Source organism: Sorghum bicolor, chromosome 1 (assembly GCF_000003195.3).
Source record: "Sorghum bicolor cultivar BTx623 chromosome 1, Sorghum_bicolor_NCBIv3, whole genome shotgun sequence".
Classification (NCBI taxonomy): domain Eukaryota; kingdom Viridiplantae; phylum Streptophyta; class Magnoliopsida; order Poales; family Poaceae; genus Sorghum; species Sorghum bicolor.
Genome location: NC_012870.2, coordinates 69226680 through 69365173, shown reverse-complemented (window position 1 = coordinate 69365173; position 138494 = coordinate 69226680). Strand labels below are relative to the sequence as shown.

Genomic DNA, 138494 nt, shown 5'->3' with positions numbered 1-138494 from the left:
ACCGCTGCACGGGACAGCACGACGCCCTCCCCATCTCGCCAGGTATCGAGTCGGCCTGCCCCAGTGCTGGCCACAGAAAGAAGATCCGCAGTCATGTGAATAAGAATGACTGAAGACGTGGTCCCACAGGCTGGAGTGTTCGGATGATTAAGCAAACGTAACTGCCAAAGGCTAGCTGTTCAAATTCCAATTGATGTACACAATTCCTGTGTTTCACCTAAGCTCTTGCCAAAGGCATTTTCCTTTGTTTCAAATCCCATAGGATCAGAGGAGTATGCCATCTCTATTCCTTTGTTTGTCCTTTTCCTATTCTATACCTATACTGCAATCCAAAGGGGCTCTCATGTTTTTTTCCTATGGAATTGAACTATACAAGGCCAATCCTATGGAATGCTTCCTGTACTTTTCCTATGAACCAAAGAGTAGGAAAGGACCTTTGAGAATCCTATCCTACAAAATTCCTTTGTTTCACCCTTGAACCAAAGGAGCCCGCATGGAGCGAATAGTGGCCCAACAACAACAATAGTGGTCTGCTATCACAGGCTCTTAGTTCCAACGCATTATCTTTGTTTTAAATTGCAAATGTCTTTAGTTTTGTTTTAAATCAAACTTTTTAGTTTTGATGAAGTTTTTTTTAAAAAAATCAGAATTCTAAAATAGCAAACTAAACTCATTAGATTAGATACACCATGTATAGTTCTAGTATTCAGTTACAGACGCTCACACTGACCTTTATGAACGAGAATAGTGTCATTAAATTCTTGAATAAATATAGGAAATTGCGAAGCCTTGAATCCTAGTGGGCAACCAGCTGAGCTATGCTCTTTTGCATTTAATTGATATTGTATTATTGTAGACATTAATATAATTTATATAAATTTGGCTAAAGATAGTCACATTTAACTTAGAATAATTCTTAAATGAGTTACAGTTTAAAACGGACGAGTAATCCGGCCATATTAAATTACTGCTTTGCAAAAGTTAGCTACAAACAAAACCATCGTTCTCTGTGTTTTGAATCTGAACTGAGGCCTTGTTTAGTTCGCGAAAAATTTTGAATTTCGCTACTGTAGTATTGTCGGCTTTATTTGACAATTATTATTTAATTATAAACTAACTAGACTTAAAAGATTCATCTCGTAAATTACAGGTAAATTGTGCAATTAGTTAGCTTTTTTTTATATTTAATGCTTCATGCATGTGCCGCAAGATTCGATATGAAGGAGAATCTAAAAAAAACTTTGGAAACTAAACAAGGCGTGAATGGATTCGGTAAGAAGATGCGCTAGCTAACTCGGCATACAAATTTGTGATTCCAGAAACATGACCCAGAGTCCAAACCTTTTATTCTTGGTACAACCCATTACAGGAACGCCGCCTGAAACCTGCAGCAACAGATTACACAGCCTTACAGACAGGATGGTGGGCTCGAACATCAGCAAACAAACAAATGCAATGTTCTGTCTACCCCGGCTCTCCAATCTTTATACTTACGCCTATTTACAGACATTGTGCATAAAAGAGGAAGCATACATCTAGATATACATTCTAATATCGGAAATTCGGGTTCATTTCGATGGCCTCGTTGAATATGAGCTGCTTCATTTGGTCTTCTGTCAGAGCCTGCTGCTCGAAGTCGAACGAGAATGGCTCCGTGCAGATGGGCTCGTCGGCGATGTCGTGTAGCCGCTCCAGGTACGGGTGCTCCAGCGCCTCTTCAACTGCATGACAAAACAGATTCCGGTGAGAAAACTGAGAGAATGAAATCAGTCATTCGTGAGCTCTTACAGTCATCGTATAGCTATACTAAGTTGAGCTGTTTTGAAGAAAGTGTTTGGCAAAATAGCTTCACCAACTACTTCATGCATAGTTGAGAGAGAGAAATGAGGGAGAAGCTGCAATAAGCTACTTTTTTCCAGCTTCATCCAATTATGTCTTTGTGAGAGGAGGGGAAAAACAGCTCCACCCATGAAGCTGTTTTGGAAATAAGTGTTTGGCAAAAAAAACAGCTCACAACAGCTTATAAAGCTGTTGTAAGCTGTACCAAACAGGCCCTATATATATGCTAGTCTAAAACCAACAGAGAAAAAGAAACTCTGCTAATCTGAAACGAATAGGGAGTCTCTGAAGTAACTCCGCTAGTGGACAGCTGCCTGCCAATAGAGGAATCTAATTTTAAGATTATCTTCAACCTTTGTCTCTCTTTTTTTCATCTTATATAAAACATGTTTATTTTGTACGTTGGTACATAGCCGTCATCGTCACTTCGGCAAAAGCGATATGGAGGAGGCTACAAAGCCGAGGATGATGGGTCAAAGCAACAGCCCCCAAAATAATGCAAAAGGTAGCAAAGGCTTTGGATGCATATGGAGAAAGCTCCACAGCGAGTACAACTTTGATGACCCTGGGTGCACAATAAAAATTGGGAAAGGCAGAAGGAGAAACAAGTAGTTACAGAGAGTGTATTTTTTTTTCTTTTAATAAAATGTACGAAGTTACGACTTGTTTAGTTCCTATACAGTAACACAATCATAAAGGCTAGATAGTTCAAATCTGTTACCCCTGGTAACATTTGGAGTTCATTTCTCTTTACGTTTGCGTTTGCGTTTCCATTTCTACAACCAAACAGCTCCTTTCACTTTAGGTTTTGTCTCGTGGGAAGCCGGAGCAGGATTTTTGTACGACTCTCGTTTGTCCCTGAGGTAATTTTTCTATCAACTCAGCATCTTAGCTGTATATTTGCAAGCGCAGGGTGGTAGTGTTGCGTCGGTTGTACACTTGGACGGTAGGCAACAAGCTGACCAACAAAAGCTTCACGCTATGCTAGCGCATTCGATGGAAATTAAAGCTATATAAGTACTATATATCATTACTATATTTAGTCATAGAATGACAGAAATGATGCCCGGTTTTCTGTTATGGCCTCAACTCTGAATTCAACGAAGAGAACTACCAAATCACCCCATTTTGTTGCTGCGGATCATAAGTAAAAGTTTCTACTCGAGACAAAGGCCTTGTTAATTTCACCCCAAAAAACAAAATCTTATCAAGATTCCCGTCACATCGAATCTTACACCACATGCATGGTCTATTAAATATAGACGAAAATAAAAACTAATTGCACAGTTTACCTGTAAATCACGAGATGAATCTTTTAAGCCTAGTTACTCTACGATTCTACGATTGGATAGTGTTTATCAAATAAAAACGAAAGTGCTACAGTTCCGAAAACTTTTCAGTTTTCGAAACTAAACAAGACCAAGGCCTTGTTTAGTTCACCCAAAAACCAAAAAGTTTTCAAGATTCTCCGTCACATCGAATCTTGCGGTACATGCATGAAGCGTTAAATATAGATAAAAACAAAAACTAATTACACAGTTTAACTGTAAATCACGAAACGAATCTTTTGATCCTAGTTAGTTCATGATTGGATAATATTTGTCACAAACAAACAAAAATGCTACAGTACCGAAATCCGAAATCTTTTCGGAACTAAACAAGGCACAAAGAAGATTGCATATACTTCTGACCAGACCAGACCAACATCCAAATTTGGGCGAACAAACCGACGCATTGAAGTGCCGCCATACTGCCAGGGCTACTCAACTCCTCTCTGGAAATGTACACTACTCCTACACTGTGGCCTTTTTAGTTCACTCCAAAAACCAAAATCTTTTCAAAATTTCGTCTCACATTGAATCTTACGCTACATGCATAGAGTATTAAATATAGACGAAAATAAAAACTAATTACACAGTTTAACTGTAAATCACGAGATGAATCTTTTAAGTCTAGTTACTCTATGATTGGACAATGTTTGTCAAATAAAAACGAAAAGATAAAGAAAGCCTCATCGCGAGTGCCCCCACGTGCTAGTCCTAGACCTACTGACTACCAAACGCATGGCTGCTTGCTCCTCAAACAAAAAAAAAATCCTACTAATAGTCAAGTGTCAACACGGCACGAGAATAGGAAAGCGCACGTGCGGAGGTTGAGGATTCAGCAGCCGCACGCACCGGTTGCACATGGAGAAAAGAAATAACAGTAAAAAACAAAGGTGCTAGCTGTAGTAGGCCCGCCCCCGGCGAGGCGCCGAACGACTGGACTGACCTGTGATCCTCTGCAGCGGGTTGAAGGTGAGCATCCGCTCGATGAGGTCCAGCGCGACGGGCTGCACCTTCGGGAACAGGCTCGCGAACGGCCGCCGCGGGAACTGCGGGAGGTGGCGCATGTACTTGCGCGCGTCCTCGTTCCGGATGAAGCCGAGCTCATCGTCCGTCGGCGTCCCGATCACCTGCCGGCCAGCAGCAGTGGCGATGACCAGACGCGTCAGAAATGCCGTCGATCGTGTCGTGCAGGCGCAAGCGCAACCAGAAAGAGTGGCGGTGCGTCGGCGATCGGATGGTATTATATTGGTACCTCGGTGATGAGGCGCATCTGGTGCATGTGGTCGCGTCCGGGGAAGAGCGGCTGGCGGTTGGTGAGCTCCATGAAGATGCAGCCGACGGACCAGACGTCGATGGCGGCGGAGTAGTCGGTGGAGTTGAGCAGCAGCTCCGGGGCGCGGTACCACCGTGTCACCACGTACTCCGTCATCATGTCGCTCTCGGAGGAGGGGCGCGCCAGCCCGAAGTCGCAGATCTTGAGGTCGCAGTTGGCGTTCAGCAGCAGGTTGCTGGGCTTGAGGTCCCGGTGGATCACGTTGGCGGAGTGGATGTACTTGAGCCCGCGAAGGATCTGGTACAGGAAGTACTGCGCCCGGCGACCGAGATTATAATTAGCCAGCCAGTCGTCGGATTACTCGGATCACAGGCGGCGGCAAATTAAGCTGATGGCGACGCCGTGTTGTTTCTTTTCTTCTGCTAATAATAGTCACTTAGTATTATTACCTGGCAGTGCTCCTCCGAGAGCTCCTGGTTGGAGCGGATGATGTGGTGGAGGTCCGTGTCCATGAGCTCCGTGCCGATGTACACGTCGTTGAACGCCTGCGGGATCGGCGGCGGGATCACGTCCCTGATGCCTATGATCTGTTTGTTCATTCATGTGTCAGTCAGTCAGTCAGTCATCCCCAAAACCCGAATGGGAGCAGCTAGCAATTAAACGGCGCCAGATTCAACTATTCAGCAAGGGCTACATGTTTCTTGCTTACGTTCTCGTGGTCGAGGTGCCTCAGCAGCTTGATCTCCCGGAGCGTGCGCTTGGCGTCCATGTGGTTGTCGAAGGCGTTGGCGATCTTCTTGATGGCCACCATCTCCCTTGTCTCAAAGTTCATCACCGAGCTGCGCTCGAACCGTACAGATTTTTCTTATTTATTCTCAGAATTATAATCAACCCACCCGTAATAATTTCCTAAAAAAATACTTTCCTAAAAGGTGAGGTAGGGTGTTCATTCGATTCGAGAACTCACCAACCACTGCACTAGTAGATAGTCGCTAAATTAACCAAACCGCTAGCTCAACTGCTATACTCTTATCTATAGATAAGAATCTATTGGTGGTTGGTCCAAGTCCAATCAATCCATGACCATCCTCATCCATTAATTAAACTACTACTAGTAATTGTAATCCTAACACTCGGTAATCATCTTCTGCAGCTCGCAAGCAATCAGCCATGGCTCAAGCTCGAGCAGAACGTACGTACCAGACGATCCCGTAGGCGCCACGGCCGATGGGCATGATGGGAGGCTGGTACTTGTGCGTGATCTCGAACAGGTTGCCGAAGATGTTGTACTGCAGGAACCGGCCGTTGTGCGTCACCGTCGGCCGGAACTCGGCGACCGGAGCTCCGTCCATGCCTCCTCCGCTCATCCCCTGTCTTCTTCCCCGCGGGGAAGAGGCCCTGGCAGGCAGCTGGCTTAATTATTCCCCCCCTCGACGGAGAAGAGGAAGACCGACTGCTCACTCCTCACCAAGTCTCGAGTTCAAGCAGCAAGCAAATCAGGCAATTTGACCTTATCTTTGTCAAAAGAGGATGCGCAGGCGTGGGATTTATAAAAGGCGGGGGGCGGCTGAAGCTCAAGCTGAAGCAGAAGCAGGAGGAGGCCTCGATCGCTGCTGCTGCCTGGTGCTTGTGCCCTCGACCGGGCCGGACTCCAGCTGAGGAAGGTAACGAGAAAGTGAGCGGGACTTGTGCGTGACGTGACGCACGGCGCGGCCACTGTGCTCTGCTACGGACGGCGTCGATGTTGCTCGGATCCGACGGCGGGCAGGGCGTTCAACCGGTCAAACGAGGACGCGCACCAACCCGCGATCGGATAACCACCGGCGTGGGCGTGGCGTGCGGTTCGGCTGGTGGGTGGGGGCTGGGGCGCCCTGCTGCGACAGTTGGGCCATCGTCAGTGTCAGGGTCTCCGCGCGTGGCGGGCGGGAGGGGGATTTTGATTGCCGGGGTTGGCAATTGGGCGCTAGCCGCCGACGCGTTGTTTTCCTGGCGCGGGCGCTGGATTGGACGGGGACGGGGACGGGGGAGAGTGGTGTTGGCGGTTGGGCTCGGGGCTGATGATGCGGTCTGCAACCCTGCATGCGTGGCCGGCCGTGCCTCGCGCGGTGGCTTTTGACCGCCCGCGTCGTCGTCCTCGTCGTCCAACGTGTGGAAATGGAACGGGGGACTCGGAAATCCGCCGTGCCGACTCCCGACCCGCGGCCGCGAGTCCACGCGACCGCGCAGCAGGAGGTCGTTGAGCTCGGCCGGGGGCTCTCTAGCCAGGGGGGTTTTCCCGGACGGCAGGACCCGTCTCTCGCGGGTGCCCCGTCGTGAGCAATTCGTATGGTGGCTTTTCTTCTTGTGTAGCGCGTGTACGTACGTACGTTGATACGATCGTACCAAGTTGTGCAGATACTACAGATGAGAAAGCACGGTGATGAAAATAAGAGCAAGGAAGGGAAAGACTAGACTCAGAAGAAAAAAAGGGGTACAGACAGACATGGACTGAAACTTCCTGGAATTAACCATTGTCGTGAGTCGTGACCAGCAACACGATCTTTTCTTCTCACTGAAAAATGGATGTGATCACATGGCGATGTCAACTACGGCCTCTTTGGTTTGAAGCGGTAAAGTTTACCCTCCATTACATCGAATATTTGAATACATTTATAAAGTATTAAATGTAGACTATTTATAAAATTAAAAACATATTTAGAGAGTGATTTAAGAGATGAATTTTTTTGAGACTAATTAATTTATAATTAGACACTAATTTTCAAATAAAATAAAAATACTATAGTACTCGTTAAATTTTAACAACTTCAACCAAACACCCTGTTGTCTTCGTGGGACAGTGGAGAGCTCGATCGAGTGGTCGGAATAGTTCAGAGAAAAGATAGCAAGTGCCCGTCTCCACGGACCACGGTTAGCAAGGTTTGAGCGACAGACATGGCATATCCAGTCTGTCATCCACTGTTGTGAAAATGGTCGGATAGGCCGTGCTCCGATTCATCGAACAAGGGCACAAGACCACCAGTAATAACGAGCACTAATCCATCTAAGCTGCTACGTTCTTTCCGAAATCAGAATAATTACACACTCAATCCTGCTCACTAAATTAGACATCAGGATCACATCAATAACATCGATCAGAAATGAACTGCTGCTCTCAACCACTAGTTTCACGATGTGAGCCAAAATGTTGTTGGACAAGCTTGAGATTCCTCAATTAGTGCCGAACGGGATACGCTTACCGTTAAGCAGGGGCCCCTTGCATAAGACAAGGTCGAGGCTTTGGCGGCTCGATGCAGGATTGAACACTAGTAGTTTACTGTACAGCCTGATGGCGCAAGTGCCATTTTTTTGGGCAGGAAAATAGCCTATGGATGAGGAACTCCCCTAGCAACTAACTGATGTGTACTGCTTTTGCCGTACAGTGTTGCCCGGGCGATTGGAACAAAGGAGGCTTAGAAACCGAGGCCATGATTGCGAACCCGAACTTTCTATTATTCTGCCAGGAAGCATCGCCGCGTGATGCGCGAGTTGAGCAAAGAATCTCCCGGTTCCTATTACTATTTTTGCAGGTCTCAATCTTTCTGTGTGGGAGAGACAGATTACTGAAGTTTCGGACATCATACCTATCGTTTCGCATTTTCGGCCTTATTTAGATGCGAAATTTTTTTGATTTCGCTACTGTAGCACCTTCGTTTGTTTGTGGCAAATATTATTCAATCATAGATTAATTAGGATCAAAAGATTCATCTCATGATTTACAGACAAACTGTGTAATTAGTTTTTGTTTTCGCCTATATTTAATGTTTCATACATGTACAACAAGATTCGATGTGACGAAGAATCTTGAAAACTTTTTAGTTTTCGGGGTGAACTAAACAAGGCCGATCTTTTGGCTGGTATCATTCGTTCCCGATTTTGAAATCGAGATGCTGGGGCGCCAGCCAGTACGATCGACGAGCTGACGAGAGTTAGCGATAGGTGGTGCATCATTGTTTGCCGTGATGACGTGCAGCCCGCAAAGCTAGGACGAGCCTGAATTGTTGTGCTGGGCTAGACTGACTCTGGCTCATGTTGGGAATCTTCTGGGCCGTAAGCACATTGATGGACAGCCCACTTCTCCCTTGCTCGGTCGGTTGTTCCCTTGCGGTCTTGCACGCACCACGCAGCCCGGCGGCCTTCGGTCCCGATCGGATGCCGTCGGCGTGAGGACCCGAGAAAACGAAATCACAAGGAAAATCTTCGTCCCGGCAAAGTGAGGAAAAATCTGCACGCCTCTGCTCCGCGTCCTCTCGTCTCGTGTGAACTGCGGAGCAGGTAGTGGGGAACCATAAGACCCCTGCGCGCTTAGGGCGGCGGCGGCAATGGCGCCCACGGCCTGCCTCCGGCTCCCCTTCCTCCCCGCCCGAGCCCGCTCCGCCACCGCCACCGCCACCCCGTTCTCGCCCCCTCGCCGCCTTTCTCTCAAATGCAGCGCCACCAACGGTGACAACTCCAACCCCAATTACATCTCCATCTCTCCCGGCGTCGAGTCTGTGGACGTCAACGGGTTGCGTCGGCCGCCCGCGCCTGTCTCCACCCCCACCGTCCCCGGCGCCCGCGATCCCAATTGGCTGCCTCGTAAGTCACGCGTTCGCGGGCGGCCCTTGCGTTAACTAATTTCGGATCACCTGGTGCTAATCTGTGCTCTGCGCATGTTTTTTTTTTTCTTTTCTGTGTTAAGGGCCACTCACTAGCGCGGACGCCATGGAGGCGGACGGGAAGGGGCTCAAGGTTGCTTACCAGGTAGGTGCTCGACGAAATGCGTCTCAAAGGGTGTTGTCTCAGTTTCCTTACGACTGTGCTTAGGGTCTAACTGTGCTTGTGCGTTTCGGATAATGGATAATTTAATGGAAGTTTGGTTATGGTGTTTAATTCAGGGTTGCGCTGGGGCATACAGCGAAGCGGCAGCAAAGAAGGCGTACCCGAACTGTGAGACTGTGCCCTGTGAGCACTTTGACACTGCATTTCAGGTAGCTATAAGGGTGTTGCCTGTTGAGCACATCCTAGTTACTTTACTTGACTCATGTTGCTATTTTGGAAGGATATCAAATTGCAAATGGTTAAATGTTTTGTTTTATGAAATCTATTGAGAAGTACCAACATTGAATTGGACTGTCTCCCTAACACACTAATTTGTAGAAACAATCAATCACTAGCACATAATATGCATAAAATGTGTTCTGTTAGGAAAAACAGGTTGTACCCAGCGAATGCTGTTGATACCTTTTTTTTTTGGGAGGAGGGATTGTTTATACGGATTTAATAGAACTTGCAGAAATGCCAAAATGTCACGTGCGTGCTCTTGTGTAACTGTTCTTTGAGAATTGAGATAGATTTGGGTAATTTACTTGCCATGTCAATTTCCTGGAATAATTTTTGACTATAGGAAGCAGCTCGTTTCGGCTATCGCCTAGCTGTAGGAGTGTAGGGTAATATTTTTTTCTTGAAACACAGGTGAGCTTTGTATCATTGCATTAATAGAAGAGAACAGTAGGTTATGTGACAGATTCTTTTTTCTCTTCTAAAACTATTTTTCAGAGAGGTTTATGTTTTTTGTCTTAAAAACACAGTTCTCTAGTTAGTGAATCGGTGTGACATTTTTTTATTATCTGATGTTCTCCTTTGACAGGCTGTTCAAAACTGGGTAGCTGATAGGGCAGTACTGCCACTTGAGAATTCATTGGGAGGTAGCATACATCGGAACTATGATCTTTTGCTTCGGCATAGTTTGCACATTGTTGGAGAAGTTCGCCTCGCAGTTCGCCATTGCTTGTTAGCCAATCCTGGCGTGAAGATTGAAAACCTTAAAAGTGCTATGAGTCATCCCCAGGTGAACTGCTTGGTTGATCTGTCTTTACTACTCTCATTACTGTTTATTTTCATTGGAGGGAATCTTACAACCATATAATTTTTTAATTAATAGGCTCTTGCACAATGTGAGCACACATTAACAGGACTAGGAATTGAGCATAGAGAGGCCGTTGATGACACTGCTGGTGCAGCAAAGGTAGACTCAGGTTTTTTTTGTTCAACTAGAGTATTCACCTTCTAATTCAGATAGCCTTTTTCCTTCGCTCTTTTAGCTACTCCTTTCTTTGGTTATTTTTGGATAGGTTGTGATTTCAGTTACCCATTATGGTAACCCTCTGTTTTTAATCATAGCAGTAGCATGACTTTTCTTTCCTAGATTGTTGCAGAACATATGCTCCAGGACACTGGTGCTATTGCTAGTTCATTGGCTGCTAAACTCTATGGATTGGATGTTCTTGCTGAGAATATTCAGGTACAGCGAGTTCATGCTAAAATAGTTAAATTAGATAAAATGTTCTGTTCTTTGTTCTGAACATTAGCCTGTCAATTTCTTTAGGATGACAAAGATAATGTCACCCGTTTTATGTTGCTAGCTCGAGAACCCATCATACCTCGCACTGATAAACCATTTAAGGTACCCATCTTTGTGCAAATTCTTTTCCATTGTCACACCTTGTTCTCATCGTGCAAACTCTTTTCCATTGCCACACCTTGTCCTCATCGTTACTGCAGCTGATCAGTTGTGTGGTCAAATTTTCAGACAAGCATAGTCTTTTCACTAGAAGAAGGACCTGGACAGCTCTTTAAGGCGCTTGCTGTATTCGCACTGAGGGAAATCAACCTCACAAAGGTCTACCCAACAACTCTGTCTTGTCATTTTCATGCATTCTGTAGAAATGATTCACTATCTGTGCTCTGTTTTTGAATGGATGCACAGATCGAAAGTCGTCCACACAAGGAAAGGCCTCTTCGAGACTGTTCCTCACTCTTAAAGTTAGATGCTAAACCTGTGGCCTTCTAAGTTATTCAATTTCACTTTCTGCAGTTTTACATTAATAACCCATTTGATTCTGGATTGCACCAGGAACTTTGATTACCTCTTTTACGTTGACCTTGAAGCATCAATGGCTGATCCAAAGACTCAGAATGCTCTTGGAAATCTGAAGGTGCTCTTTCTTTGTTAGTACAATCTGGTGAATGTCAACTGTGCTCATGTTGCTTTATTTCAGGAGTTTGCAACCTTTTTAAGAGTCCTCGGAAGCTATCCTGTAGATGTGAATGAACCTTAGATAGAAAGTACTGCAGACTACATGCTGGTGAGTACTGAATATCAGTGTCTACTTTTAGCACTTTATTACTATGGTATGGTGCAGGAACGAAGAACCTTCTTTTTCAGTTTAAATGGGCAAAATGTCATTATATCAGACCTATTTAAATGTGGTTAGAGTTAGACAACTCACTTGAGTGATGTGCTTATTCTGTTATAAAATGTAATGCACAGTTTGACTCGGTGCACCTTCAAAGACATTTGTGGGTGCATATCTTTTTCTGAGTTAGCTTGGGTTGAGTAGAAGTTGAATACCGAACTCCCATGCCAACCATACTTCACATTGTTGCTTCCTATCATCCCCACTGACACTAGAAACACAACAATGTTGCACCCCAGTCTCCTTCAATAGCTCGCTGCCATCGGCGAACTTGAGTGAGCCTCGGTCCATAGCAAAATCTGTATAAGGTCAAATTGTTCTAACCAGTTAAAAAAATCCACATTGAAAGCGAGAATTGTTCCACATAGAATTCAACTCTTCTAACCAACAAAAACATTGTTCCACATTGGAAAAAACTGTTAGAATAGGCGCCTATGGGCTGGCCTCTTGGGCCTTGGCACCCACGTCTGATGTGGCTGGGCTGCCTCTAGGGACTTGTGGTAGATGATTATAGATTAGGCAAGGATCTCCGTTGATTGGGTGTTTCCTATAAACCCTACTACTTGATCCTTGCCTATATATTGTACCTCCTTGTACTCTTATCAATCAATCTACAGTTTCCCTGTTCCACATTCACTTACAAAAACTGTTCCAGAATCATATTGTTATGAACGACTATAAAATTCTTACACATTGAAAAGAAAATTGTTCCAGATTTTCAGGTATAAAATCAAAATTTTCTAACCAACAAAAAGTTGTTCCACATAAAAGATTAATTGTTTAGGTATTAAGTTGGATTGTTCTAATCAACAAATAAATCTTTCCACATTTAAAAATGGGTTGTTCTAGGCATAAAACCGAATCTTCTAACCAATGAAGAAGAATTGCATTGAGAAAAAGAATCGGAGGAGTCAAGTGGTGGACCTTGAAGCCTTGGCAATTGAAGGATGGAGACTCGAGCAACGTGATGATGAAAAAGGAGCAGGCAGGGCATCATGGGCTGATATTGAGCGAATTGGGGCTGACTTGATGGTCCTGGTTGCTGTGGATTGACTGCATGAGCGAAAGAGGATTGTCTTGCAGACGACTTTTAGTTGTCGCGGTCAGATTCACGCCTTAGAGGACTTGTCATCGTTGCTTTCTTATACATAGTCATTTTGAGTTTACTGAAAGAATCCTATAAAACTTCTATTAAACTACTAGGAAACTAACTAGCAGAAGTGGATGACTAGTATTTGTAGGAGAAAGTACTAGAAAATTATGGATATGGGAAGGTGTATGACATGCTACTAATTTTTCTTCTAAACCAATAGTAGTTAGTACAATATTTATTTGTTTTCTCAAGGATCTAATTAGTTCTCAAATGTCTTCTGATCCAGGATTAGCAGGAATGGGTGAAATGGTTAGAGTTGGTTTTCTGAGCAGGTTGAAAAGTGAAGAACTCTATTAAACTGATGCTAACTTTTACAGAGCAAAAGGATCTACATTATAGCAGTAGAGAAGGGTGGATTTGAGGCTTACATTGGTTGTGATCTTGGAAGAAAATTTGATGTTTAGCTGGTGATGTTCTTCTGACTTCTGAAGCAACAAGGATACTTGAAACAGCAATCTTCTTCAATGTCCTATCATATGGGAGCTTGAAAAGCACTTTTAAACATGGAGACCAAGGGGTTGAATATTTGGAAATACTTCAATAAGGTTTTATTTTTTTATGATAATAAGTTTTATATGTTTTCATGTTGGAGTGTCTGTCATGGTAGCATGCAGGTTGTTAAAATGCAGTTACATTGGAATAATGGGACAGTGTCTAAGAGCACTTGTCTTTTTTTTTTTTTTTTGAGGATTGTATAATAAGAACTGATGTTTTCATGTTCATTCGGACGTTCCTCAAAAGTTTTATTTGCTGTCATGCTGGTGGTGGTCACCTGGACCTGGCCAAACCTCGCCAAACTTTCCTTCTGTAGAAGAAAATAATTTGGTGCTCCATATATTATTCTATTGATGAGACGGAATTTGGTGCGCCTTGATTGCCTTGATCTGTGCCAGGTCAAATTCGGCTGTTTAAGGGAGTGTTTGATCTGAGGTGTTAAAGTTTAATAGATATTGTAGTATATTTTAACTATAGCAATTGGTGTTGAATCCTAGACTAATTAGGTTTAAAAAATCATCTCGCAAATTGTTCTCTAGTTGTGTTTTTAGTTTTGTAAATAGTTTATATTTAATAAAAACAAGTCGAACCAAATAGGGCCTAAGTTGCCCAGTAGCTGACTGCAGCTTAGTGGCTGCTACTTTTGTAATTTAAGGCCTTGTTTAGTTTCGAAAAAATTTCAGATTTCGGTACTGTAGCATTTTTGTTTTTATTTGACAAATATTATCTAATCATAGACTAGCTAGGCTTAAAAGATTCATCTCGTGATTTACAGGCAAACTGTGCAATTAGTTTTTGTTTTCGTCTCTATTTAATACTCCATGCATGTGCCGCAAGATTCGATTTGACGGGGAATCTTGGAAACTTTGTGGTTTTTTTGTGCAGAGCGGAGAATATTCCTCCGGAGGCATTTTTCTGGAAGAAACATTCGAGCATACCACATGTGCTCCTCGCTTAGTATATTGTTGTGCTTAGTTCCCGGTTGATTCCCGGATGGTATCTACCATGTGCTTCAGTTCCCGGTTGATTCTGCCATGTCCCGGTTGATTCCCGGTTGGTTATTTTTACAGGAGGTCAAAGAATATATGTCAGGACTTACCGGTTTCCTAATGACTGTATTGTAGTGTCGGCCGGTCCCCGCGTGTGACATGTCGTTCCATGATGAGGCGTCAGCACAGCACCGAATATAAAGAGAGAGCTTGCAGAGATCCGAAGCTTTTAAGAGTTGGAAGAAGCTCGGTCAAAGGTTCGGCAGTTCGAGCACGGGCTGGTACACGTGGCCTGATGACCTGGTTTCTTTGGATCTCGTGAGGAAATGGTCTCCCTTGATGGCTTCCCGTTTGCGTACAGTTTGTGCTCTCTTTTCCGGCTGATTATCGTGAGATGAAAGCATATTTAGCCTTTTCCCTCTCGCTCGCTTTGATCGATGAGGTTGATCCGAGCCTGGAGCTGACCCCACACTTCACACAGAAAGGCGATGAGTAGGAAGAAGAGAGCCCATTCCTCCGGAACAGGGAGCACTCGGAATATGCCTCCCTCTCGCCTCTCGGTACTCACCCTGGGGGCCTCTTCTCATCACTTTCTGTGATGCCGAAATCAGATCGATCTCTTACACATAGGGTCTGTTTAGATTGGGAACGAAAATTTTTTGGGTGTCACATCGGATGTGTCGGAAGGATGTCGGAAGGGGTTTTTAGAAACTAATAAAAAAACAAATTACATAGCTCGTCAGGAAACTGCAAGACAAATTTATTAAGCATAATTAATCTATCATTAGCATATGTGAGTTACTGTAGCACTTAAGGCTAATCATGGAGTAACTAGGCTTAAAAGATTCGTCTCGCGATTCTCAACTAAACTGTGTAATTAGTTTAATTTTTTATCTATATTTAATATTTCATGCATGTGTCCAAAGATTCGATGGGATGGATGAAAAATTTTTGGGTGGGGAACTAAACAGGGCCATAACTTCTTCCTGTTTCCCGTTCTCATGTACAGTTGGAAATTGGAACGACGAATGTGCCAGCCTATCACCGCAGGTCACTACAGTACTAGTCCAGTAGCCAGCAGAACGGCCTCGGACACGTCACTACGTACACATCACTGTTGAGTGTTAACTCGCGTGAAACCGAGTGCAGCAAGGCAGCTTCCTGGCTCCCCTCCAAATGGCTGGCACGCGGAAGCCGCGTGACGCGCCACGGCGCACCGCGCACCGTCACGTCGCCGTGGGGTCGGGTCGTATTCGGCGTAGCGTTTTGTCTTCTGCTCCAGCACAGTTTGGCGCGTTGCTCTGCTCGTGCGGGACGAGGACGAAGCGACCGTATCCATGCCACCGAACCGGGCGAACGGGTCGGCAGACGGCAGCGTCCACGAATTAGGCAGGTTGGTAGTAGTACTGAGCATAGCGTGTAGTACATATTTTGAAGTCGCAAACAAGACCCGATCAGCGGGGGGCGGAGTTGGGTTGGTCTGGGTTTTTTTGAGCCAGCCGGTGCTGTCATGCTCGGCTGCCGAACGAATTTCCATAACGTCGTTGCCGATTTGCGCCTCCCTGCCAAACTTCTGAGTTCTGACCAAACGCACCCGTACATCTTGTAGTCGTAGGCTAGGAATAATGATCGCTAGGAGTAGGAGACTACTTGTTTTAAATTTTGTATGCTTGTACTTATCCTAGTAGCTTTTTTTTTCACACCAAGCTTCAACACACAAATTTGAAGAGAGGAGGAAATATGATTCATGATGGCTATGCTTAAATTGATTTCCAGTCTCGCTATGTAGCTCCAGACTGGTAGAACGTCTCTATTGTTCTCCATCTATTAGGTTGACAAATTTCAGCATGGTTTAAGGTACTATACAGCCCGAAAATGAATTTATTTATTTATTCATTTATTTATATCCACACCGTTACTTATTAGGTCACTCACAATGCAGACTCTATCATATAGTCTAAAAGTTATTTATTACCTCGAACAATGTGGACTTAGAGTCTAAATAAGACTTGGAGTCTTATTTTTTCTACCTTTTTCTTCAATAAATATGCTGTTACATCAGCAAAATACCATAAATAGTATGTAATTAATTGTCTTGGACTCTGTGACAGAGTCTTGCATTGTGAGTGCCCTTATTATCTACTCCCTCCGTCCCCGAAAGCTTCAACTCCTAGAATCCGTGCCAGTCAAACTTTTCTAACTTTAACCAACTTTATAGAAATGAGTATCAATATCTATGACATAAAATAAGTATCTTACGAAAATATATTCTATAATAAATTTAATGGTATTAGTTTGGTACTATAAATTTTAATATTTTTTTTTATAATTAGATTAAAATTGTAAAAATTTGACTTAGAACAACACTAGAAATTGCAGCTGACGAGTAACAAACAATTTCCCCTCCGTTGTCACCACCGACAGGCGGACACGACAGGGGCGGGTCTCCTCCCCGCTCCCATAAACGCAGGCTCACGCAGCCGCTTCCCTCCCGTGCCAAGCGCCCAAGCCCAAACCCACCACCACCAATTCAACCGCGACCCAACCCACCGACCGCCCGCACCCCCATTCCCACCTCCTCCTTCCCAGATCTCCCCGCGCGCCCGCCCGCGCGCGCGCGAGTTCGTGTGCGGCCGGCAGCGGCGGCGGCGGCGGCGACCGAGGAGCCATGACGGCCAAGGGCGGCGCCACGCCGTCCCCCGGCGGCGCGGGGGGTGCCGCGGCGGGGAACGGCCGCCTCTTCACGGTGGGGCTGGTCACCGCCTGGTACTCCTCCAACATCGGCGTGCTCCTGCTCAACAAGTACCTCCTCAGCAACTACGGCTTCAAGTACCCAATCTTCCTCACCATGTGCCACATGTCCGCCTGCGCCCTGCTCTCCTACGCCGCCATCGCCTGGCTGCGCGTCGTGCCCATGCAGCTCGTGCGCTCCCGCGTCCAGCTCGCCAAGATCGCCGCGCTCAGCCTCGTCTTCTGCGGCTCCGTCGTCTCCGGGAACGTCTCGCTCCGCTACCTCCCCGTCTCCTTCAACCAGGCGGTCGGCGCCACCACGCCCTTCTTCACCGCCGTCTTCGCCTACATCATGACCGTCAAGCGCGAGTCCTGGGTCACCTACCTCACCCTCGTGCCCGTCGTCACTGGAGTCATCATCGCCAGCGGCGTAAGTTACTGACTACTCTCCGCCTCCGTCTCTGTCTTCTTTTCTCAGTAGATCTGTTGGAGTCGGGATTGGATCTGAGCGGAATCCGGGTTTGGCTAGCTCGGAACTCGGGAGGAGTGGGATGGAGCTCAAGATAACAGGTGGATCTGTCATCTAGCTGTAATTGGACTAAAATGGCTGGCAGGCATCTGGCCCCTCACTTCATTGGATGCCCATCCCTTTGTTGGGAATAGAATTTTGAGATTATCCGATGGAAACCATTCACTGCGGACAACGGTGCCTATAGATGTCACCTCAGACGTCGCCTATCTGATAGGGCCAAGTGATCAACTGGCATAACAGCTGGAGACTAATTTAGTTAACCAAACTTTATCCCAGGATCCAACTAGACCGAGCTTTTACAGGGATAGCTCGTTTTTTCTGCAAAAAAACCTTGTCTGCAAACTGTGCATTTGCAAGTCAAAATTTCAAAAATGTTTTCTGGAAAGTAATCCAGATTTTGAAATTCAATTGTAGAATATCCATTCTTTAATATCAAAGTATTGGCTTACCTTTTTCGAACCAACATGATTTATTTTACATACATTCACTGAACATGCACAGGGCCGTTAATTGCGCCATTAATAAGTTGATTCTCTTGCATTATACATAATATACACAGCACTGTGTTATAGCTCTTTTGTGGAATATAAGATATGCTAGGCTTGCAAAGTGTCCGATGACTACTGGACGCGTTTACCAATAATAGTGGGATGTGGGAATCTTATGTTAACTTGTAGCATCTCAGCCTAGCAAGTTGTTGCTATTCATGGCTGCTATGAGGAATCTTTACGAGGTATTTGTTTCACATCAACTAGTATATATCCCTAATATCAGTCAAGTGGAGAACCTAGAGCTTTGAATGCATACTGACTAAAGCTGTTGTTGGACCTCTTAAGTTTATAATGCTAAAACTGATATGGAGCTTGCAAATCAAACTTACAGGGCGAGCCTAGCTTTCATCTGTTTGGATTCATCATGTGCATAGGAGCAACTGCAGCAAGGGCGTTGAAGACAGTATTGCAAGGAATTCTTCTGTCTTCTGAGGGGTAACTTTGCCTTCCCTTTTATATGTATTAACTATTCTGTACACATTGCCTTGGATTCATTTACTACATTGCATTTGTGTGGATGCTGAGTGTTTCTCTGTTCTGATGTCTTGCAGGGAGAAGCTTAATTCTATGAATCTGTTATTGTACATGGCTCCAATTGCTGTTATTTTCTTGCTTCCTGCAACTATCTTTATGGAGGATAATGTTGTCGGCATTACAATTCAGCTTGCAAAGAAGGATTTCACTATTGTTTGGTTGCTATTGTTCAATTCTTGTTTGGCATATTTTGTCAATTTGACCAATTTCTTGGTGACAAAGCATACTAGCGCACTGACTCTACAGGTACCAAATGCTTTCTGACCCATCAATTCAGTTTTGTGTGCATGATTTAGTTTAACACTTGGATTTTCTTGTTTTTTGTGTTATATGCGCACTATATTTAAGATGGGTTGGATAATGGTATTAACTATTAAGATTGACTACTTCATTCCAAGAGTCCACTAATATTCCACCTTTCTAACCTGCTGTGTTTAGCTGTTTTTCCTGAGCTAGAAACACGCCGCTCTTGTCCTGTACAAGTGTATGGTTTGAACTTTGAAGTACGTAACAGTGACTTTTAAACATACACAAATGGGGTCTCTGATTGACTACAGTATGTCAGTATAGATTTGCTGCACTAATAGGAAACGTCTTTGATGTTTTTTATTTTGAAATTGGAAATTTTGTCGATCAGAAGCATGTCAGAATTGAATGTAAAATGTTCTGTAATCGGTTTGAAAAAAGTAACATACTTACCTCGCTATCCTACGGGTTTGGAAAAAGTAACATATGTACCTTGCTGTCTTAAGAGTAAAGCTTTCTACTCATCTTTCTCTTTTAGATGCATAAATAATCATGAGCTTGCCCTATCTTGGTTTATTGACCACTCTCTATGATAGTAATTTGTTTGCCATATTACCATACCTTGTCTTCTTTTAGTTTTAAGAATTTGGCTTAAACCCTTCAATTATTGACATCCATGTCTCTCCAGGTTCTCGGAAATGCAAAGGGTGCTGTGGCAGTTGTTGTCTCGATCATGATATTCAGGAATCCTGTGTCCATAACAGGAATGCTCGGTTACACTCTCACGGTTATTGGCGTTATTCTTTACAGTGAATCCAAAAAGCGCAGCAACAAGCCATGAACACCCTAGAAGACAGTAAATATGGCAATCATTTCTTTGTCCTGTCAGTGCCTAGAGCTAATATATGATGAGAAATACTTCGGTGGCGATCACAACAAATCCTAAGCCATACTGCCTCAGCAATTGGACATCGAGGATAGAAGTCCAATACTACCTGTAGTATCACCTTGGCATGTGGGAGGCATTTTGTTTAATGGCGTTGATGGATAGAATATAATTTTTTGTGTTATAGAACTGTGGCTCACACTGCCAGCATTGGTTAATACGTTTAGCTCTTGGAAATTGTCTCTGCTATTCATCTGCTATTGTAACTTCCATTTTCTCTTCTTCTGATGAAGACCACCTGTACCAGACTATGATCCAGGTTCCAGGACCTAATTAATATATTGTGACACTGAATTTAAGCTCAATTAGCTGACTTTTGGTGACAATTGCTATGTTGCCTCATCATATGGCTGCCAATATAAAGTTGCATCCAACTGCAGCTGTCGACGGTGAGTATCGTTACGTATCCCAAGGGACTGATTCCTGTCTTAGAAAACAAGGACTGTACCGTGTACATCATCCTGCTGGGGACGCCAGCAACAAAGGGCATTCAACCGATTACATTGTGAAGAACGGAACAACCAGCAACAAAAAAACATTCAACAGATTACATTCTCAAGGACGGAACAAGGAGCACTAACAGATTACTCAGAAACCTTCCACCGCATTGCCTAACATCAAGCCACAGCCCACAGGTTGGACTGCATTGCTACTCCCAGTCTTTGCATGAAATCAGCTCCTAGCTGCTCAAAATCCTTTGTACTCCCTCCGTACCAATTTATAGTTCGTTCCGACAGGTTTAGCAGAGATTAAGGTAAGCTGCACATTGCCACTTTTACCCTTCTGCCAACGAATTAAAAGAGATGCAACTTGTTGTCATGTGGATGCCAGCAAAGCGAGAATTTCAAATAATGTATACACCCAGCGGTATTATTAGTCTTACAGCAACAATATTTTAAATTTCTCTCTCTCTCTCTCTCCTGTGGAGACACCGCCACCAATAAATTCAAAAATCTCCTTCGTGCGGAGCCGAAGGACCTCGCCGCCGGCGCGGCGGCAGTAAGCCATCGGGGCGACGTGCGATCCACTTCCGCATCCCCATCTACTCGCATGTGAGTTGCTCCATGTACCGCATCCCCATCTACTCGCATGTGATTTGCTCCATGTACCTCCCTTGCGCTGGCCACCAGAAGCAGATTTGTGCCTGATCTAAGCTCTCCAATCGTGATCAGCGGGTGAGCTCCCCAAGCATGATCGTCCTGGCTAGTTATCCTCCCTCCAGCTCACTGCATCCAAAACCAACTCATCAAATGTTGCAGTCTACATCAACAGGTGTGAAATACAGGTGATTGGAACTACAGTTGATCTTACATGGCACCAACAACCATTCTTCTAGACCTTAATTGCACACCTCCAGAAGATTTAGATGGTGAAATCATACCTGGAGAAGGTAACTCTGCAACCATCGAGGGTGGTGATACTGGCAATTCTGCAGCCTTTGATGGTGGCAATGCTCCAGCTCAAGATGAAGGTGTCAACTCTATAGCTACAGGTATAACTTTTGATTTACTCTTAATCTCAACCTCATTCCTCTGTTGACAAGCTTGATGAGTTAGAAATATGCTGTAAGCTACGGTAATTGATGAACAGAAGCAAAATCTAATATGCTTCTGGCTAAATAGCATCTTAATTCTTCCATAACTCAATTTCACACCTGCAGAAGATTTAGATGGCAGAATCATACCTGGAGAAGGCAATTCTACAGCCTTCGAGGGTGGTGACACTGGCAATTTTGCAGCCTCTGAGGATGGCAATGCTCCAGCTCAAGATGAAGGTGTCAACTCTGTAGCTGTAGGTATAACTTCTGATTTACCTCCTCCTCATTTCTCTATTTTTTTCTCTGTTGACAAGCTTGATGAGTTAGAAATATGTTGTAAGCTAAGGTAATTAATGAACAGAAACAAAATACAATATGCTCCTAGCTAAATAACATCACAATGCCAACTAATGTGATGTGGAACCATTTTTGTCAATATAACATGTCATCAACTGTAGCTTGGCATGTTTAAATGCATTTAGTATGTACAGTAAGGCACTCATGCAGTGCACGTAGCCAAGAATCTTATGAAAGCCATTTTTTGTGATTTTAAAGAACATTATGTTGTCCATTTTCTTGCTCTTCTATAAAAATAGCTCTACCATTCTAAAATTTGGAGATGGAAATTGCAGACAGTGGCTTATATAAGTGACTTCTAAATAACATACTGTCATGATGTTTCATTCAATATTTTAGTTGTTTAGCACCTTCAATAAAAAACTTGTTAGTTTTAAATAATTTAATTATCTTCTATTATTGCAATTGTAGGTGCGGAATCACACGTGAGGTTAAGGAAATGGTTAACCAATACTCAGAGATATGCAGTGTACACATCTTTGCACGCAAAAAGCAGAAATGGAAAACTACCGAAGAATGCAACAAAGGAGGTTGCGGCTTTCTTTCAGGCACATATTCGAGTCATTCAAAAGATTTGGAAGTGTGCAACTGAGCAGATGGCATTAGGACAAGAAGTTGATGTTTCTAACAGAAAAACTGGTCATGTGGGCCGCAAGAAAGTTGTGCTCGATCTCACTCAAATGGCCACAATTCCACTGAATAGAAGATCCACCTTAAGGTCCCTAGCTAAGTCCTTGAATGTTAGTGTTTCAACATTGCACAGAAAGTTTAAGCTGGGCATAATAAGACGCCACTCAAGTACACTGAAGCCATTGCTGAGAGACAGCAACAAGAGAGATAGGCTTCAGTTTTGCCTTTCAATGTTAGATCAGAGAACTCTAGCAAATGCAGAACCTAAATTCATTGACATGCTGAATATAGTACACATCGATGAAAAGTGGTACTATATGACCAAAAGGGGAAGGACATACTACTTGATACCGGAAGAAGATGACCCTTTGCGTACTATTCAGAACAAAAACAATATTGGTAAAGTTATGTTCCTCACTGCTGTCGCTAGGCCCACATATGATGAGCTAGGGAATTTGACATTTTCTGGAAAGATTGGAGTGTGGCCATTTGTGAAAGAGGTGCCTGCAGCAAGGAGGAGCCATAACAGAGAAAGAGGGACCTTAGAAACCAAATCAATCATAGTCAATAGGGAGGTGATGAGAGAGTATTTGATTGATAAGGTTATCCCAGCCATTAGAGATATGTGGCCAAGAGAAGACGTTGGCAAGACCATTTTTATTCAACAAGATAATGCAAGAACTCATGTTCGACCTGATGACCCGACCTTTCTTGAAGCTGTGGCAGCTAGTGGGTTAGACATTCAGCTGATGCAACAGCCAGCTAACTCCCCAGACATGAATGTGCTTGATCTTGGTTTCTTTAACTCCATACAATCCTTAACAGACTGTGAAAGTCCAGAAACCATCGAAGACCTAATTCATAATGTGGAGACAGAGTTTGAGGGATACGAAGAGGCAAATCTGAATAAAGTATTCCTAACTCTTCAAATGTGCATGAAAGAAGTGATGAAAATTGGAGGAGGAAATGGGTACAAAACCCCACATATGAATAAGCAAGGACTAGAAAGAGAAGGAAGGCTTCCCCATCGATTGGCATGTGAAAACGGTCTCTATGCTAGTGCGCTAGCCCAACTAGCACAATTTGGCTAAGTACGTTAGTGTGTCGCTATAAGAGACTTTGTAAAGATTATGCTAGCAATTTTCAGATATACTCTCAAGTGTTTATATCCTATACCGTGCTTTACAGGCATTCTTAATTTAGATTAAGTATTGTACTGGTAACACATATATGCAGAATAAATGCTATGCCTTCAATATTTGTGGATAACACTTATCTGTAATCTGTCTCCAAGGTGATCTCATTCTCTCACTTATCTCATATAACAGCTGACAGGCATGCAGGTCCCTGCACATGCAGCAGAAACCTTGTAAGCTGATCCAGATAGATAGGGTAAACAAAAGCACAAAAAATCCTTGTAAGCAACACGCTGCGACATGCACATGATCCTATTGGCAACATCACATAAGGAACCAAAACCTTTTGCTAAGAAATGTGCAATCAAAGGAAGCAACCACTGAATTGAATTACTGAACCACACCAAACAGAGGGTTGCATTCCAAATGGAAGATGGACAACATCACATAAAAAAATATTTCTACTCCTGAGTAATCATCAACCACAAGTGGGATTTTTTCTAACCTTTTCTGCACTTGTGGATATCACAAACTCATGTACAACGAGTTTCGTCACTGGTAATAAATCTAAAGAAGCGGAAGGCTGCTGCAGCTTAGGAAGTAGGAGGTCGGCGTGAACCCAAACCCTCCGAAGAAGCCGAGGAGGTCGCCGAAGAACAGGAAGGTCACCGCGATGAACAGCGTGAATGCTGCAAGCAATGGCGCCACCGTGGTTCACAGACATGAATGATGTCAAGTCCAATTAGCAGCATGCAAAAATTGAAGGTTTTTCAGTCTCTCTGCCGTCAGTACATACGTACCGACATAAGCCGATCGGGCCACGAGACGGAGTAGTAATCCTTGCGGTAATCTGTATCTTGTCACCAGAATATCTTGATGCTTTCGAATATTGGCATCGCATACACCTGTCAGACGTTGCAGATGCAGATTCAGAGGCCATTTTTGTGTTTCGTCTTCAGTAGTTGAGTGACATGTATGTACAGACCAACAAAGACAAACCGATCGAACACTTACCTGATAGCTTCCGACGACATGGATGACGACCATCATGTTGGCGGCGGCGACGAGCCAAGGCAGGCGCTGCAGCGCGACGAGGACGTTGTCGCTGACGTCGCGCCCAAAGGCCCAGCACTCGAGGAGCGCGACGGGAAAGTAGCAGGCGGCGGTGACGAGGTATGCGGCGACGATGCCCTTCCACATGGGCGCCCTGGACGGCTTGGTTGGCGTGGACGGGATGGTGGCCTAGATCTCCAGCACCACGCCGTGCCCCGTGTACGCGGACGCCACCTGCCCCAGCGTGCTGAACACCCGGAACGTCGAGTCCGCCACCATGCCGGCCTTGTACAATGGAGACCGTGGCGCGTCATCAGCGCAGGGCCTCCTCGGAGCAGATCAAACTTCTACTGCAGGTTCTTCTCCAGTCACTCTAGCTCGGCCCAGATGAGATCCGGCCTTCTTCCATCCGGCCGCATCCTGACATGCGGTCTTCTTCCACCGGCCACATCCGGATGAGATCCGGCCCGGATGAGTACATGCATGCATAATAACCAAATCAGTAAAAAGATACAAACTTTGTCAAATCAGAAAATAATCCTAACCAAATCGAGCTAGTGGAAGGCGAAGAAGATGGGGATGCGGAGGAAGCTGGACCTGTAATTGCTTGATTAGGAAGGATCTGGACGTGCTGCCTTCTCGGTAGCCGCCGCCGCCACCGTCGTGTTCTTCTCCTCGCAGGTCGCCCTCGCGGCATCATCGTCTTGTTTGCCATCGCCTTCGCAACCGCTAGCATGGTCAACTGCGTCCGCCCTTGGCTTGCGGCATGCGCCCTTCTCTGCTCGCGTTTGACGAGCAAGATGCCAGTGATTTTGGGGGAAGACTCGATCTGGATCTGGGCGGAGGGAGCTAGGCGCGGGCGAGGAGCGCACTGAATGGAGGGTAGTTTTGGAATAGACAGACACAGGTGACTACTGATTGGGTACGACGACTTATAATTTGGAAAAAATAAACGAGCCCAGAACGAACTATAAATTGGTACGGAGGGAGTAGTCTTGATGCTTGCTCCTTGCACCAAAGATTCGCCAGCTGTTTCTTGTCCTGTGTGAGCATCGTTATCGCATGATAAGAAAATGTTTCGAGCATGAACACTACCAACTGTACCATATTTAGACATATGATATTTGTTCCACTGCAAGCCTTGCAACGAGTTCCCCGTGTATTGGTATGAAAATTGTTCAAGCAGTTGAAGATTGGTGCGAAAATTGTTCAAGCAGGTGAATGAATGAAAGAGGAAACGCGAGTTTCTCAGCACATGGAGAAGAAGGTCGGAGTGCGAGCGTGGGACTGCCGGAAGCGCAGGACCTAATTAATATATGGTGACACTGAATTTAAGCTCGATTAGCTGGCTTTTGTTGACAGCTATTTTGCCTCATCAAATGACTGTCATATGATACCAACAATATCTGAGAAATATGGTCTGTTAACAGGGTTAGCCATGGGCATTACTGTCTCCAGATAGATGACCCTGACTTGCAACCATTCTGCAACTCCTGTATTCACCTTCCTTGACCACAAATTGTGACAGGGATGCAACCTACATCATGGTGCTACTAATGTCACTTTCGAGTCATCTGAATTCCACACCTGTTAAAAGATGGTCTTGCATTTACTGACAAACAACCACCACAGTCCGTTGAAAGTAAACTAATATTAGGATATTTGCATTTCCACTAGTATGTCTGAAAAAGTCTACCACTGCTACTTGATACAAAACTAACTCTGAATCTCACATTGATTCTCATGAAAGGACAATGATATAAAGTACACAGACTTTTAGTTTTAAGTAGCTGAATTGCGAATTAAGCAGACAGTAAATGAAATATGCATATCATATCACAATGATATTACTATTCCGTCTATATGATCAGGGCAGCTTCCACAATAACCGCAAGCGATCATAATGACTTGTGCAACCTTCGTACTTAAACTATTCACAGAAAATAAACAACTTGAAAGTAACAGCTTTGCTGGTCAGCATTAGCAGTAGACTGAAGATGATGGATCATCTATTCTGAAAGGTCTTTCTTCCATAACGCACATCAGAGATCAGTGGATCCTCTTAGTGATGACAATCTACAATGATCTGAAACATCAAAATGCACAAGAGCTATATATAAGCAACTTCCAACTTAGCACTTGTAATTCCAAAGATTTAACAATAGTAAGCTCCAGATAGAAGCTTCTATTTGCAAGAAATTAACAGCAATTTTTATTTTTAGAAAATCTGAAACAAGGTAGCATGTCAATACTAGATCAACGGATTAGTAGGTGCACACCAATACATTGACATGGTCTTCAACAAGCCAGACTGAAGAACCAAAGATTAGGTTTGCCTTTTGAGTGCCATATATTCTGTTTGCTCTAATACATCCAAGTTGACACAAAGTGTGTTTTCATTGCAACTAGTAGTTCATTCACAGGCCATAACTAACTACCTAAGCTAACATATGGAAGCTGCAAATAAAGATAAAAAAGGCAAAATATAAACAAGTGCTAGTACAATACCAGGAGTGTAGAATCTCATGTAGGGTAGAACACTTATGTTACGCCTAGGCTTGCCAATCTTTTTCACTCTCCCTGATTTGAGCTCCATCATGAATAATCCAACACCTGTGCTGATGAAGATGATACCCACACCCTCTGCGAAGCCAACCACTCGTGCTCTGTCTCCCGGATTCACCATAGGCATCAATTTCTCCAGATCAATGACCCTGCACTGTACCCATTCTGCATTGTTCTCTGAACTCACCCTTCTGGACCACAGATAAATACGGGTATGCTCAATGCTAGCGAGCCCAAGAGAACAGTCCTCCATCACCATGAGGGTAACCCCACCACTGTACGAAGCCGATGTTGGACAGTTAACCACAGACAAGCAATTTTTCCGCCAGTCATACTTGGTAATTCCAGCATCCCCTGAAAGCATGAAGTAGATTTCATCTCCGATAAGTGCACCACGCCCGTAGACTGTATTATCATGAATGCCTTCCAGTGCCAGAATGCCTTCCAGTGTGGCTGGCACGCTCCACGCGCCCATCTCCGATGAGTAAACGATCGCTGACATGGTAGTACGAGCTAATAGCCAGTTGCGGAACATGAAGACCACATAGAAGGGACCGCCGTGGCAGTCAAGGTGTTGGCAGCCGGTGACACCGCAGAAAATCGCGAAGGCGTCGTAGACCATCCACTGGGTTCCGGCATCCGGGCGAGGCACGCGATGGCGGTCGCCCGTAACGGGGTCACAGACAAAGTAATGCTGACGCCCGTTCTCGACCTTCCGGATCAGGGCGCGGCCGTGGCGGCAGTCGAGGGGGCACGCAGAGATGGTGTCAGGCACCGGAATGGGGAAGGAGAAGGCGGGCACTGCTGTGGTGGCGACGAAACGGGGAAACCGGTCGACTAGTGGTTCCCTGTCGATGAGCCCGAGGAGGGGAGGGGCTCCGTGGAAGGCGCGGTAGCGGTGGAGGAAGGTGGGGTCGGAGATGGTGCGGAGCCACGGCTTGCAGGCGAGGGCCGCGCGGAAGAGCCATTTGGGCTCGTCCGGCGGCAGGCGAAGGAGGATCTCGCGGATGACGTCGTCAACCAGCTCCCGCGGCGGCGGCGGCGGCGACGCCATGGCGTGGAAGGCAGCGGTCGGCGGAGGCTGAGGATTGGGGATTTTTTTTTTTTTTTTTGTGTGGAAATGGTGGGATTCGCCGGTTGAGGCAGAGAGCGAGTGTGATGGGCTCAGTTCGTTCGTCCCTCCTCCAGACCCAATTGAACGGGCATCGGCCTCTTAGCAGCCGGCCCATTTCCCTCTCAGAAAAAAAAATCGGCCCACAGCCGATGCAATGCTATAATTCCATCTACAAAGAGAGTTCCACACGCAACGTTACCAACGTATGCAGGATTGAATGATTCTCGCAATTTGCAATGTCCCAGTTTCGTCCACCGGAAGCAAACAAAAGAAGACATGAATCCAAAGTGAATACCTTTGGACACTCGTCCAAGCCCCATAATAATAGAGTTAGTTGGTGGTGACTGGTGCCCAGGGTTTCCGTCTATATTGTTGGTTCAAATTTGCATGCAACTGTGCAGCTGTTGATGGTGAGTATCCTCTGTCGTAGAAAAACAAGGCTGTACTGCTTATGGCCTTGTTCGTTTCTTCCGTATTCAAAATTCAAAACAGGTCTGTTTCTCTTCGTGGGCTGGATTGAGTGATTTCCAGTGGTTCACTGAAACCTGGTGAGCATATTGAAAACGGGCTTGTTTTTCTTTCGGAGAGTAGGAAGCCGGAATTGATCCTATGGAATAACACAGGAAAAACACTTCGAATATAATTCAGCCCTAAATTAACCGAATAGCCATTTTCGATTGGGACAAGATTAATTCCAAGTCTAGTCAATCCACCTGGAACGGGCCACGTTTCAGGCCGTTCCAGCCAAAACGAACAAGGCCTATATCATCCAAACACCAGCAACAAAGAGAATTCAACCGATTGCATTCTCAGGCACGAAACAGAAACCTTCCACCCGCATTGCCTGAGATCAAGTCACAGCCCGGACTTCATTGCTTCCTCCCGGTCTTTTTTCCTGAAAACCCACTGATCATATTTCTAAAGCAAAAGTGTGTTGGTAATACATGACTCATTAAGTTTAAAATCATGTTTTGTATTAAAGAATTATAACTAGCTAGCTATTTATAAATTGTCATTGACAACACCCTCATGAGCTAGGACTAGTGTTGTACTAGGCCGCTACACGCAGCTCTTCATCTAGGTCATGGGTACTAGGGGATATTTAGTTTCCCTTCTATTCCAAAAAGAATTTGGATTTTGGTTCATCATCTTTCCTTCTAAACATTATTCAAAAATTTTGACAAACAGGTGGTTATTCTCCATTATGGATTTTGAGCTCAAGAGGGAAAAAAACCAAAAAAGCCTCAAAGAGACCTTCATGAGGGCAATAAATTCGGTATTTGGATGGAAGTAAACATAGCTCTGAAAATTTTGGCATTTTACATTCCATCATTCCAAAGTAGTTGACATTTTATGTTTTACCTTTTTTTTTACTAAACACCCCCTAGAAGCTGAATTTGCCGATGCACGGAGACGTACGGTCTCTCCCTCCCGGTCATGTGTACAGCCACAGCGGTACGGGTTGCTCTCTCTCCTTTTGGGTGGCACAGCGTGTGCGTGTCAGCGTGTCGCCGTCTCAGACTCAGCCAAGGGTGCGATTGATTCGCTAATTCTGCTTAGCCTGGACTAGCGAACCAGTCCCCAGTTAACCAAGCTCAATTAACCAGACTAACGAGAGAATCTAGGACCTAATTGGTTGATAGTCAAATTTTAGTTGTCAAGCCAAGCTTTTTACTTCTATTTAGTTTGTTGTCAAGATTTGTTAATACCTCATATTTAGCTTGTCAAATCGATCCATCTCGTACTATTTTTGTCCAATTTTTCGTAACTTTTGGTTGATAAATCTTTGACGTCTCAAATTATGAAAGTCAACCATGCATCGCCCTAATTTAGTTGCACCGAATCACCGATATACATGCATGGTGGTCGATCGTCCCACTTGCCTGCTCTCTCAACTCAGTGTCGCTCGGCTCCTGCATGAAGCTGGTCAGGCCACACAGAAACTAGTTTCATTTTCATATATCTCCAGAGAAAGACTGCAAGATGCCTTTTACACCATTAAGACCAAGCCAAAAATACAAATTCAGGCAACCAATCGAGCCATCCTCGCATCCCGGTGGCCCGATCAAGCACCAACCCTTTGGAACACATGATTTTTTTCTGTTCCTGTGTTTATATAAAAAAATATACTGATACACGTGAAATTATTATACCAATTAATGGGATTCCAAAACAATTATAGGCACGCTAACTGCCTGTTTCCCTACACAATAGACTTATAGGTACTTGCTAATATTTTGTTTGCCAAGGATGTTTGAATCTGTCTAGCTAACAACATCCTTTAGTCCCAAAAATAATGCACTCCCTCCATTCTTAAAAAGTGTATTTCTAGATCTGATCTAAGTTAATCTGTTTGAAATTTAACTAAGTTTACAATAACTAGTATAAACAATTATATATGACTTCAAATATATGTACTACAAAAACATATTCCTAGATGAATCTAATGATATTTGTTTGGTAAATAACTAGTCAAAGTGAGTGAAGACTGTTTGATTTAACATTGTAGCTAGAAGTACACTCCTTTAGGGACAAAGGAAGTATCTCGCTAGCTATCTTCACACAGCTAGTAGCATTTAGTAATAGATTGCAAAAAGATATTTTGGACCCTAATAACCTATTTCGACCAACGTGCCCTCTTGAAATTAGATAAAAAGTAAGAGCATTGTAGACAAAAACACCAATGCATATATCCACATTTCATTAATTAGATGCTTCTAATATAAACAACACGAAGGTAATGTAATACTAGCTGTGCAAAATATTAGCTATACCTACTGTCTCGGTCCCAAAATGGTGTCTTAAGCTTGAACTAAGTCAAACGGTCTATGGAAAATAATATTAGTATTATATATACAAATAAGATTATTGCAAATTATCCATAATTTAACGTAACATATTATGTATACATGTGTTGATTAAACTGTTGAGATTGATTATTATAACTAACAAAAAGCAAAGAGTTATCTTTATATATATATATATATATATATATATATATATATATATAGAGAGAGAGAGAGAGAGAGAGAGAGAGAGAGAGAGAGAGAAAGTAGGCTATTATAGCAAGTGGATCGAAATAGACCCTTAGGCCTTGTTTAGTTGGCAAAATTTTTAGGTTTTGGACACTGTAGCACTTTCGTTTGTTTGTGGCAAATATTGTCCAATCATAGACTAATTAGAGTCAAAAGATTCATCTCGTGATTTACAGATAAACTGTGTAATTAGTTTTTGTTTTTGTCTAAATTTAATACTCCATACATGTGCCGTAAGATTCGATGTGACGGGAAATCTTGAAATTTTTTGGAAACTAAACAAGGCCTTAACCTACACACAGGCAGGTCGTTGGTGACCTGGAATAATGTATGAATAGGCTCGACTATTTTTGCAGTTTTAATCTAGTGTGCCGCTCCATTCTGATTCTGTGCCGCGTACTCCTCTCGTCGTCCTAGCTATATAATCAGGCCATGTACGGCGTGTGGTTACGTCGTCTTTGCAGCAAGGATATATAGATCATAAAATATAGTAGATATGTTTCTCATCGATCATATAAATAATTAAGGACGACTGGCCACTGACAGACGGGTCGACTACGTACGGGGAGGGAACGGCGGGATGAGTACAAATAACGCTGTGATCCACAGGTTCATCATGTAGCCCACAGGCCACAGGAACCGGGGATCGATCGCGAAACAGCTGCAGGTGACCGCGCGACGATGAGGAAACAGATCGACACTAACCATTGGTTAATTATATATTAGCTAGCACTTTGTTTGCCAAATATACAGATACCGATCCAGCTTGCAGCAGGCTCAGCGTCAGCTGCTGTTGTTACACGCGATGCACTGAGTTCGCTCGTTTTCTCGTATCGGCCGGCCGGCAGGCCGTGGTGCAAGCGTGCAGTCATGCACCCACACAGCAATGCGTGTACAGTATTTACCTACTGGTGATCGATGGCCAAACGTGGCAAGGAGTACCGATCAACATATAGGTACGTGGGGGGCCTCAAAACGAATATATAAATTTGCATTCCAACGTGGTGGCCTGAATCATCGACCGACGCAGACATGCGTGTGTGTGTATATATATATATATATATATATATATATATATATATATATATATATATATATAGAGAGAGAGAGAGAGAGAGAGAGAGAGAGAGAGAGAGAGAGAGAGAGAGATCGAAGCAGGGACAGATGGTCTCCAGATGGATGCCTTCTCACGTCCATTATGCCTGCAGGCCAGCCTGCTCACACATGTGCACCATCTGGTACGTGATCGATGGGGCTAAAAGTCTAGACGACACCGGCCAGATCGAGCACCTCGACGTGTGGCCATGGCCGTGGGATCATCATCATATGCATTTAATTTAACTGCCTCCATGATACCCCTTCCTCGTCGATCAAGCTTCTGGATGTGTTCTTACTACCACATATATACTACATGCAAGTTGACCCTTTATTTTGCTATAATATATTACGACAGACTGGTAGAACAATTACGCACGTAGTTACGTACATGATTACACACTAAAGCAGCTAGTGCGTGTGCCTGGCTGCCTGTGTCTTTGAGAAGTTTCAGAGACACCCATCAGAAAATGGGAGCGAGACCACGCACAAAAGTTACAGCACGGTGCACACACCCCAGATAAGAACATGCATGCATGGGCCATCAGCTGTCCGTATAACGCATAATCGTAAACAAAAGCCAGCACTGCTGGCTGCTGCGCTGCCCGGGCAGAGTGCCCGTCTGCTTGGCAGCTTTTCTAATCCCCATCTGATGATGATTACCCCTGGGTGTTGTTTAGTGTAATAATAATGCTCTCTTTCTTCCTTCCCTTTGCCCTGCCCTGCTTCTTTTGGCGCCAGCTCACGGCTCAGGTCTTACAGCTAGCTCCCAGCGCAGCCTTGTCCCTACCGGCCGATCCCCGGCCGGTCCAGTCAAACCTACCACCGTGATCGATGGATGGATGGATCGATCTCCAGTGTGCAGTGCAGCCCACTAGTCCAGCGCTGTAATGCCCTGCCGGCTGCCGGCTGCCGGTGCCAGGCAACTGATCCGGTCCAGGCATGTAGACAGGAGTTACAGTTGTCCACGTTGCGGCCACGCAAGGCTCGGCAGGGCAGCACTGTGGGTGGGCGCGCGGAGGCGAGACAGAGAGAGCCGAGGCCACTAGCCAGGGATCGGAGATGCATGCATGGTGGGAATTGCTGGAGAGATTCTCGCGGACGAGGGAGCATGTGCCCCTCCGATCCCCCGGCCACTTGCTGTGTGCGCCACCACCGCGCGGGCGGGCGGACCAGTGGCCGCCGGCCGGGTTCCCTTCCCGCCCATCCTGACGCGCCCGGCGTATCCCGGCCGGCAGCGCGGCGGATGGGGGCCGTCAGGCGGCGTCACGTCACGTACGTACTATACGCTCGTGGATCTGGTCATGGTCTATGCTGGCGCGCGGCCTCTGCGCGCAGCTCTGCAGCACTGGCAAGCATGCGATCGATGCTGCTATTGCTGCGCTGATGTCGGGCGCCCCACACCGCGGTACGCGTGCAAGGCATCAGACATGGTTAACGAACCAGGCGACCACCGCCTGCGGGGTAGGCGTTTGCTATTTTTAGGAGGCTCTCTGGATTGCTGATAAGTGATAACCTTCACATTTGCATCGATCGCTTTGTATTGCGCTGGTAGATGAATATATAATATGATATTGCTTGTCTACGCTCCTACTCGGTCAAAATAATCGTATTGACCAATGCATTGGAAAACGTAAACAGCAGCGGCACGCGCTGATGAGCTAGACCAGAGATTCACATCCACATGCATGTGTACGCAGGCATCCAACAGCTACGACACCGCCGGCGTTAGATCGTGGTGCAGATCAGGACATAAAAAGAGTACTAGAGCCAAACGCCAGACACTGAGCCACATGCGTTGCTGCCGTCTGAATCAGCGTACCGTAGTACCCGCCCCGCCCCCCTTGCGTCCAAAACTGTGCGTCGTCGTATCTTTCTGATAGTACGATGTAACTCTTTTGCTTCTGTAACACAACAGGGGTCGAGTCAGTCGGTGTAGTGGCGTTTTATTCGGCACATACTATCACGGCATTAGCCTGAGAAAAAAAATTGAGATTCCCATCTGAGCGCAACGGCATATCTGCATGATCATACCTTGACAATTTGTCGGCTCCTGACCTCGCTTTGAAATTGAAATGTATAGTTGGAGCTTCATTAACCAACGACCGACGAGCTTTCTAAAGGACGCCTGCCTTGCATTGCATGCCCTAACAAATTAAGACCTCGTTCGGTTATCTAGCAGGGGGCGGTATGTGCATGGGGGTATAGTTGTCTCCCCAAAAATTCTGAAAAAAACACCAAATATATATACCTTTTAAAACACGGTGAGACAAGCGAGGAAAGAGGAGCCAAAAATACTAGCTCCCACCATAAAAGAAAGAAAGAAAGAAAATTAAATTAAATTAAATAAAAAATAAAAGGGTATTATGGATATTTTATTTTTTTGCTATAGAAATTATTTTACCAAACAGTCTGAAAAAACTGCTTCAACTTCTATGGTGAATCAGCTCCATAAGCGAAGCCAAAACTGAAGTTGTTTTAACTGGAGCGAGGAGCTCTACCAAACTGGCCTTCTCTGGTGAATCTGCATACGACGAGGAAATGGATCTTCAGCGTGCAATCGTGTTGATACTTGGTACAGTATTTCCTCCGTGCGCCTTGACTCAGCTCTGTACAGTAGTATACAGGCACTCTCTCATGTCCTGCAGCCGCACACGTGGCGTGCTTGGTAGGCTTCAATCCATTCCCGTATGCCAACTGGCAGCTTCAAGTTCAAGGCCGGACCTTCGTTCGCAGCTTTCCGTGCACCTAGCTAGACGGCCGGGCGGGAATGTCGTTTAGATCCAAAATTTTTTTATTTTAATATTGTAGTATTTTCGTTTTTATTTGATAAACATTGACCAATCGTAAAGTAATTAGGCTTAAAGGATTCGTCTCGTGATTTACATGTAAACTGTGCAATTAGTTATCTTTTTTATCTATATTTATTGTTGTATGCATGTGCCGTAAGATTCGATGTGATGGAGAATCTCGTAAAGTTTTGGGTTTTTGGGTGTATCTAAACAAGGCCAAAAGTCCTGTCCTACCAGCTGCCAGCGGGATGAATGCTCGCCTCGGGCCGCCGCCGTCGCCGTCCATCTACCTCTACACGTACATGTGTACATATATACTCATGCGCGTAGTTTACCAAAAGAGGCACCAATTGAGCGACCGACGACGACGGCAGCATCATGCATGCAGATCGATGCAGGAGCGCGGCGTACGTGGAATCGACCACACACCCACCGCACCGGACCAGCAATATCCATGCATCCAGCAGGCTTCTGTGTACGCACGCTAGCGATAGGCAGCGGACTGTTGGTGCCAATTGGCATCCGCGACGACGATCGACGGATCCGTCGATCCCGACCATCTATTGAGGCCTTGTTTAGATACACCCAAAAACCCAAAACTTTACAAGATTCCCCATCACATCGAATCTTGCGGCACATGCATGAAACATTAAATATAGACAAAAAAAAGATAACTAATTACACAGTTTTCCTGTAAATCACGAGATGAATCTTTTAAGCCTAGTTGGTCCATGATTGAATAATGTTTGTTAAATAAAAACGAAAGTGCTACAGTGTCAAAATCCAAAAAGTTTTTGGATCTAAACAAGGCCTGATCTGTGCCAAGGGACAGCCGGACAGGGAGGACGATCACGCGACCCCTTTTGCATTGGGCCCCTCTCTCACGTGCGATCGATCCAGGTCGAGGAGCGAGGGTTTTTTTTCCGACCGGGACCGCGCTGCATCTGTGGGGCGTACCGTACCTCGGAGGCCCCGCGTTGGCGTCACACTCACCGGAACTGCGTGCTCCGTCGATCGATCTGCTTTGGCCATGGCATTGCCATGCATGCCGCGATCGCTCGGCCGGGCTGACGCGCTAGCCGCTGGCGTCGGTCTGGGCCACCCCATTGCCCGGCTGCCCTTGTCGACTTTTGGTGACGCGCATCCGGTCGCTTGATCGAGGTGTGCCACGTACAGATCATTGCACGCAGGATCTGCTGTAACGGCGTTGAGGTCCACGGGAATACTAGTTGTGTGACACGGGACGAGCTAGGGGCCGGTCGAGGATTCCTTGGGAGCTCATCTCGCTGGAGTTAAAAAGCCAGCTGGCAGCTCCCGTTCTGGGTCGAGACCACGAATGTGGCCATATGGCGCTGTCGCGTGTACGTCCGCGCGAACATAGTGGCTGTTGCCATCAGTACGTACGTACGTATAAACCCCGCCGCGATGGCCGCTTATCGGCTTATTATGCATGGCGCGCATATATATTGTATATGATGATGTCTCTGGATAATAATCGTAGGTAGGGTAGCGTATGTAGCTATACTCCATCGTCATCGGTCATGGCTGGTATGTTTTCTTGTCACGAAACGATGATCCTACACTGCGCGCCGTCAGCCCATCACGTGCTGCAGTTTTGGTATGGATGTCTTTTTGTGGTGTACACACTACCGTGTACGCTAATGTATATATTCCCCCACTAAAATACGCGTCGGCGCTTTACGACTACCAGTGTACTACGTACAGAGTATAATACCCGGCCTGCTACTGGTACGAAGGATAAAGCAAACGGAAAGGATTCCTTTTCAGTGTCGCCGCTAGATTAATGCAATTGTCAATGAGGCAAGGGGTGATAGGCTAGGCAAAGAAAGGCGTCAGCACGTTGTGTGGTAAAGGCAGAACTTGCAAGGCCAGCTGTTCCCACCCGCTCTTACAGCTCGCCCACCACCTCCCTCGCTGATCCGTTTGGCTCGGCTGGCCACTCGCCCATCTGTTCTTGTCTCCGCCCCGGCCGGCCGACCGAAATGAGCGATGATCTCCTAGCAAGCAGTGTCACGCTGTGCCAGTAATTACTCCACTGCACATCGGTTAAAACTGCTCTGTCCTCGTGATCAGCTGCGAGAGGGTTGTGGTTAATCTATGATCTGAGGGGGAGAAGACGACATGCAGACCTTTTCCGTTACAGTTGCAGTCTTGCAGAGCTGCAGGTGAGGACTGACGAGAGACACAGGTGGGCGCCAATTGTTGCCAGGCTAGAGGACCAGACGGCAGACTAGGAGTAGGAGTAGGAGTAGAGTAGGCTCTCCTGTTTCCGTTATCCGCCCGCCCAACCACCACGCTCCCCTCCCTCTCCCTCCGAATTATAAACTCCGGCGCTATATAAAACCCCACACCCCCTCTCCTCACCCAGTCGCCTCTCCTCTACCTCCCTCCGTTTGCATTCCCCTGGTGCGCGCACATACTGCATCTCGTCGTCGTCGTCAGGAAAGGAGGCGTACTAGCGCGGAGGCTGCCGGCGACAATGACGATGATGGCGCCGCATCCGCAGCCACTGCCGCTGGCACAGCCACCGCCGGCGGCGGCAGCGGCGTTCGGGGACACCACGCTCACCAAGGTGTTCGTGGGCGGGCTGGCGTGGGAGACCCACAAGGACACACTCCGCGAGCACTTCGAGCGCTACGGCGACATCCTCGAGGCCGTCATCATCTCCGACAAGCTCACCGGCCGCTCCAAGGGCTACGGCTTCGTCAGTCCCCCTCTTCAACTCCTCTCCCTTCTTCCTGGTTTCCCCTTCCTCTCGACGTGCGAAGCGTCTCTGATCCGCAACCTGCTTGCTGCATGCACGCGACACCACAGGTGACGTTCAAGGAGGCGGACGCGGCCAAGAAGGCGTGCGAGGACGCCACCCCCGTCATCAACGGCCGCCGCGCCAACTGCAACCTCGCCTCCCTCGGCGCCAAGCCGCGGCCCCAGCCGCCGCACATCCTCCGCCCCGGGCCCTCGCCGCCGGCCACCCCGGCGCCGCACGCGCACGCGCTCCCCTCCCCACACCAGCCCACGCCAGGTACAGACTTGCCAAGGGAGAACTACGTCAACTGCGTGCTCTTAGTTCCTGACAAGAGAAAGGGATCACATGTTTCCGGCGCGAATTCGCTTGCATTTCAGCCATCGCGGTGGGATCCAGGGGTGTGTCGCCGGTGCCATGGTACTACCACCCCTCCACGACGCCCCCTCCGCCGCCGCCGCCGGCCGCGCACTACGCCCACGGCGCGCACCAGCAGTACCACGGCGTGCTCCCATTCTACCCCGCCGCCACCACCTACGGGTAAGTACTGCACGCGCGCTCCCAGCTCCAAATTCCAAATCCCCGCGCGCGACAATAATGTTTCGCTAGCAAGCAAGGGGGGCAAAAAAAGTCATGTCGTTTACGTACGATCTGGCGTGCGCGCACCTCGAGCGCCGCCAACAATCTGCACTGCGCGTCCCGCGAGGCGCTACGAGGATTTCGTGTCCAGCCACCCGCGCGCGGCATGCTTTTGCGGCCCTTGCGGGCGGGGCGGGGCGGGGACCGGTGCAGTGGGCGCGCGCACACATGCGTGGCAGCGGCTTTGGTTTGGAGCAGCGAGCACGCGACGCGACAGGCGGGGGCACTGGCGCAGGCACAGCCGCGCACAGGCTGGACCTGGACCGGACCGCGCTGCCTCGTCGTGCTCGCACGTGCCCACGTCCCGGCCTGCACGGCGGCAGGAAAAAAGAGGGGATTTTTTTTTTTATGCTATTGGGCACTGGCCATGTGGTAGACTGACCATGACCAAATGACCCAGCTCATTACCTCGTTATAAACACTGAAAAACTAGACGGCTGATCTGTCTATATATCGGGTTATATGGAGTACTACTATATACTTGTGTGCCAGCCATTGTACGCGGTCCCCACCACTACCACTCGTATGTACTGATCGATCGATTGGTGCTGTCCTGTTTCAGGTACTCCCCAAATTACGTCGCGGACCTGAGCTACAATGCGGTAAGACACTGGATCTCTCGTCTTACTACTGCCAAATTGAGGGCAAAGGGCTAATCTCATGATGTTATTTGGGTGCAGAAGTTAGGCCAAGCGGCAGCTGGCGGCACGGCCGGGTCGTACCTACAGCCACAGGGGCACTTCGCGTACCCGGCGGCAGCGCAGGGCGGCATGCATGTGGCGGCGCCCAACGGCATGATGCCGGTGTACCCGTTCTACCACTACCAGTACCACCACGCCTCGCAGGGTCTGGGCGTCCCCGCCGCGCACTTCTTCCCCCCGGTCTCCGCCGCCGCCGTCACCACCGTCCCGGCCATCGTCTCCAAGCCCACCGTCATGGCCGCTCCTCCCAAAGGTAAACATATATATGCAATCCCACCGTATACCGTCGCATGTGCAGCCGACGACGCGGCACCATCCGTGCAGCAGAGCTAAGAGCTTCGCATGTGCTCGCTCAGTGCCATGCCATGGCATGGCATGCATTTCTGGCCGTGCCAAGCTGGCATGGCAGGCACACGCAACGCAATGCCGTAGTACGTCCAGCTAATGGCCCCCGCATCTCTTTTGTGTACTGGTGTACCCGCAGTGGAGCAGGTGACGGGCTGCAGCTGAAGGCACGAGGCGGTGATGATGATGGCGACGATGAGCGGGCGGCGCAATGAAAGGAGGAGGCCGAAGGTGCTCTCTGCTCTGGTTTAACAAGCTGCACTGCACATGAAGGGGTGTCGTCCGTCTGTCGGGTCGGGGGGCCGAAGCAAAGCAATATGCGAAGGCCGCCGCATTACATTCGTTCAATTCCCTCTCTAACTTGGTGCGCGGCGTGGCGCGTGCGCCCGTTGGTGGGGCACGACCACGACCACCGCCGTACCGGCAAGAAACAGTCTCAGTCTGTAACAAATGATTCGATTCGTCTCTCGTTTACCACCGTATTTTTCCAATGGTAAACCCGTTATCAGTCAGTGTCTGTAGTAGTCCGGTCGCTGCAGGGGCAGCGGACCTCAATAAACCGTCATAATATTTCGCCCTTCATCTCTTGAGTTGTGCTGCGTCCATGTAGCCTTTAGTTCACCTCAAAAATAAAAAAAAACTTTTCAAGATTCACTGTCATATCGAATTTTGCGATACATATATGGAGCATTAAATATAGATAAAAATAAAAACTAATTACATATTTTATTTGTAAATTGCGAGACGAATCTTTTAAGCCTAGTTACTCCATAAATGAACAATATTTGTAAAAAACCAAAAATTCTACAATGTCAAAATCTAAAAAAAATAGATCTAAACAAGGCTGTAATCCATCGCATTGCTCAGCACCCTGCCGATACTTCAGCTAGGCCGTGTTTAGTTCAGGAAAAACTTTGTGACACTATAACACTTTCATTTGTTTGTAGTAATTATTGTCTAATCATGGATTAACTAGGCTTAAAAGATTTGTCTCGTAAATTTTGACCAAATTGTGTAATAAGTTTTTATTATTCGTTTATATTTAATACTTCATACATACGTCTAATAATTCGATGTGACAGAAAATCTTGAAAATTTTTAGGTTTTGAGGTAGAAGTAAAAAGGCCCGACAGTGTAGACATCGATTTTTGCTTTGCAACGGTGAAACTACGCACCGGAGCGGCAGATCTTCCGTTCGACGCACTGTAGCCATAGGAGCTACATAGGAGTAGGATTGACGAATGGCGGGTTCTTAGCACCGGAGTGAAGGATTGAAGGAAAGTCTGCCTGTGAATTAATTCCAGAACGACCGGAAATGAAGAAATGAGAATGGCGGGTTCTTGGCTTCTGGCAGTCCCGCCCACGCTCGCACTCCGACCTTTTTCTCTTTTTTTGAAACGAAACGACCTTCTTCTCTACACTCGAGCGTTCCTCTTTCGTTTCCTTCAAATGGTTGAACAATTTTCACACCAGTACATAAGCCGATAACGTGCATTATCAGAAAAACAAGAAACGCAAATACATGAGGAACTCATCGCATGGCTTCCAAGGGAACAAAATTTGTATGTCCAAATATGGTACAGTTGGTAGTGTTCACACTCAAAACGTACTTATCATGCAATAACGATACTCATACAGGAGAAGAAACAGTTGGCAAATATATGGTTCAATGAGCTTATGAAGCTATAGCATTAAGACCAGTGGAGAATCGTGGAGAATCAAGTGAAGGCATGGTTGTTTAAGCAATCGAACAGATGGGACCAGAGCTCAAATGGTGTAGAACAGTTCAATTAACGTATCAGTCTTAATAACTGCTTTAGCTAATATTGATGTACGTGGAAAATGCTAAAACTCATAATCACAGTAAAACATACATTTGTGCCGTTCAGTGTTTTTTTTGGTGGCCAATAACAATTCAACGAATTTGTCAATGTGCGCATCATTTACCACCTGGGCACCACAAAAAATCAGAACACCATATTCAAATGTCAATAGAAAAACATATGAGACTGAATAACTTCCAGACATCCATTTCCTTCTGAACATCAGCACACTCCAGTTTCTGGTTTCTCAATACACCCACTGCTAGAAAATGAACCAGTTGGCCAAACCATTCCATTTTGGCCGATGCTTTGCATGCATAACAATTTGTGCTTATTTTGAGGATTTCCGGTAACATGATGATCAGTATAATAATATACTAAATATACTAAAAAAATCAACAAGCAAACAGGAAACGACACAACAAAGGTTCAAACACAGATGGTGCTGCTAATAGACCAGTAACAAAAGAAACTAAAGAATAAACAATATTATGTAATAACACCTGGATGCCACCAAATCAAATAGATGTTCTAATAGATGAATAAACAGACCAAAATGGAAGGTCTCAAAGTTTGCCTTCGCCATATATACCAAGATAGCAGACTAAACAGAGCGCACACATCATATATTAATCATGATAACAAAAAATGTTCTCGCTAGTTGCAAAGCAGCAAACGAAGCAGCAAGAAAAAAAAATCAAAGCACACCTACATCATTTCTTACTGTGGAATTACCTTTCTTTCCCATTCTGAAATTAGTGGCTCACAATAAAGAAAGCAAGCACCACAAGATCTTTAGGATTCCATTGTATTTTCTGTGAACTGAGTTTAAATAGCTACAAACTAAAACTCTTAAAAACAAGCCCAGAATAAACTATATTAATCTATAATAACTGTGTGCACTCAGCTGACAAACTTGGTTTAGGATTGCTTCAACCAGTAATCCAGGTTGGCTCATGCATTTTCTCAAACCTGTGAAATTCATGTTCCACTTGAAAAAACAATATACCAAAGGCTAAATAAAAATTGTAGTGCAAAATGAGGTGGCTAATGCTAGATTCGAGGTCACATTGCATCATTGCAATTTCTCTCTATAACACCGTTCAGCCAACAACAGCTAGGCTGCATCCCACTTATAGACACCACAATCATGAAAAAACATCCATCACAAAACTAACTAGGGTTATCATAAAGGAGAAACGCAGAAAGCAAGGGAGAAAGACAACAGATAATAAATGTAAAAATTGTACCCTTGATCATTACATCATGTACTTTTTTTTCCCATCTACACAGCACACTGGAGAAGAAAGAACTTTGAAAAAACAGACAAAAAGTAGGACAGAATGACAGATTAACACCTACAAATCTATGAGATAACCCTAGCTAGCTGGTATATCTGCAACATGATAAAGGTACCTAATGCTGGTTGTGGACTGACTATCACATTCTTCCACTAGGATATGATTATGGTGATATCCTACTTTACTTAGAAAAAACTAATCTGAGCCAACCTCCAAACCTTCAGTTCACCTCACAATATCATTGTGACAATATGCATCTTGAGCATAAGACTCCAGACTAGATCTGCATGCCAGCATGTCCTACTTGAACCGCAAACAAAAAATCCAATGATGTTAAAAAAGGCATTAGCAATATAAAATATATATCTGTGAGCTCTTCATCAAAGATTTTTCCAGCATGCATGCATGCTTAGATACCCTAATGCGCACACATCAACTACCAAAAATGAGAAACTCGTTACTGTTTGTCAGTAGAAAATTGTGCAGAAACCAAATGAAAAAACTTTAGGTTCACAGAACAATTCACAGCACCTCCACTATACCTGATATTCATCAAGTGCTAAAAACTCTGGCTGCCTGTGCCAAGCTGTCACAACAACTGCCAAGCAACTTAGGTGAAGACATATATTAGAAAAGCATGACAAATTCATCAGAAGATACCAAACATGCATTTTAATTTTTGGAGTTATACCAACCAGCACGGGGCAGCAAGCTTTTCTGCTCCAGATGGAGTGATAGCATTACCAAATCAAGATGAAGACAAATATATATATGAATAATAAAGTGAGATTAACACATACAAAGAACAGAGCATTATAGTGACATCACAGGGTAATATCAAATAATAACAAGAATAGATATCATAACAAAAGCATTAGTAAAAGGTTCCTGAAAAGTTCAAGGAGATAAGCAAATATTCCAATGCCAGCTGAGCCAGTAATACTTGATGCTTCTTAAGCATGCAACCTCTGCAATGGTCACAACAGCACACAGCAAGGTTAAGATGTGAGTCCCAAACTTCCAACAAGAAATAAATCAGGTTGGTATAAGCTCCAAGAAAGATCAAGCCTGTCAACAAGTGACAACATAGAAAAGGTGAGGTATAATTAGTAAACCGAACATTGCACATCATGGAAGAGAGAGAGAAGGGGGAGCATAAAGCATATAGTCTATTAAAAAGAATTTTGTATGAACTGCAGTGCCTTAGAAAGTGCATCAGATATCAGATCCCCAAAAAATATCCAGTCAATAAAATAATCTGATAATATCATATCCTGTCAAAAGCAAATGTTGTTCCTTACCATACTAGACAAGCATGAGCATGTTAGTCCTGACCTCATTCTAAAAATATGATATTATCATAAATAAGCATCCTCAATGAGACGATACATGTGTTTGGTTTAGTAAAAAAACAATACTTCTAGGAAAAGACAAAAATACATAAAACCAAAAGATATTGAAAGAAGAAAATAACTATGTCACAATAGACTCCAGGAAACTTTTGCAGTGTAGACTCATTAAGTCAAAACCAGACAATGGGTAAGATATAACTATATGGTACATCAGCACAATGGTCAAGTTTAAGTATAGTAGTATATATAGTATATAAATAATAAAACACACGTAATAACTGAAACATGGGTTTCCTTGTCAATAAAATAGCAAATCATACCAATTGGACCTAACAAAATTAATAGAACACACACACACACAGAGAGAGAGAGAGAGAGAGAGATCATGTTAAGTTACCTTTTTTCCCTTCATTGGAAGAATCGCCCAGTTTCGCTCATCACTTCATCTCTGACATAAACTTGTCATACTCTGCATCAGCACCATAGGAAGCAGTAGGCTGGTCGGTTGTGGAGGACAAAGGTGGCAGTGGTGGCGGCACTGCACTGTGGGTTGCCCAAGGTGCAGTTGCAATACTCTGAGAGGGATTAACACTAGCCGGTGGTGGTGGAGGTGGTGGCTGAAATGGTGATGGATAGTATGGGGAATAACTATAAGGTGGTGGAGGGTACATCGATGGTGCATTTGGTGCGCCAGATGATGCATATACTGATGTTGCAACAGGGTGAGTTGGTGTGCCAGAACTTGGTGGTGTTACACCAGGGGGGTAGTTCTGAGCTCCATCACTTGATGGAGCAGTGCCTGGTGGAGGGATCGGAGCTGCTGGGGGTGGGGGTGGGGGTGGTGGATACTGCACGCCATATGGAGGTGGGACAGCTTGACCTGGTGCAGGGGGTGCAGGATTGTAGACGCTAGAGCCTGGTGGTGGCGGAGGATATGAAGCATACGGTGGTGGCTGCCCCCAAGGAACTGGAGCATAACTCCCTGGAGGAGGAGGTGGTGGTGGTGCCCCCATGTAGGACTGGGAGGAATAGCCACCTGAGGTAGGATCCGTAGGAGGAGGATACGATGGGGGTGCTGACACTGCTGGTGCCGGCTGTGGCGGCTTTCCTGCAACTCTAACCGCAATAACTCTCCCTTCAAGATGGTGACCATTCATTGCAGCAATCGCTGCATTGGCCTGTGACACATCTGAATACTTGACAAATCCATATCCTTTGCTCTGTCCAGTGTTTCGATCCTTGATCACCTTAGCCATGACAATATCCCCAAATTGCGAAAACAGACTGACTAATCCAGCATCATCCATTGTAGGTGGCAGGTAGCCGATATACAGATTTGTCTCGTCATAATCTTTCTTGATACCATTGAGCCCAGTGGCAGCAGCACCACCATTGGTTGACCAAGGTGGGTTACTCCCAGTTCCAGCAGAAGCACCACCACTACCACCACTTCCTGTAAGAGCCAACATTGGACCACCAGATTTGTTCATGGACTCCGGTGCACTCCCACCACCAAGCTCAGCCAGGAAGTTCTGGTATTCATCATCCATCTTCTTCCCAGAAGTGCCCTTGACAGGACAATCAATAGTCGGATGCCCACCATCCCCGCAGATCTTGCACTGCACATCACTCTTAAACGTGTTCATCTTGTTGGGGCAAGCATACTGCCTGTGACCAGCCTCACCACATGTCCTACAAAACTCGTCGTCCCTGATTGTTCCATTAAGTGCAGCAAGCTCCCGGAGCTGCTGCCGCTTGTGCTCATTGAGCACCTCATCCACCGGGGTGAGCAGCTTCTCCACCATACCAGCAGCCGCGTCCAGTGCCTCCTGCGTGTCTGCCTCAACAAGAACGTGGAGGTCTTCGTTCTCGCTGGGATCCGGCTTGAGGTCCCTCTTCTGCAGCAGCTTCCCTTCCTTGACACTACCCTTACCCCTGATGACAATCTTCGCACCAGTCTCCTTCTCCATGCGCTTCTGCGTGTTGCCACGAGGGCCAATGATGAGGCCGATAAAGTTGTACCCGGGGTACTCCTTCATGGGGATGTAGAGCTTCTTCTGGAGCTTGGGTGGGCGGTAGTCGGAGGGGGGCTTGAAGGCGGGGTTGCGGCGGATGAGCTGCGAGATGATTTCCTGCCTCTCGCGGTTGAGGCGCTCCCTGGCGCGGTATTCGCGGGTGTTGATGCGGATGCCGATGTTGTCGTAGACGGGCTCGGGGGAGGGCGAGCGCGCGCCCTCGGGGCGGTCGTCGAGCGGGAGGCCCGACTGCAGCAGGCGCGAGATCTCGAGGAGGCGCGCGTTGAGGGCGTGCACCTCGGGGTCCATCTCGGCGGCGAAGTCCTTCATGAAGTCCGGGAGCGCGATGGCTGGGCGCGGCTCCTCCTCGGCCCACCGCGTCTTGCGTTTCCGGCCCCCGGTCCCACCCTCGCCGCCGGAGTTGTTGGCGGCGGAGTCGTCGTTGGACTGCTCCCAGCGGCTGCGGCGCCGGCGGCGGGACGAGTCTCCGGCGCCCGCGCCGGGTCCATCGCCGTTGTGGTGGGGCTCAGAAGAGGCGGCGCGGGGCGGGTCGGAGGAGGGCTCGCGCGATGAGGGGGACCGGGCTAGGGTTTCGGCGGAAGCCATGGTTGCGGCTGCCGCTGACGGGAGGGGAGGGGGGAGAGCCGTCTCGAATTGGACTCAGAGTAATCTGGAACGGAGGGAGAATATGGAATTGTACAAGTAACCATGTCGGGGGTGTTTGGTTGGGCTCAACCGCGATATAGCAGAAAAGTACTAGTCCATAAAAAATAAAATAATCTCTATCATCAGCTAGCTAAAACATTCATCAGCTAGCTAAAACATTATGGAGATAGTCATATAGCAGTTTATAACAAAAGATATTCATAGCACTATGAACTACCCATAAGTAATAAAGAAATGGTATTTTCTCTCTCCATACTCTCTCTCTTGTGTCATGAACTCATGATACATGAGATGGTTGAAAAGAATAATTTTTAATCTCTAGTTAAACACACATTATGGACTACTTTGTTGGCTGAACATTATGAGCAAATAATAATAACTATGGACTATTTATGTAGGCCCTATGTATATGGACTACTTGGTCCATATACATTGAGATTGCTCTTAGGCCAGATTTGTGGTTGCCTAGCTAGGCCCTAGAGCCAGACTCCAATAGGCTATCCGTACGTCCGGAGCCAGGCCTAGAAAGAAACATGGGGTTGATGTTTCTTGTGAAGCCACGCTAGAACCAGCCCCCTCAGTCATTCTCGCCACCGTCCCGTCCCTCACCACGTGCTCCGCCTCGTCCTCCTCACGGTCTGGAGCAGACCCCAACCCAACCCGGCTCCTCTCGGCCACCACAAACCCCTCCTCCCCACGCGAAGGTCCCCTCTCCTCCTCTTCACTATGGTGGCAGGTACACCTCCTCCTCCTCGTGATGGCAGAGCCAGATCTAGTGGCTGGCGTCGTACTCGTGGTGCCGACAGTGGACGTGGGAATGGGAGGCATGGTTAAGGCTGAGGTGGTGGAGCCGATGGTGATGATGGAGTTGTGGAAAAAGTAAGGAAGACGGCGAAGGATCGAAAGCCAGGATGGTGGTGGTGGTGGTGTGCAAGATGTGGCGGCAAGCGGTGGTGACATGCTGGATGGGAGGAGAAAAGGTGGAAGGGGCGGCAATGACAGTGGCCCTAGGTTGGGGTGGCTGTCGAAGAGGAGAGGGTGGTAGTGCTTGCTAAGGCTCATGTACAAATCTGCTGAGTTGATGTTGCTTGAGTTGTGCGTGATGTTGTCCATGTCGGCCGACCACCCACAGACACGGATAGTGTTGCCTGCTGGTGCTTGTCTTCGCCTCCTACTCGACCCACCTGCTCGTGTCGGAGCTCTTTTGCCGCTTGTACACCGGACGCCGTCGAGATGAACAAAGTGAAGGGGTAGGTCAACATTGTAGAGAAGAGGTAGTTGTACCAACTAATCTAGGCAACCAAACAAAAACTAACTTAGCCAGGCTTAGCTAGCATATGACAACCAAACACTAGCATAGTGGCTTGACTTGTACACGCTAACTTAAGCTTGGCTTATTTTCCTAGCCAGGCTACCTAGAGACACACAACCAAACACACCCGTTGTGTACACACAACTACTATCTATCTACAATACTAAATTTGTATTATACAGTTAACCATGTTATGTACACACAACCATGTTATAAAACATTTCTTTAGCGCCAACAGCATTTCAGACTCACAGTGGCAATCTCACAATTATTATCACAACAAGAATTGTATAAACATCAAAATAGGCCAATCAAAATCTATATTTTTTACCGTTCGCGTCTTCACGATGTCAAGAAAAAGATTGTCGAAATTACTAAGTACACTTAAGGAGATGAATAAGATAAGGCTATTCTAAATTGAGAAAACTACGTGTTGGTGTTTAGTAAAGATTGTCGCATTGCTCAAGGAAGATGATGATAGCATTCAAAAGACATGATGATTTATATTGAATCAGTATAGAGCCCTATGTCCAGTCTCAGAGAAAATCGAGTGTGTGTTCCTCGCTTAAATTCTCTGAATTTTTACAATGAGAGGTGTAAGAATGGTGGAAGAGGTAAGAGATGAAGCTAGAGCTAGGAGATGGCCAGCCTAAAGAGGAGCTTTGAGGTCTTACATGAATGGTGAGAGTATGCTGGAACGGATGCCATGGCTGCTCTTATATAGAGTCTGGGCTAGGTCACATACAAAAAAGGAGGTTCTCATGACCAAGGAGGTCGAGAGCCTAAGGGAGGGGGTCTAGCTAGCTTGGCTTGCAAGCAACACTATCTTGTGGTGCACGTCTGGGCATGGATATCGTCCTGGTCTTGTGACCACATCGCAAAATGGTATGGTGTGGTGCTACTATGCTAACCATGTGGCACTATAGGCATGGTGATGGCTCACCAGCTATTTTTGTTTGACATGATCTTCGTCATGGCCTTTGTTATTGCTACATGATCTACCAGGAGCATCGTACAAGAGCTAGTAGCCGCCCCTAGGCCGTGGATCGTATTGTTAGCTTGTAGAGTCGGGGCCACGATCCCAAGCCTGGGGTCGTGGCCCGTGTAGACTTAGGTAGCCTCTTAGTCAAGGCCATTGTCATAAATATGTCTTGTCGGGCTGTATCAAGGGTCGGATGGCAGACTAGAGGGGGTGAATAGTCCTTTTTAAAACTTATCGAGTCGACTAACCGAAATAAGTGCAGAATTAAAACTATCGGTCTAGGCAAGACTATATCCCTCTATCTAAGTTCTTTAGCACCTTGTAAAGGATCCTAAATAAGCAAACAAGGTGCTAACTAAGCAAGAGCTCACCTAACCAATTCTAGGAGCAAAGTCACACAAACCTATGCCACTAGTACTTTGCAAACCGGGAGAGCTCCTATACAACTAGTAAGCAAAAGCACAAAGCTCCTAAGCTCACTAGCAATGCTTAATAACAAGGCAACCAATGCCAAATTAAAGAGCACAAATTACTTAGTTATCCAAACTAAGCAATGTGACTAACAAGGTTACACAAACCCAATTAGTCACGCAAGGAAAACTACTTATAGCTGCACAAGCAAGAAGGCAACTAGCAAGCTACACAAGCTAACTAATTACAAGAGCAACTACACAAGCATAAGTATATGAATGTAAATACAATCTTGTGTAAGGGACTTGCAAACCAACGGGAAGAACAATGTTGACACGATGATTTTCTCCCGAGGTTCACTTGGTTGCCACCAAGCTACGTCCCCGTTAAGACAAGCTTCAAGGTTGTTGTCGGTCCTCTTGCTAGTGGTGACCCGCAAGTCACACTCTCCCACATGAAGTGCTTACCACAAGCTCTAGCACTTAACCCAGCCAGACCACTTGTCGCCCTTCACGTCTCGCTCTACTAGAGTTGCTCTTCGCGATCCCCGCGGGGTGAGCATCGTACCCCTCACAATCTCTTTTCCGAAGCACTGCACAATCTCCTTGCGTGCTTCGACGGAGTCACAAGACACCAAGCCGTCTAGGAGATAGCAACCTCCAAGAGAAACAAGCACCACCGGCTTGCAGCACGAACACCTAGTGCCACTTGATGCAACCTCACAATGCAACGCACTAGAATCACTCACTCGCTATTGATTCGCACTCTTGCAAGCACAAGTGAGTTAGAGGCTTTTCTAGCACTTTCCAAACATAGACACTAAGTCCCAAGGGTGCCAAGCATCAGCCAAGATCAGCCACTACTTCTATTTATAGCCTCAAGGGTTGAACTAGTTGTTGCCCCTTCGCTGGACAAAACTCGGGGGCACCGGACGCGCTGCAGGGGGCCATCGGACGCGCAACCCCAGCGTCTGATGCTCGCGAAGCAGCCACGTGTCACTAGCCGTTTAAACTCGACCGTTGCCGCCAACGGCTAACGCGCACGCGCGCCTAAAGCAGTAGCACCAGACGCTCTGCAAGTCCACACCGGATGCGTCCGGCGCATACTGGACCCGTACGCAGAGAGGAACACAAACTCGCAGGGGCACCAGACGCATCCGATGCAACCTCATCGAATGCTCAAACCCAACGTGCGATGCTCAACAGTCAGAAAACCCTCGCTTGCATACTTGCTGTCGTCAGCTTCACCGGATGCGCGAACAGTATCCACCCTGCGTCCGATGTGAGCGTCTGATGCTCACTCTACACCCGCGTCAGAGACTGACAGTACATCGGACACTCTGGTCCAACATCCGATGCTACCAACCCCAGCGTTTGATGAGTGTTTCTTAGTGAGAAACACTCCCGTGACTTCTCTAAACTTTCCACCGCGCGCAGTAGAAAATATGCACTTCATTTTCAAAAGCGCCGAATCCTGAGGAACCCGAACCCCTCTCTACCTTAGGAACTCTACCTTTTTTACAAATGTGCTAACACCACCATGTACAAGTGTGTTAGCATTTCACAAACATTTTCTCAAAGATGTTAGCCTCTCAAACTTGCCACGCCACTCGATCCTAACACGTATACAAAGTTAGATCGCTCAAGTAGCACTAGATGACCGATATGCAAATAAGTTTGCCCCTCTTAATAGTACGGCCATCTATCCTAAATCTGGTCATAAACTTCTCTACACACCTATAACCGATGAAATGGAAGTGCCCTAGGTTATACCTTTGTCTTGCGCTTTCCATTCCATCTCCTCCAATGTTGATGCAACATATGGACCAAATAATCACCAAATGATATCATCCACTTCATATCATCACATGACCGTATTGGTTCTTCAATCTTGACCTCACTTGCTCTTCATCGTTGCCTCACTCCATTGGCGCCAAGTCTTGCTCAAGCTTCACCATCACACGCGGTCCCTCGCTTCAAAGCCTCCGACTTACCCTTCACTCTTGCAACCGGTCCATAAAGCCAAGCCTCATCTTGATCTTCTCCACCTTGGTCACATGACCCTATGTCATGTCCCATATGCAAGAGCTCCTCCATCATCACATAATCACCTGTGGACTAATCTCCTGTGTATCTCACATAAACACTATTAGTTCACCTAAGTTGTCACTCAATTACCAAAACCAAACAAGGACCTTTCACCGTATGAGATCGGTTGGTCACCATACTGGTTGTCACTGCTAGACGGTATTGTCTGATGTATGAGCGGATCGAGGCGATCGTTGTCCCCTTGGTCCCTACGAGGTTAGCGTGGTGTTGACGGTGGATAACGTCAACCCTTATTAGAACTTTAGACACAAGGGAACATATGAAAAGACACTAGTCTAGGGTTTTATCTAACAATTTCCACGAGTTTTGTATATTCTGTATTTTCCATGGTAAATTTCAGAAAAGCTGAAAAGATGGATTCTAGTGCATAATTACCACGAAACTTATCCGCGACAGAAAATATCGTCATCAGGCTCAGAAAGGGTCTAGAAGACACCCGAAGGAACGAGACTCGCAGAGGAAACAAGGTGGGGCTGGTCGGCCCCACCCTGGGGCCGCTCGGCGCTCTATTTCGCCCGATGGCCGCCGCCTTCTGGAGTCTTCCTCCTACACCTGCTTGGAAGCCAAGCAAAATATCCCTGCGTCGATTTTTAAGTTGGTTTGATCCGACGGTGCACACAATTTGAAGACGCGGATCACTGATGTGGAGGTTCCTTGCCCCCTACTCCACCTCGACCTATATAATGGCGCCCAAGGCTCCCCCAAGAGGCATTATAACATACTTGGCCATGCAGCCCGAGGCCCGCTGGCCCGGCCCGCGGCACGTGTTTTTGGCCCGGCCCGAGGCACGGCCCGGCCCGGTGTTCTCGTGCCCGTGCCGGCCCGGCCCGAGGCACCAGGCCGTGCCTGGGCCATCACCCCAGCCCGTGGCACGGCCCGGGCACGGCACGGCAAACAGGCCGGCCCGGTGCGCGGCCCGGTCCCCTCCCCTCCGCATAAGGCCAGGCAGGCCGCGAGGGGGCAACGGCCCACGCCCCACCCCCACGCCCCAGCGGCCAGCGCCCCACGCCATATATAAGCGCCTCCCGCGCGGGCGGCCGGGCGCCCCCGAAACCCTAACCCTCCTCATTCCATTCCGCCTCCGCCGCGCCGCAGCTCTCGTCCTCCTCTCGCTCGCGACTGCCGACTGGGCGACTGAAGCTCTCTCAGTCTCTCTCTCCGCTCTCCGATCTAGATCTGCCTGGACCGCCACCGTCTGCCACTCCACCTCGACGTCGAGTCGCCGTCGGCCGTCGCCGACGCCTGAGTTCGCTAATCCCCTATCCCTTTCCTTCCTCCTTTTCCCTCCTCCCCTCTCCTTCTCCAGTGAACCATGTGAGTCCGTCCGTGTTCATGTAACTCGCTCCATAGTCGCTCGCCGTGCTTTCTAATTACTTCTCTGTTTTTCTCACCTCTTCTTCTCCGGCACCGGGCTCCGGAGCAGGTATGTACTCCGTAACCCTAACCCTAACCCTAGATTCGCATCTTTCTTCACCGGCGTTTTTCTCACCTCTTCTTCTTTCTTGCCTTTGTAGGTTGGTGCCTGACGCTGTGTCTTCCTCCTCTGGGGTAGACATGGCCAGGCCGCCCGCCAAGCGTCCGTTGAGGGGCGGTGCCGGGGCTGGTGCTCGTGGCCGGGGCCGTGGTGGCCTGGCTAGTCCGGCCGCATCCGCACCATCCAGTGCTGGTGCTGGGCTCGCAACGCGGGTGGCGCAACCCCCCAGCGATGGCGAGGACCTAGCGCCGCACTCGGACGACTTGCTGGAGGCTGAGGACGACGACGACATCCGTGAAGACGCTGCTGCGTTGTTTGGGATCGACCTTGGTGACGGTGACGGCAGCCAGCCGGATCCCATCAACCTCGATGCCGACGACGGTGGAGTGGAGGCCTCCACTGAGACTCATGGCACCTCAACCACTGGGACTGGTAAGAACAAATCTGCTGTTTGGGAGTATTTTCATGAGATCAAGGAGAACAAGGTTCGTGTAGCTGCTATCTGTAAGCATTGCCGCACGCGTTACACTGCTAGATCTGCTGTTGGGACTGGCCATTTGAGACGACACATGAAATCATGTATGGCTAAACGCAATCATGCTACTATGACACAGTCTAAGCTTGCATTGAACCCTGATGGCTTGAAAAATTGGGTTTATGATCCTATGGTTGCTCGGTTAGAACTATGTCGTTTGATTGCTAGGCTTGATCTTCCTTTAGGCATAGGTGAGACTCAGGCATGGGAAGAATACATTAAGCGTGCTCATAATCCTCTGTTTGAAAAGGTATCTAGGCAGACCACCACTAGAGATATGACTAAATTGTTTGGTGAACAACGTGATATGCTTATGAAAACTGTCTTGCCTGCTACATCTTCTGTTTCCTTGACATCTGATATCTGGTCTGGTAATGCTAAGGAGGATTACATATCCGTTGTTGCTCATTATGTTAGTGCAGATTGGGAGTTACAGAAAAAAGTAGTTGGTTTAAGATTGATTGAAGTGTCCCATTCTGGTGAAAACATTGCTGATAGGATTGCTAGTGTTGTTGAAGAGTTTGGTCTGATTGACAAAGTGTTTTCTGTATCTCTAGACAATGCTTCTGCAAATTCTAGGGCTCATGAGATATTGCAACCTATGTTATTTGGTTATTTGGGCTCTTATCCTGCACCTACAAAAGATGACCCTGCAAAGGTCAAATATTTGCTTGTGCATCAGCGTTGTGCATGCCATATCATTAATCTAATTGTTAAATCTGGCTTAAAAAGGTTGAAACCCTATACTGAAGACTTTAGAACTGCAATAAATTTTTTAAACTCTTCTAATCAGAGAATTGCTTTGTTTAAAAACTATTGCATTGCTCAAGGTCTTAGGCCTAGGAAGTTTGGGTTGGATATGGATGTTAGATGGAATTCTACTTATTTGATGCTCAAACACTTGCTGCCATACAAGGAAGTATTTCATGTGTGGCTTAACTCTAACTATGGTTGTGAGTTGTTGACTCTGCAGCATTGGCATGTAGCTGAACAAATAATGATATTTCTAGAAATCTTTTATGATTGCACTGTTGTTCTATCTGGTGTGTATTATCCTACTGCTCCACTTGTTTTGCATCATATTCTTGAAATTGCTGAACATTTGCAAACAGCTGAAAAAGATCAGAATTTTAGAGCTATTGCTTATCCTATGAAGCATAAATTCCTTAAATACTGGGAGAAAATTCCACTCATTTATTCTTATGCATTCATACTTGATCCTAGAGCTAAGATGAAAGGATTTTTTTAATGTGCTTGAACTACTTGGTAAGGCATTGGGCACCAGTTACAATCTGTACTATGGAGAGGTGAAAAATGAATTATATAGACTGTTTGCCAAGTATGAAGAGAAATTTGGAGGTGCCAGGTCTCAGAGGGTTGCAATGCCTTCAGCTCATACTGGTAAGAGAAAGCAGGCATGGGGAAGGATCTTTGGAGGTCCTGGTGCATCCCCTACCTGTTTCCAATCATCATCAGCTGCTCCATCTGTTGAGAGTGAGCTCAAGTCTTACTTGGACGCTGACCCTGTCACATGTTATGAGGAAACTTTTGACATTCTACTCTGGTGGCGTGACCACAAGCTAACCTATCCAGTCCTGTCTATTATGGTTCGAGATATCATGTCTGTCCCTGTATCTACTGTCTCTTCCGAGTCTTGTTTTAGCTGTACATCTAGGATTCTCGAAGACCGGCGACGACGCTTGTTACCTGAGCATGTGGAGATGCTTACCTGCATCAAGGACTGGGAACTGGGAGCTAGAAGGGAACAACATACACCTGAGGACACTGATCTGGAGGAGGCATTCAAGAACCTATTCTTGGATGATCAAGGCTCCTCCCAAGGCGATGGTAGCGGCACCGGCAGTGGCGGTACTGCTGCTGGTGGCTAGAAGGGGAACTGGTGACTAGAGAGAGGTATGGCTTTACATTCTGTCAATATATTTACATTTTACACTTATATAGTTATGGCAAAAGAGTGAAAGACTAACAAAACAATGTTGTTTATGGATTTGTAGGTGCTTTTGGACTTTTTGGCAGAGGCAGACAGTTGCAATGTGTCATACCAGTGAGAGTGAAGTGAGGCAATGTAGTGATGTTGATCAGTTTATGTTGATCAGATCAGTAGATGAGAACTTTTGCTGTTGTGAACTCACTAAGTCATTGAATTTGGCAATTTGCCACTGATGTGATGTAATAGGATAGAATTATGACATTGACAATTCGAGCTGGCTGCACTCTTTTTTCCTTTCTAGGGTTTCTCACAAGGGTGAGTTTTACCTAGAAAGGTTTTTAATGAGGCAGCATTGCACATAAACAGCTCATTTTGATAGTAGTTATTCCTATATCTTGTCTCTTATGTGTTGTCTGTGCCTCTGGTGTGTGACTGTGTGTTGTCTTAGACTCTTAGTGACTTAGTCTTATTGTCTGTCCACTGGTAACGTAACGGGCCAAGGGCCGGCACGGCCCGGTGAAAACGGCCGTGCTCACCGGGCGGCACGGCACGGAAAAACGGCCCGTGGGCCGTGCCTTGGGCCGTAGGCCAGGCACGAGGCACGTCCATGGCACGGCCCGGCGGCACGATGGCCCGCCGCAGCACGATGGAGGCACGGCACGGCACGGCCCGCCGTGCTGCCGGGCCGGGCCGGCACGGCCCGATGGCCATCTATAGCATTCTATACCCCGATGCTTCATATTCTCTACACAAATTAGGGTTTGTAGTGTTCCTCTAGTTCATCTAGTTCTAGTCCTTCTAGTTCCAGTTCTAGTTCATCTAGTTGTAATTAGAAGAGGAAGAGAGAAGAGGAGAGAGCGAAGGAGGAGCTGGATCTATCGGATCTTCCTCGACATTGTACTTTTGCAGTATCTGGTTCATCATTCATCAATCTTTAGGTGCTTTAATTACTATTCTAAGTTCTTTATTTACTTAATCTCAGTACTTTATGTTTATTTATTAGTTTCTCGCTTGCATCAAGTGCTCTAGTCTTTGCAACACTAGAGTAGTAATTAATAGGTTAGGCGTGGTGCTTAGTCTATATATTATCGGGAATTACACTCAGTTCTACGGATAGTTGTGGTAGCCCCAGGTGGTGACGGCCCTGACGGCCGACATATTCCACTACGTTTGGATTGGTGTTGTAGGATCATAGTCGGAGCTTTCTAGTCCCCTTTCTCATATGTTTGTGGCTAGTGTTCTGATGTTCCAAAATAAGTAGACTTTAAAGTCAATTCGGTTTATAGATCCATAGAGAAACCTTAGAAACACCCTCTCTACCCACTAAAAAATACTTTGACCTTTACCGTTGGATGATCTTGAACCTTAATTAGTATACTTCACGTTCCATGTGGAAAATCGATACTCTGGAATACTCCCGGGTGAAAGCTACATCGGTATCTGTGCGCTTGTGGATTTCTCTATTTGCATTTAAAATACCCAGCACACGGTGTGCTTACTTTTTGTCAAAGGAGGCGTGCTTAGTGAGGCTCGACCTCTCCCCATCCCTTAGGGGGGTGGAGTTGAGGAGAGGTCACATGGTGCGGCCTGGTGCACGATGAAGGCAGAGAAGATGTTGCAGTCACTTTCTATCTCGTTCTTGGGCCTAGACCCATATCACTTAGTTGGGCCTCGGACATTCTAGCCTATGCTAGCTCTGTACCGTGGGCTGTTTAGCCGTCTAACTAATCGATGTCTTTAGACACTCGGGGTATCATAGTCTGACACTATGTCATACTAAATTAATTATAATGTTGTTTTGTACTCTGTCTCCACTGGGCACCAATAGCAAGCCCGCAATGGCAATCTATCGTGTATGCAATGGTGGATTGGGTTTGTTTTCACTGTATGATATGTTTAAGTTAGCAATTAAGAGTCAAATCTTAAAATGTACTTTAGCTAGTTTAAGTTTTTAAATTTTGTTGGAGAAATTTGATGTCATTGTTCTAAATAAGGATAAAGAGGAGTGAAGATTAAATGAAAGAAAATTAGGTGTAGGGAGGAAGGGTCCAAGAGAACAAGTACCTAGAGTCGTTTCCAAAAAAAAAACTCCACACTCTCTTTCTTTATTCTTATATTGGATGTGGCCAATGCACGACTGAACGCACAATTAACATGTGAAACACACACTTTCACCTCCTCGCTACCCACCTCCGCCTTTCTTTGCCGTCACCTCTGGCCAACGGCTCACTCGTCGTCGCCCATGTAACCCACTTCATAGCCCCGCCCCTTGGCCCTGACCTCCTCTTCATCCTCGCCCCGCCGCTGCCCGCGGTGACCTCTTCCTTCCTCTTCACTTCTCTACCACCATTACGACTATGGGCGCTCCATCTTGACCACACTCAATCACCTCTTAGAGCACTGGAACCCTAATAACGTCTCCTACCATCTTTATCATCTAACCGGCTTGCCTCTCTCGAGCCCACCCGCCCGATCAGCCCAAAGCCTTTGCCTTCTAGATTATAGGAGTGGAGAAGAAGAGAGAACAAACGGAAAACCTAGAATATAAATCATACATGAGTGAGTCGAAGATGGGAGGGGGTTGTCCAAGGCCCAAGTCCAGTCTCCCAGAAAGCAACAGAACCATCCCAAGCCTCGACTAGCAGATTCTACCACTTTAAAACCCCGCAAAATCCCCAACCCCACCCCTCTCTTTTCGCATTCCACCCCTCACCATGGCCGCCGCCTTCGAAGCAGCTGGTGGCCGGAAGGGCAGCTGCTTCTTGGAAGTCGGCCGCCGCGAGATCGGCTCCTCCTTCCCCCGCGCCTCTTCCCGCCGAATCAGCGGCTCCGAGGTTCTTTTCTTCTCGGTTAATTTCTGCCTGATCCTCGTACTTCGAACTTTGGAATCCTTCCAGAATTCGGTATCTTCTAGTCGGTCATGATTCGACCATGTCTGCTGGGTGGACTTTGGAAGGCAAAGCCCATATATCTGTCGGGTAGAGTGCGATGGCTGGTGGGTGCGTTGAGCTTGTTTGTTTCCGTTCAGCAACTCCATTTTGGGAATTATGGAGCTAGTGCTGTAAAACTCGAATTTAAGCGTCCGAATAAGATTGCCTGCTGTCTGGGTCTATAGACTAGACACAGATTTACTACTGATGAAATTTGTGACATGGGGGATAAGATTTATACATTTTGTTCGAGTTCAATATCTACTAGTTGGCTAGTTTCTCTCCCTAGTGTTTCTTTTCAAGCTTGACAAATGTTTTATTGGATCACGTGTTACAAAGGTGATCCAACTCTAGCTATATAACAGATTATGAATTATGATGATGAATTTTGTGGTAGTTTTGCTATATAACTGTTTCTTTCTACATTTCTGAGTTGGCTTTAATCACTGTTCTTAGATGCTGCTAACTGATTGTCATTTTCGTTTTCTTCGAGGGAGTAGCATATAGTGTTGCGGATGTCTCAGTATGGAAAATTGCGTGGTCATGAAGGCTGTGTTAATACCGTAAGCTTCAACCCTGCTGGTGACCTCCTTGTGTCCGGTTCAGACGACACGAACATCATACTATGGGACTGGCTTTCTAAAACTAAAAAGCTTGTTTACCCTTCCGGCCACCAAGGAAATGTCTTCCATGCTCGTGTGATGCCATTTACTGATGACAGCACCATCGTAACTGTTGCTGCTGATGGTCAGGTTTGTCTCTACCAACAATGATTTGGATGGATACATTATATTTTTTCTATCTGTCTCATAAGCTGTAAACAAATTCAGGGAACTTATTACCATGATTTATTTGCTGGCATGTGAACCATGTGTAAAGAGACTGAGGTCATTGCACAGAATATCTAAATTATTATGAGAAAGCCAGCTGTATGTAGAATACCATTCATCAGCCTTGTGAGTCTAAGTAACTTATGCAACACATTTGTAAACCATGCTGAGCTTCTGCTGTGGTTCTAGGTAATTTGTTTTTTTAACCTAGGTGGCATGATGGCAACTATAACTCCATGCATAAAACAGCATCTTATATCAGCATTGCAAAAATCCTTCACGAAAAACACGAAGGAAAACGACAAAACCTTTTTTTCTCTCTAGGCTTTTAGCTCCAAATCTCTTTTGTCTTCACTGGAACAGCGTTTTCAAAAGTTGGGGCTATACATAATTAAAACTTTGTTGTTGTGGAAATTATGCCACAAATGCTTGCATGCATCTTTATGACCGTGTCCTGAAGCATTTGTGTTGCTTGACTAGCATTGTTTCTTGCAGTACATATTATTTTGAAGTAAGCTTGGCATTGCCTACTTTTCTATTTTCTTTCTACTTAGTACCATATTGGAAATGATTTTACTGGCTACCAGCTCCTTGTACTCCATGCTAAAACATCATGGATATTTTTCTCTTCATTGCAACCTAATAAACTACTTCTGCCACCCAGGTACGAGTAGGACAACTGAAGGAGGGCGGTGAAGTCACAACAAAACTAGTTGGGGAGCACGATTCCCGGGTGCATAAGATGGCTATTGAACCAGGAAGCCCTTACATATTTTACAGTTGTGGAGAGGATGGCTTGGTACAGCATGTATGTCACTAGGCCACTATATGCTAATTTACGCGATTACTGCAGTGGGATTAACTCGTTTTTCCCCCTTGCAGTTTGACTTAAGAAGCGTTTCAGCAACAAAGCTTTTCACCTGCTATTCTTTCTTTAATGACAGACGCCGTGTAAGACTGAATAGCATTGCCATTGACCCACAGAAACCTTACTATTTTTCAATTTGTGGTTCTGATGAGTATGTACGGTTGTATGACATGAGGAGATTCCAGTTGGATGATTCAAGAAACATTAACCAGCCTGTAGATACCTTCTGCCCTAAGCACCTTATTAAGGGTGGGAAGGTCCACATCACCAGTATTGCATATTCCTATGCAAGGGAGATACTTGTATCCTACAATGATGAGCTTATCTATTTGTTCCAACAAAATATGGGTCTTGGTCCAAATCCTGTGTCAGTAGAGCCAGAGTTTATCAACATGCTTGATCAGCCACAAGTATACTCAGGTCACAGGAATTTTCGAACTGTTAAGGGAGTCAGTTTCTTTGGACCACATGATGAATATGTTGTGAGTGGATCAGATTGTGGGAATGTATTCATATGGAGGAAGAAGGGAGGTGAATTGATGAGGATGATGAATGGTGACACAAGTGTAGTTAACTGCATTGAACCCCACCCGCATTTCCCGTTCATGGCTACCAGTGGGATTGATAAAACTGTTAAGCTTTGGACTCCTGCATCGAAAAAATTGATGTCACTGCCTAAAAATGCAAACCAAGTAAGTTGTTTCTACTACTGCAAGTGCAAGTGATTATGGTGCACTTGATACATGTCCTCCCATTTTACTTCTGACATTGTATTCGTTTCATTTCTTAACAGATAATAGCCTCCAATGAACGTGGGAGAGAAATTGATGCTTCTCGAGCAGGAGTGACACTTTCATCTGATGTCGTCATGCATGTGTTGAGGTTACATAGGAGACAGTCTGGACTGCATATGGAGAATGAATCAACTAGTGCAGATTTGTCCAGTGATGATGATGAGGCTTTCTACATTGGATCTGGTGATGCGGTAAGGAGCCGAAGGGAAAACTCTGATCCCAGGGAATGCATTGTGACATAGCTAAAACATCTGGTGAATTTTTTCTTTGCTACCTGGCCCTGGATCCATGTTGGAGCAAACTGGATAGGTCTTTTAGATTGCAGTTCTACAAACCAAGCCAAGGTGTGCTGAATGGGCATCGTACACATGGAGGAGCAATACTGGTCACAGGTTGTGATGCTTAGTGGAGAAACTAAACGGGTAGGGCCACATCGTCCACTCGTTTATTCTGCTGTAGTTTTTTTTATTGGCATTCTGCTGTAGTTTTAACAAGCATGGTCAACTTTCTCAATTGCCGTATACCGAGTCAGTACTAAAATAAATTGTGCCCCCCACCCCCAGGCAGCTTGTGTAATTATGAACTGTAGACCTGAATTGTGGTGATAGTCATGCGACATGTACAGAGGTTTTCCTTGGCGCTGAAATATTGAGAATTTATTGTTTCGTCTGTCTGGGGCGTACGTTTACATACGAAGTAATCTGAAAGTACAGTCGTTGGCCTTGCCGTCTGCTGTAGCTCGTCCATTCCGAGTTGATGCCCTGGACTGCTGCTTGCCAATTTTGGATATATAGAACTGAAGCATCAGTACTTCAAATGGGAATATGATCTCAAATGTGACAGCGATTGATGTATGTTGTGACTCATGTGATACTCGTCCCATAGACCGTGTTTAGGCCTTGTTTAGATACACCCAAAACTTTACAAGATTCTCCGTCACATCGAATCTTACGGCATATGCATGAAGTAATATAGATAAAAAGAATAACTAATTACACAGTTTACTTGTAAATCACAAGATGAATCTTTTAAGCCTGGTTACTTCATAATTAGATAATATTTGTCAAATAAAAACGAAAATGCTACAGTGTCAAAATTCCAAAACTTTTTGCATGTAAACAAGGCCTTAGTTCCTCAACCAAAAAATTTTGCGACACTTTAGCACTTTCGTTTGTTTGTGAACTAGGCTCAAAAGATTTGTCTCGTCAATTTCGACTAAAATGTAATTAGTTTTTATTTTCGTCTATATTTAATAATCCATGTATACGTCTAAAGATTTGATGTGATAAGAAATCTTGAAAAATTTTAGGTTTTGGGATGGAAGTAAACAAGGCCCTAATGCAGTGGAACGCCATTGCGATATTACTGGCGACTTCCTGCTTCAGATTTAGCCTATGGATTGTGTTGCTGATGACACTGACGGGAGAGGTCTCCATGTTCAGGACGGAATCCCAAGACTGTGACGGCATGACAACGACGCCGAACCGTACATCCAAGACCCATCGTGCAGATCCAAGACCGTGGCAAGAATTCCAAGAGCGTTCTGGCTTTCTCCCAAGATCTATCGTGCCGTTTAGCTTTTCTTTCAGGAAAGGCCCGGAGGCGGAGCATTTCCGAGGAAGCGGACAGGAAAAAGAGATCGTTTTCCCCGGGGGAAAACGTCACAGATTGACGACAGGTCACGAACTCATCGCGACCGCCGCAGCTCTCATCGACCACGCTGTCCCGGTTCGTGGTCGCCTATTCACGTGATCCACAAGCGCCCCCGCGCGTGGGCGGACGCGGGGCCTGCACTTGCTGTCGAGTGCCGAGTGCGTCTGTTCAGTACGTGTTTCGCGTGGCCGCCGCCGACGTCGACGCGTCACGGTCCTCACGGCATCAGGTCGCAAAACGCTAGCACTGGGCTGGTAGTAGTTCTGCCCCCACGAGCCTGCGGGCCCGGCCTTCACGATCTTTTGCTTGGACAGGCCTAGAGAACACAAACAAAACGTATCAGAGGCCCAGCCCCTGATTCGCGATTGAAACGAAAATTTGTCGATGTACAAGACTTCGTGCTATCTTCAATCAAGATTAAAAAAAATGAGAAATGTTAACCTACGTTTGATTTCTCAGCCGCCTTCTCCCCGCGCCCCTCTTTCTCCCGGCTCCCGCTGTGTTCACACCCGTGCCTGTTGTCGAAAATGAAGAAGGTCTTGGGTGTCGGAGACGATGAGCAGGATTACATGTCCTTTTCTTCTCGACTCTTCCTCTTCTTCTCCAATTTCGACGAAGGGGATTTAGGGGTAAGGTCTTGTTTAGTTCATCCCGAAAACCAAAAACTTTTCAAGATTCTCCGTCACATCAAATTTTGAAGCACATGCATAAAATATTAGATATAGACGAAAATAAAAACTAATTGCACAGTTTGCCTGTAAATCACAAGATGAATCTTTTGAGCCTAGTTAGTTTATGATTGGATAATATTTATCAAATAAAAATAAATATGCTACAGTACCGAAATCCGAATTTTTTTTCAAAACTAAACAAGGCCTAAGGCTGTCTCCAATAGGACATGCATTTGGCAACCCAAATCCAAAATAGGTTTCCAACACAATACCTATAACCTACAACAGAGTACCCATACAGAAAATCCATTTTGGGTATCAGGAGAGGCATAACCCAAATTTGGGTATCCTCTCTCCTCGAGACCCATTTGCAGAGAGTGTTGTCTTTTAGGTCTTGTTGTTGGAGAAGACTACTTTTATCTGTAGCACTACCAAAGGACAAATGAGTCTTGTATTTTGGGTGACGATTGTTGGAGATAGTCTAAGCATGTTGGCCAGGCTATAGGAACGGTGGCGGCAATGGTGAAGGTGGTCTGGCTAGATTGGAATGGGGGAGCTCCAGAGTTCGCCGTAGAACAATGGGGGAGGAAAAGATGGCGACCGCGACGCGGTGGAAAATGGCAGGAGCAAGAAGGAAGAACACTGAGTGTCGGAGGAAAAAAGCGTGAAGAAAATTCAGGTGCTCATAATCAGGCATAGATAAACTCAAAGGAAACCGTTCCAAAAAAAAAGACTCAAAGGAAACCTGCTATTGTACCGTTGCTCTATGGTTGTGTATAGTCCGTTTTATTATATTATCAGTTATTCCGCTACTGCAAATTAAGTATGTTTTAATTTCACCAAGTACTGTTTAGCGTGTTGTATTCTTTACTTCATAAATAAATAATGTAACGTACTGTCAAAAAAATGTAATGTATAAAGAACTATTGATTTATTTTTGTTAATAAATAAATATGAATTGTTGATTATAGCTATAGTAAGTATGTTAATCGACTGTAAAACTAAATATTCGCTACATAGACATCTCATAGAGTCCATGTAATTGATTATCTTAAAATTTCCATAGCTTCATATTTATGTGCAATAATTGTTTAAGAGTTCTTATAACTTTTATTTATAAAGCCACTAAATAAGAGTTTCCGCTGCATCCTGCTCAATAGTTTCTGAAGAAAACGGTCACCATTTATTTTATTTTTTTCTTGAATACATAAGAGAATTGCGTATCATTATATTAGGGAAAAAAGTTAAAAAACAATATAAATAAGTTCACAAAGTTAAAAAACAATATAAATAAGTTCACCTGCCGTAACAAGGAACCGAAAGAAAACACGACACATTGAAACACAACCTCGGTGGATAGCGAAGCTACCCGAGCCGAGCACTCCTAAGTTTATAGTTTGTAATGTAAAGGAGGCCGCCGCTAGATAAATGAAGTAATTAATATTTAAAAACTTGGTTATAATATTCTAATTTGTTTCCCGGGAGCAGTTATGTTCCAGCAACTATTGACATACTAGCACCAATTACGTTCGAGCAAATTGCAGTGCTATCTTCTGATCAAAGAAAGAAACAACAAACAAACAATGCTCGGATACAAATTACACCCCCGAATTACACAACTTTGCTCGCAGTACCAACACACATTCAACACCATCCACCGATCGTCACTCCTAATTCACATAATCGAGACACAGAGGCACGCTGGGACAAGTCACACACCACTAGTTTTGGACACAGCAGAATCCTCTGCTCACTCTTCTCTTGCATACATACATGTCCTCCAAGCACAACGGCCATCGTCCCCGCCGCGGAGTCCTCGCCGTCGGCTCACTTAAGCCACCAGCACGTACAAGGCGTAGATGATCCCCGGAATGTACCCCAGTACGGTCAGCAAGAGGTCGATCCAGAACTCCACCTGCATCATCCATCCATCCATCGTTCACGCTCACCGTCCAAATCAGGAGAAGAGCACAAAGACACTAGGAGCCTATGTCCTCGAGGAGAGTGAGAGTTGCACTTACGCCGCAGCCGTAGCGCAGGAAGACGCCGACCGGCGGGAGGAAGATGGCGAGGAGCACCTCCAGGAACGTCGCCGACGCCATTGCCTCTGTGTCTCACGATGCGCCTTCTTTCTCTGAAGGGGAAGAACCGCCTGGAAACTGTGTGTGCCTGGCGAAAGGTGGCACGCGCCCCGTTTTATATAGAAGAAGAAGCGTACTTGGAGAGGGGGTTTCCATTTCTCGCAAGGAGTAGCGAACTGCTCTGATTCTACTAATTCCACCGGGACGGACAGAGGGTGTACGTGTCCGCGGCGGGTGGCACGCGGCGGTGGCGGTTTCGCCCCACGTCGGCGGTTCTTCCGTGCGGGACTTGGGGTGCCCCCAAGGCCCCGCAACTGCACAGATCATCACATCACACGCCGGTAAACTCTGCTTTCAGTGGCCTCTTTCTAGTGTCTTCTCCAGTCCGTGGATGAACCTTCGGCGTTCGGCGCGATCTGCCTGATCTTGGTGTCAGCGTCTGCTTGGCTGGCTGCTTCCTGGTTAGGATCGTAACTGCCTCTGCAGTTCCAAACTTAAATTTCTAAATTCAATACACACAAATTGCTAAACTCAAATATAAATAAATTCATTAATGGTGTACAATTCAATAAACCTTGGAACTAGAATTTTTTTCATTGTGATAGTTTTGAAAACACACGTAGAAACATCTATAAAAAAGTATAGATACGTACAGTACAGAAGAGTTATCCAAGACAAAGAGGGAAAACTAAAGAAAAGAGGTGAGAGCTACGACAATAGCTACAAGGCAAGTACGACAATAACCACATGGCGATGATGCAATGTGGGCTTGTTTGGTTAAGGACTGGTCAGAGTTGTCTGGCCCAAGAATCACTATCAGACATCGGATTTTCCATGCCTAGATAGATGCATAGCCATAGCTCGCTCAGGACCCTATGAGAGCAAGCTCAATAATAGAGCCAAGTGTTTGGCTATAAATCAAGTGATTAAAGCCAATTTATACAATAAGTTGTCTGATACTTGTCTCTAAAACACATTTTCTTTCCTATTCCTTCTCACAACACTTACTATTTGGTCCCACTACTACCTATGCATCCGTGCTCAGCTTGGTGCTTACATAAGAGCCAAACTATCATCTCTCTCCTCTTTCTCTCCTCCACATCAACCTTAGCTTGGCTATAAGAGATCCTACGCTATTTGCACGAGCTAACTTGCTAGTTTTGGGTGGTTTAAAGACAAACCCCAAATGCCTGCCTTGATTGTACTGTATATATATTGTATGCATACATACAGCGATGCATATGTTCTTCAGTTCTACCAGACAGATGTGGACACATTACACATGCCTAATCTATGACATACTACTGAGTACTGACATCCCATGTACAGCGCGTCGGGCTTCTGCCGCCAATACCCCGCCCCCAACGGCGATAGGCTGTCAACGGAATCAATGGTCCGTCACATAAAACTAGCAGTCTAGCACTACGTGCAGCTCCCCACGGCCACTATCTCGTCTTTGAGCGTCTTCTTGTTGCCCTCGTGCTTGCTCCCGGCCTTCCCGGGCTTTTTCAGCGTCTGCGATGAAGCAACGCCTCAGCTAATTCATCAGGGCATCACAGGTTCAATGAGAAGCAAATATGTCCAGGCACGGCGCGGGAGAGCGTGCTTAGAGATACTGACCTTCTTGAGCAGCATGTCGGTCTGCCGCTCCATCTCTCGGATCTGCTCCATGGTCATGCCGTACCACTCGTCGATCCACGCGAAGCACAGCCGGTGGCATGCCAAGAACAGCGCCCTCTCCCCCTGTGTGAACGAAACGCACACACTGCATTAGCGCCGAGCTTCTGGATCCTCTCGACAAAGAGAGGTAAAAACTCTGAACTTCTGAACATCGTGGCGCCCTGCTTGGCTGGCAGGTGCAGGCTGACTGACGAACTGACGAGGTGCTCTTATTCATTCAGAGAATGCCAATCTAGCAGCAAGACGTGATATATCGGCATACCGCAATGATGCAATCTTCGAGCCGTTCGCCGAGGCCCCATATAGGAGCATCCATGATCAGCAGCTTGTATGTGGTCATCACCGGAACGCACGAATCCTGCAGAGAGAACAGCATGTACTTACATATGTGATAACGTGATATGTCACTTGACAACAGCAGTACCAGGCTTCTGAACGGCACCATTGTCCATTGGGCATTGGCACATATACTAATTGAGAAGAAATCTGTGTTGCTCCATACCATCCATCCCTTCAGAAGAGGGCCTCGTTCTGTTCGTTGTGACTTGAAGGTTGTCAGGTCGACATTCGGAGCACCGATCACCTTACTCCAGTAGTCTCGTGATATAGATGCGATGTCGATGATCTCAACTTCTCTTGCGGCTAATTGCTCACTGGTCAAATTGTGCACCTGGTGCACATTAGTACACTCTTATTAGTACCTCTGATATTCTTCTCATTTTCTGAGACTGGGATTTTCAAGTGTGGTTATTAAAGAGAACTGACATTTTCAGAGCAACCGTTGTCAGGTCTGGTTACAGTGTCAATGGTGAGTGAACATTTGCTGAAAAGTGGGCACTGATGACAAATGACGAAGAAAGCCAAGTTAGCCTGAAGTGTTCAGTTATCAATGTAAGCTGAGGTTTTGAGTAGCACTTCTGAATACCTTGATCACTAGTGTGCGAGTCAGAGTAGATGGAGTTCACGCCATACATGAAAAGACAATGTAACAAGTTGAGCGCACATTCTCACCCACTGAGTATTACATTACTGTGTCTGTTCTAAAATGGCCAAAGTGAAAAATTGCTAACCTGTTCTGCTCTTTGGAAATGCACACCAAGAGTCCTCATGCACTGTGAGAGCGCTGGAAGGTGCAAAGCCCTTCATCCATGATGGAATTTTGCTGCACACAGTTTCGATTTTATTCGTTGTCAAGGTTCCTCACAAATGTTTATAAAATAAGCATCGATGTACTCAGAAAAACATTAATTAAAAATTATGCTTCTGAAATAGTTATAGAAAATTTAACGTATGTATGCAGTTCATCATAAAAGTGGCTGTAGTTTAGTGGTGAGAATTCCACGTTGTGGCCGTGGAGACCTGGGCTCGAATCCCAGCAGCCACAAGTTTTTTTTCTCTTTTCTTCCTAATTTTTTAATCTAAAAATAAGATACATACAAACCTCCGTAAATGATAAGCCCAGCAGCCACATCATTTCTCTTTTAAAAAAAAAATCTAAAAAGAAATTACATACGAACCTCTGCAAATGATAAACTTTTGAGGTAAATTGCCCCTTGCCAAGCTTCTCATCCTCAAATGGGACTTGCCGCAGTACTTCTACACCCTCCTTGCTATTTGTGTTTTGCTGCTCCATCTTCATGATGGTGTAGCTCAAGCCTATTTCATACTGTCACACGAGGATTCAGCTTTATCAGTTCATTTGCCAACTCAAATACAGGAATGCGAAAGCATGATTTGAAAACTTTCTATTTTGCTCTTGGTTCTTGGATCATCATACCTCTTCCATCGACATGGGCATGACGATCCGGCTTTGCGCAAGATTGAAGTCAAGGTATAAACAATTTCATACAGAAAACATAAACATGGGTAAAAAAGACTGTTAACACAAGAACTTGGGGAGGATACAACTCTTTGATCTGAACCATGGCAAACGTAGTACCAAGCAAGACCAGCAATTCTGATGGTTTTCTGAGTTGCTACTGAGAAGGAGGGGGAGGAAGGCTCTTGCCTGTTTTCCTGTTCTTATGTTGTTTGTTTTTTGAAGAAGTTCTTATGTTGTTTGTTGCTTGAAGAAGGCAATGGACGTAGCGGAGGAACAACTTTTAATCTTCAAACTTCTTATTACGCTAATGCCCTCCTATAGATGTGGAATCCTGTTCTCCCAGCATTGCACAATACCTGAAATGCTACTCACAAAAGTTCAGACTTTGGAACTGGCAAAACGGATTTTATCTATAAAGTGCTAAACTGAAGTTGTAGGAGGACAGATGTGCAAAGAACCCTGAAAATGGGGCTGGTCTACATCAAACGAACTGTGAGGTGGGTAGTTTACGAACGTCACTGGTTACCTTTATGAGTACGTATCTTGCAGCTGATGGAAAAGGGAAGATGCTGGCATCCACCCGGCCGCCCACACAATTGTGCCCACCCCTTTTCCGTCCTTTCGCCAGGGGGAAAACACTTGGCCAGGAGGAATTTATGCCTTGAAAAGACACCGTTCTATCACGTACTAGTCATGAATCCTGGCTGTTGATTAGCGCAAGTTCGTTGCAAAAGGGATCGTCAATTCGCCAAACAGGCTTCAACACATGGCTTGTGAAATAGCAGCAAAGCGATTTTAAGCATGGACTAATGGTGTTAAATAGTCTAGCGTTTTTCTTTTTTGGATGACTTTGGAGAAGTTTCAGTTCAGTTTGTGCTCCTTAGGAATGTACTCATCAGCAGTTGAGAACCATCCGTTTCTCAAAGGAGATTGCTATTGCTCCATATGAAGATCCTGTGCCTGAAATTTCAAGGTAGGAGCAAGGTTCATCAGATTACTTTAGCTGCAAAAATCGATGTTTAATTTACTGAAGGTGAACTGCATCGTACGTATATATGCCCGGAAGCTTGCTGATCAAACAATCGTGGCTGGTGCAAGAAGGTAGTGGAAGAATGGGTTTGATTACTTGCAAACTATCATAGGTGGACTTGGTCGGCAACAGCTAACACCGACACTAAGCATTTTTTTTCACATGTTAGGTGCATATAAACACAAACAAAATAGCTTTGCATAACTGATAATGCCGTCTAAATGGCCGTCCTGGTTCGTCCTTAGCTTGGTGAACTTAATAAGAACAAAGCTTTAATTGCACAAAGCTTGCAGTGCTCTCTGGAATTGACATGCTATTGCATATTATTTTCTGCTGTGCAATATGTGGTAGCACGCAAGAGGGGGTGTTCAGACAAGATGTTTTTTTCGATAAGGTGCTGGACAGTACCATTTCTTCATTAGGTGCCTTGGACAGAAGATTCTAGTGGATATTCCATAATATACCGGTGGATGGTTCTTGTACCATTTTGCGTACTTTGTTCTTCTCCTCTATCACGTAATCGTTACAAAATAGCTCATTCGATAAGGTATCTCATTCTTTAGTACGTACAACTTAAACTTCTACTTACAATTAACATTTCATCCGATCCATACAGAAATGTGAGGTGGGTCCTTGACCAATAATTTATCTTACCTAAAATATATCGTCAATTGCTAAAATAATTAATATCTAAGCGCCACTTTGAACACAAACCAATTAATGCAAGTTTTAAGTCCTAAATTCGCATATAATTTTACTAATGTTGGTCAAACTTTGTAAAATTTGACTATTTCTAAAGAGTAAGGGCTTATTTGAATGAGCTAAGGACTAGTTACTAGTTGGGCTAAAATTTAGTTCAGATTATCTAAGGTTGGCTAGCTAGTTAACTAACAACTAGTTATAGGCTTTAGCTAAACAATTGGCCCTCCTGTTTGAATACATTTAGACTAATTTTAGCTAATTTTTAGCTAACTAACAATTAGCTCTTGTATCAAACATTCTCCAAATATTGTACATGTTAGGTACTCCACTATGGTAGGGGTGTTGTCTAGTGTTAGTTTGATACTCCCTCCATCCCAAATTGTAAGTCATTCCAAGAATATTGGAGAGTCAAAGCATCTCAACTTTGACCAAAATTATAGAGAAAAATTATAAAAATTTATAACATCAAATAGATATAATATAAAAAATATAATTAATGAACAATGTAATGATACTAAGTTGACACCACAAATATTTTCATCTTATCATATAAATTTAGTCAAATTTGAGATGGTTTGACTCTCTAAGATTCTTATAATGACTTATAATTTGGAATGGAGGGAGTACCATGGAACAACTTTGGCGGACTTCTCATCATGAAGGGGAAGCTCGGCTTACAAGTATATATATGCTTCGAACACTCACTTCTCTAACTCAAGCCTGAATTCAAAGCAGCAATAGAGCCAGGAGGGATTGAGAATATCAGCCTCGGTTGTGTGTATATATAGGATGATGTTGTCAAAATGAGACCGAGGCCGGAGCGGTGAGCGGGCCCATATACGCTATTGGGCTTTGTGAGCCCACGAATAAATAACACACGGCCGACCAGAACTTGGTATAGACTTCTCACTAATACTATCTATCCCTGAATAAACCAATTACATAGTTATCTTAAATTTTGATATTTTTATGTGTTTTTTCTTGAATACAAATGAGTATGTGTATTATTGTATTAAGTAGATAGAGGTTTCAAATTTACAAGAACTTGCCAATGCCAGCACTACGAAAATTAGACGCTACATTAATGGAAAAATTTATGACACTGATGTCTAGATTGCCAAAGCAAATAATCTGTTTTTTTATCTTATGGAGGTGACAATTGAGGGTCAATGGTCTGGTAAAGTAAAGGTGTCGCTGAAGCTGGTGAGGGAATCCATCTAGATCCGCAATTTAAGGGCGAAGAACATTGAGGCTAACATGGGTCATGGCTACTCCTAGTTAATTTCTATAGAATTAGAACGCACTTCTGCAGTATGCTCTTTGCTCTAACCTAATTAGTTTCACTCTCCCTGCTGAAAATTATCTCAAGTGACTGCCACCATGGAGCCATTGTGGTAGTCCATAGCTGGCCTTTTGGCTACCTGCTCCGGTGGCAGCGAGGTGTAGGCGGCGTTTGGGGTTGTTGCTTCTGCATGGGGTGTTGACACCCCATTCTAGATAAGATGATGCATCATCATGAGTCCGTTCCTTAAATTTAGTGAAATGACTCCATTCCCTATACTAGTACTAATTATTAGCTTATGAGGAATGAGTTAATGATGCATCAACTTATTCTATTTCACAAATCAAACAAAAAAAGAGAAATGAGTAAATGATAGACCACTTCATTCCTCAAACCAAATACACACCCAAATGGATAGATATGGGTATGAATTTTCCACTTTTATGAATCATATACAGTGGAAACGGATAGTGCACAAGGTATGAGCACGCAAATGACTACTTCCTCCTTCCCGAAGAAGATGCGCAACGAAAACACAAACAAATATCGCTCAGTTACCACCATCATATGCCATCACGTCGTCCCACCCAAAGTTTCCAATAGATTGGGAGCAGCTCGCCTGACATTTTTGTTTCTCTTGGACATTATGCATGTACATCCAATGGACGTGTTTGGATGCATGCGGCGTGATTCCACGGTGTGGTAGCACACGCTGAACACCCTAACTTCTACCTAGCTAGGCTGCAGACCTCTAAAGTATACAGATCAAGTAGGGAACTTCTAGGAAGCCATGATTAAACAAAGACAGCTAGCACTTAACTACTACAGACTAAAAGTGGTGTTCAGAGCTTCTCGAAAAAAAAATAATGCTGTTCAGTGATTTGCTGGCACAGGTACTTCGCCGACGACGATGACCGCGTGCGTCAGGTAGTCGGACGACGACCGTCGTCGTCTATATGCAGTGCAGGTGCAGCCAGCTCGCATGGTTGGCATGCGAGACTTGTGGAAACCGTTAATAAGACGGCCTGCCGGCCGGCCTGCTGCCAGTCCAAATAAAGTACGCCTTGGAGATAGAGTTTGGCAGCCTTCTTTTGGTGTCGTCTGTGATGGCGAGCGAGGCAGCTAGCTCTGATGTTGTGCGTGTGCGCCGCAGTACGTCTCTGCTCACCTGTCACAGAAGAATGAAGGGCCGGGATGCGCCAGCAATGTTCCACGCAACGCAACACGCATGACGCATGCATGCGCCCACGAAAATCTATCACGCAGGGCAGCTCGATCGTGAATCGTGATGTATGCCGAATGAGGCTAGCAGGTGTCTGACGTGCCATACATGTATTGTATGGTAGACAGTTTTTAGCTAGTTCATTTCTTCAGATCGTATCGATCGATCCAGTAGTCTCTGCTTTATATATAGAAGAAGGTGTGTGAAACACCTTATGGTAGCGCATCTCAAGTACGTAGACGGTAGTCAAAAGTCGTGAACGGAGCTGGCTCGCATATCCGCACATGAACACCGCCGTTCGTTCGGGATCCATTTGAGCCGCGTCCGGCAACTGCCTAAAATCAGTTCGTGTAGCAATAGCAGTAGCACACACAAATTAGCTTAGACATGCTAGTAGTAGATAGCAAAGTCAACTCATGCTAACGCCATGCCCTCGTGGGCCGGGAGTACTCCTCAGTCCTCACTGTACTTGTTTGTATGATCTATCGTAACAAGTATTTTTCCTCAGCATCGTGACCATCTCGTCGTCATCAGCCGGTACTCCATATATATATCAGCCTATAACCTGTTCGTTGCGTAATTAATACGAAGTAAGATCATATAAGATGCATTCAAGAGCAAATAATCGTATTGACGGGGTGTATACTTGTTCGTTCATAATATAACGGCCGGCGACACAGCGTTATCTTGCAGCATCCGACGAGCTAGAAACGTTTGCCGTTCCTACACGGTTGCAGCACGTACATGTACTGCGGCTACTAGTATTTGTTATGCAAGTAGTACGAACTTGTAGTACTCGAGAGCTACCACAATGATCCATGCATCTGCTAGCTAGGTCCAGAGCTGGGCTTCGTGATCGGGCCACGTCGCCGAGTCCAGGTCCGAGTCGTAAAACGTCTGCTGGTACGCGGCGCCGAATAATCCGCTTGATCCGCCACCGCCGTCCATCGTCGTCGTCAGTGGCGACGACGGGTGCTGCTGCTGGTTGCCGCCGCGGCGGTTGGCCATCTCGACGCAGAAGAGGGCCAGCAGGTTGGCGTGCTGCGCCTGCGCGTTGAGCAGGTCGGCCTGCGCGCGCGCCAGCTGCACCTTGAGCTCGTTGGCCTGCTTCTGCAGCCGGCACACCGCCCCCGCGCACCCGTACACCGGGTCCCGCAGCCGCGCCTCCGCCTCGTACACCATGCTGCTCACCGCGTCCGCCCGCGAGCTCTCCGGCAAATCCTGCATGCAACGCGCGAAGCCGTAGATTATTATTAATCAACGTGCGTGCATGTCAGCACATTATTGCTGCATGCTGTCTCATGTCTGTGCATGCATGCCCACGTATACACGGCCACACCACACCACCGTATGTATGTATGTACCTGGAGGAGCTTGATGATGTTGCTGGCGCCGAACACGCGGTGCGCCGTGGTGAACTTGGCGGGCTCCGTCGGCGGGAAGTAGGGAGCCAGCACGCAGCCGTCGGCGCAGCGGCGGCGGAGGATCTTGCACGCCGCGCACGGGCTCAGGACGACGGTCGGGGGCACGTTGCCCACCACCTGCAGGACGGCGGGAGGAGGCGGCGGCGGTGGTGGTGGTGGCGAGCACGACGACACCCTCGACGGCGGCGACACGGAGCGACAGTAGTTATATTGCTCCGGCGCCGCCGTACTGCCCGTGCTCGCGTTGCCGTAGTCCATGACCGATCGATCGTTCGATCGAGAGGCCGGAGCAGCACAGTGCCTGCTACCTAGCTAGCTGTACGAGAGCAGAGGTGTGATAATGATCTGCCGCTAGCTGGTAAATCAGAAGTAAAATTTGGTGGTGTGGTATATATAGGGAGATCGATCGAGACGTGTCTAGATTTTTTTTCCCTCCATCTCTCCTACTCTACACGAGTGAGGCTCTTTTCCTTGGTGGAATATAATGCAGCTGATCGATTGACGCAGCACACAATGCTGACGATCAGGTCAACATCAATTCAGTTACGGTTTACTAGTAGTACGTCCGTGCTGTGCTTGTGCTTGGCCAAGTTTGGCAGGTTTTGAACTCTGCTTGGAGCCAAGGGATGGTTAGACGTGCATTATTTGCTATATATATATAGTCAATTACTACCATGCATGTCACTCATGCCTTCTTCTTCGTGAATACTCTACTATATTAGACTAGTGCCTGGAACTAGTCCGATCGGCATGTATTTTTTTTCGTACATGTATGTCTGCTAGTTTACAAAACCAAAACATACGCACGGCTGATTTCGAAATGCATGTTTTTTTGTCTCTTGTATGTAATTCTTCCACAATGCCGTATTTCGAATTCGAGGCGAGGTGACCCGAAGGCCAACTCCGTAGAAATGCTGGTTTGAAACCAAGACCTTATTGTTGCTGGTCGTTATTGCGTGGCGGGCTGGCGGCCCTAAACGTACGTACGTAGGCGGTAGGAACCAAAAAAAGAAGTATCAATCATCTACACAGGTCTAATTAATGGCCGTCGTCGCGTTAATTAGCTTGAGTAGTCATGCAAAACATGAGCATATATATTCCAGCCATCTGTCGGGACGTCGTCCATAAACAACGAGACTGGTGGTAGTATGCAAGTCAGACAGAGTGGCCATGGAAATCAAAGGGAGCATGACCTGCACGTTAGGCAATAATAATGGAAGAATACACCTCAAACTCAAAAGGCGTGCTAGGACTGTGCTCTTGGTGTATCCATACCGTCCTTGCGTATATGCAACTGCAATGTTGGTGGTTTTCAGGCTGGAAGAATCTCAAAAGCTTTCAGCCCAGTTACAAGCACTACTACTGGTCATCCTGGACTATCTTTGTCTAAATATAGCAGCCCAAATATGTTACCAATCGAGGCAGAGGATAATATATGCTACCCATAGATAAAGCATGTGTTTAGCTGACGATGATCAGTGATCAGTTGATCACCACAAGTGGAGTGTTAGATGATGATCACAAGTTCACAACACAGCGTTCAGTCAGAAACTCAGAACCAAGAGATGATTCGAGGTAGCTCATCCTTTGTTCCTGGCATGATTTTGGCGATCGTTGCATATATGCGAGCCTCCAGTTTTGCTGGAGACGTCGTCGTCTTCTTTGTAATAATCAAGCACAATTCTTCTTGTCGACGATGGATATATGACATAAGAGCATAATAGTCGCAAGCGAATCCAGAACTCTTATCCCATGCATGTCAAAGGTCCTGCTTCGAGAGCAGGACTTTTCCCACTACAGCGTCTGGAGATGCAGTTGACCGACACGGACTTGGCCGCCCGCTACATTGCAAATTACCTGACGCATCGGTCAGAGCGTGGGGCGCACTCGTTCGGCGCGAGACAGCGACTACTCGGCATCCATTTTCCGGTCTCTTCCAAAACACCATATCAAATCGTTTTGAACAATTCAGCTAGCAGCAACGCGCGCGTGTTCTGTGTTCGGTCCGCTCGTTGTGAGTTTGGGAAAAGGATAAGCGGAGGGGAGCGCGCGCCATGCATGTCGCGCGAGCGCAAGGCGAGCGAGATAGGGCGGCATGGCATGCGTTAGGCAAGAACTGGGCAGAGTCAACATTTCTTCTCGCTCCTTTTTTTTTTTAAATGCAGGAGAGCTGTATCTGTACTGTACTAGCTAGAGAGATGGGTTGGTCCCCAAGCAGGATCCTCACTCGTACCAAATATGAGTGACAATTATACAAACTCAAAACTCTTGTACATAACGAACTAAAATAACTTGACTTAGGTCAGCTGTCCTAGATTGCAAACGTCACACCTAGTGCAAGCAGTTTCTTGGCACCAGCCATAGACCATAGGCTATGGTCGTCTTTTAGACTGACTCTAACAATTGAAACTCAAATTAGAGACCCAATACACAATTTAGGTCATGTACAGTAAATGGATCAAACCCCAAAACTTGCCCTTCTCCAATAGAGGTTCGAGACCCAAATCAAAGCAAGCTCCATGCATTTGTCAAAAAAGAAAAAAACACGCTCCAGGACGAGCTCCGCCGCACGCCTCCAGGCCGCGCCGCCCCTGCGCGCCTCCTGGCTCCACCATGACTCCAAGCAGCTGCGGCCACGCCGCTCTAATCGGAGGTGGAGGAGAAGGGGGGAGGGAGGGTGGAGGCGGAGGTGGCGGAAGCAAAGGAGCACGTCGTCGTCGTGCTCACGAGCCGGCCAGTGGAAATTTTTTGGGTTTTGTTTCGGTAGGTAGATAAAATGGGTTATGTGATTGTGTCATCTGTTGATAGTTGTTTTCAGTAGGCAAAAGTACTATGCAGGACATATTTTGGATATAGGTTGCATCATTGGAGATAGTCTCAGCTCGCACAAATTTGTGTTAACCAAAGGAGAAGTCCCCTCAAACACAAACATGTTCCTATGTTTCTAAATAATCTAGGCTCTACTTCTCGCTCTTGAACGGGTGCTATTTATATTGTGCTGCTGGGAATTGAATGTTATCCATGTTTTTTTATTGAGCGGGAGAATGTTATCTATGTTAATTTAAGGAAAAGATTTAAATAAATCATGCTCGCTACCTTCTTGTGATTCGGTCGAATGGAGCCTGGTTATGAATAATTCTTCTGTATTTAGTTTGTCTATGTTTCTAATTTTGTTATATTTTAGATCTGCGACAAATACTCGAGAATAAAAATCCTAGTTTGATTTTGAATAATTGATAAAATTTATTGGACTAATCCTTTGTCTAAGTGTATGCATGGATAAGATAGGATGGTTCAAAGTCCAAGTGGTGGAGCAAGATTCTATGGTGATGGAGGTGACCAAAAGATAGATTAAGTGCTCCAACTTGAAAAAGAAGAAAGAAAAAATTAAAATTCCATAGAGATCAAGACAAAGGTATTGATAGAGATTTTGTTTTGCCAATCAAGACAATATATAGAGTGTGATTGGGTTTGATAGATAACCAAGATGGGCGATCTCAAAGTGAATATGGTTATCTAGTACCACTAGGTGTTTTGACTCCATGCATTTGCATTAGGATCTAGTGTGTGCTAACATCCCTTGGAAAGCATGTTTGTGAAATGCTAACTTATGTATACAAGTATTGGAAACTTGGTGGAGTTACGTTTGCACAAATGATGAGAAAAGGAAGAGAACGGGTTCAGACGCTGATGTCGTGGGCGTCGGACGTGTCCGGTACCTAACCCTAGATGCAGGTCGACACTGCTTCCTACACTGGATGTGCCTGCATCACTATTCATCATATGGCAAGCAGAGGCAGTCGCATTGGACACTAGTGACTGGACGCGTCTGGTGTCCTTTTGGTTGCTCTCTGTTTGAGGAAATAATTCTTCGGATGTCTAGATGAGTCGCCAGCTCAGGGAGCTCTATGAGTAGGACAGGACGCTGTTAGCGCCGAGTCCGGTCAGCAACGGCCACTGAGGTAACAAGCGCGTGAAATGAGCTGTTAGGTGCCAACGGCTACTTTTAAACGGCTAGTGACATGCGACAACCATCTGTGCACCGAACGCTAGGCCGGTCAGTGGTAGTCGTATGGTGTGGGCGCGATCAGCCCAATGAAAAGGCCAACCAGTATGAGAGGCTTGGAGCTCTATAAATAGATGTTGATCTCCTTCATTGATTCATCATCCACTTAGATTGAAAGTGATCTTAGTGCATTCGGCTCATGAGTGGAAGCAAGGTAGGTCGTGTTGGTTCTCCAATGCACCCTTTATAGTCTGACACCCTAAAATTTTTGTTTAGGAATGTGACCTAGGTAACACAAAATAAAATAAATAATAATTTATTTTTGTAAGAGCATTGCAAAGTGTTGCAGACTACGAGAAGACCACTGAAGAATTCTAGAAGTCAAGTCTAACTTTATTTTGGGTCATGTAAGGATTCTTTTAGCCTTGTCTATAGTGAAATATTATGAGAATCAAGCCTGAAGGCATGGGTAAAATGGTCCAGGTATTGTAAATGCTAGCGCTATAAGAAATGTGACCTTGAAGAATGTGACATTAGATGATGGAACAATATCTCAAACCCTTGTTTACTTATCACTATTTTTTACCCTATTGGTGAAGTTTGAGGATAAGCAACGCGTGTTTAAGTTGTGCAAATGCAATGAGTCGACAAAAAATAAATATCTTAAGAACTAGGATGTGTGTAAACCATTGAAACAAATGTACTCTTCATTTAGTTCATAGGGAACAACTGTGGCTGATGCTGATACTGATGTTAATGTTAATTTGTTGTAAGAGAAAAACATTATGGCTGAAAAAATACGGCTGATTCTGGTTGATAGGTTCAAGCGAACAAGGTTTACATGATACAGTTCCATTAGTCTCTCTTAGAAGAGCCTCAGAAGGTAACAAATTAATGGAATGGCATATATAATAGAATGTATATTTTCACTTCTCATGGAATTGGTCAATAATGGGCCGTTTTTCTTTAGTTTCATGCTTCACCATGTGTCTGGTGGCAACAGCAACTTTATTTGGCAATCTTTATTATAGTTTTGGACGTTGCCTCTTGGAGAAAAGGTTCGAAGCTCGGTTTCTATTATCTAAAAAAGTAGCCAAGCAAATATGCTACTGTTCGGTAATATGACGTTGATTCTTTTTTTTAAAAAAAAAAACTGAGGAGCTTAGCACTGATCATGATAAAAATAATGGAAACCGTACCGATTATTCAAAACAGCTCCTTTGTTGTATATGGACTTGTGGTCGCCTTAGGTTTCCATTGTCTAACGCGCGTCAAGTGATACGACCTATCAGATGGGCACATGGTCTTTACATGTCAGCTCAAAACTACTAATGATAGCAATAACAAAAGGAAGAAAAACGAGCAAACGTTCCAAAGCGTTTCAACTCTAATGATATGTTCACGATCTTTTTAGGGCGCTCTCACTTGTCTGTAATGTGGAAATTCTGACAAATAAGGCATAATCTACAGCTGCCATTGTTGGTTTGGTCAAAACTGATCTTCAGTCCACGACTCCACGTGGACACCACGTCATTCCATTTTTTTTACTAATATTTGCATATCCAACAGGCAACAGCATCGCGATCTGTTCATGGGTAACCAACTCGCACTATCATTCTGCCGTGGACAATAATAATTAATCTCTGAAAACATCGAGCATCGGGGCTTGTTTAGATGTGAATTTTTTTTAAATTTCGCTACTATAGTATTTTTGTTTGTTTATGGTAAATATTGTCCGATTATACACTAACTAGGATCAAAATATTCGTCTCGCGATTTACAGTCAAACTGTGTAATTAGTTTTTATTTTTATCTATATTTAATGTTTAATGCATGTGTCGAAAGATTCGATGTGATAGGAAATCTTAAAAAAAAATTTTGATTTCGAGGTGAACTAAACAAGGCCTCGGTATAAAAATGTTTTTGTTTAGATTTGCTAGATAGAAGAGACGTGACCTGATCGTGTCAAAACGTTAGTACAGTCGGACGGGGTAGCAGGTTTTTATGCTGCAGCAGCCAGCAAACACGCAGTGCCTACCAGTCTGAAGCTGTGAGGTCAGCGAACAGTACTTTACATGTTTTTTTAGACAAACACTCTTTGCGGTTGGCCACCGCGCTGTTTCTTCCCATTGGCTCTTTTTTTTTATGAAGCTGGTGCCAAGCTCCACATGTTTGCAGAACTGGAGGCCAACATCACAAGGATCAAATCAAAATGCGGCAGTACAACCTGCAGACCTGCTTCCACTTCATGGTCACATTTTTTCCGCTACTATTCTGAATTTCTGATACTGAACATTACCCGATTGCGACAGTACAAGGCTTGCGCACCCCTGAAAGTTGGCCCTGTTGGTGGAGCAAGCAATACGAGACGTTCGGGACCTGGGAGCTTTCCTGTCTCGAACCCTGAATGCAGCCCTGAAAGAGCAGTGCACAACTGGGGCGGCTCCATGCCATGGTGTGTAGAACCGAAAGACTGCTGCCTTTTCCGGCCTACATCCATGATCCATCAAGATGTTTCTCGATACTAGACGTTTCTTTGTGCCATATATACCAATGGAAGTCTTGCTTGCGAGATACAGTAATAACTGATAAGGCTGGATGGAATCCACTCCGCTGACACTGAAGGTTTGAAGGCTATGAAGGTGACTGGACATTGATGTGCTTTTAGCAAGAAGATGCCACAGCCCCGGATATTGATGCAAAAGTCAGAGTCAGAAATGAAGAACCGGCACAATGCCACCATCTGAAAAGAGTTCAAATTTGGTGCCATCTTTTCTTCCTTTGTCAAAGCGTTAGTACAGTCTAGTGCCATGGGCCAGTGTAGGACAATAGGCCCATATGGAAGTACGGGAAATTGATATTCGGCCTGCTTTGTATACGGACCGGGCCGATTCTAGAAGGACTTCAATTCTTGCTTTTTACAGGAGATTCACGGGGTACGAATTACTCCCTCAGTCAAAAAAAAATGTAAATCTCGGTTCCCGATGAGTCAAATATTTTTAACTTTGACTAAATACAAATAAAAACATATTGATGCTTATGACATGTAATGAGTATAGTTAGATTAGTTATTAAATATAGTTTCATAATAAACCTGATTAGAGATTCAAATGTAAAAAAACATGATTTATAAACTTGGTTAAACTTAAATATTCTTTGACTATTTGGAAATCGAGATTTACATGTTTTTTTGGACGGAGGGAGTATTACTCTACGCGATAAAAAAGAACCCTCTATGCATTCTTTTTCTTCAAGAAAAAATGTGTGGCACTGCCACGTGGACTCCTCAACCTTGTTATTGACTCTCAGGTCTCGGCATCAAGTAATCAGTCTCCACCAACTGCCGTTGATATGCACCATTCAACCAAAAATATTTAGCACTGGAATCTAAGACCTTGGAGGTTTTGTTGATTCAGAAGCTTGTACTTTAATTATCTTTTATGAAAAAAATAGTGGGTAGACTAAATGCATTTTTTGAGAATGACAAAATGCATAGCTGTTTATCTTTTTTTTTTCAGACCGTGCTGAGCGTATTGGCAAATGGCGCAGAATATTTCCCCCGGCCACTGAGCTAGTCCCTTCACGTACAAGTCGGAATAGTCCACTAACATTACATTATTGACATTGTTGCATGAGATCAAGGAACCACACACATTGTTTAATCAAACTTTTGGTGGCCGAAAAGGGAAAAAGGTTTACACTGATAGCATACTCTCACCTTTTTTTTTTCTTGCAATTTTTATTACAAAAGCTATTAAATGGATCCCACCATTTGTTGGCATGGTACATCATATGCATATTTCATAGTGATAGATAAACAAGATACGCTGCACCTTTTTTTTTTTTCCTGAAAGCTCTGTGAGCTATAAATTGGATTGGTTTTCAGAGTAGGCGAGGTGAAAATGATAAAATGCTGCGCATAACACAATCTGTCGCCTTGATGAAGCTAAACAAAAATGCCCAGCAGCCCGCCCCGCTGCTCCGTGACACGCAGTAGGTGAAACGTAACGAGAGGCACCTAACACCCCAATGCAAAAAGAGAAAGGGCTCCCGCTTGACTCGTACGACGGCCGGCACGGCGTCACACGAAACAAACCCGCCCTCGAATCGACGGCCCAACGGCGGCGCTAACCGCAGGCCACGGGGGAGGAGAACGCGCCCCAAAATTTCGCCGCCGCCGTTCGCACAACCACATCAGCAAAGTCAAGGGCGCCGAGCTGGATCCATGGAGCAATTCAATGAGGTCCACCGCGTTTTTTCTTCTTCTTCTTCTTCTTTTCTTTTCCCGGACAGAAAACGCCAGCCGAACTCCGCCGGTGACATGTGCGCGGCCGCGGCGTACTACGCGTCGACGCGCCGTGCGAGTGCGACGGAGCCACGAGGGCCTGTGGTGGCTGTGTCTGACCGTGTGCGGTGCGGTGCGGTACAGAGTTTGTTGGGTGATCGATCTGCGCGTACAGCCAGCGTACTTCCAAGGCTGCATGGCTGGTTCGCTACTGGCCGGCGTAGACGGACGGAAGCACAAGCAAAGCAATGCATATATAGTATTTAATCCTAACAACCGCATTTGCGTGTGCTTAAATCGTTACTAAATAAATTAAACTTGCAGCCCACCCCAACGAACGGGGCACTGAGCGCGCGTCGGTGCACGAGGCCCTCGCCGCGCCGGGCGACACGAAACCTCATTATCATACTATGGGCAAATATGAAAGAAAGCGCGAGAAACCAGCTCATCCTCCGCACATATGTATTGCGATCCAAGGAAGATCAGCTCCGATCCGGCTTTTAGTTTCCAGCTAATCAGGGGGTCTTTGAGAAAACAAATAATCCCAGGTCAATTAGTATACTATAGTACTACTAGTTATACCTATAGCCTGCTGCAGTGCTGCGGACGGCCGTGCTGCGTCACGGGTTCCCCTTTGCCCGCGACCGACAGAACCGTAGGGAAAAAAACCGCGTTAGGCGAAAGAAACGTTTCGTGCATGGCCCGGGGCATATGATTGTTAGATCCCTGTGTATTTTCTCCTGCGGGAAAAAGGACGGAATGGTTGGTGCGTTCCATGTGCTCAGCAGGAAACTGACCTCGCAGTCGCAGGCCGGCGGGGAAGCGTCCGGCTGCTGAGTTCGTCGGAACAGTGTCGGTTTTGTGTCCTCTGGTTGTTTCCATTTCCCTGTTTTCGGTTTGGTTTTGGGTGGCGGGTTCCATTCCATGGTAACCAACTTCCTTGCTTCATCTGCAAGATGCACCAAAACGGGGTGCTAGCTAGGCGCTATCGCGCTGTGGAGTATTAGCGATGTCCCTCATCACCATTCAGGCCGCTACTAGTAGCTTGGGGTGCCAAAGATTAGAATGGGAGAAAAGGCGTTCGCTTTTTGATGGCAAAGTTGTTGTTGTTCATGAGCGGCAAAGTGATTGATGAAAATCGCTGACGAACATTGAGCAAAGCGAGATGTCAGATGGTCATGGTCCAGTTTCCTTTCTTTCCCTTTTTTTTTTCTGGGTTGGGATGGGGCGTATACTCATCACATGCATGCGCTGTCATTCCTTGTGATGGATTATACACAGTCCACGTGATTGTTGAATAGCACGTGCGTTTCTAAGCTGTCTAATGACTGAGCTATTCAACAACATTGGGGGGTCAGGACTCAGCAGTACCCAGCCGGCCGCTTGCTGCCAATCAGCTCGGAGGGCTGAGCTGAGACAGAGGCACAGAGCGTTCACGAGTGCCCGGCGCTGCTTCCATCAGTTTCCACCAGCGCGGGACCGCAGGGCCGCAGCAGAACAAGAACTGTGGCCGGGCTCGGAGTCGGAGGGAGGACCCGGGTGCCGCGGGGGTCGGTCAGAGTCGGAGGCGATGACACACATCAGATCAGACACCAACTGGATCCCACCAAAAGAGGGCGTCAACCACCGTAGAAGGTCCGACTCCGACGACGACGCTAGTGCTTCTGGATTCTACTTCCCGGCCGGATCCCCCCACCCAACCGGGCGGCACCTGCCGCTGCTGCCCACTAGCGCTCCCGCCAGCCAGACTGCCACCGTCTCTCACGCTCACCAAACACAAAAAAGTTGACCCGGTTTCAACTGTGCCTGGAAATTGTTGCTAGGCCTTGTTTAGTTCCAAAAAATTTTGCAAAATTTTTCAGATTCCCCGTCACATCAAATCTTTAGACATATGCATGAAGTATTAAATATAGACAAAAATAAAAACTAATTGCACAGTTTGGTCGAAATTGACGAGACGAATCTTTTGACCCTAGTTAATCTATAATTGAACAATATTTGTCAAATACAAACGAAAAAGCTACAGTGTCGATTTTGCAAAATATTTTGGAACTAAACAAGGCCCTAGTCACATGTACTAGTGCAGTCACTAGTAGTCTAGTACGCATGTATGTATAGCAGATAGCATTAGATGAGAGAGTGATCATCCACTATCTTTATCTATATATACGTCAAAGTTCAAACTGTGTATGCCGGCCTGCCGGGTACCGAGTACTGTGTGCTTCACGATAACAGCCTAGTTTGATCGGTGCCGAGCGTAACGCAGGCAACTCTAAAAGTTATATCTTATACTAATTCTTAATGCACTACACAGGCGTATACTAAAATACTATACTAGGCTAGTTACTTGTACTAGCAAAGTACGGACAGTCGTCTAACGTTTTGTGCAGGCATGAGAGAGAGCAAGAGTCCGGAATGGGACATGTATATCACCCCACTAGTGTGGTAGTGATGCCGAAAACACCACGCGGCGAAGCCACGGCTACGAAGCAAAATACACCATGCTGCCACGCAAACACAATTTAGACGTACGCTTGGTCGGGGTAAGTGTTAGCATTAGTGCGTCACTAACTCGCACGCCACCTAATGATTGCTGCTGCGTCCGGGAAAAAGCAAAAAAAAGCGTGACACCAACACGACACCCGTCTCCCCTCGCCCGCCCGCCCGCTCCGCTTATAGCCTGCTGCCATCCTGTCCTCTCCTCGTCGCGCCGCTTCTCTTCTCCTACCACCCCCTTCCTCTGCTCGCCACCTCCCGCCCTTTTTAAACCACCACCACTACCAAATTTGCTTGCCTCCCCACCACCGCTTCCTGCGGTCGTCTAGCTAAGCTACCTAGTTAGGCCACGCCTTACATCGCCGGCCTCGACACGACGCGACGCGGATTAAGCGACACGACGCCAGAAGCCTCCGGGAGTCGGAGGAGCTAGCTACGCAGGCGTTGTTGTGCTTGGTTGGTCTCTGTGATGGGGTCGTCCACGGATCACGGCGGCGCCGGTGGGCGGGGCAAGAAGCAGGCCGGAGGGTCGCAGCTGTGGAAGAAGGCGCTGCTGCATTCCTCGCTCTGCTTCGTCATGGGCTTCTTCACCGGCTTCGCGCCGTCGTCCGTGTCCGACTGGACGTCCGCGGCGGTGGCGGCGGGACGGGTGGGCAGCAGCCACGTGGTCCGTGCGCTGCCGACGGCGGCGGCGGCTGGCGGCAGCGGGGCCGTGAACCGGAGCCTGCTGGCGCACGGCGCGGCGGGGGGCCTGCTGGGCCTGGGCGACCCGGCGTCCCCGCGGCCGCTGCTGGTGGTGGTCACGACGACGGAGTCGACGCCCGCGGCGTCCGGCGAGCGCGCCGCCGCGCTGACGCGGATGGCGCACACGCTGCGGCTGGTGGGTCCCCCGCTGCTGTGGGTGGTGGTGGAGGCCGCCCCGGAGGTTCCGGCCACGGCGCGGCTGCTGCGCGCCACGGGCCTCATGTACCGCCACCTGACATATAAGGACAACTTCACCGCCGCCGACGCCGCCGCGGGTAAGGAGCGGCACCACCAGCGGAACGTGGCGCTCGGACACATCGAGCACCACCGCCTCGCCGGCGTCGTCCTCTTCGCGGGCCTCGGCGACGTCTTCGACCTCGGCTTCTTCGACCAGCTCAGGGAAATCAGGTACCGTACCACTACCACCAGCCATCATAGTTGCCTCCCGTCCTAGGCGTATTGCCAAAGCAAAACTAGTAGTCTCCTTTTCATTACGCAGTACTAGTAGTTTAACAAAACAAAGGAAGAGGATTAAATTTAAAGCGCCGGTCTTTCTTGATGCGAGCAAGCTAAGCTAGGAGGCGCGCGTCGACGCCGTCACGCCATGGCGCTAGCGCCCAAAGCACACTAGTCATCGCTCGCTGCGAGCGACTTTGTCAGGCTGTCCCGAGAGCAACAGCTCACGCACCCTGGTGACCACCGCGGCGGGGGGGCTAGTTTAATCGGCGGTGAGAATCCGGGGCATGTGATGTGAGGAGCGAGGGCGCCCTACCCATCCCGGCGTCCGCCATTCAAGGGTCCTTTCCCTTTTAGCTGTCCACCTCGACTCCTTTTTCCGGCGCCTGCGCTGTACTGTACGACTACTTCCCAGTTCAGATCTCGGCGTACAGACAGACAGACAGACAGACGAGAGCCCCGGCATGGCATGGCAGCTGCTGCAGCACTCTGCAGCTCCTCTCCTTGGCTGTGGTTGGTTTTGTTTTTGTTCCCTTGCGTGCTTGTTTTTATTTTACTGCAAGTGTCGCGGTACAGCCGTGCTTTGGGCGACATCACGACGGGTGGTGTCCGGTATGCTACTACCGGTTTGGTGTGATAGCGTAGGAGACGCCCAATCGTGTCGGCGAGACGAATAGACGATGATTGCCACCCTTCAACTAACGGATCGGAGCCGCCTGCTGCGGATCTGATACGGCGCCCGGAAAGAAATGGTGGTGGTGACCGCGGACGCCAAAGCGCGGCTGCATTGCATTGCATTGCATGCACGGCCGTTGGATGCATGAGCCCGGCTGCCCGGCCAGAATCGCTGCCTCACAAAAATCTCCCTTCTCGTGCTCGTGTCAATTCCAGGTTTCCAGTAACGTTCACGTTTCTTTCTGAAATCGATGTGCGGCAACTTGCAGAAACGGCTCTACCTGCAGGATGTTTTTGTGTGCGTCCAGCGACTGATGGTCAGTAACCAGTAGTGCTGTTTCGGTCCAGTATTTGTTCCTGTATTTGTATGTGGCATGCCCAGTCGCGAAATTCACTCTTCTTTCCTTTTCGAGAACGTAAATCCACTCTTTTCCTTCAAGTTTGCTTTGCTTCAAAGCTTGCCTTTGTTGGTGGTTAGCTATCATGCTAACCACTTTTGCCGATTCAACAAATGTGCGTCCATCCAATCTGTACTGCCATTTCGATCGCCTACCTGCTGCTGTCTGATATCAGCACCGGCGGCCATCATCACATGATTTAACCACACTGTTCTGGTTAGATCGTACGGGCGGGCTAGCTACACGCCTACACCTGCGGCCTGCCTCAGTGATATTTTCGGGGGCGGCAATTAATGCTCAGTGATTAGGGCACACACAATGCAATACTCTATCATAGAGTGTAAGACAATTAATTACATATTATTTATAATATTTTGCTGATGTGACAACATATTTATTGAACAAAGAGGTAGAAAAAAATAAGACTTCAAGTCTTATTTAGACTCTAAGTCCACATTGTTCGAGATAATAAATAACTTTAGACTCTATGATAGAGTCTGCATTGTGAGTGCCCTTAGGTCATCCTCAATGGGAGTTTCATAGCTCAGTTTCTTATCATCTCTCTTTATTACTATAGCGCCACATCAGCATATTTAATATGCATGAAACTCTCATGAAACTCCATTGAGACTGGCCTTAGCAGCTCAGCTTTGGCATTTGACTGCATCTTCGAAACGGCGACGTGACGACATGCATGGACACTGTTGTTACTACGTCTGTACACAGTACACTACACATGAGCAGCATGAGCATGCACTTCGGACACAACTAATCACGACACGCGACGTGTCTTGTGTCGACGATGCTGATCGGAGAATCTGACGATTATAATTTTCTTTGCAGCGCGTTCGGTGCGTGGCCGGTGGCGACGATGTGGCGCGACGAGCGGAAGGTCGTGGTCCGGGGCCCCGCGTGCAGCGCGTCCGCGGTCACTGGCTGGTTCTCCCAGGACTTCAGCAGCAACGTTAACGGCACCGCGCCGGCCTCCGCCTCCACGGCGAGGCCCAGCGAGGTGGACGTCCACGGCTTCGCCTTCAACAGCTCCGTGCTCTGGGACCCCGAGCGCTGGGGCCGCTACCCGACCTCCGAGCCCGACAAGTCCCAGGTCAGTCGCCGCAATCACCCCTTCACGCATCTACTTACGATACAGACATGCATGTGTTGTACTCTAATGTACCTCCAGCAGCGTTACGTTGCCGTGTGTGATGTGTCAAAGAAACCCAAAGCAGAATGTAACTAGCAAGCGGTCGCCTCGCCTTTCGCACGGCGCCGTGGTGGTCTGAACGCCCTTGCGTTGCAGACGCCCGGGGTTTTTCTTTGGGGGGTCACATTGAAAGAGGGATTTCCGACATGAAAGCGGCGTTTCGGCCGTCAGCTAGCTAGCGCGCCGTTCATCATAATTCATGGCTGCTCGTGCCTCGTGCATGTGGTAAGGGAGGGAGTGACGAGAGGGGAAAAAAAAGCCATGTCTCGTGGCCCATCTGTCCTAACTTTCCCGTGTCAAACATATCCGTCCATGTCACCGGTCACCAGTCACTAACACAGCCCCCTCATGTGTGCGTAAAGATCAGTGTTCTCATTTCGATGACCAAGAAGATTAGTTAGGGGCTGGTTTCTTGTAGCAAATGGCGTGGGTGTCGGTAGCCGGTACAGTGCAGGTGCAGCAATAGACAAAACAGATCGAATCCCAGAGGATCTGGAGACGGCATTTGCAAATGACAAATCGTGCTTAATTCTTTATATTATATATTCTGTGCCTTGGACTGATCTGGTGCGGTGGGAGGAGGGGAGGGGGCCATCCGGCCATGGCTGAGTAGGACCTGTGCAGCCTTGATGAAAGTCCTTTGCAAGGCAAACCCAGTTGGTGCCTGAGGTTTGGCTAGTTTTAGCAGTAGGACACTTGGCCCTTTTAAAAAAATTCTTTTAGGTTTATTATTGCCCCCTTTTTAAAAAAATAGGTGAGCATCTTATAGGGTTACAATTGACTGCTGATCTTTCTTGATCTAACAACTAAAGCAGCCCGTTTGTTGTGATGGTCAATCATCCAACGCTGTGATCATTGCTCCTGTCCTGTGCGATGCCAAAAGAAATCATGATTTCTTGCTTGAAAAGTAGAAGATTACTTGCCCTGACATGTTTTTGGCTTCTGTTGTTTTTGATTCAGGACTCCATGAAATTCGTCCAGCAAGTGGTTCTTGAAGATCTTAGCAAGGTGAAGGGCATTCCTTCCGATTGTTCAGAGGTCATGGTATGGCACGTCGATACGACTGCGCCTTCTTCTTCCTCGTCGTCGCAACCATCTATGCACAACAAGAGAAGATAGAAAGAAATGTGAACCATATAAGAGAAGGGACGAGCTGGAGGACGGCCGGAGTGGTGTACATTGTACATGCATGGCTACACCCTTAAGATGTTGATTGTCCTGCTAGCTAGCTGCAAAGAAGGAAAAAATTTTGGTTTTCTCACCAGAGGATGGATCAACCTCTGACCCCCGCTTCTCCATCATAATGTACAATTTTCCACTATTCTTTTCTCTAAAAAAATGTGATATATGTATAATTTCTTCTTTTCTTTCCTTTTTTTTATATATTCAAGAGGGTTTAGGTGAATACATACATAATACCCCCTTGAAGTGTCTCTCTCAAGGATGTAATGGATAGAAGGCAAGCTAAAAAAATCAACTTAACAATGATGATACATGTTCTCTTTTGTTCAGAAGTCACTCCAATGCAAGGTGTCCAATTCGTAGAAAGGAATAGACCACCTGTACTGTACTAACAAGCATGCTTCGGAAGCACACAAAACTATGGCATTGTTCTTGGTGGTCCACTGTACCCGTTCATTAGGAGCAAGATGGGGGGCTCTTGAGTACCATGGCATGGCTGTTGTTGGCCCATCGCCATCGTGCGGAAAATTGACTATATGGTGAGGGCTAGGAGTTAGGAGCTGATGTGGATTGGACACATGCTTTTGAAAAAAGGAAGCTTCAACAGTCTACCTGCAACAGGCGGCCATTATGGAACGTAGTCTTGTTGTGTTGTACAGTACTATAATCTGCAGGTGTCTTGGGATTCCTAGCTATCTTGTCGCCGACACTATTGTAAATTGTAAGGAGCCTGTTGCCCGGGCTTTCATCTGCACTTCTGCAGTACCGGTAAACAGACATTCTCTCGAATGTGCTTTTGTTGGCTTCGTGTAGAACCACTGAAACACAAGTGCCAACACTCTTGGCGGATGGTAGAAAAAACATAATAGACACATGTTTTCTGATGACGAACACCGTGGTGACAAACTCGTCTCTAGCTTGGCTATATATATATATATCTAATAGATTTAAATACAGAGAAGAACATGGACTACATATAGGCCACGGATTTGTCAGGGACTAACCTTGACGTCCGGCCTTCATGCCATGATCCACATGACTCACGCAACGACGTCCGAGAGCCTCTCGCTCATTCGTGCATCATGGGCATGACTTGGCAACCACGCACACCATCATTGCTTGCCAGCATAAAACCTAGAGTCCAGGAGGCACACACGACCCAAAAATAACGCTCGCGTATTATTTCTAACAATCACTCCACATCCCATACACCCAACCTACAGGAGCGTCGGCTTGTCGTCGACGTCGGTGCCTTCCTTGTTGTCATTGTGCTTCACCAAAAAATAGTGTGTCTATTGTGCTTATTCTACATCTCACCAAGAGCGTTGGTGTGTGTGTGTGTTTGAATGGTTTCTGGGCGAAGCCAACAGTTAGTACCAAAGCCGGAGAAGATGTCGACTATGTTGATGGAGGAGTATGTCAGCAGGCTGTGCGTGGCGGAAGAGCGCTGCAGCGGAGTCAAGGCAATCACGGATGGCCTCATGGAAGAGCAGTCGGAGGTGCATTGATGTCGTCAACGCCGCAGCAAGGAGACCGCTCTTTGTCGCTGCCTTCGCTCGAGCGCTCCTTGCTGCGGTGTTGATGACATCGACGCGCCTCCGACTTCTCCTCCTTAAGCAGTAGACGCTCGATGTCATCTGTGACCGCCTTGTCTCTGCAGCAGCACTCCTCCGCCACGCGCAGCCTGCCGACATGCTCCTCCAACAATATGGTCGACACCTTCTCTGGCTTTAATATCAATTGTTCGCTTCTCTCAGGAACCACTTAAACACACACGCCAACGCTATTGGCAAGAGGGAGAAGAAGCACAACAGACACACTGTTTTCCAGCTATGAACGCCGCGGCGACAAACTTGCTTGTATATTAGCTACATATTCACTGGACTTGGTAACAGAATACATAGCAGAATAAGGGCTACATATAGGTCACAGACTCGCCAGGAACTAACCTTCACGTCCGACCTTCGTGCCATGATCTGCATGACTCGCTCAACGACTTCCAAGAGCCTCTCGCTCGTTCGTGCATCATGGCTTCTCCATGTGAACCGGCAACCACGCATACCACTCCACTCTATCAAACTAGCACTTCTCTAAAGACTAAACTTAGTCTTGACCATTGCATGCCAGCATGCAACCTAGACTCCAAGAGGCACACACGACCCAAAAATAGTGCTAGTGGATTATTTCTAACAGCTTTGTCGTGTCCAGCATATAATCCATGATTAATTACTACTTGTTTAGAGCCTGAAGGTAAGGGAAAACAAAAACAGAACAAAAACCCTGCACCACCTGGCAAATGTTTCTCTCGTCTCTTTTCTCTGAAGCAGTACCCTTTCCATTGGTTCTGAACTTCTGGATTCTGGTTGCCATTTGTTTCAAAAAAAAAAGAACTTCTGGCTGCCCTGCAGTATGAAAATCTGAAGAACTGTAACATACGGCATAGTCTAATGCTGTCCTGTACTTCTGTCGGTTGTTATTGGGCGAATGGCCGTGGTCTGTACTCTGAAGATCACTTGGCTGACTAAACTGTAGCTCTGATTATATATACTCAACAAAAAGTCGCTATAGTTCTTGTGCAAGCGAGCTCCGCAAGCACAAGCTCTGAATCGCACACGCATAGATCTCGTTCTTCACATTTTAATTTAACATCTCCACCTGATTATCGTGGCTGTCCAGCTCGGATTGCTGAGCTGTGTGCATCGATCTGACATCCATGTATCTTCACATCGTGGAATTTGTGCTGTGATGGAGAGAAAAATATATACACATGCGTAATGCAGTATTCCTGTCCTCGCAGGTAGCAGCCGGCATGCCCTGCTGGGCAACTGACTCTGGTTTCCGACCAACGCTGTTGACTTGATCAATGAGCCCAAAAGGCCTTCGGACAAGCCCCATCTCCCTCAAGATCCTTCTTGTGTTGGGAGAAAAAGGTTTCGGCCCGTTTGACATACACATAGAGAGCCTTTTTTCCTCCTCAAAAAATAAAATAAAAACCGGCGTAGTAGCTCCAGCTCTGGAGCCGAAATACTCTACCACCATTGATCAAGTATCTGAAGGGGGTCAGTTCCAACATGCCGCATAAATTTACATTCAACCACCAGTTTAACTGTTGGGAGATGCGCAAGTGACACAAACAGACCTTTGTATCGTTGCATTCTAATCATTACTTAAGTTTATCAAAAATGTGATGAAACCTATGGTATGGAGTATAGCTTTCATGAACTGATTCGGACTTGTACTTTTGAAGACGAATACTCAGATACAAGGTCATTTCTTTCCTGTAAAATGGCTTTGTAAATGCCAGGATACAGGACAGTGTTGCAAAGCATTGTTCCTTGTCTGCGCCACATGCTTGCTGAAAGTACCCTGCCTCAATCAGCTTGGAGCTTCGCCTCACCTGCTTTCTCAGCTTCACTCAACACGAAGTTCTTCAGTGATTCCACATCCCTATGTCCTGCAGTAGCATGGAATACAGTTTCATGTTGATGTCAGTACAGAATACTGTCAAATGAAGCAGAAAACCAAACGAAAAGGAATATGTTCACATGCAAAAGCACTGCAACAGACATAAAGATACAAAGGACAAGTAGAAACCAAAGTAGGGAAGAAACAAATAATATGTACTCCCTCCATCCCAAATTGTAAGTCGTTTGACTTTTTTTACCCCAAGTTTGACCACTCGTCTTATTCAAAAAATTTGTACAAATATAGTCAAATTTAAGTCATTCTTAAAGAACTTTTATTAATAAACCAATACACAACAAAAAAAAGTGATATTTTGTACAAAACTTTGAATAAGACGAGTGGTCAAACTTGATATTAAAAAAGTCAAACGACTTACAATTTGGAATGGATTGAGTACTATACATAACTGGAAGTTGCTAAGTACCAACTTGTTCTCAAACAAAAATGGCTAAAAATTTGTGTAATGAAAACGGTACGGGTATTTTCCGACCGTATTCGAGATCGAATTCGTTTAGAGAGGTTTAGATCTGTCCGTATCCGAGTTCGAATATTTAACATCCGATATCGTATCCGTATCCGAATATTTAAATCGTATATTTATGATGTCGACATCCAATCGTATCTTATCCGACATGATTGACATTATCCGTATTCGGATCCGAATCCAACCATAAATATGAAAACAAATATGATATCGGTGATATCCGTTCGTATCCGATCCGCTTTCATCCCTAAATGTACTTAATGTTAAGTGTAAGCTAGCAGATCCATGAATGTAAGTGGTGAATTTTGAGTATTGGGTGATGAATAGCACTGCAAAAATGACTATTGCATATAATCAACTTTGGGGCATGGTTCAAATTCCAAAGGATATGAATTCATTATAAAGTAGTAAGTAGCTAAATAGGCAACTTGTAAGCAATAACTCCAACAATACAGTACCATAGCATTCAATGGCTACAAAGATTCATTTTGGTAGTAGTCAGCATGATCAATAAACGGCAATTTACTGAGACATGTTCTTCTCATCATTCACTTACATGTTGTTATTGCCTCTGATATTAAAACTAACCATACCCGCACCACTATTAGTGGATTTAGCAAAATCTTCATAGAAGGGGTGACCTATTCATCTAAAAGTAAATTGCCCACGGAACGGAAGTGTGCACTTGTCTGATATACAAATGGTTTAAATGTCAAATTCGAATTTGAATCAATTTACAAAGATTGTAGACTTTGAGAGCCCTCTCCCGCTACAAGTATAATGCATAGATGCTCATAAGGGGTGTGGGCCAAAACTAGAAGAACAAACATGGTCTTATGTTGGAATTTTTGCCTAAAACTATGGTGAAATGGTGAAACAAAGTTTACCTTTATATTTTGCTACTTCTTCGCCTTCATAAAACACCTTGAATGTTGGGTAGGAATGGATATCCACCTTTGAGCATACTGGTTTGCTGACACCACAGTCAACTTGCCCTATCTCAATTTCATCCTCACCTTCCATAACCTTTCCCAGGTCCTCCCATAGTGTTCCAAGGTTCTTGCTGCAAATGCCACACCCTTAACAAATCAGCTTTGTGGCAATAAAAAATCTATACATAAGCCAACATTCATCTAACCCCTATGAGAAGCATGCGTTACCAGTGTTTACACCAGGGGACGCAAAATTTCACAAACCAAATTGTGTCCTTCTCCTTTATCTAAACACAAGAGAGAAATATCTCAGAATCAAATTTGATTGACTGAAACAAATATACAAACATACAGCAGGTCACAGTAGCACTGTCTGGTCTTTGTTTGACTAATTGTGCGAACTGTAAGGATGTAAGCCTGAAAACTATGTGAATATCCTAATGAGAAAGTAGTAACTAAATAATATATTTGAACTCCTGCGCTACCTATATCAGGATATCAGTTAAGAGGACTGCAGAAGTTATGATCCATCCGTTTAATAACGGCGAGTGCCAACTTAGCAATTATGAAGTCAATGAAGTGAAACCATTGAACAATTTGGCATACAGCTACCAAATCTTGCTCCGTGACTAAGCATGCCGATCTGTCTAGTATCTAGTGTCGCTAATTCTTGGGTCCATCAGCGCAACATAGAAAAGGTACATCTGTGCCAAGTATCCCCGACTTGAAGGTAAGGCGGAGAGAAGAGAGTCGAGAGAGAAGGGCACGGCAAGGAGTACCCGTACCTTGTCGGAGAAGGTCTCTTCGGTGAGAGTGATGACTTCGGCGCTGGAGCGCACGGTGAGGACCACGAGGACGGTGAGCGACGCCAACAAGAGGTGGATCGGTAGGCGCCCTCGGCGGGTAGCGCCTAGATCCATGGCTCGCACGGACGGCGACGACCGCGACGGCGAGGGGAGAGAGAGGGGAAAGAAGAGGTGGGGGTGGGGTGCGGTGTGCGAATACTGAAGTCGATGACTTGGTGTTTGTTGGGCCGTTATGGGCCGATAGATACGATGCCTTTATCGTGTGAACTTCTGGGCCTCCGCATTGTGTTCGTGAGTGCAGCCCAGTTCGCGTTATCGAATAGCATTTGTCAAGTCGTCACATAGCGCTCCTGTGTTAGCTGACGGCTCTGTACTGCTGTCTCAAGTCCCTTTTTTTTCATCCATGGGGTTAGGGATGTTTGATTCCCTTTCTATTCAAAAAAAAACTTTAGGTTTTGATTTATCATTTTGCATAATAGAACTAAATATCATTTAATTTTTTAAGCAAAAAGATGGTTATTCTTTATTTTAGATTTTAACCTTAATAGACAAAAAAAAAAGCTCAAAAGAGTCTCGAGAGGTCCTTATGAGAGCAATAAATTCTACATTTTGGATGGAACTAAACATATAACTCTAAAAATTTTGGCATTTTATGAGGAACTAAATTTTGACATTCCAAAGTAGTTGTCATTTTGCATTTTATGAGGAACTAAACACGCCCTTAGGCCTTCCTAAGAATTTTGCAAAAAATTTTAAGATTCTCCGTCACATCCAATCTTATGCCACATACATGGAGCATTAAATATAAATAAAAAATAACTAATTATATATTTTGTCTGTAATTTGCGAGACAAATCTTTTGAGCCTAATTAGTCTATGATTGGACAATATTTGTCAAATACAAACGAAAATTCTACGGTGTCTATTTTGTAAAAAAAAATTGCAAGTAAACAAGATCTTAGTTCCCAAAAATTTCAAGATTCTTCGTCGTATCAAATATTACAGCACATGAATAAAACATTAAATATAGACAAAAATATATAATTAATTGTATAGTTTGTCTGTAATTTGCTAGACGAATCTTTTAAGTCTAGTTAGTCTATATTTAAACAATAATTATTAAATACAAACAAAAATATTACTTACAAAAAAATCACCATAAGGCCAGGCCCAACGCACCACCGTGGCTTGTAGCCTCGGCTTCCACGTCCGCACCAGACTGCCACCTCAACTCGATTGATGGCCTTGCAGTCGGTGATAGGATCTTGTAGAAGCGGCGTATGCTTTGTCAGGTAAAAGCTGCAGGCAGCTAGCAAGTTTTGCGTTGGATGAACGATGCACCCAAATACATACTAGGGCCTTGTTTACTTTCAAAAAATTTTGCAAAATAGAAATAGTAGCACTTTCGTTTGTATTTGACAAATATTGTTCAATTATGGACTAACTAGGCTCAAAAGATTTGTCTCGCCAATTCCGACCAAATTGTGCAATTAGTTATTATTTTCATCTATATTTAATACTCCATACATAGGTCTAAAGATTCGATGTGACGGAGAATCTGAAAAATTTTGCAAAATTTTTGGCGAACTAAACAAGGCCCAGGAGGAAGTCTGCAACCGAGCAAAAAGCAAAAGCAACTTCTGTGCAGGTGATGAAAGCAGTGGGTCTTCGTTGTATTGCTTTGGATGGGAGTTTTGAAGCCTAGAAATTTCATGTCTACATGGACGGTAACTTTTTGCTAAGGCTAATAAGCTCGTTAGCCTCGGTTGGGAAAGCCCTAAATAGCCCCACGTATGAAGCCGGTGCTGTTCATTCACGAGACCCCCGCCCTGGTGATGATGCAGGCATGCAGCAGAGCAGAGAACACAGCAGGCTACCGCGAGAATTTCGCGGTCTGCAGCTACCGAGCGAGCAGAGCGGCAGAGGAGGCCAGATATGAGGGGCATATTCCCTTCCCGTCAGCCACAGGCCCACAGCGAATCAAACTCAGGCGCCGGTTTGTGCTGATTTTCTTTAACACGTTAAATATTTTGATATATACATAAAATATTTATGAAATTAAAACATAACTAGATAATAATTTACAAGATAAATCTTTTTACATCTAATTAATTTATGATTAGACATTAATTATTAAATAAAATAAAAAAACGTCCTATCTACTAAATTTTAAGACCAGTCTCAATGTATAGTTTTATGTCACAGTTACTAAAACTAAAACTAGGTAAGCGAGCCATATGAGTTTCATGGGGATGAAACTTCTCTCTCATCTGATGAAACTTATTCATTTAATGACTATGTCAAGTCAGTAATTTTACTTATGTGACATCCTATTTAATATGCATGATACTCTCATAAAACATGCATTGAACATGCATTGAGACTGCTTAACAACACTAACACAAACACCCGCTTAGGTCGACGGGCCGTCGGCGGGTTCGTCCGGCTGACGGTTTTTCTCCGGAGGGCGGAAAAAAACAAAACTGCAAAAGGAAGAAACAAGGAAAGGAAAGCTGCACTGCACCGACCGTAGCTGTTGTTGACCGGCAGTCTGGCAGACACCGCTCGTTGTATAGTGCCCAATACAGACTCAAGTAGTCCAAGTGTACTACTAGTCTACTACTCATCCTGCTACCGCTCGACTAGTATCATCTTTTACGGGCCTAATGGTGCAGTGCTCCGTCGTCACTGAGTCCGGTCTTGTTGAGATCAAAAACTCTTTTTTATATATTATAACACATTTAATAATTATTGTTTCATTATAAACTAAATAGACTTAAAAAATTTATCTTATCAACTACAACCAAACTATATAAATATTTTTTTAATCTACATAAAATTTAATATGACGATTTTTTTTAAAAAAATAAATTTTAGGGTAAACTAAACAAGACCTTTGTTTGTTTACCTCCTCTGGTCGGCCGGCGTACTCCGTCAATCTCCATGTGAGGCCTTGTTTAGTTTACTCTGAAATTCAAAAAAATTTTAAGATTTCTCGTCACATCAAATATTGTGGCAGATACATGAAGCATTAAATATAAACGAAAACAAAAATCAATTGCACAGTTTGTCTGTAATTTACGAGACGAATTTTTTGAGCTAGTTAATCTATAGTTGGACAATAATTATCAAATACAAACGAAAGTGCTACAATGCTAAAATTCAAAATCTTTTCAAAAAACAAGGCCTAAACAAGGCCTGAATGTGTGATTCTCGGTGCAGGTGCACGTGGACCTTCCAATTTGCATAAGGCTTTGTTTAAAAAAACCAAAAACTTTTCAAGATTTCCTATCGCATCGAATCTTGCGACACATGCATAAAGCATTAAATATAGATAAAAATAAAAACTAATTACACAGTTTGACTATAGATCGCGAGATGAATCTTTTAAGCTTAGGTATCAATAATTAAACAATATTTATCAAATAAAAACAAAAGTGCTACCGTGTGGTTTCAAAACAAATGAACTCAACAAGGCCTAACTTCGGCTGTCATTGCAAGAGTGGACCATCCGGCGACAGCAATGGCACGGGCCCTGGCGGCCTGGCCTTCCGCCGATGCGGCGGGCGCAACAAGTGACCACCGCCAAAAACACACACGCACACACCACCGCTCTACTAGGAGCACTAGCTCAGAAGATCACGGATCAAACCGTTGGGGGCTTTAGCTACCCTACCCAACCCAACACATTCCACCATGTTCCCTCACGGAACCACGCCGTCCTCCCGCTTTCGCAGCAGCGGCTTCTCCTTTTGTCAACCACCCCCAACGCACGGGCACGTTCCGCGCCGCCGGTTCGCCGGCCGAGTTGGTTATTAACTTATTACTCGTACCACTACCACTATGCCTTTTGCATGTCACCTTATCTCGACCGGATGAGTCGGTGACGACGTCTCGCTGGATGGGCATCTTCTTCTTCTTCTTCTTCTTCTCCTTCTTTATCTAATCCGTCCTTTTCTTGCCAAATCAAAGACACGCCGGCGAACTAATGACCGTGTGATGACTCATCAGCGGCCCCATGATGGAATGATGGGGCCCAGCCACGGCCTGCTATCATGCAATTGCCTCACGATTCTTGGATGGACGCGCTTGCTCTCGATCGATCCCCTTGTCATGTACGACAGCTCACATCTTGGTTCTAGAACCAACGATCATATGGAAAACGAATAAAGATACTCAACTTGCCTTTCGTTCTACTGTTTTTTTTTCCTTTTTCTTTTGCCCCTTTCAGTGGCATGGACAAGTGTCATCCAGAATCCAGCTTTTGTATCATAATCTCATCGGCGTTACTCTATGGGAAACTGACACCCACGACATGTCTTTCATGGAATTTCGCTCGAATAAGATGGTGCCTTGTGGACCAGATTCTCTCTTGAGGCACATGGCAATGGTTCATCATGGTTCCTTTGTTTCATTGATGTTGATACGTATGTCATGTGCAGCTCTTTCCTCTGGATTTTATTTATTAGCACCTCCGGTTCAGTTTATTATAAGGCATTTCATGTACTTGTCAAGAGTCAAATTTTATTATCTTTGATCCATAATAAGTTACTAATACTTAAACTATATTATAATAAAAACTTGATACTATCAATTTTACACTTCTCCTATATTTCAGGTGTCTGGATTTTAAGATGATTTTAGGAATAGTACAAGTAAATTATTACTTCTGTAATTAATTGTTTGCCTTTGTGTCATAACATAATAAATTTATGTCCAATTTTAGCATAAAATATATGCAATAAACATCATCGGAAATAAAATTAAATTTAGGTGGTCCCTTAAATTTGTAATCAAATTAAATATCCAACAATTATAAGTCTATAATCATAAAACAATATAATATGATGATCAAAGTGTAATTAAGAAAACTATATACCATACTAGAATATGTCTTATAAACTTTACCTGAGAGAGTGATTAACAAAATGATTTATAGTGCTTGCCAAATATGAAAGCTAAGATGGTTCGTGTGGAAGGAAAAAAGTGATTACCTCCATCCTAAAATATAATCCATCTGTAATATAATGTAGTGCATTTTAGGAAAGACAAATTAAGACAACATAAAAGACACACATGCTCTCATTTTATTTTCCCAATCTGACGTTATCATCGACGTGATTAATCACGATTGGTTCATAAATGAAAAATATTTAATACAAAACTAGTTTTTTTCCTCTAGAATTAATGCATTATATTTGAGAATAATTTTTGAATGCTAAAATATACTACTTACAGGATAGGAGGGAGTAACTACATTTAGTCTTCAATTAGACAGGTAAAGGAAAGTGGTAACATATTATAAAAATATGACTGCATTTAGTCTTTAATCAAACATGCTAAGAAAAGTGAAAGATATTGTAAAATATAACTACATTTACTCTTTAATCAAACATGTCTTATATGGCTTCCATTAACTCGTTCATGCACACATAATCTACGTATGGGTACGACAACGATGTCTACTTGCATGTCTCTATGTCTATCCTGTGAGCATATCCAATAGATCTCGAAGGAAATATGCTACCATTCATTGATCTGCAAAGGTGCATTTTCATCCATTCATCTAATCAGTTATACCCAAAACTCAAATGTAGTTTTTTATACGTTTTTTAAACTCTATATGTGGTTGTATTCTAAGATGGGGTACATATTTTGTTTCATTTATGCACCTTTAAAATTTAGGTGACTAAGAGCATCTCCAAGAGTTCCCAAAAGCACTTGCCATCCTTGTTTTTTTGGCAAAATTAGAAAAAATCTAGGTCCAACAGTTTGGTATATAGGTTGGCAAATTTTCCAAACTTGGCATCCACCGGTCCTTCACGCGGATATTTGCGCGCGTTGGGGGACTTGCCATCGCGTTGCCATCGCCCGAAATCCCGACCCCGCCTCCTCTCCCGCGCGCAGATGGAAACTTCACCGTGCTGCTGTGTCGTGTAGTAGTGCGAGTGGCCGGCAAACATTGATGATGGACGGCAACAGCAGCTGATGCAGTCTCAGTTTGTCCTTGCGATGGTGCAGTAGCAGCGTGGCAGGCAAATCGCCAAGGAACACCAGCTGCCGGTACTGACAGATTGTGCACACCTGACAGAAACAACCGGTATATATATATATATATATATATATATATATATATATATATATATATATATATATATCAATCACAGATAACATGTGTGGCGGCGCGCGTGAGGTCAGTGGCGGCCAGGCGATGAGTGATGTCGATCGGGCGCCCAGGTGAAACGTCGGACTGGAATCAGTTGAGGGAGGTTGGAAGTGGGCCTACTTTTTTAGTTTTGCCAAGTCCATATGCCAAACCATTGGAGAGGCCACAAATTTACACTTGCCATATGTTTTAGCAACTTGCCAAATCATAAGATTTGGCAAGTGAGTTTTCCATAACTCTTGGAGATGCTCTAACAACAATAGGGCAAACTACTAAGCCAAAAGCCAAAGGAAATTGGCTTGACAAAGTTAGGTTAGTACAACACTAATTTATCTATTTTTTACCACTTACTCCTAACTCCGCTAGTGAATACAACCACTGGTTTTCTGTACCAAAAAATAATCATGACCAACTACTGATCATTGTGTTTATCACCGATAATTTACATTGAAAATCTAATTACGTACGTAGTGATAGAAATACACACATTAGGACGTGTTCAATGACTCTTTGTTCTAGCCGAGGCACATTGCACGTGCAGAGCATTGGTGTTGTCTCCCTCTATACGCGGTTTGCATCACCATGAAAACGAATAAACGATTTCGGTATATCATCATCACTCATATAGTACAATACGCTGTTCTACGAGGAGGATTAAAAATAAAAAACACAGAGGACCACCCTTATCCAATCCCGCTGGCTCCACCGCTCCACGTGCCCGCCACGCCGGGCAAGCAATCAATCAGCACTTTACCGTTGGTAACCCACCACGTGGCAGGCGCCCATTGGCCATGTATATCCAACAAAGCCGCTACTGCTGCTACAGTGCCAAATATTCTACTTAGGCCAAGCCGAGTCTTAGTGGAGGTTTCACCGAGATGTCATGCACATTTATTAGAGCGTCATGTCAGCAAAACTATACTTTTTGCATGAAACGAAGAGGAGAGAAAAGGAAATAATTTCACCGCAGTGAAACCCCGCGAGCGTTGTTTCCCACGCGGTGAAACGGGATGAAATCCCCACTGAGAACTAAATTGTTTCACCATATTGAATGTGATCTAATCATTTTGCAGTAATTAAATGCTTTGCTCAGCCTAGGAAACGTCAAGGTGAAACTCATGCACTGTGGAGATTGTTTCATTGATGCTCTGTCAGCAGATTTGTTTTGGAAATAGTGCAAAGGGGTAACCTTTAGGTGCACCTCCAAACCTCTTTAGTTCAAATATTTGTACTACTTCTTAATATTTTTAGAGAAGTAGTATAAATATTTGAACTAAAGAAGTTTAGAGGTACACCTAATCATCACTCATTTGCACCTCTAATTCTGCTCCAGTGCTCGGGCCTTGTTTAGTTCCCACCGAAATCCAAAAAGTTTTCAAAATTTCTCGTTCCATTGAATCTTGCGGCACATACATAAAACATTAAATATAGACGAAAATAAAAACTAATTACACAGTTTGTCTATAAATCATGAGACGAATTTTTTGACCCTAGTTAGTCTATAATTAGATAATATTTACTACAAACAAACGAAAGTACTACATTAGCGAAATATTTTTTTTTTCATCAAACCAGGCCTCGATATCGAAAACCCCAGACGCAAAAAAGGTGCGCCGCCGCATGCATCAGCATCGTACAGACCCCACGGCCCACCGTCCGTCCACTCCATCCCGTTCAAGCTCCAGCCATAGAGCCGCGTGATCGCGGCCCGCCGACGCGCCGCGCGCCACCCGCGAGGTCGCTGCGCCAACCGGAGCACGCGATCCTGCGGCCCGGGGTGCGGTGGGCGCCCACCCCCACCTGCCCGAGGCGTAACCGGTACGCGCGGGTGGCTCGGATCCCCCGTACGGCGGCGGCGGCTGTAGCCCGTGCTGTTTTGCGCGCCTCGTCGCGTCGTGGTGGGCTCCCGGTGGAAGTGGCAGGTGGCGTATCGGGGCGGTTCGAGGATTGCATGGGCGGGGGCCCAGGGGCGGTCGCCGGTCGGTCTCCGCCAGCAGGTCCAGCCGTTGCAAGCGTCCACACTTTCTCGTCCGGTTGCGCCGCCGCCCCATCTGTGCTACAGCAACACAAGGGCTTTCAAACTTTCAATGACTGTACAGTCAACACAAGCGGCTATGTACGATTCTAACACAGAAGCTGTGAGATAATGTTTATACTTACCAAATCATTTAGATATTATAGACAGAAAACTATGAAATATATTTTTAACTATGAGATTACTTGCCAAATCATTTAGATATTATAGACAGGAACTAAAAAGTAATATTTTTTTAATCGGTTGCTTTGGGTGATGCTAAGTTTAAAGTTGGGATATAAACCACAAATTTCTTGAAAATCCGTACAAACTACGGTAAAAAAACGTATAAATTTACAAAAAAATCACACATGTAGATGATATAATGATACACAACCTTATAAAATATATCTTGTCGAAACTCGAATTCGTTTGTGAGATATAAAAATATCAAATTTCTAACAAATCCTATGGACAATTTTCTGGTCTAAAATTTGTTATTTTTATATCTCACAAACGAAGTCGAGTTTGGACAAGATATTTTTACAAGGTTGAGTATCATTATATCATGTATATGTGTGGTTTTTTTGGTGAATTTAGATGACTTTTTGCCGTAGTTTGCATGGTTTTTCACGAAGGGTGTGGTTTTCACTAGATACGTTTCTAAGTTTAAAAGGAATATCAATAGTTGTTGCCATGCATTTGTGTATTGTAGGACGGAGTGAGTATTATGGTTATAAATTCTACCCAATAATAAAATGTATCTGTTTAAGAGAATTCCATTACAAGGTAACATATTAGAAACAAGTTCGCCATTGATCGTACCACCTCCCTAAGTGTTACCGAAGAAAAATATGTGAAATCCATATGTTTTAGGGCGGTGGAGTCCTTAGGTCATATTATTGATTAAAATCACAAGGTCACCTAAAAACCAACAATTGTATGTTTCTACAGAAATGATTGGAAATGCTTTAGAAATTAGACGAGAAGAGTGTCACAAACCCTTTTAAGAAATGCTTAGTGTATAACCACTACAAGTTAACACACAACATAAAAAAAACTATAGCAATTTTTCATGACTTTTGTTATTTATCTGTTGACATTTTTTTTTATAAATCTATCAAATTTCTATACGTTTGATTGTACTTTAGAATTTGTGCTACGACTGTCTATTGAGCCGCATTTATTAAAAATATGACGGATTTGATCACATAAAAATCTGTTGATAAATAACTAGATACTCCCATTTTCACACCAATATGCTTCGGTGAAAAAACCCAGATCCTAAAATAAGGAACCACATCGCATGTCATTTATAGTTGCATGTACCTTCAATTGCTACTAAATAAAATACTCCATCCATTATAAATTGTGTATCCTTTTCAGTGAAATGCTAAAATATTTTCAAACTTTGACTAAGTGTATGAAAAATAGACAAATATCTATAGCAACAAATTCATTTTCTGAATTTTGTTTAGATAGTGCTCTAAACAAATGTGGTTTCAAATATCTATAAATGGTTGGGTTCTGACATTTGCAACAGCAGAGTCTCTTAAGTTTTCTTGCAGTAAACGCAGGAACAAAATGGGACCACTACTTTTGAATTTTTGTGATCACTTCTCGTGCATGCCCAAGTACTCGCATAGAGCATCTCTGTCAATCTGACCGTCCATTAAGTGGCAGTTGCGAGCTGCCATGCCGCCCCTCACATTTCCTACGGCCTAGATCCGTGGACGCTCGTGGGGAAGAAAGCAACCCAGGAACCACCAAAGGCAGGGAGGGACACCCACCGAAACTCTGGGCCGAAACTCCTACCCACACAGCCTAGCGGGACCCACAAGTCAGCGGAAACGTCCCAAGCTCGCCATTTCGTCTCACTCCAACTCCCAAAGTGCCCCGGTCTTCCACTCCCCCTCCTCGCTTCCCAATTTCCAAACCTCTCTCTTGCACGGGAGGAGCACGTACACGCGGGCGGAGCGAAAGCGATCGGCGCCGCGGCGGCAAGATGTCGGCGGCGGCCACGATGACGTGGCACGAGGACCTGGCCACTCTCGTGGGTGACACGGGCGTTCGCCTCCCCGGCGGCGGGGGGCACGCGCCGGCGGCGGCGAATGTTGCGGCGGCGGGGGCCGGGTGGTACGGGGAGGAGGAAGAGGGGAGGGCGGAGGAGGGGTGGGCGCAGCAGGCGAAGGGGTTCGCGGAGTCCACGGCGGAGATGCTGCGGGAGCTGGGCCGCGGGCTGTGGGACGTCGCCGCGCAGAGCCTCGCCGGCGCCGAGGACAGCGAGCTCGCGCGGCGGCTCCGGAAGCGGGCGGCGGCCACGGGGAAGCGCCTCAGCTTCATGAACGAGTACCTCCCCGAGGAGCGCGACCCGGTGAGGTGTTGGCTCATCGTCGCCGCGGTCGCATTCGTCACACTCCTAGGTAACCGCTGATCTCGTGCGTCAGCACCGCTACACTACACCCCGCGCTCGCGTGACGCGTCTCTGCCTCCAGCTGAGCGTGCAAATGTGGCTTGTGGCGTCCCGCAACATGCTATTTGGGTTTTGTCTCGTCTTTGTTCTTTTGCGGGGATGGATCTAACTGACCGTGGAGAATCCGGAATAAACGAGTGTTTCAGTTTCTGTTGAGGGTTTTAATTTGAATTTTGGGTTATAACCTCTCTCATCTGTGAGCAGATATATATTCTGTAGTACGTTTCATGTCGAATTGGTTGAAAAACGTGACATTTGCAACCATACATTTTCAGACCCTGGGATCCATGCCTAGTTTGCTTGGGCAACGTTGCGTTGACAAGAAAAACACACAACTACACTACCGTTTTATGTGTATTCTGGGTTTGTGTTTGATCCGCTGAACAGTGCAACGGTTAAGGATACCACTACTCAATTGCTTTACTTTTTGTGTTCCTTCTCATGGGACAAGGGGAACTGCTTGACCCTATTTCATTCACATCTGTACAGATGGTTTGGCTAGTGTGTCTAGTTTAAGTAATTGATTTTCATGGAGGTCACTGTCTATTTCTCATTCTTATCTTTCACCATAATATGATGAGTATGAACCAAGTCTGTTCATTTTTAGTCCAATTTACTCTGTCACTGATTTCTTATGTACATTTTGTGATCAGTTTGGTTCATTGTGAATTAAAGCTTCTCACTTGAGAACTGGAACATGTTAATTTATATATTTTTATTCGAAATTTGAATAATATTATGAATTTAAGGTGACTTAATTCTCGATATCCTAATGTTAGCACAATGCAACATGTATCCAGTAGTGCCAAATGCCAAAATGCTCATACCTGATTGACTAGTTATGCATTACACATTCATTTTGTTAGTACACTGCGGTCAGTTGATCCACATTACAGTTTGTCCATGTAGGGATCAGTGCACCACTCTAATTGCTTAATGAGAATGTTCTCCATGCAGTTTTAGGTGCTGGGAGTGACAATGAAACTCCAGTAGACCTTCCCAAGAAACTTATCATTGGTCCCCCAAGTGCCGATAGAATCCAACTTCCTGATGGACGGCATCTGGCTTATGAAGAACAAGGTGTCTCAGCTAACAGAGCAAGATTTTCACTGATTGCTCCTCATTCTTTTCTGTCATCAAGGCTGGCAGGTAGGGAGTCTAGTCGAGTTGGTATGGCATGTTAGTTTATCAGAGCATCACATCATTTGCTGGATAGTGTTGGCATTTCCATGCTTTCTATTTGATCTACATTGCTCTTTCTCATGCAGGAATCCCTGGAATCAGTGCATCTCTTCTGGAAGAATTTGGAGTACGACTGGTGACCTATGATCTTCCTGGTTTTGGTGAAAGCGATCCACACCTAGGCCGGAATCTCAATTCTTCTGCACTGGACATGCTCTATCTGGCTAATGCTCTCAATATTCCGGAAAAGTTCTGGGTTGTGGGCTATTCTGGAGGTGGCATGCATGCCTGGAGTGCTCTTCGTTACATTCCTGATCGAGTTGCTGGTACCTACCTCATATGTTTTTTTTTTCTATATTGTTTTGGATTTGTGAGTTTATATGTTGGCAAGTTCTTGATGGGGATGCCTCTTTAGTTGCAATTGTTTTTGACACTAGCACAGTGGAGCCATTGTTTTCAGCCTGTGGATATGCAATGTCGTACCTTACTTATGCCTTCTGAACTTCAGAAGACTTAATTCTGGAAATGATTGTGACATAAACATAATGCCATCCATGCTTTACGTTTTTGTAAGTTTGTTAGTATATCACTTTTGCCTCAATGATAATGAAATGTGAGTGCTCTATTCAATTGATTACTCAGCAACATCTAAATCTGTGACGATTTTTTGTAACTGAAAGCACAGATGCACATATGTCTTCCTTGTTTGGAACCTTGATCTGGTCAAGGCATAACTACCATTGCATCTTAAGATTAAGATGCGGTTATTTCAGTCAAGCATTTATGGCTTTTGTCTTCAAAGAACACAGACATTACACGCTTATTGTATACGTATGTAAGTATTCCTGTTAGGTCTGCTGATATGTGATTTATTATTCCGTGTCCAGGTGCAGCAATGTTCGCACCTATGGCAAATCCATATGACTCCAAGATGACCAAAGACGAGAGGCGTAAAACATGGGATAGTTGGTCAACGAAACGGAAACTGATGCACATTTTAGCTCGGAGGTTTCCATCACTGCTACCGTTCTTTTATCGCCAAACCTTCCTTTCTGGAAAGCAAGGACAACCTGAGAGTTGGTTGTCACTGTCATTGGGGAAGAAGGTATGCTCATATCAGTGTTATGTACTATCTCAAAGTACCAATGAAAAATTGGGCTGCTGCTGCAGGGCAATATAGGAATGACATGATACCATTCCTGCTCTTACTGTCCATTTTCTTTATAATGTAGAAACCTTCTGTTTATTTCAAGGCATAGGAAAATCAGATGCAAGATGTGTGGTATCTTGTACAACAGACAATTGGCACTGGATTTTTGTTAGATAAATACCTTTTTTTTTAAAAAAAAAAATATTCAGCTGAAAATTTGGAGCATCTATGTTTATCTTTCATATGCTACTATACACACAACATCTGTTCCACATAGGTAAACAACTTGATTTATCGATGCATGATTGGTGCTAGCTTAAGAATTCTTAGTATTCATCCCATTAAATGTGAAGATTTGCCTTTTCTCGTGCCAAGTACTAATATTATGGCATTATTCAGGACAAAACTTTACTGGAAGGTCCTGTGTTCAATGCATTCTGGGAAAGGAATGTTGCGGAGTCTGTGCGTCAGGGAGATGCAAGGCCATTTGTAGAGGAAGCTGTGCTGCAAGTATCTGACTGGGGTTTCAGCTTATCTGACATCCAAATGCAGAAGAAAGAGGCTCGAGGCATTTTTGAACTCATCAAGTCTCTTTTCAATCAGGCTGAAAGAGAGTGGGTGGGATTTCTGGGCCCAATACATATATGGCAGGTTTGTACTCTGTTCTCTGAAACTGAAGTGATCTGAAAGCATGGAAGCATTTAGTAGAAACTAAAGAAAACTTTCTCCAGCTATTTCACACATAGCGTGCTTGCACACAGTGACGGTTGTTTAGAAGGTGGTTCTGTAGCCGCCTAGCATTTGGGCTCTGTTTATTTTGGTCATACTGTCAGAGTCTGTGCATGTCAAGGTTACTTCAAAAAAGCTGTAACAGCACAGCTGAAAGGTTGCATCAATAGTAATTGTAGCTGAATAGTCTCCGTTTTACATGCATAGGTTAGGTAGTATCGTAATTGGTTTTGTATGTATGAACAAATAGCAACTCCCAAATGGCATAAGAACTGGGAAATGGAGACGCTATAAAAGCATCATGTGTTGTCGATTGGACGGAATGAATTGGATGTGTCCATTTGTTGCTTGGTGGTTCAACTTCTCAAACTATATGCCTTGCACGTTCGTGTAGCTGAGAGAAGAAGGGATTCCTGCAGAAACTAACCTTTCATATCTCAACAGGGGATGGACGACCGAGTGGTCTCGCCGTCAGTGGCTGAATTTGTGCGGCGGTCGGTTCCAGGGGCTACGGTCCACAAGCTTCTTGATGAAGGCCACTTCTCATACTTCTGCTTCTGCGACGAGTGCCACAGGCAGATATTCTCCACGCTCTTCGGCATTCCCCAGGGCCCAATCAACCCTGCGCCGCAACCCAGCGAGGTTGTTTCAGAGCTCACCGAAGAAACAACAGTACCAGACAATGCCACAGATCAGGAACAAGGAAAATCAGGCCTGCCCTGATCAAGATCAGTTTTCAGGATCAACAGTATAGATACGAGATGTTACTACTACTAAATACAATACCCCAAATAGACGTGCCTTTCGTCGCTGCCTGTGGACTGAGCTGCTCCTCTTGCGAGAAGTCTTGAAGGATGAAGACAAAGCATTGGATAGAGGCTGTGTGCCGTTTCACTTCGATGTACAAAAATGCTCATCACAAATTCGCACGGCACCTGCTCGGTGCGCTTTTAGTATAGTCGGTATTAAAATTTGATTAACCTGCTATGACTCCGTTATAGGCTTCTTTTTGCACATTTGCGCCCTCAGCTGAATTTTGTTCCTTTATTAAGGCTTTATGGCATGATGCAATAGTCCAATCCAGTTTAAGGTCAGTAATGTCTTCGCGTCTTCCTGCCGGTGCACTTGTCAGCTGGCAGGAGACGGATGTGCTGTGCTGCTGCGATACTGTGCGAGTGTTTTGAGATGATGTGTTTGGTATCTGGAGCGTTGTTTGCCAAACGGGCCGTCCTGTCCGCTCGTTACGGTAAATGCCCAGTACCGACCAGCAGCGTTTAGGCCTTGTTTCCCAAAACTTTATTACAAGATTCTCCGTCACGTTGAATCTTGCGGCACTTGTATGGAACATTTAATATAGATAAAAAAAGATAACTAATTGCATAGTTTATCTGTAATACTCCATAATTGGACAATGTTTGTCAAATAAAAACGAAAGTGCTACCGTGTTAAAATTTAAAAAGTTTTTGGATCTAAACAAGGCCTTACTCGCGGGAAAAATTTGGTAGAAACAGGAACGAATTTGGCAGATCCCGTATTTTTTTCAGACCGTTTTCACGGATCCCGTATTTTAGCGGCAATGTTCCCGCAGGAGAGTACCCTATTTGGGTTCCAGCGCCAGCAAACCAGGCCAGGGCCTTGTTTAGTTGCTGAAAAAATTTGCAAATTTTTTCAGATTCCCCGTCACATCGAATCTTTAGACGTATGCATGAGGTATTAAATATAGATGAAAATAAAAACTAATTACATAGTTTGGTCGGAATTGACGAGACGAATCTTTTAAGCCTAGTTAGTCCATGATTGGACAATATTTGTCAAATACAAACGAAAGTGCTACAGTATCCATTTCCCAAAAATTTTTGGAACTAAACAAGGCCCAGGCGCTCAAGCTTCTGCGCCTCCACGTTGTGTGGCCCAGCCCAGCGAAGGCAGTTTTTTAGGGTCTATATGCTGGATATTGCTTATCTATAACGTTAAATATACATCGAGATATGTGAAACAGTGGGAAGAAATGTGAACACAGTTGAAAAAAGTATAGCAGCACGAATCTTAGAGCATATTTGAATGGTCCAGATAAAACAATGTTGAGCATGTACATGCTGCATTGCATTATTGAGTTCTGACGCACGATTGGGAGGTGAGTTGGTGCTATCAGCTAGTGCCATCGCTATTTTATAAGCGCCACGACTTCGGACGCACAATTGGGAGGTGAGTTGGTGCTATCTGGGGAGTCTGAGACTTTGCTCTATGTTTTGCACCTCCTTTCATGTTAAATTGTACCATCAGTTTTTAAATATTATATAGTTTTTATCTAGGTTCTTAAACTACGAAATCATATGCTTGACTCTTTAATGTATTTAAGTGATGTCATCTGGGTTTCCAAACTACAAAATCGCACATTTGACTCCTTAAGGGCACTCACAATGCAGACTCTACCATAGAGTCTAAAGTTATTTATTACCTCGAACAATGTTGACTCATAGTCTAAATAAGACTTGGAGTCTTATTTTTTTCTACCTCTTTCATCAATAAATATGTTGCCACATCAGCAAAATACCATAAATAATATGTAATTAATTTTCTTGGACTCTGTGATAGAGTCTTGCATTGTGAGTGCCCTAATGTATTTAAGTGATCTCATCTAGATCCAAAATACACATAAAGAGAGTTAGAAGCTGACATGGTCATCCATGTGGATATGATTTAAGCACGTGACCCTTGATTTAAGCCCATGCGTGCGGACGCCCGCTCCCCCCTGCTCACCATCATAGCGCCCGCGGCATACGACCTAGTCATGTAGGTGGCAATGGCGACCGGTTACACTGTCGAGCGGCGTAACACCGGATGACCGCAGACCAAGCTCCCTCCCCTCCCATGTCTACATCACTCCGCTCGTTACCGTAACCAACCGCCATCGTCATTGCCGCCTAAATCAAGGGTCAAGAAGGATAAATAGACACTTTCCACTAAGAAAATAGGCAAAAACCCCCGCGCTTCGCGCGGGTAGATACAATAAGTAATAGGAGTGTACTCTCTTCGTATAGGATTTAGATATTGTTTAGGACAACAACACGGTCTCCAAAACACAACTTTGACTTCTTTTTTTATAAAAATATTTAAGAAAAAATAATATATATATATATTTATGAAAGTATTTTTCAAAACAAATCTATTCATATAATTTTCACATTTGTGAACTCAATAATTTAAAAGTTATTGATGATTTATATTTTCAATGTTCGATCCAAATCTTGTCTAAAACGACATCTAATTTCTATATGGAGGGAGTATGTATTCATTGTATTATGTTCAAGGGAAACTAAACAGAGATTGCATTCATGTCTGTACATATATTATACTTAATTGAGATCTTACAGTGTGTGTAAACAGGTAGAGCTGCAGCAAGTACAGTGGCAGGCCCAATGGATAGTTCAGATGGGCACAGAACTACCCTAAATTTTGGCCCAAAAATCTTTTAGCACTTCTCTCGGCCCACACAAACTTGGCCCAATACTCCTCTTTCTCCCTTTGCTCGGCTCCGTTCATCCCGTGACGCGCGAGCACGCGAGCACGACTGCGCGAGGAGGAGCCGCCGGCCGCCGCGGTCCGCCAGCCCTGCGCCCCTGCCCTCCACTCCCGCACGCGGCACGCGCACAGGCGCACCGCTTCTCGCCTCGCGCCCTTGCCTGCTCCCGCAGTCCGCGCGCGGCCAGCCGCCCTCGCGCGTCCGCTCGCTCGAGTGCTCGACCCCCGACAGCGGACGGCCGGCACTCGACTCGAACTCGAGCACTCGGGCCTCGGCAGTCTGCCAGGCGCCAGCGGGCAGCGGCCACGGCCCACGACCAGTCCGGGCGTGAGGGCGTCCCGCGTCCGACTCCGGCTGAATTTGTGAGTTAGATTTTTTTTTTCTCCCAGATTGGTTTAGGGATTTGATTTTCTCCCAGATCTGTGACTCTATAAGACTGTGTGCCAAAAATTGAATCAATTTGTTGATATGTGTTTAGGAAGTTGAGGCATGAAGAAATCAAATATAGCAGTTTTCTTTGCAGAAACATGAGGAGAAAAAAATTGCAACTCAGACCGCAAAAAATTGCTTATTTTATAGTCATTTACCGATTTTTTTCTTTGAATTTATCGTGTTGCGTATGAATTTTTTTAGGACTACTTTGGTTTCAATTCCTTGATCCGCCACTGAGCAAGTATGTAGGCATATATGAAGTAATATGGTAGAATACAATTAATCTGGTGTGAATAACATGAAAGATTCAGAACCAAAGCACTCTGGCCCATCTCAATTGTTCTGGGGGAGTAGAAAGGTCTGGAGGTACGACGCAGCTCCACCCTTGGTGGAGAGGCACAGTAACGGGTATACTGTGCGGTGGTTTCTGGAAGTAGTGGCGGCCATCCGCTCTGTGCAAAAGGGACCCAACGGCCAGAGACTGAGAACTGTAGATAAACAGTGGTCTGTGAGGGGAACTCGGATGGACACTATAGCTAAGTGGGCACTGTAGCTAAGTCACCACGTTTAAAGGTCTCTATGGAGGCAAAATATTCAGTGCAAACCATATCTTCGACGCAATCCATAAAAACCCCATTAAAATCTTACTTAAAATATTTTTAAAAAAATAAAACTAAGCACAACAATAGTGCATCTATAGATATACATTGTCACAAAATTTGAGATTCAAACTCATTTTTCAAAAATTCATATGAACATAACAAATTTTGTGACAATGTACATCTATAGATGCACTATTGTTGTGCTTAGTTTTAAACTTTTTAAAACTCCTAAGTATGGTTTTGCAAAGGGTTTTCATGATTGCACTGAAGATGTGGTTTGCACTAAATATTTTGCCCTCATTAGATGGAGCCTCCAGAGCGGTTCTTTTGGGTCTCCAAAACGTTCGTTCTTAATCAAATGGCCCAAATCTTCCGCACCATCAACAATAGGCCGTCGGCCCCGGCGACCTCGAGCTGCAGTCCGCGTCTCCACCGTCCAGTTCTTTGCTACTAGGGTAAGTCTCTCCACCGCGTCGTTGCCCTGCGACGCCCTTCTTTCCCATCTCCGGCCCGGCGGTACCCCGCCGTGGCGCGAACTCATCCTGCCGTGATATCCCCGGCTATATCACTGTGATTCCAGGGATAAAAAAAACACGTCGTTCATCCTAGCGCAGTCCCCGATTCCCTTAGCGGCCGAGGCTGGTGTTCCCTAGCACAGGCGCGAGTGACGGCGGCGGCTAGCAGGCAGCACCCAGCAGTGCAGACTTCAGGCGCAGAGACAAGGAAGTCTGTGAGTCCAAACATCCGCCCTCCAGCCTCCGGGATCCGGCTCAGCCGCTCGTGTCAGTTAGTGGAAAGTCTTGTTTTGCTTTTATCAGTTATCACAAATTTTCCTCCAGTTCTTTCGCTATGTTATATGCTCAGGTCTAAATTGACTCCAAACGAATAAGTTGGTGCATTGCTGTGTAAATTTTCGGTATGTTTTTTTTTATGAATGACATGCGCAGGTGCCTTAGTGTCTATGTGGTAGCATCTGACATTATGAATAAATGGGAAGTTCTTTACAACCACACTGCTTACTATCCAGCAAGAGGATCCACAACAAGATATCCTCCTTCTGTACTATCCATGATGATACCAATGTCGTTTGCTCCCTTTCATTGTTTCCTTTCTTTACTTGTCAGCAGATCATGAATACAACCAAGAAAGCTGATTCAGTGGAACGAGATGCTAAGGTTTTGAAACAAGCTTCACAGTTCAAAAGGTGGGGGCGAAAACATCCATTTGTTCGGTATGGGTTACCACTCATTTCCTTGACAGTGTTTGGTGCAGTTGGACTTGCTCATCTTATACAGGGCAGGTAAATGATTCATGCCTTTCTGCACTTGGCTAAATCACGCGAACTAGTCTATTGTGCATTCCTTTGGTCTTCACCTATCTGACAATGCTGGTTGATTTGTAATTTTTCAGCAAAGAAGTGACAAAGGAAAAGGAGGATATAGAATGGGAGGTTGTAGAAACAACAAAAGCTCTAAGCCGAACAGGGCCAGTGGAAGGAGCCTATAAGCCTAAGAAGCTCTCTCTAGATGATGAACTGAAGGTATGCTGCATTCATATGTACAAAATGCACGTCTGCTTTGAGTCTAAGTTAGCCATCTGCGCATTTACAGGCTTTGCAGCAAAAGGTTGACATAAACAGTTACGACTACAAGCCCATCCCAAGACCCAGTGAGAAATAAGTGAAGCTGAACATCATTTACCAGTGCGTTGAGTGGATGTTTGTTTCTTGATACTTTCGCCGTCTCATCTTGCTACAAGTTTTGTATGAATGTATGGAGCTGATTCAAGTTTGGAATTAGAAAAGAGGAATGCTCCATCATAATCATTATAACTTTATGCTCCGTGAGACATGAGCTGTAGAGAATTGGCACCAGGAACCTTGAACTGTAGGAATCAGTGTTTGTAGCAACAGCAATTACGCCTTCATGGCATGCCTGTATTGTTACTCAGATGCTTGGATACTAACGCGAATTAATAAATTGTTAACAGATTCTAGTGGACAATCGCATTTTGTGTATTAGATTTCTTCGCTGAAGATAATTTGAACTTTGCTATCCGATTTCCATTTCAGTGTCTCATTTCACCGCCCTCGTGTTATAAATTAGATACCCGCGTCCGTCTGTCCTTGCTGCACCCAATGCCCAGAGCGACCAGAGAGTGTGTGAAAATTTATGGTTGAAAATTCTGTTCGTTAAAAATATTGTTTACTGATTATTGTTAGAGAAAAACATTACTTGTGCGTAGAAAAAGTACGGCTAATAGGAACAGATTCCAATATTATTATTTACTTATTATTGTTATAGAAAAACACTATATGTGGATAGAAAAAGTACGGCTAACAGGAACGGATTCCCAGTCAGTACGATGACTCATTGCCTGTTTGATGTGCAAGTGGTAATTGCTTTGGCCTATGTAAGGAGAACGGAGAACTTGATGGACTAATATGCAAATGTACTCTTAAACCTCTTCCCCAGCGCGATGGCCGCCGCCGCCGCGGGAGAAACACCGGTGGGCGACGGGGCTCCGCCGTCAGGGGCTCTGTACTCCTTCGGAACGCCGTGGCCGGAGCTCAATCAAGGCCTCACCTACACCGACACGTTCCGTTGCGCTGGTTCGCCTCCCTATCTACTTCCCTCTGGTTTGTTGTTTGGTACTTGTTCTGATTACTTGCAAGCAGATGCGGACGCCGTTACCACCTTGATTGAGTTCTACTCTAGTAAATACAAGAGCTCGGCGCCGTTGCCAGGGTAAATGCCTATCTGCTACTCTTAATTTCTGGCCTCCGTGATCAGTTGATGTTTTTTCTTGTGCTTAATGATGGTGGTGGTGGTGTGCTCCGCAGGTGGATCAAGAGGATTGGTAACCGGCAGGTAGGGAAAATTAGAATTTAATCTTCTATTTGGTGCTATCTGTACCTGAGCTATGGTGATTCGTCTGCTTTTAGAAGGGAGTTCTAAAAAAATGTCACATGTATTTTGGAAAATTTATGAGTCTTCTGGCAAATTTACTTGCATGTGCAAATGAAGGGTTCAGTTTGTTTGCAGATAACCGTTGATGGTGAAGTTGTCACTGATCCAGATATGACTCTCAGGTATTTTTCTCTCAGCAAGCTTACTATTGTTATATTCTTTCCAATCTCCAATTGCATTAGATTGTTTCCTTTGGTTCTGTATTTATTGTTCTAAAGAAATTTCATAAAACTTACTAATATGACAGGTACCTAAGCTAACTCTGTTTTGCAGGGATGGTTCTAAGTTGGTATATCATCGTTTTCCCTGGCAGGAGCCATTTGCGCCATATTTGCTGGAAGTGCTCTACGAGGATGATGACATGGTATGCAAATGACCTTGGCGCTATTTATCAGTTTGTGAGATAAAGATTGTTCTGTAAATTTGGTCGATGTTTCGCATTTCATGCCCCGAGCTGATTTGCAAGGTTCAACTTTCAAGACCCATCTAATTTTGTCTATGTTTATCTGAGGACTGGAAGATTATGGACTTAAGTTGTTAACTTTATTGACTTATCAATATCCATGTGCATGAACTATGAATTAGATTTTTAATGCCTTAGATTTTCCTTTTTTTGTTTTTGTTTTGGTGGCTCATGTTGGGTTGCGTGCTTTTTGTTGTTGTCGTCGTTGTCCGACTTGTGAACAACCAACTAGCTTGAACTTGCAAGTATTGCGTACACTTGGATCACTAGTGCACCTTGTCTAACTAGGATAGGTCAAACTAGCCGTAAGCAAGGTATTGCGTTTGTTTGCTCAGATGAAGCACAGGAAGACCATGATCTTCTGTGCAACTGCCCGCCTGCCAGTTGCCACTGATGGAGAGCCAAGCAAGCCGTTTCTTGCTGTTACAGGCTAGATTGCCTTCAAAAGCCAGATTTTTCTAGTGTTACAAAATAGCAACCTTCGGTCAAGTCCAGGATAGTTGTTGCTGGAGATCCAAACACACCCATCGTTTCCAACTATCCATTTCCATAAGGTGCAAGTTTTTTTTTTTTCGTTCTTGTGCATGTTTGCCAAAATCTGTAATAAAACATGAAGCTAATTTCCAATTTCACATTTATAACTATGAATCTTTTTTTTTTCTCGAAAACTTATAACTATGAATCTTAGCCGGAGAATGTTTTGTCAGGTTGCCCTTAATAAGCCTTCTGGCTTGCAAGTTCTGCCTAAAGGCCTCTTTCAGCAGCGCACTGTTTTAGCACAGCTTCAATTGAAAGACTGGAAGATGGCCTCATCTTGCCGCTCCAAGAGAAAAGATGTGCAGTCACATCCAGTACCTGTTCATCGATTAGGGAGGGGAACATCAGGTTTGTTTCCTTTTTTACAGCTCAGTCCTCACTCCTCAGAAACTCTGGTTCACTGACACTCACTTGAGGTCTAGCAGATGTAAGTTTTTTTAGCTTCTGCATGAACATAAGAATCTAGGAGAAAGATACCTTAGTTGCCCCAAAAAGCTGATATTCAAACCAACAAGTAATATGAGGAAAGTTCAAGTCATGGCACAAATGCACAATGACAGATCAGGAAGCCATGAAGGTAGAGGGGGGGGGGGGGGGGAGCGATAATACCCATGGTTGACTGTGGGGACCCATGTGTGAGATAATGCTGATGCTCAGGTCATGCTGGTTCCAAGAGCTGCACGTGTTTGTGGTTGCTGAGTGGGTTGGGTGTGTGTGGTGAGGAAAGAGATCGTGGGAAGCATGAACCTTGATTAGATGACCTAGGATGCTGGTTTCCATGATCCACATTTCCGCTACAACATGAGCTTCCACTTGTTTAGACAGAAAGGTCTGCATGTTTATTCCACAGATAACCAACCCGTTTTCTGCAATAATGTGTATTGCCAAAAAAAAAATGTTGTTTAGCCAAAGCTGGTCATTCAGTATAAGCTCATCTGTAATTTTCTTTGCTTCTTTTCCTAGAACAACAGGAGAGATACACCTCATTGTGTTAGAGGAGAATTTGCTTTGCTTGTTTTTATTTTAGTTTATAATGTCTGCTCTTGCTAGCTGATGCCGACTTGTATATTATTTTGCTAGGCCTCCTGCTTTGTGCCAAGACAAAGGTTGCCAAAGTTCGACTTGCATCTTATTTTGCTGAGGGTGCTATAAATGCTGCAACGAAAAGGTGTAAAAACTTCTCATTAACTTTAAAAGATTTTTTCAAGTATTCACATCATGTATGCAGTTCAAGTGATTGAGATGATTTATAGGGATAAATCAGAGTTCAGTGAAGAGCGAAAAATTTCAAAATTTTATCGAGCCTTAGTGACTGGCATACTTGATAATGATGAGGTACTATCCCTTATTTGATACACTGTTCTGATCTCTTATATGCTGTTCAGGTTATGACCCCCTGTTTTTCCCCCAGTTAGTCTTGGGTACCTATTTATAATCTTGCATGCATGATCTCTCTCTCTCATGTAATTTATTTCTATCACACATGTAGGTTGTGGTTACGCAACCCATAGGGCTAGTTCATTATCCTGGAGTTGCAGAGGGACTTTATGCGGCATGTTCCTCAGGTATTGCAATTTCAATACTGTAACTTGGAATTGGTGAAGGTCCGGGTCGAGTAATCACAGTACTGTTGATGATATAATTCATAGAGTAAATTTTGATCATTGGTTCTCTTTGTTTGTTATGTTATCTTGTGCCATCGATTTTCAGGAAAGCCAGCAATGAGCAAAGTATGTGTACTTGAGAGACTTGCACACCAAAATCACACACTGGTCCAGGTAGCGTGTGTTTTAGCTCCTGCTCTTACATGTTCACAAATGTGCATAGCATCATCTGCTTTAATTGGGAGTATGTATGGTGGCAAGTTTTCTTTTGATGCCTTGGGCATTTTAATATTTGATGTTTCCTTTTCTTCATTGATGTAGGTTGAAATTCATTCAGGACGACCTCACCAAATACGGATACACCTTGCATACATTGGGCACCCTCTTGTAGGCAAGTCCCTCGCTCACTCTACTTAAAAATTCATCTCTTGAGTTACTTATTTAATTAATGCACTTGGCAAAACTCATCTTCGCATACAGTAATGAAATACTTTTGTATTTATCAGTACATGTCTTTTTTTAGGTAATGGTAGGCCCTACTATCTAAATCAAACATAAATTTCTAACAGCTGTAATTTAAACTCATGTATATTTTTCTGTATGCACCAACAGATGATCCTCTCTATGGTATTGGTGGCCACCCCAAATTTGTTGAGCCAGAATCTACTGGCACAGATAATTCTTTTGCATTTGATGGGTAATTCTTTCATATCTCTTTTCCATTGAGATACCTCTTTGGATGCTTCTTGTATTTAGTTTAATGACCTTTCTTGCTCTTATTAGAGGTTATGAGAGACCTCTGCAACCTGTTCCTGGAGACTGCGGGTATCACCTACATGCACATTGGCTGGTCCTTTGCCACCCAACAACCAATAAGGTGATTAAACATATATCTAATCTTGGGCAGGTATTATCAACATGCCTTTCCGAGGCACTAAATAAAATGCATGGGTTGAATTGGACACGAACTTAAACAGTCTGCACTATTGTTGTCCATAAGATGATATATAGGACTGTCATGCTAAGGTCTAAAAAGGCGATGACAGGAGGTCAATGAAAAAAAAAACTGATTTTTGGACTTGTTGGATAATAATAGCTCCCTAAAAAAGGTTTCTCTTCTATGTATTCAACTATTCGAGGGAGGGAAAAAGTAAGATTTTACTCTTGTTGTAAACTGCATTTAGTGCAGATCTAACAGAAGGTAGGAACCCCTAGAATTTGGACCAGCAAAATGAACTCTCATTCGATTAAGAAGCAATAAATATAATGATTTTTTTACTATAGGCCTAGCTTTAAGAAAGGTAATCTGAAAGTAGTTTGTGATCTTTTTAATTGACATTATTGTTGTAACTATTACTCCATTCCTTTGTGTTGACTCTGCGCTTACCATGGCCGGCTATGCAGATGGTAAAAATTACCGCTCCTCTTCCACAAATTCTACAGACACGGGAGGAACGCCGTGCTACAGCTGAGCAAGTCGATGGTTGAACTGAGCAAGCAGCAAGTCCTCACAGACGTCTGCTCCTCTATTTTATCACCTTTCTCGAGGACATACTTGCGTCGTACACTATCAACTGTACAACGGCGAGCTGCAAAACTCTGGCTCGACGCAGCGCCGTCTCATGTGACGTTTAGGACAGGCTAACGGGATAACATCAGATATTTAAAAGTAAACGGAGTACTAGCTAATGAGCTCTATGATGATTCTTCTATCCTTGAATCTTGTTCATCTATTCGAAGTTCAAATTAAACGGAGTACTAGCTAATGAGCTCTATGATGATTCTTCTATCCCTGAATCTTGTTCGATCTATTTGAAGTTCAAATTAATCGGAGTACTAGCTAATGAGCTCTATGATGATTCTAAAATCCCTGAATCAAATCGCCAGAGAAATGCTTTGTGAGCTTTGTTTGGCTGAAAAGCTATAGTATTCTTTGCTGATTTGTTGTGAGGAAAAAAAACACTGAAGAAAAGAAATATGCTTTGGTTCTAACGAATTCATTTGCGTGCCATGGACTGACCCAGTGACCCTAGACCTTCGCGTTCTCGTTTGCGAGCCCCAAAAATTCCTCCCCCCCCAAAACCCCCCGAACAAGAGAGAATTCGGTGAAAGGAGGAGGGCAGCGGCGCCGGCGTCCACCTCGCAGCACCGGCGAGCTAGCCGCGGCATCCATGCTCGCGGGGATCTGAACTAGCCGCCGCTGCCCCATCGCGCCGACGACTGCGGCGCCGGCGTCCTCTCCTCATATCCCATCCATCCAAAGCACTCATTTCTCCGTTTCCCACTTCCGAAACGCCACCTAAAAAGAGAGGGAAAGGAGAGCATCGCAGTGACACACGCGCAATGGAAGGCTCGCCGGTGACGCGCCTCCCGGAGGCTAACACCCTACCCGACGGCTTCGTCCCCGACGTCGAGAGCTCAGGCACGGACGCGGCTTCTCCCTCCTCCGCGCCCATTGCTGCTGATGCGCTCGACTCCGATATCCCCGCCGCGACCAACCCCGGCGGTGAGGAAACCCTAAGCGATCTCTCCCTTCCTGCGTCCGCCGCCGAAGATGCCTCCTCGGCCGCCGCTGCTGAAGCCTTGGGCACACTTTCTCTGGCCGCTGCTGCGGAGCCGGAACGCGCTCTAGGGGAGCACGGACCCACCGGCGCTGCAAGAGGTGATCCTCTGTAGTCCTCTCTCGGATTTTATTTTATTTTTTTCATTTACCATGAGCTTCCTGATCCTAGTTACTATTTCAGAACGGCAGCCATTCCTCTAGCGGTTCAGTGTAAACATAGAAAAATTAAGATTTTCATCACGGTTGAGTTTGCGCTCCAAATGTATCTTAGGGGCTGTGTTTCCTTACCATGTTTTGCTGTTCCTTTTGATAGGTGAAGAAACCTTGAAGGAGAACTGCGCATCAGAGCAAGTGGGTGCTCCAACTGCTCAAAAGGTGGTCAAGATTGTTTATCACATTCTTTTTCTGTGAGCCAACAATGTTTTTCTCTTATAATAAATCAGCGAACAGTACTTTCAGCGATGACTTTTCGTACCAGTGAATGGGCTCACTAGTATCATATAAACATTTGCAAGAAGAATTTGTCTTTGTGAACTGGGATTAATTTACATGCTTTTGTAGGGGAGCGGTGAACCAAAACGCAAGGTTGGGAAGCGTAGCAAGCTCGAGAGGGACAGGGAGTTGTTTGAACTGGCCCAGCAATACCACAAAGTGGTTGCAGAAAGGGATGCAGGTTAGTTTATATTACTTGAATATGTGACTGTTGTACAGTTGAACTTAATGAGTGCATTTGTGATTCTCCTTTATATCTTCACCGACAAAACATGTGTGTTTTTTTGGTCGAATGGATGACCCTGTATGTCCATGTATTAAGATGTTAATTAAAACTTCTTATTAGCATAGATAATTCAGTGTCGCTAAAAATATTTGTAGTTTGATTGTTGCATATGAACTGGTGCATGCACATTGTGCTCGTAGAATTTATCTGCTTAACATTTGTCATTTATATTTGGGTCCTTGCAGCCATTGTAGTCAAAGAAAAACTAGAATCTCTTTGTAGGGAATTTCAGCGTCAAAACAAAACGCTAAAGGTATGTTCAGTGTACTTGAACTTTGAATCAAAGCGGTATAAAAGAGTTCTTCTCATTTTTATTCAATTATTATACCATTTTAGCATCTTTGTCTCAGGAAGAGTGCCAAAGGGTATCGACGGAGGGACAGAACATGCGTATGGCATTGTCTGAAAAATTTGATAACGCCATAAAGGTTGACAGCTCAAAATACATCATCTGATTATGATATATGATAAACATATACAAGTTCCTTCATATATTTTTTTTGCTTGTGTGTCTAAGTTTTAGCTCTTATTTATCCAATTTTCATGATATTTTTGTAGGGTGTCAGTGCCAAGCTTGAGGAGCAGAGAGTTTTGTCCATTGCTCAGCTAGAAGAGAACAATATGTAAGATACTAACCTTATTCATATCTTGAATATTGATTCCATTAGTTGATTTTGTTAGCAACTCATTGTTAAAGTGCCTTCTGACATTTCTAGTCTGGTACACTGACATTTATTGCTTTTGTAGGTTGAGAAGTAAACTCAATGACCTTGCTGATCAATATAGCATTACTCAGCAGAAATATGCTCACCAAGTATGCTATTTATATCCTATGTACTAATAGATCTTGAAGTCTCATTGATTTTTGTATGACAATATTGTTCTTACTAGTTTAAAATGCTATTTGTTGTGCTCTTGGTTAACTTGTTATGGCATGCATAGTTGAAAGAGAAAACGCTGGAACTTGAGCTAGCTGATCTGAGACTTCAACAAAATCAAGAGAAGGCTGCTCAGGAACATACCCAAATGCAGTTGTATGCTGAGCAAGTTGCTCAGCTTATGACTACTGAGAAGAACCTGCGGTTGCAACTAGCTTCTGATGGAGATAGATTTCAGCACTTTCAGGTACTTTCACTTCTAAGACCATTTCCAGATTCCAAACGGTCCCCCAGTAGATGTTGATGATAATGACAACACGTGGCTTTGGTCCCAATCATCAATCAAGCTGGTGTAGGTTAAATATGAAACCCAACGAAACATGTAAAACTACTTGTGCACTTTATCCGCTTTAGTAGTGGCCATTTTTGCCCTTGTAGGTGAAGGTTTAAAAGTTTGAGCATGGGATTTCTTTTAAAGAACTTCAATCTTTTTTTGTTATACCTTTATCAGGATGCCCTGTCAAAAAGCAATGAAGTCTTTGAAACTTACAAGCAGGAGATGGAAAAGGTATGCTCTACATAATGCTCAATATCATTGTATCTGCTTTACTTGTCAACAGTTGTGTTGACCGAAGTAAAAGTCTCATATGATCTTTTTCATCAGATGATTTCAGTGATAAAGAATCTTAAGAAGGAGAATGAATTTCTGAAGGGAAAATGCGAGAACTCAGATTTTGCTCTTGTGAAGCTCATTGAAGAGGTAATGTGTGCATCGCAGAAGCTTAGCTCTTAGCTAAATCAGGTTGCTATGTTGATACCACAGTTTCGACAACTATACCTTCTTAGCACAGTACATTGATCTCCTTTACCCCGTTTGAAAAAAATAGGACCTATATAGTTAGATTTGTCTTCCTATGCATACTAGGAAGTTCTTGTGCCAGTTGATCCTGCTTTATATATGTGGTATTTGCTAATTTTGATCCATTTGCGATGCCTCCACAGCGCGAGCTAACGAAGAAGCAACTAGAGAAACTAAAAAATCAAAAGGAGAAGCTTGAATCCCTGTGTCGATCACTACAGGCTGAAAGGAAACAAGGCCCCTCCGCCAGTATCCCAGATGCCCCTTCTAGCCAAGAAGATGTGTCAGCGACAAGTCAAGAATCTTAGCACTTATGTGCTTGTCAATACACCGTTGGTGCCAGCTACAGCTTGCCGAGATTTCTGAAGCCTGAGAAATGAATATGTTACTTGTATCCTGTTTTGCTTGTGTTTGCGGAAGTTCTGGGCACATTTAACACACACTCAGCTGTCAACCTACTGTCCACCTCAGGCCTTTTGATACTGTAGCTAGAGCCTAGAGGTGCATTCCTCTACAAGTAACTCGGTATTGTTACCAAAGCATATAAGCTGTCAGCTGTTCCTTTTCTTGTTTTCGTTTGAGACAAAGGCTGTTGCTTTGTGGGTGTGTTGATTCCTCTAATCTTTTGTTCCTGTTTTGGCCTTAATAAATGGCCATTTTGTACCATGCTTTCTCGCAACTATTGTGTTCAAAATTAAAACAGCTTTAATTTTGGATAGACAAGAAGCTATCCTTTGTTTTGTAAAATTCTGGAAATGATCCATTCCTGTACTCTTCATGTTTCAAGCACAAATAGCAGTCGACTTACATATACAGAGAACCAACGAAAGAGTGGTGTATGGACGCTAGGCTGCAGAGATGAACTCATGTATTGTTCACGTCAGTTTTAAATGTAAGCAATTATCAAGTTATAATCGAACAACCTTTAATAAAATAATATGTGTGACTAGTGACCAATAAGGGGAAAAAATAGTGTGGCATATGGCATATGCCCAGGAAGAGCTAAATCCAACAAGCTCTAGTGAGCATTTCTTCTTCTGAATGTTACTGCTACATGTTCCCGTTTGTAGCATAGATGAAGGAAATATCATGCCACACATTCTTATAATCGTCTTAACAACAGCAAAATGCAATCCAGAAGCATAACCTGCATAGACATAAGAAAATATATGAAGAACCGTTCAAAGGTTGAGGCCAAGTAAATGTCACATGTCAAACACTAAACCGATTTAGTTGCCTGGAAAAATAGAGGCTATAACGTGAAAGAAATAATAGAAGCTAAACTGAAGTGAAGTTTGATAGGCGAAATTTGATAATGCGATACTCGTTGATGTAGGAGTTTAACTTGTATTCGTAAAACCAATATATTGATAAACTGAGGTGGAGTTTGATATGCGATGATAGTTTTTGGAGTTGCAAATAGGACTAACAATAACTTCTAATGTACCTAGGCTAATTTCAGGCTAATTTCAATGATATCACGAATAGCACGTTCACGACTAAATTGGCATTCAGCAAAACATTCGGAAGAAGAATTTGAAAGATTGCTGGACTAGGAATTGTGTGTTTTCAATCAAAAGCGTCAAGTATAAGGAAAAAAAATAGCTGCTATTTGCAGGTACAGCACTTCATGTATGCACAATATCTGCTAAACAAGCCAAACAAAATTAAATATGCTCGACTTACAAGCTCAATCAGTAGAAACTTTCTTCCTTGCTGCCCTTGCGTTATCATACTCAAATTTTAGCACATCTGGAATATGAGATGTATCCTTGATGTACAGCCACCTTCCAATTGCACTCTCTTCAATCATTGGGAAGTAATTAACAAGCATGGTATTGACAATCCAGTACCAGATAGCACCAAACACGAGGCCCACTACTGCTCCCGCGAAAACCTGATGAAATTTATCAATTGAAGCTCATTTCAGTTTTGAGAAGCTATGTGCCACACTTTGCCTAGAATAAGAACAATCACATTGAAGCACTTCTCTTTCAAATAAGCAGGTTTTTGAGGCAGGTAGCCGATGTAAATGAACACATTGTTATTGACATCTCACTAAATGATACCTAATGCTAAGTAGATTAATACAGAGGTAAGCACTATTAAATCCCCGCAGAAACAAATGCCACACAGCCTTTGATATAGAGAAAAAGACATAAGAACTTTTCAATACAGATAAATGCATTCAATTGGGTATATATGCACAGTTGTACCCAGAAAAAACAGGGAAACAATTCATGATTCTGACCTAAACAACGAGCTCGTTTCATACATATTTATGGAGATTATCCTTTCACAGTTTTCCTTCAAGATACTAAAACAGTGTTGACTCATTGCCGCCCGCCCCCCCCCCCCCCCCCCCCCCCCAAACACAACTCACAAACTTTTCTGCGGCAGCTTTCTTCGAAACTGTTTTTAATGCATCTGATTTTCTGTTTCCATAAGCTAAAGGTTAGGACAAATAACATAGTTATGGAAAATCCCATGGTCTAACTTGCCCGTTCCAAATCACAAGTTGTTTTAGCTTTGTCATAAGACAAACCTTCTCCAGCTTTGACTATTTTTTTATGAAAAATGCACAAACATGTACAACACAAAACAAATTCATTAGATACACCATAAAACATATTTTGATAGATCATTTGTTTGACACTGTAGATAAAATATTTTCAATAAATTTGGTCGAAGTTAAACAAGTTTGACTTAGGAAAAAAACTAAAATGACTTACAATTTAAATGGAGAGAGTAGTTTCCATGGTGGCATGGTCTAACTTGCTGGGACTACAGGGTTTGTTGTCACTTTGTCATACTGCTGATCTTTAGTACTTCTGTCGTGCGTTCCTTAGTAAACACACATGTGAATTTTCAATCTTAGCGAACTTTCACTTCAAACCAAAGAAACCCCACCCCAATAAAAATGTCTAAAGTAGCAAAAATTTCTCAAAGCACATAAAGGTTTCGAATTTTTCGTTTCATTTGTCACAGGGCACCACAGTTTAAGACTTTAAGTGAGGCAGGAGAACCTCCCACTGATTATGTAGGGGTGCACCATTTTTGAACAAAAAGCACATCTAGTCAGATCGGATCCGAAATTCAGGGGCTCTCACCTGCGCGACGGTATGGTAGCCTAGGTAGACCCTGGACAGCATGGTGAGGAAGGCAAGCGGCCATGGCAAGGCGGCCATCACCTGGCGCGCGCGCGAGCGGCGGAGGGAGAGGAGCGACAGGTAGGTGGCAAAGAAGAACACGTACTGCGAGTGGCTGGAAGGCCAACCATGGGAGTCGCAGGCCTCGAGCAGCTCGCAGTACGCCGGGCGGGACTGCGCGACGGAGTGCTTGATGATCTCATTGAGGACCTGAGAGACGAGGAGCCCCGCGGCGAAGCAGAGGCCCTGGAGCTCCCGACGGAAGAGGAAGTGGGAGACGAAACCGCCGAGGCTGATGAAAACCGGGACGAGGGAGACCCACGCGAGGAAGAGACCCAGCGGGTCGCCCCGGCGGTAGCGGACGTGCGTCAGCGTGATGGCCTTCAGCGAGGGCGGCACCGACGCCGCCATCTCCTGGTAGTCCGTCGCTCCGGACATCGTCGCGCTCTCGCTCTCGCCTTGCGGAGAAGGATTTGATTTGCCGGCGCCGGTTTACTGGTTTAGGATTGGGTCCGGTGGTGAATTGATCGGCGACGGCTCGCTGCTCCGATTGGCGTGGGGATCGCAGGGATTTGCAGTTTTGCACCCTCCGCGTGTTTGCTGCTGGAGCCTGGTGCTGGGTTGGGGGACGGGACGCGTCGTGGTCCGTTGAGCCGGGCGAAAGTGCCAGAATAGGGTGGCAAAAGCCGCGTGGTGAGGGAGAAGGAAAAGGCTAGAGCGAGCACACGGCGGATGGATCGGAGATTCGGCACCGGACGATTCAGCTTTCAGAACTTCAATTTTGATCTGCTACCAGTGACTTGCATATTTAGCTACACTCTCCAACTCAAATTATAAGATATTTTAGTTTTTTTAGACATAATTTTTATAGCAACGGATCTAGTGCAAACTGTTCAAACTCTAATCTGGACCGCAGGATGTTAATCCAAGGGGGCGCATGAGAGAGGTGGAAGGAGGGATTTATAAAAGTGTGATTAAGAGCGGGCGGTTAAGTGCAAAATTACTCAATCTCTCCGCGCCCCTTGGATCAACATCCTGTGGTTCAGATTAGAGTTTGCATAGTTTACACGGAAAATAAGTTTGCACTAGATCCATTGCCAATTTTTATATACATCTAGATATACAACATGAAGACGTTCAGAGCAGATTCTCCTTAAAATCATTCATTCACAGCCAAATAACAAAACTACGCATATATTCTAATAGGAAGAACAATGCTTTCTTCTTTATTTCTACTACTAGGATTAGGGAGCAGCCCTAATCATAATCAGTCAATCAGTTCTCACATATTTCTACCCTGCCTCAATTGTAATCACTTAGAATCGATTCTCACATCGCCTCTGACCAGAATCAAGTAGAATCACTTCACTAGAGAATCTAGAAGTGAAACTCTAACAAACATGTTCTATTTTAGATATATAGTAAAAGCAATATATCTAGAAAAGTCAAAAGTTCTTATAATTTAGAATGGATGGAGTTTTTTTAAAAAACCTAGATGATTTCATTAAACCTATGGTCCGGCTAAATTGTTGAGCAACAAGATACAATCAAATATATCCTACGACACATAACTATGCTCTGCGCAATATAAAACACCCAATCTAGCAAGTTCATGGGCTACTCTATTATAGTGCCTATACTCCTTGACAAGATAAAATCCTCCTACACTCACAAGGTGATGATTAAACGAATGCAATGCTAACTTCACCTGTAGGGCATAGTTCAACATGCATAACATTAGGACGTCCGCAATGTTGATCTGGTAGTAGCGTTAGAGTGTGGACCTAGAAAACAGACGGGAGGAGTGATGCATCGAGCTCACAGTGTTGATCCAAAAGCAAGGTGGGGCCTGATCGAATGCAAAGCAATAACATCATAGAGAGAGAACAAAGGAGAAGCAAGCCTACTGCCCACGTCTCATTTTTCTATTCCTTCTTATCCAGTAGTAAGAATACTCCCCGACAGTAGTTGTTGCTGATACCCACAATGCTTCCTACCAGTAGTAATGCTTTGTTTATTCCTTCTTACCCCTTCTTACCTCCCATTGCGGAAGCCCTTATAGCTATGCTCAATTCTCTTGGCTCCAACTCAGAAACATCTCTCATCATGAATCACATAGCCCCAACTCCTTTTATTTGTCATGGGGTCAAGCCTCCATCAACATTAATTTAAGAAAGTATGGCATATTTTTCTTATTTTGGATGCCCCAAGTCCTTTTATTTGTCATGGATCAAAGCTGTCATCAACATTAATTTTGAGAAAGTATGACATGTGTTTTCCTACTTGTTTTGGGTTCTTTTATTTTCATACATGATGTAATTTCCTCAACTTGCCAATACTAAACAAAAACATTGTTTCTCTTTTTTTTCTCCTTCCCTGATATAGTTTTCCTAATTCCACAAATTTCATATAATGACAAAACTTTCAACTATGCTGGCAGGTCTAGTGCTAGTGTTGTTCCACCATGACTATTGGTACTTTGGCTACTCCCTTATATCCTCTACTCCCATTGGCGCCATACATGTTTCACATGTTTGCATTTGACAAATATGTGTCCTCCATCTTCTTGCATCCACAGGGAAACCTTCTTTTCAAATTTGTGCACAACGCCAAGCAATTTGTGGCCGGTTGCCACACAAAATGCCTTATTCTATTTAGACATTTCATGTTCCAAATTATTTCCCTAAATATGCTCTATATGCCCCCTCTAGATAACCTTTAGACTAACTCACTTGCTGGCTCCGTCATTGAGCATCCTCACAGAATAGTTTGTATATTGATTAACAAAGAAGTCCACGATTAGCCATCAACTATTATATTAAATTTGATTTTGCTCCTCTAACTTTGAAACATGTATTAATGGCATTCCAACTACCAAACTATTGTTTTGCACCATTGGTTAGTTTCAGAGACGATTTTGCTCATTACTTGTAGCATATATCATTACAGATGACCAAAGTACCACCGTTTTTGTCAAGAAAAGACATTCTTTGTCTAAATGTCTCGACTCATTAGACCGCCACACTTTCTTTTGCCATAGAGAAGGTATCACCGTCATCTTCATTGATGCCCTGCTTGGATGAGCTTTAACGTGCTAGTTGCTTTCAAGAAACACACCACATGCCGAACGACTCAGCTCAGACGAATTTAGTGTTGGAATTGGACATAAGGGAGTCATTTTTTTTTAAAAAAAATTAATCAAATGTGTACAAAAGTAAACTAATATTTATGATGTATGATAAATGTTATTAGATTTATTATAAAATATTTTTTCTAGTAAATAAAATTAGAGATAAATACTGATACTATTTTTATACTTCTAGTTATTAAAAAAATGATTTTATAAAAAGCAAGATGTGTATTTATTTGAGAAAGGGAGGGAGGAGGAGTATAATTATAGAGAGGTTTGTTTTTCACCCTTTGCCTTGGGGCCGCCGCTGTGCCCGGCTGTCCGCCTGGGACTCCGTGTTTGCCCGTTTGCCACCCCTTGAATTCGAACCCCGCTGGACGCTGCTTCCCGATTTCAAATAGCTCGGTCGCTGTGCCTGCCACGCCTCTGCCAGACTGCTACGCCGGCGCTCATCGCCTCACGCAGGAAGCTCGCGGTGGCAGCAGTGATGGAATCCCACAACGGCGGCGGCGGGAAGGCGCGGGACATGTTCTCGGTGTACCAGAACCCGTCCCTCACCCGGGCCCTAGACTCCCGCAGCGCCCGCCCCTCCGTCACAGTCCTCGTCGTCCTCGCGATCTTACCCATCGCTTCCGCCTCCTCCCTCCTTGCCCTCTCCTCCCGGTAAGCCCAAGCAGCATTAATACCCACCCATTCTCATATCTGCACCTAAACCCTAAACCCCATGTCATAATCATGCGTGGATTCTCTTCTCTTGTCTTGGTGCTTTTCCAGGGAGCAGCAGCTCAGCAAGCTCGCCGGCCGAGCGGGTATCTCTGTCCTTGCTGCTGGTAAGTTCGCCTATCTCTGCTGGTTTGGTTTTTGGGGAATCCCAAGCTTGGTGTCGTGGCACTGTGCTTGCCGCGTTGCACAAGAGATGTTTGTGAAAATGCCAAGCACGCCTATCTTGGTTGCATTGCACATCAGCTGTTTGTAGGAACGCCATAGTTTGTCACACATCAATTTTTTATACAAATCCCTATTTCTAGACTCATTTAACAGGTCTGGATATTTACAAATGATGAAGTGTGAACGGTGAACTTTTGTTGTGCACTTGTGCTAGAGGTGCATTTGCCAACATTAACCTGTTTCGGTCTTTCAGTTTTTGTCTTTAGGTTGGTGGAGGCAGCACTTGGTCTTGTTGCACTTTTCACACTGCTGGGGTTCTTCAGGGCACTGATGTTATACAATGGAAAGAAGGCACTGGCCAAGGATGACAAGGTTGTGTTGTCTGAACGCCAGCTGGGGCTTCTTGGGTTAAAGATGGCGGGTTCAGAAGGAGGTGGGAAAGGTGAGCAGACCAAAAGGCCTCCCAAGAACAAGCCATCAACACCATCGGAGCCAATTGTGCCTATCAGGAGGTCTTCGTTCAGCTATACACCATCTCGGCCTTCGGGGCAATCTAGGATTGGTTCCAGCCATTTGAGCCCTGGTGGTGAGAGACTGACCACGGCATTGCCAATGTCACCCTCCACACCGTTGCAGAAGCATGTCTCTTCTCCTTCAACTCCATGGTCGAGGAAAAGCTCAGGCAGTGCCAAGGGCATACAGACAGAGGCAATGCTGGACCAGTTCTTGGCTGGGTTGGATGTAAATATTGAGAAAATCACGGATCCAGAGACTAAGACCACAACACCTCCAGCAACCAGTACAAGCTTTGGTGTTGCTACCCCTGTTTCAATTACCACATCAGCCACCCCTTCTGGTGCTGCAAGGAGCACACCTCTGAGACCTGTGAGGATGTCTCCTGGCTCCCATCAGAAATACAGCACGCCACCAAAAAAGGGTGAGGGTGAACTTCCATCTCCAATGACCTTAGAGCAAGCAGTGGAGGCCTTTGACAACTTGGGTGTATATCCTGAGATTGAGCAGTGGCGAGATAGTCTCAGGCAATGGTTTTCTTCAGTTGTGATGAGCCCACTTGTCCAAAAAATCAAAACAAGCCATACTCAGGTGCAAATTTCTAGGATTCTTTTTACATGAACATATATCTCTATGCATTTTTATTGGTTATTTTTCTTTTTAATATTCCTTTCATGTGCACTCTGTTGTAGGTTAAGCAAACGACAGCTACTGTTGGGGCTTCAGTTACTGTTAGCCAAGTTGGAAGCGATCTGCCAAGCACGACACCACCAGTTTCCTTGTCTCCTCTTGGTGGGACTAAAGATTGGCAACCGACTGTCACGGTAGATGAGGATGGGATCCTTAACCAATTACGCTCTGCACTCCTACATTCTCGAGATGCCCCTGTTGGTGAGTTCCTGAATTCCTGATGTGGTTTAATGGTTTTTGTGTTTTCATGTGTTCCCATCAATACACGTAATAAGGGTTTTTGTGCTGTGGTTGAAGTTGACCTACTTCTTAAAGTTTAGCTTAGATATTTTTTGGTTGTTACTCATTATTTTCTATGTGCAGCGCAAACTTTTGGCAGTCCACAACAGCCACAACGGAACCCCCTCCTTCCTGCTATTCAAGCATGTATTGATGCAATTACAGAGCATCAGAGGCTCAACTCTCTGATGAAGGGAGAGCTGATAAAAGGCTTATTGCCACAGAGTAGTGTCCGTGCTGATTACACTGTCCAGAGAGTTCAAGGTGAATATCTGGATTTCGCCTTTTCTCAAAGTAGCCAACTGCAGAGCCTTTTGTTGAATTAGTGCTGGTATAACTTGTGTGCTTCTATCTCAATGCAGAACTTGCTGAAGGAACATGCTTGAAGAATTATGATTACATGGGTCATGGAAATGGCTATGGTAAATCAGAAAAGAAATGGACCACCGAGTTACCTACTGACTCACACCTTCTTCTGTATCTGTTTGCTGCTTTCCTTGAACATCCAAAATGGATGCTTCATGTTGACCCTACCTCGTACTCTGGTGCCCAGTCCAGCAAAAATCCCTTATTTCTGGGAGTTCTTCCACCAAAAGAGAGGTTTCCAGAAAAGTATGTTGCTCTGATATCAGGTGTTCCGGCAATTATCCACCCAGGGGCCCTTATACTGGCTGTGAGCAAGCAGAATCCTCCAATTTTTGCTCTATACTGGGACAAGAAGCAGCAATTTTCTCTTCAGGTGATTTTTTATGTGCAATTGTTCTTTTATCATGGTTGTACTATTCCTTTTCCTCCCTTCAGAGTCATTTATTTCAGCATGGATTGCTGTTGATGAAATGCTATTTTGTTTTAACACGATCTAGGAATTTAAGGAAAGTCTAGAAAACCTCGGGGGCGCCGCGCCGCCTTGGGCTAGCCCAGTTGAGAACTTTTGAGTAGTATTGGCAATACAACATACCTTCAAATATGTTCCCTGCACATGCTATTATAACATGGTTAGATCGGCCACCAATCTCATGAACTTTTTTGTCCATTGAATTGAATTTTCGAGCTCTTAGTTCCCATAACGATAACTCAGCCTTATTTATACTTCACAATATGGACTATGGTGTACATGTTAAATTAATGTGTTACTCTTAAACTATTAGGCAGCCATAAAATGAAGTCCATGTTCACAATTTGTTTGATGCAACAGTAGAACCACACTCAATCGGTAGATACAAATATTCTTTCTTGACCAATGCATATGGTAATGAAAGCTGCACTTGGTGAATGTATAATTGCATATGACTAATGTATACGGTTGCTGTTGGTCATGAAGTTGCAATTGATGGAACCCTGATTTGTTGTTATGGTACAGTAGCTTGTCCATATAGTAATCTTCATGTTCTTCTATTTCTGCATGTACAATATGGGGCCAAAAAGCCAAAAAAAAAAGTGATTCGTTTGTAGCCCTTATAAAAAGAACATGGATTCTTGAACCTCTTTCACGCTCATGTCACGTTGAGGTACTGCAGAAAAAAGAACCGCAAAATCCGATCCAATTTTTCGTAATCGATTAGTTAACATGGTGGTTAGCCGTATTATGAGTGAGTAACGCGTAAGAACCTGCCCTTGGGAGGGGAACAACAACTGGAAACGGTTGCTAATACCCCGAATTTCTATCTATTTTCATTATAGACAGAAATTCGAATCATTTTCTCAAGCAGTAATCCTCTTCCATTTCTCAACAACAACAAAGATTTTGTGGCTTTGGTTCAGACCTTCGTAAAGAAATATTTCAGCTAGATCAAACTCAATCACTAGAAGAACCCTGCAAAACAAAAGATGAGTTAACAATAATAAGGAAAAGTGTGGCAAGGACATGTAAACTCTTTATTTCTAGAACCCATAAAAATCAGAACATGTAGTCATGCTGACTATTGCGAGTGAGTAACATAAAAAGCTGAACATGAGTGGCCTTCCATGGATACATTTGCACGGACACATTGGACTGGAAATCCTTTGCAGATGAGATAAAATTGTCCATGGGATAATGGAGTCGGGCGAAGACATTAACTCACTTTAAAGTAAACCTTCTCTATTCTCATATAGGGCCATAGGGGATCTACACTACAGAACATTACCAAAGTGGCCCAGGAAATCGTCACTGCAATTCCCTGTCTGTTCGCTTGTTCTTGCTACTGCACTGTCCTTGTTGGTCAATCAAGCTGCTCTGCACCCTGGGCTGCTTCAGGCTGTTGCCAGGCCTGGAAATGATATCAGATATGGATGTACCTCAACAGAAAGTAGCAGGAAACAATGTAAACTACATGCATGCTCAATACCTGTTGTTAAAAGTAGTAGTTCATCCTTGAGCTGCAATTCAGAGAAGATGAATATGTAATTACTGCATTTTCATATTCGCAATCTAAGACAATGAGCACATGAATTATTAGAAAAGCAAAAGTGAACTAATAGTACACTAACACCTCTTCCTTGTTTGAAACAAATTCTTTTGACTCAAACATACAGAGAACACACCCTTAACTGGTAGATATATAAAATGTTGTGTGGTAATTAAGGATAGGGGAACTGAAAAATCATGAGAATGTATGAACACGGAGACATAAATGCAAGCACTGGTGGCTAATATGGATATTTCACGAAGTCAAGAACAATTCTGGACACGTGCAATATTGGAGTTTGGATGTAACACTATATTAGGGAATCTGAAATTCAGGAATCAACAAACATAAAGGACGGCAGGACCAGCATCTGAAGTTCTAAACTAACTAAACCACACTATAATTTAAGCTTTAGTGAATTCTAAGGTCAGCTAAAAATATCTCTGGGACTTGATGTGTATTGCATTAGTTAACTTGCAAAGGAAATTTCAAATGGAGGCTGCTGCTGATTGGAGTAGCAGAGCTGTCAAAACCTTGAATTTAGAGCTAAGAGAACTCTAGGATTCACCTAAAGAATGAGAAATTAATTTAAGGCCTCTGTATCTATTATATTAGAACTGTGAAAATTCAGATAGGAAAAAGTAAAATTGGTCTAATGTGGGATATTGAGAGGTAACTTAACTTTATTGGAGCAATCTTACTTAGGTTTAGATTTATTGGAACAATTTCGATAGACACATAGGCAGATTGATTAATTTGATATCTGCACTTACCAGTGTATATGGCAAAGATACTGAATAGAAGCAGCGTGCAGCAGACCTCAGCTGCTTGCCTCTTGTTGGTTATGGCTTTTTGACGTGGGCACACAGCCATCCCCAAACAGCCGCTAGCAGTGGCACCACATGCTACTGCTGCAGTCTTTCAAGTAGAGGAAATGCACAAAGTGGTCCACAATGACGCGGCATGACATTCCATCGAGTGGGTCATGGGCACGTGAAGCATGGCACGCTGTGCCGCAGCCAGGACGCTCGTGCCTGTAGCCTCGTGCTGTGGAGATGCTCTCATCCTCGCCGTCCTCCTACTTGCGTGTGCAGGAAGGGGGCGAGCAGCTGGCATCGCCGCGGGATGCGTCGACGTGCATGTCCACCAAGTGGCTGTCGGTCACCTGTGCGCTAGGCGCCCCAAGGAGGAGGAAGGCAATGTAGTCTTACTGTCATTGACTCATTGGGGATGTGGGAGAGGGAGATGAGGTAGTAGCACTGGTGAAGCCGAGTGGGGAGACTCTTGCGCCTCGAGGAAGACGCACTCAAGGCGAAGGGTTTGGCGAAGCCTAGCTGTCGTGCCTGCACGGTCAAGAAAATACAGACCACGTGGCCCTATTAGCTGGCCAAGGCTTTTTCCTGTGAATTCGTGTTAAAGAGATGGGAGAAACAAACACAGAAGAAAGGTAGGAAATGGGTAGTTCTGTTTGCTTGAGAAGTTGAGGTAGGACTTGAATGAAGCTACAATTAGTTATCATCTTATGAACTCAAATATGGTTGGCAATTGGACATATTTTCGGCGGTACCTCTTGTTCATCTACTGTTTACTATGAACATGATGATTTATCAGTATGGAAACTTGAGCGGCTGATGAGCCGCATTGAGAAGTACATGCATGGTCGATTAAACTGCTCAACGTGAGTACGTGACATTAGGCAATTATATTTGTTCTCTCAATAAGTCCTTCGCTTTTGTTGCTATATATGTGTTACCTATGTGGATTCTTAATTCATTACCCCAGTTGAATTTGTTAACATCATTTTTGTACCTAACCGAGAGAAAATGTTCTCTAGAGCATCGACTGCTAAGCATTAACACCAAATCTTTCGTGAAAATAAGTCTTAACACTATACATCTATGTTTTCACTTTCCAGGGAAGAACAGCTCTGTGGGATGCCATTCTACTTTTATGCCATCAAATAAATGTTGGGTATGGTGGTGTGGTTAGAGGAATCCATATTGGCTCGTCCGCCTTGAACCTCCAGTCAGTTATAGATTCAGATTCGGAAAGCTGAAAGTTGGTTTGCTAGTCTTGAGGGGATAAACTGTGACCCGCTAGTTTACTGGTGTTAATGTTGTAATTAACACTAGCATGTTTGGGATTGACATAGCTTTATTTAGCTGTAATATGGCCTGATGGTGGGGGGCATCTTAATGTTATGCCCAAGTTGTACCTTAGATTTGTAACAATATGAGATTTGCTTAACCCCATTATCTGCTTTAGATCCTTTATTAATGTACCGATACATTTTTGTAATTTTCCAGTAATTCACTTACTGCAATATCATTTTGATTTGTTCATCAATTTCACTTGTTATTTAACATATCAATCATTAAAAGTAATACTCATGAATATGAGGATCCTAAAGCCCCCCCCCCCCCCCCTTTTTTTTTTTGAGGTTATAAGCCTGATTGCCCCCGAAAGTAGCATGTTAACAACAAAACAAATGGGCATATCTATCAGTCAAGGTACCCAAATGATATCATTCACGTACAATTTGTGTTTGACAGTTGTATTATCCCGGTCCTTTGAGACTAAAGGTTTTGATATTATAGATTAACTAGGAGGATTTCTCGAGTGTTGCGTGGGTATGAAGAAAAAACATAAATATGTTAGAATTTGTATTGCCTAGTTGGACAGCTTGCATGTTCATAGAAATATGTGACTTGTTGATGTGGACATTACAATTGCATGAGCTAGTGGATTTTAATTGTGCGTAATAGTAGATTACCTAGTTGGATAACTTGTATGTTAAAGAAAAAATAGGTAGTGGAGTTTTGCTTTTATAA

The 138494-nt window shown here is 44.7% G+C and overlaps 18 protein-coding genes and 1 non-coding gene across 22 annotated transcripts; 11 read left to right on the top strand and 8 right to left on the bottom strand.

Annotated features, from left to right (window-relative positions):
• LOC110431248 (mitogen-activated protein kinase 5) lies at positions 1301–6093 on the bottom strand. Its single transcript, XM_021450129.1, has 6 exons — positions 5641–6093; positions 5150–5279; positions 4890–5027; positions 4420–4752; positions 4111–4294; positions 1301–1721 (listed from the first exon to the last, which is right to left on the bottom strand). The coding sequence occupies exons 1-6, from the start codon at positions 5805–5807 to the stop codon at positions 1549–1551; spliced, it is 1125 nt and encodes a 374-aa protein (XP_021305804.1). The 5' UTR covers positions 5808–6093; the 3' UTR covers positions 1301–1548.
• On the top strand, positions 8669–13726 carry LOC8081446 (arogenate dehydratase/prephenate dehydratase 2, chloroplastic). The gene is made up of 12 exons (XM_002468007.2): positions 8669–9054; positions 9158–9219; positions 9354–9446; positions 10106–10306; positions 10400–10483; positions 10664–10759; positions 10844–10921; positions 11048–11137; positions 11225–11280; positions 11372–11453; positions 11517–11603; positions 13094–13726. Exons 1-11 carry the CDS (start codon positions 8799–8801, stop codon positions 11574–11576), a joined length of 1158 nt encoding a protein of 385 aa, XP_002468052.1. The 5' UTR covers positions 8669–8798; the 3' UTR covers positions 11577–11603; positions 13094–13726.
• LOC8084883 (probable sugar phosphate/phosphate translocator At3g11320) lies at positions 16841–20195 on the top strand. The gene is made up of 4 exons (XM_002468006.2): positions 16841–17511; positions 18496–18599; positions 18716–18944; positions 19633–20195. Exons 1-4 carry the CDS (start codon positions 17020–17022, stop codon positions 19783–19785), a joined length of 978 nt encoding a protein of 325 aa, XP_002468051.2. The 5' UTR covers positions 16841–17019; the 3' UTR covers positions 19786–20195.
• LOC8081445 lies at positions 26240–28449 on the bottom strand. Its single transcript, XM_021463584.1, has 2 exons — positions 27112–28449; positions 26240–26689 (listed from the first exon to the last, which is right to left on the bottom strand). Exons 1-2 carry the CDS (start codon positions 28220–28222, stop codon positions 26646–26648), a joined length of 1155 nt encoding a protein of 384 aa, XP_021319259.1. The 5' UTR covers positions 28223–28449; the 3' UTR covers positions 26240–26645.
• Positions 37567–40243, top strand: LOC8084881 (probable RNA-binding protein ARP1). The gene is made up of 6 exons (XM_002468005.2): positions 37567–37929; positions 38040–38247; positions 38349–38508; positions 39170–39209; positions 39288–39561; positions 39793–40243. Exons 1-6 carry the CDS (start codon positions 37705–37707, stop codon positions 39816–39818), a joined length of 933 nt encoding a protein of 310 aa, XP_002468050.1. The 5' UTR covers positions 37567–37704; the 3' UTR covers positions 39819–40243.
• LOC8081444 (branchpoint-bridging protein) lies at positions 42691–46849 on the bottom strand. Its single transcript, XM_002465382.2, has 2 exons — positions 44527–46849; positions 42691–43845 (listed from the first exon to the last, which is right to left on the bottom strand). The coding sequence occupies exon 1, from the start codon at positions 46748–46750 to the stop codon at positions 44567–44569; it is 2184 nt and encodes a 727-aa protein (XP_002465427.1). The 5' UTR covers positions 46751–46849; the 3' UTR covers positions 42691–43845; positions 44527–44566.
• Positions 58125–61674, top strand: LOC8084880 (DDB1- and CUL4-associated factor 8). Its single transcript, XM_002468004.2, has 5 exons — positions 58125–58417; positions 59014–59265; positions 60008–60151; positions 60226–60903; positions 61005–61674. The coding sequence occupies exons 1-5, from the start codon at positions 58298–58300 to the stop codon at positions 61245–61247; spliced, it is 1437 nt and encodes a 478-aa protein (XP_002468049.1). The 5' UTR covers positions 58125–58297; the 3' UTR covers positions 61248–61674.
• On the bottom strand, positions 64858–65552 carry LOC8084551 (low temperature-induced protein lt101.2). Its single transcript, XM_002465381.2, has 2 exons — positions 65351–65552; positions 64858–65244 (listed from the first exon to the last, which is right to left on the bottom strand). Exons 1-2 carry the CDS (start codon positions 65429–65431, stop codon positions 65161–65163), a joined length of 165 nt encoding a protein of 54 aa, XP_002465426.1. The 5' UTR covers positions 65432–65552; the 3' UTR covers positions 64858–65160.
• LOC8084040 (cytoplasmic phosphatidylinositol transfer protein 1) lies at positions 65756–69355 on the bottom strand. 3 transcript variants are annotated; one of them, XM_021451379.1, is made up of 10 exons: positions 68996–69352; positions 68868–68898; positions 68608–68756; positions 68161–68252; positions 68016–68023; positions 67856–67927; positions 67593–67760; positions 67353–67448; positions 67031–67153; positions 65756–65890 (listed from the first exon to the last, which is right to left on the bottom strand). In XM_021451379.1, the coding sequence occupies exons 1-10, from the start codon at positions 69013–69015 to the stop codon at positions 65873–65875; spliced, it is 777 nt and encodes a 258-aa protein (XP_021307054.1). In that variant the 5' UTR covers positions 69016–69352; the 3' UTR covers positions 65756–65872. The 3 variants fall into 3 exon arrangements, with proteins under 3 accessions (XP_021307054.1, XP_021307053.1, XP_002465425.1); XM_021451378.1 differs by lacking the exon at positions 65756–65890 and adding an exon at positions 66302–66947 and having other exon boundaries at positions 68996–69355; XM_002465380.2 differs by lacking the exon at positions 65756–65890 and adding an exon at positions 66302–66925 and having other exon boundaries at positions 68996–69338.
• Positions 68403–68474, top strand: TRNAH-GUG. Its single transcript has one exon. It is a non-coding gene; the product is annotated as a tRNA-His (tRNA).
• Positions 73777–74994, bottom strand: LOC8081443 (LOB domain-containing protein 1). Its single transcript, XM_002465379.2, has 2 exons — positions 74513–74994; positions 73777–74369 (listed from the first exon to the last, which is right to left on the bottom strand). Exons 1-2 carry the CDS (start codon positions 74828–74830, stop codon positions 73980–73982), a joined length of 708 nt encoding a protein of 235 aa, XP_002465424.1. The 5' UTR covers positions 74831–74994; the 3' UTR covers positions 73777–73979.
• On the top strand, positions 85549–90347 carry LOC8084039 (probable glucuronosyltransferase Os03g0287800). The gene is made up of 3 exons (XM_002468003.2): positions 85549–86511; positions 88476–88737; positions 89797–90347. Exons 1-3 carry the CDS (start codon positions 85829–85831, stop codon positions 89953–89955), a joined length of 1104 nt encoding a protein of 367 aa, XP_002468048.1. The 5' UTR covers positions 85549–85828; the 3' UTR covers positions 89956–90347.
• Positions 93070–95920, bottom strand: LOC8081442 (protein disulfide isomerase-like 5-1). Its single transcript, XM_002465378.2, has 4 exons — positions 95685–95920; positions 95128–95186; positions 94855–95030; positions 93070–93472 (listed from the first exon to the last, which is right to left on the bottom strand). Exons 1-4 carry the CDS (start codon positions 95817–95819, stop codon positions 93390–93392), a joined length of 453 nt encoding a protein of 150 aa, XP_002465423.1. The 5' UTR covers positions 95820–95920; the 3' UTR covers positions 93070–93389.
• Positions 105734–110513, top strand: LOC8081441. Its single transcript, XM_002468002.2, has 6 exons — positions 105734–106308; positions 107316–107507; positions 107627–107866; positions 108428–108645; positions 109090–109341; positions 109864–110513. The coding sequence occupies exons 1-6, from the start codon at positions 105891–105893 to the stop codon at positions 110140–110142; spliced, it is 1599 nt and encodes a 532-aa protein (XP_002468047.1). The 5' UTR covers positions 105734–105890; the 3' UTR covers positions 110143–110513.
• Positions 112966–115979, top strand: LOC8081440. Its single transcript, XM_002468001.2, has 4 exons — positions 112966–113304; positions 115101–115276; positions 115387–115516; positions 115587–115979. Exons 2-4 carry the CDS (start codon positions 115107–115109, stop codon positions 115653–115655), a joined length of 369 nt encoding a protein of 122 aa, XP_002468046.1. The 5' UTR covers positions 112966–113304; positions 115101–115106; the 3' UTR covers positions 115656–115979.
• Positions 116396–121360, top strand: LOC110432012 (RNA pseudouridine synthase 5). Of its 2 annotated transcripts, none has more exons than XM_021451932.1 (14): positions 116396–116587; positions 116654–116723; positions 116819–116846; positions 117021–117067; positions 117219–117309; positions 118116–118293; positions 119026–119113; positions 119199–119280; positions 119435–119510; positions 119656–119723; positions 119871–119940; positions 120162–120246; positions 120333–120456; positions 120954–121360. In XM_021451932.1, the coding sequence occupies exons 1-14, from the start codon at positions 116455–116457 to the stop codon at positions 121035–121037; spliced, it is 1224 nt and encodes a 407-aa protein (XP_021307607.1). In that variant the 5' UTR covers positions 116396–116454; the 3' UTR covers positions 121038–121360. The 2 variants fall into 2 exon arrangements, with proteins under 2 accessions (XP_021307607.1, XP_021307608.1); XM_021451933.1 differs by having other exon boundaries at positions 116397–116587; positions 120333–120426.
• Positions 121559–125345, top strand: LOC8084038 (alpha-taxilin). Its single transcript, XM_021451931.1, is given in 12 exon segments — positions 121559–122211; positions 122426–122487; positions 122674–122785; positions 123076–123143; positions 123241–123318; positions 123449–123513; positions 123638–123704; positions 123833–124015; positions 124280–124336; positions 124433–124528; positions 124771–124867; positions 124870–125345. Coding segments are annotated over 12 exon segments (1233 nt in total). The 5' UTR covers positions 121559–121892; the 3' UTR covers positions 124899–125345.
• Positions 125479–128500, bottom strand: LOC8081439 (lipid phosphate phosphatase gamma, chloroplastic). Its single transcript, XM_002465377.2, has 3 exons — positions 127738–128500; positions 126314–126524; positions 125479–125774 (listed from the first exon to the last, which is right to left on the bottom strand). The coding sequence occupies exons 1-2, from the start codon at positions 128212–128214 to the stop codon at positions 126318–126320; spliced, it is 684 nt and encodes a 227-aa protein (XP_002465422.1). The 5' UTR covers positions 128215–128500; the 3' UTR covers positions 125479–125774; positions 126314–126317.
• LOC8081438 (transmembrane protein 209) lies at positions 131207–138009 on the top strand. The gene is made up of 7 exons (XM_002467999.2): positions 131207–131569; positions 131681–131736; positions 132048–132898; positions 133000–133198; positions 133361–133540; positions 133639–134015; positions 137579–138009. Exons 1-7 carry the CDS (start codon positions 131394–131396, stop codon positions 137717–137719), a joined length of 1980 nt encoding a protein of 659 aa, XP_002468044.1. The 5' UTR covers positions 131207–131393; the 3' UTR covers positions 137720–138009.

Coding starts and splice junctions, on each gene's coding strand:
- LOC110431248 (XM_021450129.1), bottom strand. CDS start 5,807: ATGAGCGGAGGAGGCATGGACGGAGCTCCGGTCGCCGAGTTCCGGCCG. Junction 4,295..4,419: donor AGATGCGCCTCATCACCGAG/GTACCAATATAA, acceptor GCTGGCCGGCAG/GTGATCGGGACGCCGACGGA. Junction 1,722..4,110: donor CCCGCTGCAGAGGATCACAG/GTCAGTCCAGTC, acceptor TTTGTCATGCAG/TTGAAGAGGCGCTGGAGCAC.
- LOC8081446 (XM_002468007.2), top strand. CDS start 8,799: ATGGCGCCCACGGCCTGCCTCCGGCTCCCCTTCCTCCCCGCCCGAGCC. Junction 9,447..10,105: donor ACTTTGACACTGCATTTCAG/GTAGCTATAAGG, acceptor CTCCTTTGACAG/GCTGTTCAAAACTGGGTAGC. Junction 11,454..11,516: donor ATGCTCTTGGAAATCTGAAG/GTGCTCTTTCTT, acceptor GCTTTATTTCAG/GAGTTTGCAACCTTTTTAAG.
- LOC8084883 (XM_002468006.2), top strand. CDS start 17,020: ATGACGGCCAAGGGCGGCGCCACGCCGTCCCCCGGCGGCGCGGGGGGT. Junction 17,512..18,495: donor GAGTCATCATCGCCAGCGGC/GTAAGTTACTGA, acceptor TCAAACTTACAG/GGCGAGCCTAGCTTTCATCT. Junction 18,600..18,715: donor ATTCTTCTGTCTTCTGAGGG/GTAACTTTGCCT, acceptor GATGTCTTGCAG/GGAGAAGCTTAATTCTATGA.
- LOC8081445 (XM_021463584.1), bottom strand. CDS start 28,222: ATGGCGTCGCCGCCGCCGCCGCCGCGGGAGCTGGTTGACGACGTCATC. Junction 26,690..27,111: donor CATGAGATTCTACACTCCTG/GTATTGTACTAG, acceptor TTGATGTTTCAG/ATCATTGTAGATTGTCATCA.
- LOC8084881 (XM_002468005.2), top strand. CDS start 37,705: ATGACGATGATGGCGCCGCATCCGCAGCCACTGCCGCTGGCACAGCCA. Junction 37,930..38,039: donor GCTCCAAGGGCTACGGCTTC/GTCAGTCCCCCT, acceptor GCGACACCACAG/GTGACGTTCAAGGAGGCGGA. Junction 39,210..39,287: donor CGGACCTGAGCTACAATGCG/GTAAGACACTGG, acceptor ATTTGGGTGCAG/AAGTTAGGCCAAGCGGCAGC.
- LOC8081444 (XM_002465382.2), bottom strand. CDS start 46,750: ATGGCTTCCGCCGAAACCCTAGCCCGGTCCCCCTCATCGCGCGAGCCC.
- LOC8084880 (XM_002468004.2), top strand. CDS start 58,298: ATGGCCGCCGCCTTCGAAGCAGCTGGTGGCCGGAAGGGCAGCTGCTTC. Junction 58,418..59,013: donor GCCGAATCAGCGGCTCCGAG/GTTCTTTTCTTC, acceptor TCGAGGGAGTAG/CATATAGTGTTGCGGATGTC. Junction 60,904..61,004: donor TGCCTAAAAATGCAAACCAA/GTAAGTTGTTTC, acceptor ATTTCTTAACAG/ATAATAGCCTCCAATGAACG.
- LOC8084551 (XM_002465381.2), bottom strand. CDS start 65,431: ATGGCGTCGGCGACGTTCCTGGAGGTGCTCCTCGCCATCTTCCTCCCG. Junction 65,245..65,350: donor TCCTGCGCTACGGCTGCGGC/GTAAGTGCAACT, acceptor TGGATGATGCAG/GTGGAGTTCTGGATCGACCT.
- LOC8084040 (XM_021451378.1), bottom strand. CDS start 69,015: ATGGTTCAGATCAAAGAGTT. Junction 68,899..68,995: donor ATGGTTCAGATCAAAGAGTT/GTATCCTCCCCA, acceptor TCTTGCGCAAAG/CCGGATCGTCATGCCCATGT. Junction 67,449..67,592: donor CTCTTCTGAAGGGATGGATG/GTATGGAGCAAC, acceptor TTCTCTCTGCAG/GATTCGTGCGTTCCGGTGAT.
- LOC8081443 (XM_002465379.2), bottom strand. CDS start 74,830: ATGGACTACGGCAACGCGAGCACGGGCAGTACGGCGGCGCCGGAGCAA. Junction 74,370..74,512: donor ACATCATCAAGCTCCTCCAG/GTACATACATAC, acceptor CGTTGCATGCAG/GATTTGCCGGAGAGCTCGCG.
- LOC8084039 (XM_002468003.2), top strand. CDS start 85,829: ATGGGGTCGTCCACGGATCACGGCGGCGCCGGTGGGCGGGGCAAGAAG. Junction 86,512..88,475: donor GACCAGCTCAGGGAAATCAG/GTACCGTACCAC, acceptor TTTTCTTTGCAG/CGCGTTCGGTGCGTGGCCGG. Junction 88,738..89,796: donor CCGAGCCCGACAAGTCCCAG/GTCAGTCGCCGC, acceptor TTTTTGATTCAG/GACTCCATGAAATTCGTCCA.
- LOC8081442 (XM_002465378.2), bottom strand. CDS start 95,819: ATGGATCTAGGCGCTACCCGCCGAGGGCGCCTACCGATCCACCTCTTG. Junction 95,187..95,684: donor AAGAGACCTTCTCCGACAAG/GTACGGGTACTC, acceptor TCTTGTGTTTAG/ATAAAGGAGAAGGACACAAT. Junction 95,031..95,127: donor GTCCCCTGGTGTAAACACTG/GTAACGCATGCT, acceptor TGGCATTTGCAG/CAAGAACCTTGGAACACTAT.
- LOC8081441 (XM_002468002.2), top strand. CDS start 105,891: ATGTCGGCGGCGGCCACGATGACGTGGCACGAGGACCTGGCCACTCTC. Junction 108,646..109,089: donor CACTGTCATTGGGGAAGAAG/GTATGCTCATAT, acceptor GGCATTATTCAG/GACAAAACTTTACTGGAAGG. Junction 109,342..109,863: donor GCCCAATACATATATGGCAG/GTTTGTACTCTG, acceptor ATATCTCAACAG/GGGATGGACGACCGAGTGGT.
- LOC8081440 (XM_002468001.2), top strand. CDS start 115,107: ATGAATACAACCAAGAAAGCTGATTCAGTGGAACGAGATGCTAAGGTT. Junction 115,277..115,386: donor GCTCATCTTATACAGGGCAG/GTAAATGATTCA, acceptor GTAATTTTTCAG/CAAAGAAGTGACAAAGGAAA. Junction 115,517..115,586: donor CTCTAGATGATGAACTGAAG/GTATGCTGCATT, acceptor GCGCATTTACAG/GCTTTGCAGCAAAAGGTTGA.
- LOC110432012 (XM_021451932.1), top strand. CDS start 116,455: ATGGCCGCCGCCGCCGCGGGAGAAACACCGGTGGGCGACGGGGCTCCG. Junction 117,068..117,218: donor GATCCAGATATGACTCTCAG/GTATTTTTCTCT, acceptor TCTGTTTTGCAG/GGATGGTTCTAAGTTGGTAT. Junction 120,457..120,953: donor ATATATCTAATCTTGGGCAG/GTATTATCAACA, acceptor CCGGCTATGCAG/ATGGTAAAAATTACCGCTCC.
- LOC8081439 (XM_002465377.2), bottom strand. CDS start 128,214: ATGTCCGGAGCGACGGACTACCAGGAGATGGCGGCGTCGGTGCCGCCC. Junction 126,525..127,737: donor GCTACCATACCGTCGCGCAG/GTGAGAGCCCCT, acceptor AAATTTCATCAG/GTTTTCGCGGGAGCAGTAGT.
- LOC8081438 (XM_002467999.2), top strand. CDS start 131,394: ATGGAATCCCACAACGGCGGCGGCGGGAAGGCGCGGGACATGTTCTCG. Junction 133,199..133,360: donor TTCTCGAGATGCCCCTGTTG/GTGAGTTCCTGA, acceptor TTCTATGTGCAG/CGCAAACTTTTGGCAGTCCA. Junction 134,016..137,578: donor AGCAGCAATTTTCTCTTCAG/GTGATTTTTTAT, acceptor TTCACTTTCCAG/GGAAGAACAGCTCTGTGGGA.